Source organism: Rattus rattus, chromosome 12, assembly GCF_011064425.1.
Source record: "Rattus rattus isolate New Zealand chromosome 12, Rrattus_CSIRO_v1, whole genome shotgun sequence".
Lineage (NCBI taxonomy): Eukaryota > Metazoa > Chordata > Mammalia > Rodentia > Muridae > Rattus > Rattus rattus.
The window spans coordinates 62961350-63102745 of NC_046165.1; the positions used below are offsets into that span (position 1 = coordinate 62961350).

The 141396-nt window shown below is 43.4% G+C and overlaps 3 protein-coding genes, 1 non-coding gene and 1 pseudogene across 5 annotated transcripts; 4 read left to right on the plus strand and 1 right to left on the minus strand.

Annotated features, from left to right (window-relative positions):
- Nucleotides 1-18998: 18998 nt before the first annotated feature.
- Nucleotides 18999-87709, plus strand: Kpna3 (karyopherin subunit alpha 3). 2 transcript variants are annotated; one of them, XM_032918325.1, is made up of 17 exons: nucleotides 18999-19137; nucleotides 56148-56192; nucleotides 62742-62831; nucleotides 63011-63040; nucleotides 63130-63182; nucleotides 63298-63393; nucleotides 67119-67204; nucleotides 69177-69263; nucleotides 69612-69781; nucleotides 70730-70774; nucleotides 79238-79369; nucleotides 80176-80304; nucleotides 82381-82485; nucleotides 82581-82652; nucleotides 82812-82974; nucleotides 84748-84842; nucleotides 85181-87709. In XM_032918325.1, exons 1-17 carry the CDS (start codon nucleotides 19069-19071, stop codon nucleotides 85277-85279), a joined length of 1566 nt encoding a protein of 521 aa, XP_032774216.1. In that variant the 5' UTR covers nucleotides 18999-19068; the 3' UTR covers nucleotides 85280-87709. The 2 variants fall into 2 exon arrangements, with proteins under 2 accessions (XP_032774216.1, XP_032774215.1); XM_032918324.1 differs by lacking the exon at nucleotides 18999-19137 and adding an exon at nucleotides 19601-19723.
- LOC116914047 lies at nucleotides 57790-58176 on the plus strand (annotated as a pseudogene).
- A 4819-nt stretch (nucleotides 87710-92528) lies between the features above and the next one.
- Nucleotides 92529-115860, plus strand: Ebpl (EBP like). Its single transcript, XM_032918088.1, has 4 exons — nucleotides 92529-92766; nucleotides 107704-107773; nucleotides 114377-114515; nucleotides 115133-115860. The coding sequence occupies exons 1-4, from the start codon at nucleotides 92596-92598 to the stop codon at nucleotides 115371-115373; spliced, it is 621 nt and encodes a 206-aa protein (XP_032773979.1). The 5' UTR covers nucleotides 92529-92595; the 3' UTR covers nucleotides 115374-115860.
- On the plus strand, nucleotides 111803-111904 carry LOC116914194. The gene has a single exon (XR_004389730.1). It is a non-coding gene; the product is annotated as a U6 spliceosomal RNA (small nuclear RNA).
- Nucleotides 115861-140375: 24515 nt separating the features above from the next.
- Nucleotides 140376-141366, minus strand: Arl11 (ADP ribosylation factor like GTPase 11). The gene has a single exon (XM_032917895.1). It carries the CDS (start codon nucleotides 141273-141275, stop codon nucleotides 140754-140756), a length of 522 nt encoding a protein of 173 aa, XP_032773786.1. The 5' UTR covers nucleotides 141276-141366; the 3' UTR covers nucleotides 140376-140753.
- Nucleotides 141367-141396: the final 30 nt, after the last annotated feature.

Genomic DNA, 141396 nt, shown 5'->3' on the forward strand with positions numbered 1-141396 from the left:
CTCACTTTTTTTTCATTTCAGTAGAGTTGATAACAACGGTTAAACCATCACAATGGGTAACTTCCACAGAGAAAACTCAGTAGGGAAGATGGGCAGAGGAGACAGGAGCAGGGGAAGGGGGAGGGGGAGGGGAGGAGAAAAGGGAGGGGGAGGGGCAAGGAAGAGGAAGGGGAGGGGAGTGGAAGGGCCAGGGGGAGGGGAGAGGGGCGGGGAGGAGGAGGGGCAGGGAAGAGGGAGGGGCAAAGACTAGAATGGCCAGCCCCTCCCAGGAGCAGTAGATCGAATCGCCAGCCTCTGCTCAATGCCATTCACCACTTAAGGGAAACATGGCTTCCTTGGGTCACCAGTGACCCCGGTGCTGCAGCAGGAATGGACACCTTTGTCCTACTGAAAAGCAAAGACGCTTCAACACCTCGGGGCCGTCTCCAGAAGCCTTAAGTTGAGAGCCAATGGAAAGAGACCCCCACTGTTCAAAGATGGAATAATTTGAGCATCTGCAATGGATTGAAATAAATCAAATATGTTAAAATCCTTGCGTTTATAATTATATCAGGGGGAAAAAACCCTCTCATAGGTCACCTTTACGGGTTGCTAGGGAACCAACTCATTTCTCTGAAAACTAGCTTAAAAAGGAAAAGAAACAAGCATTTGTCTTTTCTATACGAGCAGTATTTTGAGGTAGCTAAACTGTTGTTGAGGGAAAGGTCTCCTTTTAGAAACAGTGCAGCTAGCAGATGAAGGAGGAACGGGAGAGGGATGAGAAACCAAGACTCCGCCATCATAGCAGCAATGGATCTGAGGGATGTCAACAGCAGGCAAAGTCACTGGAGACTCATGGTGGTTCTGTGCTGGTGGACCAAACTGGCAAGACCTGAACCCCTAACCACAACATCGCGAAGGCGAGACAAACGAGTATGAACTTCTGATGAGATGCATCCGAAGGGCAGACCACCACCACGTGGGAACTGTTACCAGGGAAATCAAACCTAGTGCATCAAAGTTCTAGACCTAATTGAACATTTCAGGCAATCCAGGGCTTAAGGAAATATGTTGAATGACACCATGGGGGTGCAGTGAGCAAAGTCTAGTGTGTGGAAACTCAACAGGACAGATGACCCAGTTTCTCCAACAAATAAATTAGAAGGAAAAAAAGAAAAGGAGGCAGGGAAGCTTGTAATGAAAAGAGACCCAGGGGACATGATTAGCCACCTGCAGTGTGTTGCTCATGTGTGGATATTAATATAAACAAACTTAAAAAAAAAAAAAAGACAGAGCAAGGGAGTTAGCTCTGTAAAAAGTGTGCCTCACAAACACAGACCTGAATCCCAACCCCAGCTCCCATATACAAAGTAGACTGCAGCAACGGTACAGCCAGGACTGGGAAGGAGGACACAGCCTGGGGCCTGACGGTTAGCTAGTCGAGCCAGTCTTCAAGCTATCAAGCTCCAGGTTCAGTGAAGATTCTGTCTCAGAAATAAGGTTTGGAGCAAGTAAGGAAGACACCTGACATTTCATTGACCTCCAGCCTAGACACACGCACGCACGCACGCACGCACACACATGCACTTACAGACTCAAAGTAACGAGAAATTTTATACATTAGTTGGGTGTTTGTAATATTAAGAAACTTTTAGACATGATAATGATGTTGTGGTTATTTTTCTAACAGAGTCCTTGGTTTTTGAGGTGCTATTCTAAAGTATGTGTGAAAGAAACAATAGGATGTCTTGTATCCTTCTCAAAATGGTCCAGTGAGGCTACAGGAGACTGAGGGCGAGGATGGGGTAAGTGGGGTTTCCACAGTTTGTAACCGTTGAGGTTAGTGACAGCCAATAATATTATTTTCTACTTTGTACGTATTTGAAACCTTGTCTGACGTCACATTAGAGAAAGAAACAGCAGAATGTGGAAGGAGTCAACCACACACAGGGAGCCAGCGAGAACGCTTTCCTATGACAAATCACATAAATTGTCCCTATCATCCAACTTCGGGGCTTAACAGGTAGGTCATCTTTTAGCACGGCTTTTCTCTTGGTAGCTACTAATTGAAGGTAGCTCCTACCATAGGCAGAAAACTGGGATTATTCGTCTTGGAATCTGACGTGTTGAAGAGCTGGTAGACTCTCCCGGCTCTTGGCAATGACCAGGTGTTGTGGGACAACTCTTTTCCCGGGGAGACACTACGCATATGCCTACTCCCTTCAGACAGGGAGTCCATGACATACCAAGGTATGTCTATCACTAAAGTCTAGCTTGATGAAATAATGAGTTTTAGTGGGGCTTATTACAGAAACAAATGACTCAAAGACGGCTACATCACCAAAGCCCACCCTGGCATGGCTAATAGCTCTCTAGAGCTGGAAACCTGGAGCACACTGCATAGCCTTCAGGCAACCCAACAAATTGACAAGTGTCCCTTCCAAGTGGCTTTGTTGGTCTTCTAGGCAGCTCTGGTGTCTTCTCTGCAGCTTGGCTCGTCTGAGAGTGACTCTTAAGAGCTTTATTGCTTACTCTGGGAGGGAGGGGCCTAGTGAATCTGGTCAGTTTCAGGGATTTCCTGAATCTGTTTTGAACTCTTTACCTCCCTACTCAGCAAGCATTCCTGCAGCATGGAATGTTTCAAACAGAGAGGCATCTGTTACTGCACGAAGCCAGGAAACAGGCATGCAGGGCTTCTATGTCATTCTCTTTCCTCCCTGTACTGGCTGGTTTTGTGTCAACTTGACACAAGCTAGAGGGATCCGAGAGAAAGAAGCTTCAGTTGAGGAAATGCCTCTGTGAGATCCAACTGTAAGGAATTTTCTTAATTAGTAGTCAATGGGGAAATGCCCAGTCTATTATGGGTGGTGCCATCCCTGGGCTAGTGGCCCTGGATTCTATAAGAAAGCAGCCTGAGCAAATCATGAGAACAAACCAGTCAGCAGCACCCTCCATAGCCTGTGCATTAGCTCCTGCCTCCAGGTTCCTGCCCTGTTTGAGTTCCTGTCACCACTTCCTTGAGGGATGAGTTGAGTGAAGATTTTCTTCCATAACTCTTTGGTCATGGTATTTCCTTGCAGCAAATAGAAACCCTAACTAAGTCACTCTCCCAGCGTCCTGCCTGGACATCCCTTCCTCCCAGGAGCAGCTACTTGCACAGACAGGTAACTCTAGAGCAAGGCAGTTAACACCTCCTGGATTTGTGGAGCGGGCAGCACCCAGCGGGAGCTCAATCTTTTTGTGGCATCTTTGTGTTTGGACAGCTCTGTCCTCCTCAAGGCAAGACCCGACTTTTGTCCCTGTTAAGGTTAGTGGGAAATCACGGTTTTCAAACATTAGTCTTCAAACGTGTCTAGTATTCCTGCCTTTGAATAGCAGTATTTCTATATCCGAGTCTGCTGACAAATCACTTGGAGAATTCGGTAATTTAACAAAATGAAAAGTTTCTTCCTGATCTAGTACAGGGCCTGGGAAGAACGGGCATTTTGTCCCTGTGCTTCTGGCTTCCTTCTGTCTAACACCTCTGTCATCATCTGAAGTCTACCACTGGGAGCAATGGAAGAAAGGACAGAGAAGTGTCATCCCCCAAGTGACCTCTGATGGGAGGTAACAGACATCACCTGCTGCCACAGTCCATCAGAGAGGGCAAGGAAAGGAGCAGGTGCCATGATGCTGGCCAGCTGCCAGCTGCCCTCAGCTGTCTCCAGTGGACAGTGCTTCTTCCATGGGGAGTAACGAGGCTCTCTGCTTAGGACGTCAGCACCAACAGGAGGAACTCCTAGCAGAGAAGCAAGGCATAGTGGTTTCGATATGAAGCGTTCCCCACAAAGGCTCATATTTTGAGGACAGGTGGTGCTATTTGGGGAGAGTTAGGATGCTTTAGGGGATGTAGACAGAGGAAGCAGATCAATTTGTGAGGATGCTTGGGGATATCCTTTGTCCTGCCCACCCTGCTTTCTGTTCACCATAGAGTGAACAGCCCATCTTATCCACATCCCTGCTATGCTATTCTTCCCAGATGGTATAGTGGCAAGAGGCCAAGCAACCATGGACTACAACCTCTGAATCCACAAGCCCTTCTCCCATTGAGTTGTTCTTTTTGGGTATTTTATTGTGGATTGGAGGCCTTTCTGGGAGCTCTGCAATTCTATGGAGTTATACTGCTTCCTCTCCCTCCATGTGGAGTCATTCTCAGAATGATGTCATCTGGACAGGGAGGAAGTGGGCTTATCCTTTTCACTAATTAGAGGGCTGGGGGATTTCACCTGAGGGAGGAAATCCTCATACATGCTCCAAATTTTGGTGAGTCCATGGGAATCACACGCAAAATAAATTTTTTCTTTGTGTGCGATTTTCTAGGTATTGGCTCTTCAAGTTGGCGCATTTGAAGAATCCAGGAAGCCCTCTTTCTCTAGAAGCCCATAGTGAAGTTTGCAGTAGTCGGGGCTCTCCAGAGAAGCAGAGCTGACAGGGTGTGTACAGAGAAAGGCACATTGGAGGGACTGTCTCTCGTGGGTCGGGAGACTGGCAGGTCCACAGTTTTCAGGATGGGCAAGCAGACTGGAGACCTAGGAAGGGTCAATTGTGCTGTCCAAATGCAGAGGCTGCCAGACTGGAAAACTCTCTCCACACACACACACACACACACACACACACACACACACACACACACACACACACACCCGCTCAGGGAAAGTTGGTCTGAGTTCTCCACAAGCCTTGGGCTGACTGAGCAAGGCCCCCTAATTAGGAAGGAGCAGATATGTGCGCTTGTTCTAGTCCATTGGTTTAAATGTCAGTCCTTCAGAATACTAAGGCTGACCATACAGTTGGATAGTCCAGGTAAGTTGGTATAAAACCCTGTCTTAGGATCACTCAAGCAAACATAGAGAGCTAGGAGCTACCATTTTAAGAAAAATCTCACCTGTGTCCCCAGTATACCTTTGACACTTTCAGGGCTCTAAGGCAGTTAGTTCCTCTCCTAGCTTGCTTCCCCTTGTGACATGTAGATTCCATTACGTCACCTTCTTCCTATAACTTCCATGGACTCCACACTGAAGGAATTGGGGCAGGAATCCTCAACTCGGGTCTAGTAAATGTTAGCGTTAAAGCAGCATATGCCTCTGGGAAATTTTAGAATTTTACAAATAGTTCAAATATATTGCATCTTTAAAACTTTACCTTACCTTGAGCAATGGTGTAATCGACAAAGCGCTAATTGTCACGTGTTCATCCTCTGGCCAGTGTCTGGTGCTCATCGTGGAGCAACTCCCCGACAGATGAACTCTGCTGACCCTCACACTCGCCCCTCAGCGCTCTGCAGCTCTCTGCAGTGAGGAGATTGCTATGGGCGCAGGCCTCATTAGCTAATGGTGTGAGCGTACTGCTCTGCTGTAAGCCACTGACGCTGAAGCACTGGCTGGGCTGGAGTCAGCACAGCACATGCTTCCTGTCCAGATTGCTGCCTCGCTCAATTCCCCTTGCTTTCACACAACATCGCACACGTGCACACATAGAAGTCAGAGGCGGCCTGGCGAAATGGCTTCCTCCTCCTGGTTATTTCGAAGGCTGCCTCTGTTTGTCTTTGAGGTCTGCTCTGCCCTATCTCTTTCCTGGTTTTGTCCTTATTTTCCTTTCCTTCACATACATGAAGGCTGATGCTTGTGTTGAAACTCTTCCCTCTCCTCCTTTAGACAAGTTGATTTTCCTCCGCAGGACAGTGTCCCCTGCCCGTTTGCCACACTGCCCTAGAAAGAGAGACTTTCAGTTGTGAGGTTTTGAAGGATCTCATTGGGCCAGCAATGCTGTGTTAATATAAAGGGAGATCATTCAGTCTGCGTCTCACTGCTTTCAGGAAGGTCCCTGAAGCAGCAGTGAAATGGCCAAACAGCACTGCTCCTGGGGTCCTGGTCCTCACACCTGCCCCCTGAGCCTGGGAGGAGTGGGACACCGCTGCTTACTAGCACTGCTTTCTTGTCTGACCACAGCTTCCCTAAGCTCCATGCAAAAGAAATTAGTAGATTGTATTGGGCTATGAAGAAAAATTAAATATGAACTTCTGCAAGTAAATGGGTAGAAGAAAAGATCGTACTGAGTGAGGAAACCCAAACCCTGGAAGACAACATGACGTGTTCTTCCTCATCTAACGCTCTGAGCTCCCGGTTGTCAGGTGTGAGTAAATACCATGGAGGAACTGCAGAATCTAGGAAAGTAGCAAGGAACCATTGCTGGGCGGTGGGGTTCATGAACAATCGACAGGACAGCAGCAGGGTACGAGTCACCTGATCAGGGACAAGTGGGCTATCTAATTAGGGATGGGGAGGAGGACAGATACAAAAGGAGGGAAGAGAATGGAATAACGCTAAGGATATTTGAAAAAGTCGTAGGAAATCATACTATTAACTATCTTTAAAAGCCTAAAACATAAGTCTATGTATAGATACACATACGTAGTTTAAATGAACTTTTCTCATTTGATAATGATCCCTCCAAGAGCCATAGAGCAAATAACAAAAACCCCACATCAGCTCTGAAAAGCCTTCTTTTGAGTTGTTGGCCAAGGCTATTCAAGCAACTCCCCTTTCGATTTGTTGGTCAAGTCGTTGGTTCAAGCAACTCCCCTAAATTACAAGCTATTGGTATTGCCCTGGTCAGACCCAGAGGTGGGAGGTATGCCCCTGCCGCTGAAGTCACAGTGTACTTTAGACAAAGGACCCCGAGGCCTTGGAACTGACATGAAGTCTCTTCTCTGAGAAGTAGCTTTTATGGTACCATAAGATACCATGAAGACTTCAAAACGAGAGAACCCATACCCTGCTATGATGCCCATGAACCATATCAGCGACCAGCATGGCACAGTAACCCTAGGGCTGAGGTAGTGGCATGCACACCTTGGGGGTAACCAACAGCGCTCTAATCGGACTTAATGCCTGCTTGACAAGAGGTAGGCCATGACTAGTACTGAAACCTAACCAGTTAGTGGGGGCTAGTGAAGTTATGGATCTCGGAGGAGAACCTACATCCACCACTAAACCAACTAATCCCCAACAACAATCTACAAACATTTGTCTTGGTGCCCACACGTAATTGTAGTCTTCATTCCTCACCGAGGAAGCTTCTCTTTGCAGCAGAGACTACTATAGAAAACCACAGCCAACCAAAACGCAGAGTTGGGGATCCCAGTCTCAATGGATATATCTGTAAAACACTCCTGGACCTAAGAATCAGGAAACATTTTGGAAGAGGGGACAGAAAGAGTGAAAGAGTCAGAAGATGGGGAAGATCATTGTGAGTTTGTGTTCCCTAGGAATGTCAGAAGCTACACTCGTCCATTCTTGTTAGCATGACCGCCTAAGCAGGAACTGAACAAGGACAACAGCAGACATGCTAATGTGGATGGGTGAAAGCCCGTGAGGCTTCAGCCCTACACAAAGAACTACAGTCAACTACAGAGTGCTGAGGGTGGGAGAAACAGTCTTCTCAGGGAAGACACCCCAATGGGTTATCCAATACCAAATGGTCGGCCCTGCAAACAGACGTACAAGTAATATTATATAGACTGAGCAGGTTGTATTTCTGCATTTAGGAATATATATATATATACATATATATGTATATTTGTATATATATATATATGTCTGTACATACACACACGTATGTATGTATGCATGTATGAACAATTAATGAAAAAGAGGCCATGAGTTGGAAAGAGCAGGAAGGAGTGGATGGGAAGGTTTGGAGGGATGAAAAGGAAGGGGAAATGATATAATTATATTATAATTTCAAAAATAAAAGAAGTAATTAAAAAATAAATGAAGCTTGTAGATTAAATTAAAGCCTTAAAAAAAAAAAAGACATCGCTTCAATCCAAAATTACTCTTCTACTGTCCACAGCATGTGCTTCTGCTGTGTTTGATTTTTAGGGTTCCCCTGAGACTTTCTCTGTACAGGGTGGGAGGATGCCAGGGAGAGGGTTGCACTGAGCAGTGAGCCTCGAGCTCACTGTGCATCCGTTTCCCAGGGGGCCCTGCACCCAATGTGCATCCATTTCCCAGGGGGCCCTGCGCCCAGCAGGTTCCTACTGTGTAACGTGAGCAGGGCTCTAAGAACTGGTGTTTCTCTCTGACAATGCTGCCTGGACAGCTCAAGTGGCCAGAGTTGATCATTTCTGTGTCCCAATCCAAGTTACAGAGAATACGGTCCAGCACGCAGAGCAGAGTGGTATACACCTCCTTCACTCTGGTATATAGTTTCCTTCACTAATACATTATTACAGCTCAGATCCTGGATGTTCTGAATTTGAAAACGTTTTATTTTATTTTATGTGTGTGGCTGTTTTGTCTTCATGTCTGTATGTATACCGTGTGCATGTCTTTTGCCCATGGAGGTCAGAAGAAGGAACAGAACGTAGTTAATGTAGGCTTTAAATTAGATGCTGTATGGAAGCTACTATATTATCTGAGATAACATAATAAAGCCACATGCAACCACTGCTTCACAAAACAGTCTCAAAAAAAAATTCTGAAACTGACATTTAAAACTGCCATCCCTCACCCACCCCACCCCCCTGCAAACCATCTTGAGGGACAATCTTCCAAGCCCCTCCCCTTACCCTTTACCCTGCCTTATTTGATGGAGCTTCTGAAGCCCTTCTAACTCTTACCTCATGACTCAGGGCTCTTGCTTTGAACCTGCGTGACTGTACTGTCCTCGAACCTAGGATGACCTAATGCGGGGCTTTCCTGACATCTGCCCTCTTGACCCTCTGCCCACTAGCATACCCGCAGCCTCTGGTCACATGCCCATAATAGCACTTGACACACTGAGGCGAAAGAAACTGTTTATCAAGCCCCTTGTCCTGGACCCCCTTGCTGGGGCAGGGCCAGGTCTCCAGGTCACTGCTGCACGGTGAGTGACACTGTCTGGGTCACTGTCTGGGCACTTGATGGCCGTGTACCCAGCTCTTGGCATTTTATGCTTATTCATTCAGACAGACATGGGCATGTGTCCACAGCTGAGTGCTGAAGTGCCGATCTATTTTAGCCTTCCAAGACAGCCAAGGACAGAAATCGCATTCCTCCTTACACTGAGGATGAGTTTTAGTTACTACAGGTCAGGAAAGTATCCCCTTTCTGGTGTAGTTTCAACCCATTCTCTTTCTTTTTGGCCATTGGTAGGGTTGTTCAGTTTGCCTTGATTGCAGGGTCAATGATGCCAAGGCGGCCTGTGTACAAGTACTTAGCTTCATTTAGTAGTGCTCTGTGTTGGGGCACATGCGTGTGTGTGTGTGTGTGTGTGTAGGTGTGTGTGTGTGTGTAGGGGTGTCTGTAGCTGTGTGTAGGTGTGTGTAGATGTGTATGTGTGTGTAGATGTGTATGTGTGCGTAGGTGTGTGTAGAGGTGTATGTGTGTGTGTGTGTGTGTGTGTGTGTGTGTGTGTGTGTTTGAAGATGAATGTGAGTGTACATGTGGAAGTCCTAAATTACTTTTATTTTGGGACAGATTCTCTTACTGAGTTCGGAGCTTGTCCATTCCTCTAGATTAGCTGGCCATTGAGCTCCAGGGCTCCTCTCATCTTTACCTCTCTCCCCAGCTCTAGGATCTCAGATTCATCCCTGTGCCAGGCGTTATTTTTTTCTTAATGTGGGTTTTGAGAATCCAATTCGGGTCTTCATGCTTGTGCCCTGTGGCTCTCCCAGCCCTTGTGGATTGTCTGATATAGGTATAGGTCCTTGTGGGCAAAGAGAGCAGACGACAGGCAGATGGGGGTTTGGAAGCCTGTGAGTGTGTACAGTGAAGAAAACATGCTGGGACCAGCTGCGGAGAGGCAGATCAACTTCGCTTGCAGCCATTCGAGGCTTTTATAATTTTAGCAGATGGGGTAGAAACATTCAAGATGGGCAAAGGTCATTGAGGACTTAGGATACCATTAGCATGGGGAAGCACTTCAAGAGTCTCCGGTGCCAGCTGACTGGATTCTCAGGGGGAGAAAGTTGAATCTGTAATCTAACCAAGGCTATGTGTCATTCTACAGGTAGAGGTGTGTATAAGGGTTCTGAATTCCTCAGACGAAGTCAGAGAGGGTAAGTCTTGCTGATGAAGGGAGTCCTCCATATTGCTCCAACCCCAGAAGGCTATGGTCAATGGTAGACTTTGACCTTAATTAGCAGAGTTTTCCCAGAGTGCCCCAAGCATTTTCCAGCTGCTCAGAGATTTTTGTTTTTTGTTTTTTTGTTTTGTTTTTTGTTTTGTTTTTTGTTTTTCTTTTTTTCGGAGCTGGGGACCGAACCCAGGGCCTTGTGCTTGCTAGGCAAGCGCTCTACCGCTGAGCTAAATCCCCAACCCTTGTTTTTGTTTTTAAGACAGGAGCTATGTAGCCTTTGCCGGCCTGTTACTTTCAATGTAGATCAGGCTGGCCTCAACGAATAGAGATCCACCTGCCTTTGCTTCCTGAGTGTTGAAATTAAAGTCATGCACCATCAGATATAGCCAGTACTTTAACACTGGGAAAGTCACTTCAAGTACCTCTGCCACATGGGTCTTGATTCTGTACTAGGATAATTCTCAGTTTGATGGATTGTTCTACTTCACCTCTGTTGCTATGATAAAAAATCTTGACAAGAAGCAACGTAATGGAGGAAGGCTGAGTGAGTCACTGTTCTATTGCTATGAAAAGACATCAGGACCATAGAAACTCTTATAAAAGAATGCATTTAATGGGAAGCTTGACTACCGTAAAAGAGACTGAGTCCACGAGCATCACAGAATAAAGCACATAATCGTCATGGTGGGGAACATGGTGGCTCAAATGCAGGCTGGTCTACTGGCAGCAAAGAGGAGAGAGGAGAGAGAGGGAGAGGGAGAAGAGAGAGGAGAGGGAGAAGAGAGAGAGGAGAGAGGAGAGAGGAGAGAGGGAAAGGGAGAAGAGAGAGAGAGGAGAGGAGAGAAGGAAGAGAGAGAGAAGAGATAGGGGAGAGGGAAAGGGAAAAGAGAGAGAGAGGAAAAGAGAGAGAGAGAGAGAGAGAGAGAGAGAGAGAGAGAGAGAGAGAGAGAGAGAGAGAGAGAGAGAGAGCACAGGCCAGGCTAAGCCTTTGAACAAGTGCACCCCTAGTGACACATCTCTAACAAAGTCATGCCATGCCTCCTACTCCTTCCCAGACAGCTTACCTACTGGAGACAAAGTAAGCATGTACATAAGACTATGGAGGCCAACCTCACTCAAACCACCCCAAAGGGCTTATATAGATCACAATTCCAGGTCACAGTACCTCACTTTGGAGGCATTAATGCAGAAGCTTAAACCCCCAGTCATACCACATTAAAAGTCCACAGCAATGCTTGAATAAATGCATCTTTGCCTGCTTGTTCTCAGCTGTCTTTTAGATTTTTATGTTGTTCAGGACCTCTGTCTAGGGAATGGGATTGCCCACAATAGGCCTTTCAAAAGTAATTATCAGTCAAGACGATCTTCCCATATACATGCCCACAGGCCAACCTGGTCTAGACTATTCCTCGTTAAGGCTCTCTTACTAGGTGGTTCTAGGTTGTGTCAAGTCACCCGTGCACAGACTGTGTGTGTAGAAATGGCAGTAAAGGTATTTCTAGGACTCCTGTTAGGAGGGAATGCTGGTATCCTCTGCCTTGATCCCACAGGCCTTGCAGGGAGATATGGGCTCTATGAAGTCTTCCTGAATAATACTGTTGGTTGCTATGGACCTACCTCAAAGAGCATGTCTGGGTGACACACGGACATTTTACCCTTGCAGAGCATCAAAGGGTGGTAGAGACTGGCAGTTCATATTTATGTCTTGAATGTGGGCATCAAATTAGAGGCGCTACTTCTAGGAAGTTATGAGAACACTAGAATGTGGGCCCTAGCTGGCAGGGGAAAGGCCTTTGAGAATTATACGTAGCCTCTGGATGTTGTCTTACTCGCTGCTTTCTGAAGTATAGATAATGAAAAGTTTCTGCCACCAGCTCTCTCTGCTATCAACTGGACTGTCCCACCACACCCTTCTCTGCCAAGATCAACTCAACCCCTCTGAAACTGTTCTCCCAAAGAGTCTTCTGGCACACATTTTGGTCACAGAGTGCAAAAGCATCCAATATTATTCCTTTTCCAGCAGCTAGGCTCTCCTCAACTTTCATCCTCGTGGCCAGAACCCAGTTCTCCATCTAGAACTGAAAAATGCCATTATTCATCATCATCATCATCATCATCATCATCATCATCATCATCATCATCATCATCATCATCATCATTGTATGAGTATGTAACCCAACCCCAATTGAATTTATATGTACAACTCTTGCAATGTTTCTGGGAAAGGTTTTTCTTTCTGATGTTGGAAAAGGGAATAAGGAGACACGTTTTTTTCCCTACATTTAGATGCAGGTATATGTAGACATAAGTCTTATACCTGTGAGAATCTTCTCGTGACCATGAGAGACAACTCTAAGGGTAAGAACCAACAGGCTAGAGATGGTGTACTGATTAGTTTTTTTTTGTTTTTTTGTTTTTTGTTTTTGTCAACTTGACACAAGCTAGAATTATCTGAAGGGGGGAACCTCAATTGAGAAAATGTCTCCTTCCATAAGATTCATAAGGCATTTTCTTAATTAGTGATCCTTCGGGGATGGCAGACCATTGAAGAGTAACTTCGGTGGTTCTGTGGGCTTCATAGCATGAGTTCTACGTCACTCAGCACTTTCCCTGTTTGTTTGAGGGTGGAGGCTGTCATAAGGGTTGATTAAAGGATCTGCCCTTCTTGTGACTGCTGGCATTCCTAACTAGAGTGTGCTCTTTTTCCTGGTGTGCTCAATGAGCACTCATCCACAATACTCTGACCCTCCCCCTTCAGCTTTTGATGTTGATCTGAAGGAATGCATAAGTTGAAGTAGAACTTACATGGGTTTTATTTCTGAGCTAAACTCGGGGACAGTAGCATGAGTTTTGCTTCAGTGCTCTGAAAATCAAATCTAGACAGCTGACAGATTTTCTCTTATGTGAGTACAGACATTTGCCAAACATGTCCCAGAATTAAATGTCAGGGATGATTTGGGAATCAAGAATCTTCAGGGTCAATTAATGAGCATAAGCTTGGAATCTTGTTTCTCTGAGACAATTCATTTTTCTCTGATAGAAGGAAGAAATAAAAATATGTAGATATTCAATTATCGTTCAATTTTAATTAACTCATCATCATCATCATCCTCATCATTTTTAAAAAGCAGTTTTGCACTACAGTTTAGCCTGGCTCCAAACTCGTTATCCTCCTGCCTCCACAACCAGAATGCTAGAATTGCAGACATGTACCACCATGCCCAATTTGTATGACATTTTAAATTTAATTTAGTGTGTGTGCGTGTGTCCAGCAGGGTTTGCTGAGTACTGAGCATCTGAAGATAAACGTGCAGGTCTAATTTGAATCTCAAAAATTTTTAAAAAGAATACTGTTTATTTTTATCTTCTTTAACAAGTTCACACATGCAAACAATGTATCTTTATTGTAGGACCTCCGCCTCTCCCCTCTTACTCTTTGCAAGTAACCAACACTTCACCCAGCTCCCCCCTCCCCTCCTCTTCTTCTTCCTCCTCCTCCTCCTTCACCTTCTCCTCATCCTCTCTTTTAAAAAAATCCATTTAATCCAATCAGTGTCTCCCTTTGGAATGTTGGCTGATCTTGTACAGGTAGCCATACCTTACAAAGAGGTAGTCACAGCTACAGTGAGGTAGCCACAGCTGCAGTGAGGTAGCCACAGCTGCAGTGAGGTAGCCACGGCTGCAGTGAGGTAGCCACGGCTGCAGTGAGGTAGCCACAGCTGCAGTGAGGTAGCCACAGCTGCAGTGAGGTAGCCATAGCTTCAGTGAGTTCCTGGGTGTAATGTTTATGTCATGTCCAGAAGAAGCACTTCTCTACTTCTACTTGTTACATATTTCTGCTCCTTTGCCTTCAAGGTCCCATTTAGGTACGAACAGGCAACAGTCACTTATTCTTAGCACTTGGACGAGTGATGAGTCTTTGTATTACTTGCTGATCACTGAAGGGAGAAGCAGCTTCTTGCCCAAGGCTGAAGAAAGCCACTAGGCTACGTGTATAAATATAGGTATTTAGAAATCGGTTTGACAAAACATCCATTTAGCAAGACAACAGTAATGTGTTCTCCTCTAGGGCTTTTGACCAGACTTACAGTACCAGGCATGAATTCTTTCCTGTGGAACAGACCTCAAATCCAATTCAAAGGTGGTTCATCAGCCACCCCCATCGCCATTTTAACAGGCAGGCCACTATTGCTCCGATGGGCACATGTTGCCTAGCAGGTTGGCACTATAGCATGCAGTGTTCACCATTAGGAAAGACCACTGACATTCTCTCTCCCATTTACCCATGTGGCACCTTCTGGCACTATGTGAACTAGCCAGTGGGGAGGAAGCGTTCAGGTCAGTCCCAGAGTGAAGTTTCTATTCCTATAAGCAGTGATCTGTGCCTTCAGCAATAGGATATAAGGATGTGCTTCTGGCAATAGCCTATGCTGTTTTGGGGGACCCTGGAAAGTTTGAGTTTCTGGCCTTTATTATTAGTAATTTATTAAGTGAACACATGTTTGGCATTATGTCAAGCACTTCACGGCTATATGTATTTCTATTTTATAGTTGATCAAAACTTAGGGAGAATGTCCATTGTTGAAAATGTTAGAAAATATGAAGGGGGACTAAAAAGATAAAGTTCTTTCTCTCCCTATACCTGTGTTTATTCCTAGGGCAACCATAGAGCATCTGTAAGAATGTTCAACAGCATTGCTGTCCAATATGGTGGGCATAATATAGAGGCTAGTGAGCAACTGAAATGAAATTAGCATTTTTGAGGAGAAATTTAATTTTAGTTAATTGTCTTAGTCAGGGTTCTCTAGAGTCACAGAACTTATGGGTACTCTCTATATAGTAAGGGACTTTGTTATGATGACTTACAGTCTGTAGTCCAACTCCCCAACAATATCGGCTGTGTGTGGAAGTCCAAGGATCCAGTAGTTACTCAGTTCTACAAGGCAAGCAGATGAAGAAGAGAGTCTTCCCTCTTCCAATGTCCTTATGTAGGTCTCCAGCAGAAGGTGTGGCCCAGATTAAAGGCATGTACCACCATGCCTGGATCTGGGACTTGCTTTGTCCCAGATGATCTTGAACTCAGAGATCTCCTTGCCTTAGTCTCCTGGGATTCATAACCACTTTGACTCATAATCTCCATGCCAAGATCCAGGTCAGAAACTTGTATCTCCCAGCCTCAAGATCAGGATCCCAGGTGAGCCTTCCAATTCTGGATTGTCGTTCATTCCAGATATGGTCACATTGACAACCAGGAATAGCCACTATAATCCACCTCTTGTCACCTTGACACAAATATCTCATGTCCACATGGAACAATAACAAGGTCATAAGTACGCCTAACATGACATAACTATTCCTCGTACCAATCGCAAACACATTTGTAAATTTACGATGAGGCAATGTCCCTTAGGAACATTCTTTTGCTATTTTGTCTTTTTTTTTTTCTCTTTTTTTTTTTTCTCTCTCTCTCTCTCTTTTTTCCGGAGCTGAGGACCAAACCCAGGGCCTCGAGCTTGCTAGGCAAGTGCTCTACCACTGAGCTAAATTCCCAACCCCGCGGAACATTCTTTTAGTATCTCAACTTAAATACCAATTGATGTTAAAGAAATTGGAAAAAAGCACAAGTAGCAATACAAATGTGTTCTTAACAAGATAAAACAGAAGCACAGCACACAGGAAGCAGAGAAAATGGGAAATACTGGTTCTTCTGGGCTGCTCTTCTTTCTACCTCTTTCTCTCCTGGGACTCCCAGACAGTGAGATGCTGTCTTCAGTTCAAGATGTGTCTTCCCTTCTCTGGACAAACCCTCACTGAGGCACTCAGAGGTGTGCCTTCCCCATTTCCTTTTCTTTGTTTAAAGATTTATTTTATTTATGTGAGTACACGGCAGCTGTCTTCAGACACACCAGAAGAGGGCATCAGATCCCATTTCAGATGGTTGTGAGCCACCATGTGGGTGCTGGGAATTGAACTCAAGACCTCTGGAAGAGCAACCGGTGCTCTTAACCGCTGAGCCATCTCTCCAGCCCATCCTTCCCCATTTCTAGGTGTTCTAAGTCCATGCTAGTCGACAGTGAAGATAAAATGCCCACAGGAACCATTGTTCTCGGGCTGCTGACTGAGCCAGCATCCAGGTCTCCCACAGTGGCATTCTGAAACAGAATTTTAAGAAGACAGGAAACTTAAGTTTAAACCCATTCCAAGAAGGCACATTTGTCAGTTTCCGGAGTATCATGTTCATTCAAGTCTGTCAGCTTGTTCCGTAGCTTTTAAGCACTTCAACATGACTTTCATTTGCTGGCTTGCTTGAAGACTCACAAACGTTTGAGCAATTGGCCTGTTAGAAAGGTTGTCGTTCGAAAGCCTCGAGCTTCTTTCTCAGTGCCTGCCACACTTTCGGTCTCACTCCTGTCTCTGTCATTTGTTTCTTCTGGCAACGAAGAGACTGGATGGAGGCAGCATCCGCGCTGCTCTGTTTACCTGGGGATTCCAGCATTAGTGCCATGATGTCTGGCACTTAGGAAGCACTCACTGAACTGTCCTACTTGTGCGATGCTAGGTAAAGAGAAGTGGCCGAGAGGATCAAGCAATCTCAATAAGGCACACCTGCCAAATTATAACTGAAGCAGAGCCACAGTGCACGTTTCTCTTTTAGTCAGTCAAGACAATTAAGAGAGGCAAACAAAAACTTCCATTATCCTTATGCCAAGTGATAGGTGAGGTTTTTGTTTTATTTCTTGTTCTGTCTCCTTCAAATGAGTGGTCAGACCAGGATCACTGAGGGCTTGAAGTCCAGTGAAAAAATGGGAATGAATTTATTTTAAGAATAGAAAGAGGGCTGGAGAGATGGCTTAGTGGTTGAGAGCACTGACTGCTCTACCAGAGGTTCTGAGTTCAATTCCCAGCAACCACATGGTGGCTCACAACCATCTGTAATGGGATCTGATGCCCTCTTCTGGTGTGTCTGAAGACAGCTGCAGTGTACTCACATATAGTAAATAAATAAATCTCAAAAAAAAAAAAAAAGAATAGAAAGAAAGAGAAAGGAAAAGGGGGAAGGGAGTGGAAGTGGGTAAGGAGCACAACTAAAATAGTTAAAACAAAATAACAACGAAAAATAAAATACAGAGAAAAAATGCAGCTTTATGTTTTCCCTGAGAAAACACTTCTGGCATCAGTAGGGCAAAGATGGTCTGATCCTTTACTGTATTTATCAATTGGCCACAATCAGCCGCTCACAAAACAAATTCACGTGATACCTTGGCCATCACAGGCCTTTCAGTTTCTAACTCTTGACTTTCAGGTTCCTCTTCTTCTGAAGATTTTCTTAACTGAATTCTTTTTTTTTTTTTTTTCGGAGCTGGGGACCGAACCCAGGGCCTTGCGCTTGCTAGGCAAGCGCTCTACCACTGAGCTAAATCCCAACCCCTTAACTGAATTCTTTATGGTGCATTTCAACCAAACTCTGACCGATCATTCCGATCATATGTAGCATACCGCTGCACATAAGCTTATATTTGCGAAGATTCTTGTGGTCGTTTGAATAGGGATGGCCCCCATAGACTCATGTGTTTGATTGCTTGGCCCATAGGGAGTGGCACTATTAGGAGGTATAGCTTTGTTGGAGGAAGTGTGTCACTATGAGGTGGACATTGGGTCTCCTATGCTCAAGTTAGGTCCCTTGTGGACACAGTGGCCTTCTGCTGCCTGCAGATTGAGATATGGAGCTCTCAGCTCCTTCTCCTGCACCGTGTCTGCGGGCATACCACCATACTCTTCCTGCCATGATGACAATGGACTCAACCTCTGAACTGTAAGCCAGCCCCAATGAAATATTTTCCTTTAGAAGAGTTGCCATGATTATGGTGTCTCTTTACAGCAACAGAAACCCTAATTAAGACAATTCTGAAATGTAATACTCATATATAATCTAATAAGGTTATCTTGCTGTAAAAACAAAAACAAAACCAACCAACTAACCAACCAAAACCAACAAAAAAACTGTTATTGTTCCAACAGGAAGCTAAAGGGAGTTGACAATCTGGAGTCTGCAGACTTAGGTCCTGAAGGCTACATTGTGTAAGGTAGACTAAAGCATCAGGTCATAGAAAGGTAGGGCTGCCAAAGTGAAGGTTGCACAAGGATGCTTGGAGAAATCAGGGGATGCTAGAACACTTTATTTTTTTTAAATCAGAATTTACTAGGTACTGTTTTGATCTGACAGATTTTTGAGACCAACAATGTCTCTTTTCTCATTGAGTTTAATAGCGGGTGCAGGAAGCAATCATAAACACACACATCACACTCACATGTATTTGTGGAGTGGAAACAAGCGTGCTATTTATAAAACCGAAGCAAAGCAGAGAACAGGGTTTGAGGGTGGCTGCTATTTGAGGAGACCCTAAAGAAGCCAAAAGCGCAAAGCACGCGTGGCCGTTCTTTTTCTAATTTTCCAAGCTGTAGAAAGCAAGGTGCGCCCCCGGAGCTCCGCCTCTCTCTCCCGATAGGCTGCAAGGTGCCATCTCCAGAGTTTCCCCGCCCACCAGCCCGCCCAGAGGTGGGGCTTCGAGCCCGCGCTCAGAGAGCGCCTAGCCGAAAGCGCGCGCACAGCCCTCCCGGCATGCTTCTCGTCCTCTCACACCGTGGCTCAGACCCGCGCCTGGCAATCTGGGAATTGTAGTTTGCGCCCTCCGCCCCGCTTCAGGGGTGGCGGTAAAAGCTGCTAGGTCGGGCTCCATTTCTAGCACATGACTAGCTGCTGTGGGGAGGCCCGGCGAAGGGGTGAGGGTAGGGTCAACGCGACAGCCGGCAGGCCAGCGCCCCGGCCTTCTCCGGCGCGCGCCTTTCCTCAGCGCCGCCCCCGCGCCGCGGCCACCTCGCGCTCCAAGCGTCACGGAGCGCGCGCTCCTCCCCCTCCGTCCCCTCCCGCTCGACTCGCCGCCGCCGCCGCCGCCGCAGGAGCAGCCGCCTCCGGAGCCGCGCGCAGCCATGGCCGAGAACCCCGGCTTGGAGAACCACCGCATTAAGAGCTTCAAGAACAAGGGCCGCGATGTGGAGGCGAGTGTGCTCCGCGGCTGGCTGGGCAGGGCGGGGAGGGGCGGGGGCCCGCGGCCGCTGGCTCTCGCCGGCTGGCGGTCAGTCGGAGTTGGCCGCCGCCTCGGGGCGCCGCGGCCCGGGCAGCAGCCGCCCTCTGAGCGGCTAGCGCAGCACCTGGGACCGCTGAGCGCTCGGCCCCGCTGCGCGGGCGCGGCCTGGCGTCGGAGGGGAAGGGATGTGGAGCCGAGGCGGGGTCCGCGGGCCGCGCGGGAGGACGGACCGGGATGCTGCCGCCCCGCGTGCCGACCGCACCGCCGGGGCCGGGCCGCCGCTCGTGTCCGCAGCCGGTGCAGCCTCCCGCGCTGCCGCACATGGAGCCTGGGTCCCCGCGCTTACCTTGTGCGAGCCGGGCCCAGGCGGGCGGTGGCAGCCCTCAGAGGGGGGTGGGGACCAGCCGGGTAACTGACTTGTTTGAGGGTGGTGGATGGGGGAGGGTAGGATGCGCCAAGACCATTTTCTTATATTCCAGTGCTGTCCTTTGGACCAGTCTTCCCGAGCTGTTGCAGCTCATACCCCTGTGACTGCTGGCATTTGGAGCCAGCTAAAGGTGGACAATAGTTTACCGTCTATTGTGTTGAAGCTTTGGGAAGGAGGTTGTGCAGACCTCTGATCTTGGGATTTTTTTTTTTTTTTAAAGCACGTTTTGGAGTGAAGTGTGAATAATAGGAAAATAATTTCTTTGACCTGTTTTGCAGAAATAAATTGGATACATAGATTCCTACGTCCTTGTGTATACCACATGCCACCAAGCTAGTAGATTTTCCAAGTGGTTGCAAAACTGTAAACATTCATTGTGGTCACTCAGTTTGCTGCTACTCAGCATGTTGCCATTGTCTCATTAAGGTGACATTAGCAGCTACTATTTGCAAACTCTGCTTATTGAGGTAGCGCTAGAGGTCTCTCTGCTCCTACTAAAACCAATGAAGTGTAATAGCACAAACTTCACTGGGACCCAACCTCTGGATTTGATGGGGGAAATAGTTTTGAGCCCATATCCTCTTCTCTATTCTAATAGTAGGTAATATGATTTGTATAGTCTAGTAGTCTTTGGTAAGAGGCTAGTTAGTAAATACAGGGTTTGGTTTGGTTGAGAAGCAGATGAACCTGGGCCATTTTTCAGAGCTACAAAATTAATTATGAACTGGAAAGAACCTGGGGGAATATCTGTGGAATTCCCATTTGAATGAGACTATAGGTTTTCTATCTCTGCCCTGATCACATTTAAGTTTCTTTATGAGAATTCCAAACAAAAGTGAAACCTAGCAAATGGAACATCCATCAGTCTGTTTTTTGGTAAGAGTGTGTGTGTGTGTGTGTGTGTGTGTGTGTGTGTGTGTGTGAGTGTGTGTGTGGCGTGTGTGTGGTCTCTCTTGCTTTTCATTTGTTTTGTTTTTGAGACAAGGCTTTAACTACAGGGCAGGCTGGTTAAGCAGACAGAATAATCCTGCCTCAGTCTCCCACGTGCTGGGATTACAGGTGTGGGTCACCACACTTTGTCCCACAAGTAATTTTTCTTGAGGTTGTCTCTTATTATTGTAAGCAAAACCTGAATAGTTTATGTGGATACTCTATTGCTTGTACATTCTTTCCTTTTCTGGATGTTGGTGTAAGTTTTTGTCATGATTTGTTTGAGTTCTGTGTCCTGTTTGTTTAATGATAACTAGTGAGGACTTCTGCATGTAATAGATCCACAGCAGATACTTGCTGCTTACTAGAAGGTGACAAGTGGCTTGTGGATACATGAAAAGGACAGTTGCCAAGCCATTTTGTCGGGTTTTGTTTACAACATTTCATGTCCAAGCCTATGTCAGTATAACTAGGACATGAAATAGGCATTCAAATGGTAGTTCTTTGTGGCAGACACAAAGAACTATACATTGGTGTGCTATACCAAGAGCATTTAATCCTCACCACTTAGATGTGGTACAGTCCTTTACTAGAGAAAAAGAATTCTTTGATACAGAATTGCCATGTTTCTGTAATGTGCTGGTAACATCTGAGCATTCATTTGCTAAGTGACTTATTGGGTGACTGTAGTGCAAACAAAGATGATGTCTGATTGATCTCTGACAGATAAATGGGAATGAACTGATCCTGAAGAGTCAAAGAAAAGCTTGGTGCGCCCTCAGTAATCTCAGCACATGTTGGGATAGCAGCAAGTTAGGAGTTCAAGGTCATCCTGAAGCACCGGGCACCCTACCTCAAAAAATAAGCAAATGAATGAAATGAAAAGGTGATAACTGGGGAAGGGGAAGGGCAGGGTCGAAGAAGGGGATAGGCTTTTGTGATTTGAAGACTACTAATTTCGAAGTTCCTAGAACTGCAATGGGACTGCTTTGCTAAGGGGTTCTGGGGAGTGGGTGGATGCTAGAAATGTAGTGGAAGGGTAATCTGGGGTCTGGTCTTTATTGTGGTTTTAAACAGAACTAAGAGGAGATGCCAGCCATATTAAATTTATTTTTCCCATTAAAAGCTGTGCTGCATTTGAGTCATACTATGAGTTAGCACTATAATTAAGTAGTTGTGATTATTAGGGTGTTTGCTATTGTTTCTTTCTTTACAAATAGTGTAGACAGAAGATAAAACATTTTTAAATTATGCAGTCATCTATCTGGTACAAGGAAAATAAGGCAGCATTCTTTGAGAGCTGTGGGTAGAAAGGGTTGCAGAGAGAAAGCTTCTTAGAGACATTCTATAAGAATGGCTTCGTAAGAGGACTTTGGAGTACAGAATGAAGCGGTGGGTCTTCAGAGATGGGCGGATGATAAATTACTGACTAAAGTCATAGGTGCAAAAGAGGCATGATTACATGATGGGGTGGGTCTGAGACGTCTAGATGGCCTCTGCTGGTCTGAGACTATAAATGCCTGTGGCGAAGCATCCCTTGGATGGTTTTGCTTAGTAGGGAGATCTAAGAAATTTATTCAGAGCTAAGAGTGAGCTGTGTCCTGAATGATGGAAACAGGTAAAGGCAGCAATCGAGAGCTGGTGGAGCGGTGTTACAAGAAGTGTGGTCTATAAGGAGGGATTTCCCAAGAATTAAGACTGGACGGTATAACGGTATAACTTGAAATCAGGACTTGATGACCCTTTCCATCTTATACTCTTTCTCTTAGTCTTCCTTTCCTTCCTTGTCTTTTTTGTGTAAAGTTCACAGAACATAAAGTAAGCCTGCATGCACAGGTAGAAAGGGAGGAGCTAAATTATCATCGATATCGTTTGAAGCTTGGGTAAGGGAATCAGATTTTTATAGCCAACCTAGAAAGACAAGTGAAGATGAAATGGGACTGAGTTTGTATCTCAGTATTAGCTATTTTTTTCATGTAAGGCATTGGTCCTAAAGCTTTTTAAAAAAGAATTTTTTTTTCTCTTTAGATATAGAAAGGGGTGTAAAACAGAAATATTCTGCTTAGTGAATGATTCTAAAACAGACATTCAAGTAGTTGGAACCCAAGGTAACCTTGTCTTGCTTTATGCACATACATGGGTGTGCACAAGCCTCAAAAATATGACTTTTATTTGTTTGTGTTTTGAGGTGGTTTTTCTGTGTTGCCTTGGCTGTCCTGGAAGTCACTCTATGTGTAGACCAGGCTGGCCTCACTCCCATAGATCTGCTGGGACCAAAGGTGTATGCCGCCGCCACCGAGCTAACTTTTCGTTTATTCATCTGTTTTTGTGCTTGTGGTACAGCACACCTGTGGAAGTCGGAGGACAGCTTGCAGGGGCTGTTTCCTTTCTTACGTAGGGGTCACACTTAGGTTGCCAGACCTGGTGGCAAATGTCTTTACCCACTAAGCTATTTGGATTACCTGGACATGGCATTTTTGTCAATAATTAATAATAACATGGTAAGAAACTGGTGGTTTGAATGAGAATGACCCCCATAGACTTGTGTATTTCAGTAGTTACTTCCCAGTTGGTGGAACTGTTAAAGGATTTGGAGGTGTGGCATTGCTGGAGATGTATCGTTGTGTCACTAGGGGTGGCTTTGAGGTTTAAAAGCCTGCATAAGGCCTAGTTGCATTTTTTTTTTCTGCCTGCAGTTTGTGAATTAGATGTGAGCTCTCACCTATTATCCTGACCTGCCTGCCTGCCTGCCTTTCTACCTCTGCACTCTGGGCCATGATGATCATGGTCTAGCCCTGAAACTGTAAGCAAGTCCCCAGTTAAAAGCTTCCTTCTAAATTAGTTTGGTCATGGTGTTTCCTCACAGCAGTAGAACTAAGATAAGAAACCTTCATACTCAGTGAGTGTTTATGACGGTAAGTACTGTGTATGGGTACTTACTTGGCCACAGCCATCCTGTGAAGGTAGGCACCATTGCATTTCCCATCGGCTGTGGAGGACAGCTGAGGCCTACAACTCTTCAGTACCCCTCAACGTGGTGAGAGACTGAACCTGGGCTTCTGTCAGAAACTGTGGCTCCAAACCAGAGAGACATCTCTCTTGCTCATTCTGCTCTCCTCCACTGAGGGGAATGATGGCTTTGGCATGAGTGAAGCCTGCCCGAAGGAAAGCATGCCAGGAAAGTAGTGAAGAAATGGTGGCTACATCATGCAATTCCTATTTTGCTTTAAAACATCATACACATTTTATACAACTTACCATTGAATTTATTTGCCTTTTTTCATTCTTGAAATGTTTTATTCTTATTAGTAGAGTTTATTTTATAAAAAACAAAACAAAACCACCTGAATTCTTGGTTTAATAAATCGTGGAACCTTTATCCTTTAGATTTAGAACCAAGAATAAAACACATTTTCATTTGCAATCAATTAGCATTTTCAAGATTGTTTCTTCCTCTCTGGACATTCTACTGTATTGGTAAGAGGTTCTCGATGATTTCCTACACACAGTCCTCTTGTATACCACTGGCTGTCCTTTGAGTTGGGCTCATTCTGATAAACTCTTCCCTCAGACTCCTTCATATAGCTCCATAATCAATAAGATTATGATTCTTCCACATTGTCATTCTAATGAAGCAGACCTTCAGAAGACCCCCATAAGGTTTTTGCTGAGTGCCTGTGTTTTGCATTATCACTTGATATTCTCTAGCGCTTTCCTAAGTGAATTCCTTTTCACTTGTTTGGGATAGAGGGTAATGCTGTTTAACAGTGTAGATGTATATGGTTTTAAATATGGGCTCTGTCAAGATACCTAGTAGGTATAGACAGTGTCACTGGTCAGTTAGTAATTGGTTGGTAAAATTTCATATATTTTGAGAAAAGAGACTAGATAATATACTTTTTAAAATTATGCCTTTAGGGATGAAAGATAAAATATTGTAAGATCTTTTTAAAGTACAAGTTTTTAAAAAAGATTTAAAAATTTAAAAAGATTTTGTGTGTGTGTTTACATGCAGATGCCCTCAGAATCCATAAGAGGGCATTGGATACTCTGGAGTTAAGAGTTATAGTAGTTGTGAACTATCTCACATGGGTGCTGGACACTGAAGTCTCATCTTTTGCAAAAACAGTGCTCTTATCAGGGAACTGGCTTTCTAGACTCTTAGAAGATAATAATTTCTTTTGGGCCAAACCCAGTCTGTTTGCTGTAAATGCACTTTTGTAAGGTGAATAAACTCATACTTAAATGTGAACTAGAGGAAAGATTAAAATAGAGAATTAATGTTTATTTTTATTAGCATGTCGATACTTAGTTTCTCTAAATAATAGCGATTGAACACAAAGAGTTTGGGATTCACCATTCTCCTTTTTGGCTCCATTTAACCACATTCAGTGTCTCAAAGGTGCTTATTGCTCCAGCCTTCTTGATACCTTTTTGTTACTAACCCTGCAGAATGTGCCATTTTTCAGGAATCTCTGTCATATGTCAGGTACTAATTTTCCTGAGTTTGCTGACAGGGAGGAGGTCGGGAGTGTGTGTCCCTTTTCCTGGCTTCGTTTTGCCTTTGCCAGCGCCACTCCTATTCATTGAGTGTAGGTATGTGTTAGGATTCTGCCTGTAAGTCCTCCTCTAGGAACAACTCTTCTAGTTCACACCAGCAGTTGATTAGCTTTAACCATCACTCCTCTGAGGTGGGGAGGGGGACCGCAAGAGCAGGAGTGAGATCTATTTTAGTCATCTGCTGGAAGATTACAGACACACCTTAGCAGCTTCTGCTCAGTGAGTGCTAACGCCATGCTCTGCCTTTGTGTTCTCATTGCGCTAGCTGTGCCTAAATCTGAAACCTGAGAGTCTTCTGGATTCCTTCCTCACCTTCACCTTCAGTCAAGATGCCAGTCAGTGTGGCTTCAGTCTCTGTGCTGTCTAGGTTCTAACCTTGCCTACCTATTCTAACTTTGCCCCCTGCACTTAAGACCTTATGACCTGTCACCTGGCAGTATAAAAATTTCCCTCAGTGGTGCCCTGTAGTTCACTGGGATCTTTTTTCTCCTCACTACCCCTCCCTTTCCTACCCCAGTTAAGCTCTCCAACACTGAACATCTTCTATGCTTATACATAATCTGGAGTCCTGCCCTCCTCTCCTCTTTCCCAGGGCTGTTTCTAGTCTCAGGGCTATCTTGCTATATCTTTTCTGTCTCCTGTTGACTGGCTGGCTAATTCCTTTCTCTTAAATACTGTACTTCTCTTTGTTCCTGAGGGAATCTTATTGTAGTAGTAGTGGTAATGTAATGAATTGTGTTTTGTCTGTTCTCCCAAATGTGTTGTAAGGTACTTGAGGGCACCGACTCTAATCTTCAATGTCTATCACGCAATATGGTTGAAACAAAGCAAGCACTAAACAGTCTTTGATACACCCACACCGGTACTGTCGTTTTCCCAAAGTGTGTTGGAGTATGTACACACACACATACACTCCTTAGGACCCCACACACACACACACACACACACACACACACACACACACACACACACACACACTTGTACTTTGCAGGACTATTGAGACTGCTCAGTTGTTAAGAGCAAGGTAAGAGCACTTAATGCACTTGCAGAACAAGTTTCTATTCTAAGCACCCACATGGCAGGATACAACAGTCTATATCTCCAGTTTTAGGAGATCAAGCACCCTCTTCTGGCTGCCTTAGGCACTAGGTATGCACTTGGTACACAGACATATTTGCAAGAAAAACACCCACATGCATAAAATTAGTTAAATGTATATGTGTACACATACACACACATGTTCATGTACAAAGACTAGCATGATCTTCTACTGGTCTTGAATAATCCCTTCAAGAATGATCACTTAGTACAAACTAAGATAGTTTGTCCTTTGTGTGCTGATGGAACCAGCCACTGCTGGCACATACATGTTCAGCCTGTATCTCCCAATCAGGCCCTGGTGGTTTGAGGAGACAGCAAGAGTGAGAACCCTGGTGGAACTCCCACAGGTGACTCTAGAGCTGCTAGTGACCATCTTTCCTTTAGATGGCCAACAAAGAAAAGGGCACAATACGTTTTTGAACTGAGACTATTACTCCTGTACTGTCTTTCCCTTTTACTTTGAAAATAGAATCTACATTATGACAGGTAAAGTGTTAGGAGAGTAATTAAGCACACAGGCCTTGGATACTGGCTTATATTCACTTTGCACAATGTCTTCAAGGTTCATCTTTATTGTAGCATGTGTTAAATTTTCCTTCCTTTAATATTCTACAGTATGTATATACTGCATTTGGTCTATTCCAGTGGTTCTCAGCCTTTGGCGTGAGTGTTGAATGTCACCTTCACAGGGGTGGCCCAAGACCATCAGAAAATACAGATATTTTCATTAGGGTTCATAATAGTAGCAAAATTGCAGTTGTGAAGTAGCAACGAATAGTTTTCTGGTTGGAGGTCACCACGACACGAGGAACTGTATTAAAGGTTGCAGCATTAGGAAGTTGAGAACCACTGGTCTATTCATTCTGTCAGTGAATACTTGGGTTATTTCCTACAGTTTGGCTGTTGCCTGCCCATCATTTTATTTATCTACTTATTTTGGCCTTTTTTTTTTGTTTTGTTTTTGTTTGTTTTACTGGTCCTCATGTATTTACCCAGGTTGGCTTTGAACTTGTTGTATAGCCAGGGATGACCTTGAACTCTTGATATTGTATGCACCACTGTCCAGTGCTGGGGATCAATCTCAGGGCTGGGCAAGTACTCTACCAACTGAGCCACACCCTCAGCCTTACTGTTTTGTTGTTGTTTGTTCGTTTGTTTTTGAGACAAAGCTTTGCTGTATAGCCCAGGCTATCCTAGAACTTTCTCCTGCCTCCTGGTAATGCTAGTATTACAGGTGTTCACATCCTTATATTTCCCACCATTTAAAATACCATTAATTTGTTAGGAGAAAAAAACCAGGTCAGTGATTTTTCATTACATTGCACCATGGGAAATTATCATTTTTGTGGTTTAGAACAACCAAGAATCAGCAGTTTCATATGGCTGAGCCTAATAGAAGGTCCTGGCACAGTCTTGTCTTTTCTCATGGTGAGGTTTAGTTTGTTCCTTATAGTCTGCACCGTCCTCGGACTTTTCTGTAAACTGGGAGTTAAACTTACAGGTCAGATTCAATTTGCTTCTGACAAGACTTAAATAAATCACACTAGCCTTCAAACTCCCTCTGTAGCTAAGCCTTGCCTTGAACTTCTAGCCTCCCGCCCTTATTTCCTAAGTGTAGGATTACAGGTGTTGACCTGCATTCACAGTTTGGCATTTTTTTTATCAAAAAAAATTTTTTTTTCTTTTCTTTTTTTCGGAGCTGGGGACCGAACCCAGGGCCTTGTAGGCAAGCGCTCTACCACTGAGCTAAATCCCCAACTCCTTTATCAAAAATTTTAATTGATGCTATGTATCTTAGAATACATGCTGATAATGATATTATTTGATCGCAGGGTCACAGATATGAAAGTTACTGTATTTGCTGAGATGAATTTTAGTTATTTTAGAGAGTTATGACACACAGGAACTTTTGCTATCAAGTAAAGGAGTTACAAAGTATATTCTAGTAAGCCAGGCTTCAGAGTCAGCGGTATTGTCCGGGGTGCTTGCAGCATTCCTACATTGGCTTTATTTTGCTAGTACAAAGTTTGACTGTAGCATTCCTTCCAGGCCTGCTCTTCCATCACCAAGGGAAGGGAGGACATAGTAGTAGTTAGGCAGCTGTAACCCTCCTTTCTATGGATATGCCATACCCTTGTCATGTCGATTATGATATGGAATTAATTCTTCTGAAAGAATGATTTAGGAAAATGGAAATATTTTCCCCTGATCTAGGGAGTCTTGGTCAGACAGACTGATGCTGGACAGGTTTCAGCTACAGCTTAGCAGGTTGTAACAGGGACTGACCTCTGCAGAACTGTCAGAGTAGAGGAGGGAGAGAAAGGGAGTGACTGAGCTGTCAGGCTTTCTGGTTATACAATTCCTTATCTACCAGTTTTAGAGTGCTGTGTTCTAAAATGTCTTACACTGTTGTCTGCCCTCTTATGATAAGATTTTGTTTTATTGGTTCTTAATATCCATTATACATATCCTTTTTATAGGTAATGCCTTCAGTTTTTTTTTTTTTTTTTAAGTTAAACTTGCTTTTTTTTTTTTTTTTTTTTTTTTTTTTTTTTTTTCGAGCTGGGGACCCCAACCCAGGGCCTTGCGCTTGCTAGGCAAGCACTCTACCACTGAGCTAAATCCCCAACCCCTAAAACTTGCTTTTTTATTCTTATACTTGTGGAGTTTTTGTTCATCCCTTTTGTGGGGCTGAATCTGCTGCTCTTTCTGATTCGTCAGTATGTTTTCTGTAGTAGCCTTCTCTTCCTTTCTTATTTGACTCACAGACCCTAGTGATTAGAAAACAGACTTAATAACACTTAATGTTTTCCTGTGTTCCAAGCAGAGTTTCATCATAAAATTTATAAATATGAGAGACTGGAGAGATGGCCAATGGTAAGGAACACTAGCTCCAGAGGACCTGGGTGCAATTTCTGCACCCATTTTTAACTTCATTTCTGGGGAATCTGTGCCCTCTTCTGTTCTCTGCAGGTGCTGCACACGTGAGGTACTCAGATATACATGCAAGCATAACACTCTTACATATAGGATTAAGTTAGAAAAGAAGAACACACACAGATGAAGGGAGTTTTAGGGGGAGATTCTTCCCTAGGCTTAGTATTCAGTGTTGTGTACTAACTTCTCTAATACTTGTATGCAGTTTGCTGCTAGAGTATAGACAGAGGCAATGCTTGACCATATCTAAGGAAATGGAGTAGGTAATAGGAAGGTTGTACTTGAAACATCTCTAGGAGGACAGACTTGAAGGCCCAGCATTTGTGAAGAGTTGAAGCAGTGGCATCACATTTATTATTTGTTTTTGGTAACAATGCTTTGCTTTGGCCTTTGGAAGCTACTTTCCTGTCATTGGCTGTCTCTTGGTAGGTTTCTTTTTGTTTTGTTTTGTGTTTTGAGAAGGAGGTCTTAGGTAGCTTTGGCTGAGCTTGAATTCTGGTCCTCTTGCAGGTACCTCCCACATGCTGGGATTGCAGGTGTTTACCACCATAACCAGCTTTCTTGGTGCGATTTTTCTCTTTTTCTTTTTTTTTTCGGAGCTGGGGACCGAACCCAGGGCCTTTCGATTGCTAGGCAAGCTCTCTACCACTGAGCTAAATCCCCAACCCCGGTGGGATTTTTCAATCTGAATGCTTTTGTCTCTACTTAAAGTACCTCACCTTTTTTTCTGGCCAACACAAATTATACCAATTAAGTTCTGTTCCTGGTGTTTATATCTTATTTTAGAAAATTGAAAAACTATTTATATGGGGGTAGTGTGGTTTTTGTGCATTCGTTTGCATATCCTATGTTGCAAATACTGCAGTACAAATGCATCGTGTATTCCTGATCTAGAACACACTGCTGATCAGCAAAGAGGCACGGGGAAGATCGTTGCAGGGGTCTGTTCTCTTTTCACCATAGGCTCCTGGGGTTTATCTTAGGTTGCCAGGTTTGGTGGCAAGTACTTTTACCTACTTAGTTAGCTTCCTGGCTGGCCCTAGGCATTTTGAGTGGGACCTCCCTTGAAGGTCTTGTTAAAGAACTGTCTATTACTTCCTGCCATCTACCTCTGGGAGCTGTTTTGATCCCTGTGTTTTAATAGACGAGTATCTTAGTTCTGCAGATTGCTTTATATTTTTTTAGATTTTCTTGCCCCCATTCCTTCCTTTTTTTCCTTCTCAAGTTAACTGTGATGTTTGTAACATAATTCTTAGGTGATTAATTGTCTTGGAATGGAAGGACTTCCTAGGAGATAGGACTGAGTGTTTATTTTAGGCAAACGTTAACAAGTCATTTTGATTGAAGTATAAAGACAATGAGTTCTGGAATCTACTTTGAATTCTGAACTGAGTTTGAGGAATTAAACATCAAAGATAACGATTACCAGTAATTGTGGAACACTTAACAGTGAGCAAAACACTCGGTCTGTAAGAATACTCTTAATGGGGGTTGGGGATTTAGCTCAGTGGTAGAGCGCTTGCCTAGGAAGCGCAAGGCCCTGGGTTCGGTCCCCAGCTCCGAAAAAAAGAACCAAAAAAAAAAAAAGAATACTCTTAATGGTCACAAGTGTTCTGTTGCAGGATAAGGAAATCAGTTAGGTAAATTGCTTAAAAACATGGAACTAGGAAGGGGCAAGACCAGCATTTATTCCAACTTGTCAGCCCTGCCCTCTAGTAACCCTCCCACTCTGCCTCAGGGGTCTTGCTTGAAGAATGAGATTACCGGTGGAACTGCATTCTCAGCACAGAGGGCCCTTAGGGAAAGCAACCATATAAGCTGGCCTGGGCAAGTCAATGAAGGCTTCATAACACATACAGGTGTTTCAGGTGCCGGTAAGTGTTGGGTGGGCCTAGAGGAGGCATCATAGTGCATTTAGGGAACAAAAATATACACTGTTACTTAATGAGGAGAGTTTAGAAAATTGAATAGGATAGGTAGGGGCTAAATTGTGGAAACCCTCTTTTTCTGGGTGGTAAGTAGAGTGATTTGTGCATATAGAACTGTTCTTCAGTTGCAATAGAGACATGTTGCTGAGAGCAAAACAACAGGTTAGAGATTCCATAGATGGTCTAAAATAGCATCAGCATTGGGACTTAAAAGCAGGAAAAGTTATTAGGACTATTTATTTGGTGTATTTTACATTGTAGAACAGGTTGACAGGCTTGTTCCTGTAAAAAGCCATAATCTTTGAAGCCCAAATAATTTACAGTTTGGAGAGCTATATTTCATCTGCTGTGGCTACTCAGCTTGCCTTGAGCACAACAGTAGAAAGTTGGTAAGTAAATGGATGTGTTGCTGTGTTCTGATAAAGCTGTGCTTATGAAATCAGGTGATTACCAGATTTGGTTTACAGGTTCTGTGCTAAGTAGTGAAATTTGAGTTAAAGCAATGAGAGAATGATGAAGATGATAATGTAGGGGCATGCATGGGAAATGCCATGGCACAGAGGCTCTCAACCTGCATATCAGATATTTACATCATGATTTACAACAGAGCAAAATTATGGTTATGAAGTAGCAGTGCAATAATTTTATGGATAAGGGTCACCACAACAAGAAACAGTATTAAAGGGTTGCAACATGAGGAATGTCAAGAACCACTGGCTTAGCAGGAGAAGGGCCTTGTTGCCAAGCCTGACGACCTGAGCTCCACTGCCAGTACCTCTATGGTAAATGAATGGATGTGACTTTTTCAAAGGATGATAGTGTTGATGGTAATGTTGCTGAGCGATAATGAAGAAGGGGCTGGGAAAGGAAAGAACCCTAGGATATACTGTTTTAAAGACACGGGAAATGGAGCTGAAGAATAGGAAATGTAGCTGTAGAAGATTAGCTTCAGTTCAGAGTAACAACATGAAGAGCAGTGTTCCCGGGAGATGTCTGATGGGCATTGCAAGTATAAGTCGTTTGTCTGGCATGGGCCAGTGAAGAGTGGAAAACTGGGAGAGTGGTGGGGGCTGGATGCTGCATGCTGCCAGGGAGCTGATCTAGTTTGGTTTGACTTGGATGTAAATGCTCGGTAGTAATGGAAAGGAATAGCTACAGTAGAGAAGTCTTGTTTTCCTTCTCGTTTGTTTACAGTGGTAGGGTTTACTGCAGGCTAAACTGAAGACAGAATGAAGCAGTCTAGAAAAGGAACAGAAGAGCCAGGAGGAATTGTGTCTGGGCCTTAAGGCCTTAAGTCCATGTGGAACGGACTAGACAAATGAGCGTGTCCCACAGCAGGGGAGCTCACAGGCTACTGAACCTGATGGCTCTACTTTCTGTCTTTGACAAAGTTATTTGTGGAGCAGGTTTGTAAACTTTTTCCGTCCTAGGCATATATAAAGTAGGTATATAAGTAAAATATTTGCTGACAGTCATAAAGACATTTATTTTAAGTTAGTTCTCAGGTATCCATGGAATAAACAGCATATGTTAAAGACAAAGCAATTTTTCATATTAATGAGGTAGATCATCAGTGCTGAGAATGATACTTCACATCAGTAAGTAGCATAAAACGGCAGATATATGTTTAAAGCTATTCAGAAGGGGTTGGGGATTTAGCTCAGTGGTAGAGCGCAAGCGCAAGGCCCTGGGTTCGGTCCTCAGCTGGGGGGGCTATTCAGAAACTGTTGGCAATTCTTTACTACCCCAAGCTTTTTAGGAAACTCAAACCAGCAGTTCTTTCAGCAATTTTTAATAAAAAAATTTACATTTATTCATTTATTTATTTATTTATTTAGTGTGTCTATGTAGGTCAGAGAATAGCTTACAGAAGCCAGTCCTGTCCTGTCTTGTGGGTCAAGCTTTGCAGTACATTCCTTTACTTGAAGAGCTGTTTCATTGGCCTCCTACAGCAGTTTTTGTTTTTGTTTTGTTTTTCAATTTTTTTCAAGACAAGGTTTCTTTTTGTAGTCCTGGCTGTCCTGTAGACCAAGCTGGCCTTGAACTCAGAAATTTGCCTGCCTCTGTCCCCAAGTGCTAGAGCTAATAAAGGTGTGTGCCACCACATCTGGCTGGGATTTAATATTATATTCAAAACGTTTTCATGTGTATGTTTGCCTGCATACGTGTTTGTGTACCGTGTGTGTGCCTGGTGCCTGTGGAGGTGAGAAGAGGGCATTGGATTCTGGGACTGGAGTAACAGATGGTTGTGATGCCATGTGGGTGCTGCGCCATCTATAAGAGCAACAAGTGTAACCACCAAGCATTAGCTTTCTTCAGCTCCCCCAAAGTTTGTTTCTTTAAAGACAGGTATAAAACTCTATAGTTTATAACATCCAAAGCTATATGTCTAGAATCTAAGCCAAATTAATTTTAAAGTTATTTAATATTTCATGGAGTGCAGTGCAAAATGTGTGTGTTTTCAGAACAGCCTGTAGTAAACTCAGGAAGCAAGCCTAGAAACACCTTGGACTTAATAAAATGTTTTTAGTTTATTTTTTTATTGTTGGACCTTTAAAGGTCTTTTATTATTGCTGTATTTCTTGTTACCCAAGAAAAATTGAGCTACAAGAACTGTTGCAACCCACAGTTTTAAGAAGCTGGGCTACATGTAGAGAATCTTCTAAAAGAGATGATGTTTAAAGAAAAGATGCTTTGGAGAGTGTAGCATAGGGCCTTTCCAGGAATGAGAGGTTTAGCCAAAGTAAATATAGAAGATGTTCCTTGACTTAGGATATTTCATTTTTCTAACTTATAGCTTTTCTATTTTCACATGATTTGAAAATATGGATACTTCAGATTTTAAAGTTAATCATAAGCTGATGATATGTGGCTGCCCTGGGCTAGCTGCACTCAGTACTCTTGTACTGAGCAATTATCCTGCATGGTGGGTTTGCCCAGGTTACTATTATAGTTGGAGGAGCATTTGTATTGCTGTGTTATTTTGCCATATTGTTAGTTATGGCAGTTATATTTTATTTCACTTCTGTAGTTAGGATTGGTAAACCAAACCCAAAATGTAGGCTTCATCTTTATTTGAATTGTTTAAAAAAATAAAAGGATTTAATGATTCCAAGTTCCTTTTTCTTTTGTCATAAAGATGAAACTTAGGCCTTAAAAATATGGTTGTCACTGACTCACCCAGTTAGCTGGCAGTGTTATTCATACTTGCAGAAAAGCAAAACTTAATTTTGTTTTTAGAAAATTAAAAAAAAAAAAAGTAACAACTTGAGTTTCTATGTACATTTAAAAACAATTATTGTTTGTTTATCTTATTTACAACCCTACCTATTTCCCTGTATATATAAGTGTGTGTGTAAGCAAATATATGAAATATACTCCCATATATGTATGGGAGATCAAAGGTCAACTTTTGAAAGTCTGTTGTCTGGCTACTTTATGCGGACTAGGGATTGAATTAAGGTCATCAGACTTGTGGGCAAGTGCTTTGATCTCCTGAGGCATCTTTGTGTCTGGACTTCATAAAAACTACAGTGCAACAACACAACATTGAACTGGTCACTTAAAGTGACATATTTGAATAGGACATTCTCCAAAGAAGATATGCAAGTGGCCAATAAGCACAGTAAAAGTTAATGAACATTATTGCCAATTAGTAAATCAAAACAACAGTGAGGAGTACTGTTGTGCACTAGGATGCTGCAGTTGAGTAATAAGCCTTAGGAAGATGCTCAGATTGGAACCTTTATCACTTGTCGGTAGGATTGTTACCCACTTTGGAAAAGTATTTAGTATTTCTTCAAGGTGTTAGTCAGAATGTTGATTCAAGACTTTATTCCTGTGTATGTCTAAAGATGGGAAAGCATACATAGATGCACAGAAATAGCACAGAGTGATTGACTAGAGTGTAGTGAGCTTGTGCAGTGGAACAGCGCATGTGGAGCGCATAGACGAATTCCACAGACAGCAGGCTAGAGCTGGAGATGTGCCTGCACAAGCATGAACACCTGTGTTTGGGCCCCCAGAATTCATGTGAAAAGCCAGGGTTATGAAGTTGTGGAGACAGTCAGGTCCCAAAGCTCACTGGCCAGTCAGCCTAGTTAAGGTGTAAAAAGACAGTTTCAGTGAGAGAGAGACCTTGTCTCATAAAACAGGGTTCAGGGAATTGACTCAGTGGATGCAGACACTTCCCATGCAAGTATGGTGTCAGGACACCCATGTGCAGATGGATGCCTGAGAGAACCTATTGCACAGTGTCCTCTGACCTTCACATACATTTTGTGCCATATCTGTTCCCCCATACATACATGTACACACAATAAGTAACACGTGCTGAAAAATACTGAGTTTATATTTTATTAAACTTTAAAAGGTTGAATTTCATGTTATGAGTTATATATGAATAAAAACATTATTATTAAAAGGAAAAAGAAGGCTGGAGAGATGGCTCAGTGGTTAAGAGCACTGATTGCTCTTCCAGAGGTCCTGAGTTCAAATCCCAGCAACCACATGGTGCTCACAACCATCTGTAATGAGATCTGATGCCCTCTTCTGGTGTGTCTGAGGATAGCTACAGTGTACTTATATATAATAAGTAAATAAATTTAAAAAAAAAAAGGAAAAAGATACTTAGGCCTAGTTGTGCATACTTGGCATCTCTACACTCAGATGCAAGCTTCAAGAGGTTGGGAGTTCAAGACCAGACTGGGCAACACAGATGTACCAGCTAGTTTTATGTCAACTTGACACAAGGTACAGTCATCAGGAGAAACATCAAAAGAGAAAATGCCTCCATAAGATTGAGGCAAGCCTGTATAGCATTTTCTTAATTGGTGATTGATGGGGGAAGGCCTAGCTTATTGTGGGTGGGACCATCCCCGGCCTATGGTCCTGGGTTCTATAGGAAACCAGGCTGAGTAAGCCATGAGGAACAAGCCAGTAATCAGTACCCCTTCATGGCTTCTGCATCAGCTCCTGCCTCTATATTTCCTGACTGAGTTTCTGCTCTGACTTCTTTCAGTGATGGACTACAATGCAGAAATGTTTCCTCCCCAACTTGCTTTTTGGTCATGGTGTTGCAGCAATAGTAACCCTAATTAAGACAACAGATGATAAAGGCATTTCAGTTTAAGAAGTCAACGTAGTGTATACAGTTCGACCTCCAACTCCCTAAAGTTAACCATTCCTCATATAATAAGACCTTAATAAAGTATATTTATTTAAAACATTTTAAAGCACTGGAGGATTAAAATTACCTTTGAGTGGTTTCTATTCATAAAAAAAATGGCTATTTGGCGAAATTACAAGTTGGTGGGGTTTTGTCTACGAGTTCCTTATAATCCTGTTTAGGACAGAGTACACAGTATTACTGGCGTGAACTATAAAACTAGAGTTCTAGAGACAGGATAGTGGACATCCTGGAAAAGAAGGTGCTGAGAAGAGAGTCCACACATGTATAGGATCGGCCAGCGGTGCAACTGTAAGCAGTGGTGCTCTGTAAGCTCGTGTGTACACATAATGCACGCCAGGGCTTTTAGTGCTCGGGTATTCCAAAAAGATTTAAGTTGCAGAAGGCAGTTTCTAATGAGGAGACCTAACATGAAAAGCCAGCATAGGATTTAGTGACTGCTTTAGATATCTGATTACCCTACAGGAAGACAAACACTGATACACTAGAACAGAAAGCACAACGGAATGGCTGTTTGACTGTAATTATTTTTCATATAACTAAGGTCATAGACTTAAAAATCAAGTAAAATCAGCACTTATTAGTCAGTGCTCCAACTTGAACCCAGGGCCTTATGGATGCAAGGCAAACCACTAGCAACTGAGTTCTGTCTACAACCAAAATCAGCATTTTTCTTTGCTTTCTCTTTGACTCTTTTGAGGCGCAGTCTCACTGTGTGGCCCTGACTGACCTGGAAGTCACTATGTAGACTAAACTGGTCTTGAACTTTTAGGGACTATACCTCATAAACATTGGGATTAAAGGCATGTGTCACCACACTAGGTCCCCAAGCATTTTCAATAAAAGATGCAAGAGATCTGAAAGTTGAAACAAATCAATTGTGGTATATACATTGTGGACCTTCAGGCTTTTGTATGTAACATATTTGATGTTGTTATTTGCATTGTAATTGAACAGAAGGATAAGGCACAAATTGAATGGTACAACTGTATAGCAAATAACATTTTTAAAAAAGATATCCATTAAAGAACTATTGGGCTGAGAGATGGCAAAACAGTTAGAGTACTTAATACTCTTGGAGAGGACCAGAGTTTGCTTGATCCACGTGATGGCTCACAACTGCCTACAACTCTAGTTTCAGGGAATCCGACACCCTTTTCTGGGTTCTGTAGGCACCCACATGGTAAACATACATATACAATTAATGCTAAACAAAGAACTGTAGGAACAATACTTTTACTATACTGGCTCAGAGATAGTGATTCTAGTATGATTGTTTCTTTGCTGAGTTCTCTGTGGTCCAAGATCACATAGCTAGAGAATGGTAGACTTACTTATGTCTCCTCATGTAGCATTGGATCACCCTTGATATTAGTACTTAGAGCCATATATAGTGAACAGTGGAAGTTGAACTAGATCTGATTATTTAAAATTCACCCCAGAAATGATCTGCATCATAAATACAGATCTAGTCAATGCCACCAAATTATAGCACTGGAAACAGCAGATACTGAGCCAGCAAAATCGCAGAGCCTGGTATCAGACACCTGTCATCCAAGTTTGAGAGGCTGAGATAGTGAGGCCAGCCCAGGAGTATATATATATAGTGAGACCCTGCCTCAAAAACTACCATACGGCCTCAGATTTTTTACGAAAGGCTCAACCTCAGAACCAGTAGGGGTCTGTAAAAGTCTGGAAGGTTTAAAGAAAGCACCATAGCAGATGATAGCTCTCATGATCTCCTGAGAGCGTCTGTGTTTTAAAGGTAGAATCTTAGTACATTCATTCATTACCTGAGCATGAAGCTGAAGAATGATGAGTCACAGAAGATGGAGTAAGTCAGAAAGTCTCTAGAAAGACTGTGGGTTGTGGAAGGCCTTTCAGTCAGAGTATGCACCGTTTATTCTCCTCATACCAGTCATACCAATGGCACCATCTTCCTCCTTGTCAACTCTGGCTTCTGTCCTTGTCCGGACTTTACTGCCTAACAAGATACATAGGTACATATTCTGTGCCTAAGGTTTCTGTTGCTGTGATGAAACACTGACTACAAGCAAAGTCGGGGAAGAAGGGGTTTATTTGGGTTGTACTTCCACATTGTAGTCCATCATGAAGGAAATCAGGGCAGGAACTCAAGCAGTGCAGCGACCACGAGGCAGGAGCATGCAGAGGCCATGGAGGGGAGCTGCCTACTGGTTTGTTCTTCATGGCTTGCTCAGCCTGCTTTCTTACAGAACCCAGGACCACCAGCCCAGGGGCTGACCCCATCCATAATGGCCCTCCCACATCAATCACTAAGAAAATGCCCTACAGCAGTAACATATGGAGGGAGGCATGTTTTAAAAGAGGTTTCCTTCTTTCAAGTTGACATAATATTAGCCTGCACAGTATATGTGGGTTTTTTCAGTTTGTATCAAGTTTAATTCACTAAGTTTTATTTTCAAACAGCTTTACTGAAGGATAATTAACATAATAATAAACTGCATGTAAGGACATACATTTTGTCATTCATATGTGTATATCATGAACTGTCACCAAATCAAGATGACAGAAATACTTTCAATCCTTTAATTTTTATGTGTGTGGAGGTGAAGGCCAGAAAAGGGAATTATATTCCATCCCCAGGAGAGCTACCCGATGTGGGTGCTGAGACTTAAACTCAGGCCCTCTGTAAGAGCACTGGGTGTTTTTGCCTCTGCACCTCTAATAATTAATCATTCTTTGTATTTGTTCTTTTTAAAATTTGATTAGAATTCATCTTAAATTATTCCACAGTACTGTTCTAAGATTTTAAATTCTTGAGCCATTGAGTCCTGAATGAGCCACAGAGTGCTGGACCCTGAGGAGTTTAGAAGAACTGTCAGATCCCCTGGGACTGGAGTTGCTGATTGTTGTGAAAGCCATGTTCTTAACTGCTAAGCCATCCAAGTCTTACTTATTAGAAGAATTCTGTGCTCTGTCTCTCTTGGTTTTAAGCTATAGTTAGTGTCTAAGTGAGATGCAGTGAGGTATAGCAGATTGCAGGTTGACATAGTTTCAAGTTTCTAATTAGGTTGCTGTTAACTGTGTTCATCACTGCTACTTTTTTTTTTTTTTTTTTTTTTTTTTTATCTGTAACTAACAGATGGAAAGTAGTTGATGGAAAAGGAGGTTTGGATGTTCCTATTTGCTTTTTAATTTCTTATACTGACTACTTTTCAATTTTTTATTTTCGTTATTTTTAATTGTAGAGGGGTGTGTGTCTGTCTGTCTGTCTGTCTGTCTGCCTGCCTGCCTGCCTGCCTGCCTGCCTGTCTGTCTATGGGGTATATTCTGCCCAAGTAGGCCAAAGACATTAGGTCCCCCTGGACAGTTGTGAACTGTCCCATGTGGATGCTAAGAACTGAATCCAGGTCCTCTGGAAAAGCAGCAAGTGCTTTTAACCACTGAACCATCTCTCCAACCCCTTTAGATAATACTTTTTGTGTTAAAGAAAAATGTTTATTTTCCAGAGATAACACTGTAACACCAGTTTTTTAAAAAAGGATATTTTTTGGTGTTCAGGAAGCACTAAATGTAAGTGAAGGACTCTTAAGACATGTAAGGAAATGGACAGCTATTTTTCTCATTTTAGCTCCTCTCTTTTCTCTGTGTGTGTGTGTGTGTGTGTGTGTGTGTGTGTGTGTGCGCGTGCGTGCGTGCGCACGTGCGCACGCGCATGTATGTCTGTGCACTGGAGAGTAAAGGTTTACACTTCTGTGTCTTAGTACTTGGTTGAAGGAAATCAGGGCTGGAAGCTGGAGGCAGGAGCTAATGCAGAGAGACCGTGGTGCTGCTTACTGACTTGCTCAACCTGCTTTCTTAAACATCTCAGGGGTGGCTCTACCCATCATGGGCTGGGCCCTCTCTCCCAAGAAAATGTTCTTCAGGGTTGCCCATAGCCTGATCTTAGGGAGGCATTTTCTCAGTTGAGGTTCCCTCTTCCCCAATGACTCTAACTTGTGTCAGGGAGGGGAAGGGAAGGGAGGGGAAGGGGAAGGAGAAGGGGAAGGGAGGGAAGGGAAGGGTCAGTCCTGCTGCAACAACAGGGCAGCTCAGCTCAGCCCAAGAGGGAAGGTCAGGCAAGGGGAAGGCGGATGATCTTCCTTCTGACAGATACTTTATATCTGCTGTTATGATCAGGGTGGTTGGGATGGGACTTGTCACAGCAGTTGAGGCAATCTAGACAGTTCTTCAGGTGAATAGTATAAGTAAAGAAGTAGGCTAAAAAATAGTAAAATTCATAGTCCAGTAAGGTACTTGTAGTCACCAATGAATATTAGTGCACTTTACGTAATTGGATGTACTATGCTTTATCTAACTGGTGGGGTGTTAGATTTACTTACACTAGCTGGCATCACCACAGCTAAGTGAGTATGTATTACGTTGTGTCTTAGGTTTACTGTTGCAGTGATAAGCATAGCGACTCAAAGCAGTTTGGGGAGGATGGGTTTATTTCATTCACATTTTTCATGTAGCAGTTCATTGAAAGCAGGACAGGAACTCAGTCAGGGCAGGAACCTGATATAGAGGCCATGGAGGGGTGCTGCTTACTGGCTTGCTCCTCATGGCTTGTTCAGTCTGCCTGCTTTCTTATACAACCTGAACCACTAGCCCAGGGGTGGCACCAACCACAATGGTGTAGGCCCTTCACATCAGTCACTAATGACAGCATACCACATAGGCTGCCTATAGCCTGATCTTAAGACATTTTCTCACTTGAGATTTTCTCCTCTCAGATGTGTTTATCACTGCAACAGTAACCCTAACTAAAACACAGTGTAACACGTATTCACTCAGTTGTGGTGATGCTAGCTACTGTAACATGCTAACACCCTGTCATTGGATAAAGCACATTATGTAAGTGTATTAATACTCACTGGTGACACGCACATTACTGGTATGAATTTATTTTGCTAGTTTGTATCAGGTTGACATAAAAACTAGTCAGCACACATTGTGACATCAGCGTCACAGTAGCTATCTTGGCAGTAGACAGTAGGAGTATTTTGTTTTCATTAAGATGCGGAGTGTACCAGATCTGTGGTGCATGTTGCATGGTTATATATTCAGAATATTATGTATTTTGGTGTTTAGGGTCTACATCATTTGCCTTTTGCTCTGGTTACTACTAGAAGATAAATGTTTCAAATTTTGCATGGTCTCATTAGCACAAGCAGAGAACACAGACTATCCCAAGCTCATAATTCAAAATTATGAAACACAAGAAAACAAGCCTAAGTAGCATGCAGACACTGAAACTAAAATGGACCAGGCAGGTTTGTTAAAACTTAAAATAAAACCGTAAGATTAAAAGCTTAATAAGCAGAAGAAATGGAGTTTAAAATTGGAAAACCAAGTTGCAGACTGTGGAGAACAAAACATGGGTAATAAACATTGATAACTAGTGACTTTGTAAAAGTGACGGATGCTCTTACTAGTGTTTAATATTTCTCTGAAACACTTTTTAGGTAGTTGTGTATCCTACCTTATTACTTAAAATAGGACAAAAATAGATGAAGGAAAATGATGAGTTCAGTTTGGAATATGATGGGATTTGTGGCCATTTCTTGGGGGTGATCCTGAGAGGTACTTTAATTAGCTCAGGGGAGAAGTATGGGCCTAAAATTAACGTCGTTAGACTTGTGGAATACTCCCAAATCTGTTCATATAAATATAGCTGTCTATTTAAAGGAAGCTGTGCTTGAAGGGATGATTCAAGTCTGGATTTCAGAAGATCTGAAACCGTCTATCCATATTTACAAATCTGTAGATCCCCAAAGTAGATTGGTATGTTCTATGACAATGGAGACTGACTCTTAACAGACACAGGGTTTCTTTATGTGTGATGGAAATATTCTAAAATAATGATTGAGGTGGTAATTTAACCCAGCACTAAATTTAGGTAATTCAGTGGGTGAATTATATGGTATGTGTATATTTCAAAGGAATTAGTGTTTTCATATTTTGACATTGATTAAACTTTGTAGAGAATATTTCCATTTATTAGAAAATTAGGTAGATGCTTCCTAATATAAATGTTTATAAACTACCTGGAAAGTATATATAAACTGCATAATTCAGAATTCATTAGGAAACCTCCAGATGGCCCATGGTTATTGGGATGTAGATGGTTTTAAAAGTATATATGATAACCTGGAATGGATTATTAGGGCCTGTAATAAGCTTTTGATACAACTTAAGGAAGAGCTACCAGGATGGATGGAGAAGGAAGAACAAAAGGGAGGAAAGTTAGGTGTGTGGCATTATGAAAGTTACGAAATGAAAACTCAGAGTGATTTGAACAGAGCTGTGCAGACGTGGAGCCCAGTAAGGACTGTGATCCTCCCTTGCAAGGCTGCTGATCTTGGCAAGAACAGTGTCTATGGAGTTTCTGTACAGGATGGAATGAAGGTAGCGAAGACATGGTTTTGTAAAGAATTTGACTAAGAAAAACAGTGATCGGAAAACTTAAGAATTGTTTTTATGGGTGCACTTATGATGGAGGAGGTAAGGATGACAAGGGAGAAGGTAATGAGGGGGCAGGAGAGGGTGCTAGACTTGCATACAGGTAAGGGTCACTTGCTCAGCATTTTGGTAGGAGGAGAGGAAACAGGATGTTTAGGGAGGAGATTCGAAGTGCCTGATAGGAAGTTGAGGTGGTTGCTACTATATGGCAATTTCTGTTTGCTACAAAGGAAGCTTTGAGGCTGAAGAGATGACCCAGTGGTTAAGAGCGCTTGCTGCACTTGGGGAAGTTCCTGGTTCAGTACCCAGCACCCATATTGGTTGGCTCCCAACTGGCTGTAACTTTAGGTCTAGGAATATCAGATACCTTTGGCCTCTCTAGGCATCCGCACTCATCATGAACATTCCTTCCAAATACCATATATACCCAGAATTAAATATAAATCTTAAAAGACTCATAGAGGGCTAATCTTCTGTTGTGAAAGAGGAGGAAAATAGAGGACTGGGGACTTGAGAAAAGTGGCTTTTGTGCAAAATCAAATCAAGAAGGTCTGCAAAGATTTCCCAACTGTGAGTTTTAGCCATTTAAATGAAGCTAAAGACCTAGAATTTGCAATACTTGATGGAAATTGAATAATTTCTTTTTTTATTGGGATACATAGCAACCTAACTTTTGGAGTGAGAGTGGAAACAATCCAGGGCTAACTTTCTGCCATAGCAACGAACAAGAAGCAGAGGTACTGACTGATGTGTGGGAACTGAAAAGGCAGCCAGGACGTACCTGACAGGCTGGGAGAGACTCAAGGCATATGGAGTCAAGTAGTCTTTGCCACTGTAGGCCAGTTTGCCAAATGGCTAGTTAGCAGAAAATTGTTTAACACTTTAAATTGTATTTAGAAAAATTCAGTGCTGCTTCTAAGGACTGGGGCTTTCCAAAGTAAGCAGTGTTGGGCAGTTTAGTAGAGAATTACCCATTTCCTGTCAGTTGTTGTACATATCACAAGTTTGTGAATGAAATACAAAATATGCAAAATTCATCATCATTGGAATGACAACCTCTGTAGGGCTCTCTCTCTCTCTCTCTCTCTCTCTCTCTCTCTCTCTCTCTGTGTGTGTGTGTGTGTGTGTGTGTGTCTGTCTGTCTGTGTGTCTGTGTGTTTAAACAGTATCTCATTTGCATTAGTCCTCCTGCCTTGGCTCTGCCTGGGATTACAGGTAATTGTCTCACTCTGTAGTTTAGTGTGACTTTGAACTTGTGATCCTCCTGCCTCAGCTTCCCAAGTGCCAGGTTCTAAGTATAAGCCACTAAGCTTTGCTGTAGCTGGTTCTTTTTTTCCAGGTGGGGCCGGGTTGAGACAAGATTTTTCTACGTAACCCTGGCTGGCCCTGAACTCACAGAAATCTGCCTCTGTTTTCCCAAGTGCTAGGTTAAAGGCATACTACCACGATGCACAGTGGTAGGTGGTTTTTGAGGAAAAAACATTGCCATAGAATCTTGAGTCAAAGTTAAGAGTGGAAGTCTGTGTCTGGCCAGCCTCTTGAACAGGCTGTTAGAATAGTTGTTGAAGACACCAATAATATAATCATTATTTTGACCTGAAAGGAAAACTAAGCTGAGTCATTTGACAGTCTTTAGTGGCTATAAGAGAGACTGTCAGAAATGACAGTGACCACAAGAAGATTGAGACATACGAGACATTGACCATCACAGGTGGAGTGTTGGGAGTGTGAGTTGTGGCCACTACAATGATGATTATAGGTAATATATATTGGGAACTTTCATTATATCACAGGCACTGCTCTTGTTAGAAACCTTCGCTGTAACCTGAACGATAAGGTCTTAGGAACCTTAGGAGGGTACTTTCATGAAGAAAAGAAACAGAGGGGAAGGGGAAGAGAAAAGGAGAGATGGAGAGGGAGACACAGAGAGATAGACACCCCAGTAGCTTTCCCCAGATAGCAAAGTTTGTACATGTGGGGAATCAGTGATACAGACCCAGGCTGACTCAGATGTGTCGTCCTGGGGCAGTCTACTAATGTGTTTGTCTTGTACATGCACACTTAGTTTGCTGAATGATTCATTTGGTTTTCTTTAGCAGAAAACTGTTCAGTAGGACTTTGATGCTCTGCAATTTGGTGATGACTTCTATATTTTGTGTGTTAACCTAGCGCAGTAGGTAAATATGTGGTTCCATAATTAGCAATATCAGTATCTTTACTTGAGATTACTTTTATTTTGTTTTTAAATTTTTTATTTTTAAATTTCATGAACTTACTAATTAAAAAACCCAACACCTTTCTAATAACATTAAACATGGACGTTAGCCAGACAAAAGTCTGTCTCTATAACTCAATGAACAATTAGAGTAGACATTTGCAGTGGAAGCTGTGGAACTTTACATTATATTTATACCTTTAGTATTGAATATATTTTATGTACTTACTTGGTTTGATTTGTTTTTGGTACTGAGATCTTTTTAAAAATAAGTTTTAATACTGCCCTAGACCTGGTGCTTGGGAAACACTCTGGATTGGAGCCAGTAGTCTGTTTTAATAAACCATAGGATTCTGGGATAGCTAAGGTTTGAGAATTACTAACTCAAATCAAGTGTAGCATGATAAGATGACACTGGAAAAGTATTGATACATGTTATCAGTAGGGTTTTGTTATTATTCATTTGTTTAGGACTGCACTCTGAATTGAATTATAATGGTTAACTTTTACTATTTGTATTTTGTTGGCTGTAGCTTGTTGGTGTTTCTGGGCAAAAGCATCAGTGCATCACAATTCTTTATGCATTTTTTTTTTTTTTGAACCTTTGGGTACTTGGTGTTGAATGAACCCAGGGCAATAGGTAAATGCTCTCTCTGCTGCTGAACTTTTCCAATCCAGCCCAAAGCAGTGTTTAACACAAGATGGATGGTGTGTATTAGTAGTGCTATTTTTTCCTTTAGACATTTAAAAAAAAAACATGTGGTATTTCATACTCAAAAATAGCATAGACAATAATTCTTGACGCAATAGTAAAGCAGATTTCCACGAATCCAATACCTAGTTTCAGAACTAGAACCAGTAAGCTGAAAGCTAGCTATATTTTCCTCTCTGGTCCTATAGCTTCTCTCCTAGAAATAAATACCCATCACAAACTTGTTTAAACCATTACTTTTCTTTTCTAGATTTATCAAACATGCTTGTATACAGAAACTGTATGTAGTAGTGACCAATTTTGCTTTTCATAAAACTAATGTGGAAAAAAGCTTCATTAATTTTCAGTGTTGAAAATTATTGTTACAGTTCCTTAAATGTCGTTTTTATGTTTGGTATTACATACCAGGCCGCCCTCAAACTGTTTGTCTTGTGGCATATACATGCAAGAATTCAAGTAAAGTGGAATGTCTTTTAGGGTGATTTTTAATGTCACCAATTTTTACCAGATTGTTTCTGGTAAGTGATTGCACTGGCATTCATCATCGCTCCACGTCTTCCGGGACACTTGGGTATGCTATACTTGTTGAGCCATAAGTCACACTAGGTTTATGGAGCTTTAATTCACACACCATTCAGTTCACTCACTGTGTGCTACTCAGCAGCTTTTGGTGTATTCTAAGAGTTGTGAAACTATCAAAACCAATGCTAGGATGTTCTCGCCATCACAGAAGATGTCTTAGCATCCTTTAGCCTCGCCTGCCATTTCCTGTCCCTCCTCTTCACATCTCCCACTTTCCTATATCTAAAGATATTAATCTTTCTGCCTGTAGATGCCCAGTCTGGATATTTATAGAGATGGGATTATATAACATGTGTCTTAAAGTTCTTGGATGTTACTAGTTTGTATTTTATTCCTTTTGTTGTAACACAGTTAATGAATATATAATAAGAATATATAAAAGAATATATAATAAGAATGTGTTTGTTGATGAATTTCAGTTTCTCCAAGTCCTTCTAATATATACCTGCTTTTGCATGTGCTTTCCCACTGAGCTGCAACACTAGAACTCCTTTTAAAAATTTAGTCATCCTGTGGGCTGCAACTCAGGTGAATGTGCGTTTCTCTGATATGTGTACTGGTCATTGTCTCCCTTTGGAGAAATGACTGTTTAGCATATCTGCTATGCTTTAATGGTATTGCTTGTCTTTTTACTACTTAGTGGTAACTGTAAAATCTACTGTCTTTTCTAGTTACAATACAAGTCCCTTGTTAGGTTTATATGATATGCAAACCTCCCAATATGGGGGGTGGCGTTTGAGGTTTATAATGTCACATTCTGTTTGTGATGTTAGAAATCAGTGATAATCGTTGTCTGGATCCTTCAGGTTACTTAGTTGTGATGACACTGGGATTCTGTCATTCCTTCTTTGATACAATTCTGAGTTTGAAGGTAACATGTTCTTTTAGGAGGTTGATGTCTTATTGCCCTATGTATGGCTTTCATCCATCGCTCTTCAGAAGTAGCTTTGTAATGAATACCATGAAACATGTATGCCTGTTTGGTGGCAGTCCTTAAAGGGCACCAGCACAAAATAACACCATGCAATTAATCCCCACCCATGACTACCGGAGAGGGCAGTTTTATGTTCTTATACAGTCCACAAAACGAAGTTGAATCTGGAAATAATTTTGTCTTTCACCACCCTTTGCTAGTCACAACGCTAGGGAAACAGTTGATAGGTCAGGGAGCAAGTTTAATGTGGCTGTTTATGTTGTTTATTGAGGTACAATTTTTATTCCATACTCTGAAGTATCAGTTTGGTTTTTAGTTAGCTTACAGGTATGTGACTCCATATGGTATGGTACTTTTCTGAAGTGGTTGATTTATTTTATTCTTAGGCTGTGTTCATCAGAGACTTCTGATGCCCCAGAACCACCTGAGTATTTATGTTAACAGTATGATTTAAACAGATTCTCTTCTCTCCCTCACCAGTTTCTGTTAAAGGCCTATAGTTTTTAAAAGGTAAAATTGTTAATAAACAAGACCAATAAATGTATAATAAAATTTATAAAGCCCATGTATAGGCAAAGATAAAAGGACTGTCTTTGGATATAGTTTGTTTCACTTTGCTTCACTCTAACTCCCTTTAGGGTCCTTTCCCCGGTGTCCTGTATGTGTACTTGTGCTTGTTTTTGACTTTACACTTGGGGTTTGTTGACATCTTTCCTCTTATTCTTTTTTTAAATACTGTCTTTTGTTTGCTTGTGTTTGTTTTATACACGGTTTCTCTCTGCATAGCCTTGGCTGCCCTAGAATCTATAGACCTCTGACCTCCAACTCAGAGAGCCTTCTCCATCTGCCTCCTGAGTGCTGGGTTTAAAAGTAGGCCCCATAATCACACCAGGCTGTTTATTGACTTCATGAGTGTGTCTTTGTTTTCTTTTCAGTTATACACAGTTTTAAGCTGTTGTCTCTTTAATATTGCTTCTGTTTATTGCCTTTATCTCTTTGGATCCTGAGTAAACAGGATATTAAGTAATTTATTGAACCTGCGGGGTTTTTTTTTTCTTTTTTTCTTTTTCATTTATTTTTATGTCTTATAGTTACTGGTTGTTGCTCCCTCCTTTTCCCTCCTCTTTTCTCTTTTTGTTTATTCCTTCTCATCTCCCTTCTCTTATTTCCCTCTCCTCTCTCTCCTTTCCTCCTTCCTCCCTTCCCACCTTCCACAGAATCTCAGTAGAAAGCACATACTGTACTTCAATTTAGAATCCTTCTAATACAGCCACCAGAGTGCTGACTCACAGGCATGAACGCAACACTGAACTCCTAAGGGGTAACTCCTCCTAACTTATACATTTTTATTTTTTAAATGTGTGTGTGTGTGTGTGTCTCAGAGGACAACTTGTGTGTGTGTGTGTCTGTCTGTCTCAGAGGACAACTTGTGTGTGTGTGTGTGTGTGTGTGTGTGTGTGTGTGTGTGCGCGCGCGCGCGTGCCTGTCTGTCTGTCTGTCTGTCTGTCTGTCTCAGAGGACAACTTGTGAGAGTTGGTTCTCTGCTCCGGTGTGGGTTTCAGGAGGAGTCTCTACAGATACCATGGCCAGCAGAGTTGATTCATGTGAGTGAGACAAGAAGGAAGTCTGGTTCAGCATGACTCGGTAGCTGGTGTTGTTTCAGACTTCTAGAGTCTGCCACTAGGCAGTTTATTTTAGGCATGTTTAAGTACAACTCAATTTGGAAAAAAGTTTCTTGGTGTAACATAATCTTGTGTGCACAGTAAAGCTTAAACATTAATTACATTGAAACTCTTTTCAAAGTACATGTCACTTCCATAAAAATGGGTTGTATAGATAGACTACATGTGCCGTCTTCAGGGCCCGGGGTGAGGGGAGGACCTGGTGTAGCTTCATTCATACAAATAGTACAGAGTTTACCAGGCTACTGACCACATCTTTTCCCAGCCTTCTGAGTGAAAACAGGTTATACATTTTCTCTTTTGAAGAGGCAGCCATGTGTGTTTTAACATTCCTGGTTTTCCCAGTGCTTCTCTGTGAGCACAAGGGTCCTGTGCCTTCTGCAGGTCCTAGGGATTGAACTTGGGTGGCAAATTGCTTTTACCTGCCAAGCCATCTCATGCCCCTCCTGATTTATTTAAACTTTATAAATCTGTATTGAACTACAACAAAACTACTGTACAATCAACTATCAGTTAAGTTGGTATTTTTACATTTTATAACTTAATTCTAGTATTATAGAGTATTATAATTAATGAGGTCACATTATTCTCTTTTGTTCTTGCCAGTCTTTCTGATCTTTTATTATGATTCTGCTTATTATGGTTTATTTCCTAGTGCATAGGGACATGATTAATCCTCGGAGACTTCTCTTTAGCAAACGTGCAATCTGCCTATAGTAGAAACAGTTTGTTGAGACCATTTTGAAGTTCTAACTAAATAAGTCTTAGTGTTTAACTCTGCAGCTTTAGTCTGTGGTAGGCCTTAGTTTTGTTCTCAACAAGTAAGGATGAGATGATCAAGTTCCTCCTCATGTGAGCTTACAACTTTTCCTCAGGCTTAACCTGATGCTGCTGCTGTCTAGGAGTTCAGCAGCATATTCCAATTTTGTTTGTTTTAAATAAAATGTAGTTAAGGAAAAGCAGCCCTCTCAGAACTTATTCCAGAAGTTACTGTTTTTTATTATTAAGAAGACGGTTTTACTTGAGATGTTTTCTTAAAACTCTCTGTAGTGGCATTGTCACACTTTTGTTCTCCATAATCCAAACCTCAACCCTAAAGTTTTAAGTTTGGAGAGTTTCCAAATAAGGTACATTGTGGTCTTCAGAGAGGCAGAACTGATAGGAGAGAAGGGAATGGAGTGTGGAGGACACGTGCTAGGGTCAGTGGCTTCATTTTGGAAGCTGAGAAGTTCCACAATGCCCGTTGGCTGGGTGGAGAGCCAGGGAAGCCAGTAGTGTGCCTCAGAGTGAGGCTGTAGGCCCAGGAGCTGAGGCTAGGGAAGGGCGGGCAGACTGCTGTGAGTCCAGAGGATAGGATATGTGCTCACAGGCAGAGAAGGAAGTTGTCCCAGACCTAGGCTGAAATCTGCCCATCCCTTGCCTTTCTGTTCTATACATGGATAGCCAGTTTATTGGCTGGTGCATGCCTGTGTTACTGATAAATAGTTCTCACTCAGCTTACCAACAGATGCTACTGTCCATTGAAACATCTTTATAGATATACCCTAGACCGCTCAGTTGATAAAAAGTGAAGCTACCTGGAGAAGAGTGACCTCGGGGCCTACTATAGTACTGAGAACTTTACCAGCTATGTGATCATACCTTAGCTTAATAAATTGACAACCAGATTTAAAATCACAAAAATCGTACTTGAGATTAATTGATAAGAGTTTGAAGTCTGTTTTTAAATTCTTAGTCAGTTTTCCTATACTACGGCAAAGTACCCCAGATAATGAATTTCCAGGAGGAAAAGGTTATTTATATTTAGCTTATGGCTCCAGAGTTGGAGTTCATGTTTTTTTGTTTGTTTCTTTTTTTTTCTTTTCTTTTATTGGATATTTTCTTTATTTATATTTTGAATTTTATTCCTTTTCCTGGTTTCCCCTTCGGTAATCCCCCCATCCCATACCCCCACCCCCTCCCTCCATGAGGGTGCTCCCTCACCCACCCACCCACTCCCTTTCACCTCCCTGCCCTGGCATTCCCCTACACTGGGGCATCGAGCCTTCACAGGACCAAGGGCCTCTTGGAGTTCATTCATCGTTATTTGGGCCTGTGGTGACACAGTACATCATGGTGGGAGTGTATGGTAGAGGAAGGCCTGTTCATTCATGCAGTAGAAAAGCAAAAAATTGTTAGAGGGAGGCCACATCCTTAATGGCCTAACTTTTCCCCATTACATTCTGCTTCTTAAAGACTTCTGACTCCCCAATAATACCACAGGCTGGGGTATTTTGTGATCCACTTACCCAAATCATGCCATTAGCCTGAAGCCCTTTAGTCCCAGAGCAATGTTCCACCATATGGATGTGTCACAGTTTAAACTGGGGAAGACACTTGATTTGTTGCCAGGCTTTGACTACTAGGAATAAAGCTGTTGTAAACATTGGGGTATACGTTTCTTGTGAAAATAAGGTCCATTCTTGTAGGATCAATGCTTAGAAGGTCAATTTCTGGGTCTTATGGTAATTGAATGTTTAGTTTAAGAATGTCAAATTGTTTTTGAATTATTGCTCTGTTTTATATTCCCCAATAATATATGAAACTTCTTCATCTTGCCAGCATCTGGTATCATCACAAGCTTGTCTGTCTGTCTGCCTGTCTGTCTGTCCAAAGGGCAGTCCCAGGGATTTGGATAAGAATTGTTTTGTGAAGCCATATATTATGAGTATGGACAGAACTGACTCCTCTACCTTATGCTTTTCTAGACTTATATAATCACTGGGTTCATTTTAAAATAAAAATTGGGAATTGTGTGCAGGTTTGGAGGTCAGAGGACAGCTTTGAGCATTGAGCCTCACCTTCTTCTTATTTGGTCCCTTTTTTCTATGCTGCATATGCAGAACTTCTGGAGATTCTCCTGTCCCTTCCTTCCATTCTGCATAGAAGTTCTAGGATTACAAATGTGTGTGCAACTTGCCTTATCTGGATTTATGTAAATTTGGGACTTCCAAGCTCAGGTCCCCCTGTTTGCATGGCAAACACTTTATCCACTGAGCCATCTCCCCTTAATTCTCCATTGACTTCTTTTATCATGTATGTAATTTCTCTATACAAGTCTTGCTTATGTCTTGTTAGATTATAGAAATTCAGCTTGATTTGACCACAGCTGTCTTGCTAACTAATGTTTTCCCCACCAGGTGTTTCTGTGTCCCACTAGATGAGAGAAGTTAAATGGTATGAGGAGCTGGTGAGATGCTCATTTGGTGTACATGGAGAGAGAGAGAGACAGACACAGACTGCATTCTAATAGAGGAAGAAAGTGTAGTTCGTGTCTGTAGTTAATGTGTTTTATCCCCTCGAGATGATCTGCCACTAAACCTGGTGTCTATCTAGGCTGCTTACTAGCAGATGCCAGTGATCCTCCTGTCTCCACCACCCCACCAGCCAATGCTGAGGTTACAGATGGAGCTAGCCACTCCTGGCTTTTTATGTGGGTGCTGAGAATCCAAACTCACATCTTCCTGCTTACACAGTAAGCACTTGTACCCACTTGGTTATCTCCTCTTTGGCCTTTCCTAACTCACATGCACATGTTAATATGCCCATTGTCTATGGCCTAATGTTGTCAGGCTTAGCATCTAGACATCTGTCTTTGAGTAGAAGAATCTGTAAAACATGTCTTGTGAGCCTCCAGTAAATTGTAGCTTGATATGTTTACTGGACATGTAAATTTTTCTCAAAAGTTAAAACTATATTTTAAATTTCACTGCCTTATTTTTCATTGTTAATTTAGAAGTATAGTTTTGTATTTATTTATTTATTTTGGTATTTATATTTTTATTTCGCTACTTCACTGAACTTAGATCCAGACATTTTTGATAGGTTCTTTGGTATTTTCTATATGCTGGCTGCAAATAGGAGCTGTTGTATTTGAGTTTTGTTTTGTTGTTGATGCATTCCGCTCTGTGTGTGTTTACTTCCTTTTCCTACCTTATTTTACATTATAATGCCAAGAACTCCTGGCATGATAATGTTGAATAAGAACTGTGAAATCTTTATCTTGCTCTCAGTCTTAGGAGGAAAATATTCAGACTTGTGCTGTCAAATATGTTAATAGTTTCTTTCCCTTTTTATTTGATTTGAAGTTCTCCTTTTGTAATATTTTTGAAAGTTTTTCTTGTGAATGGGTTTAGTGCTTTGTTTTTAAGGCAAGGTTTTGCTCTGTAGCCCTTACTGGTCTGGAACTCCCAGGGAGCAGCCTGCTGGGATTGAAGGTGTGTGCCACCATGTCCAGCTGGCTATAGACTTTTCAAATATCTTTATCTTTTTTGTTTATTAATATGGTTCACAATGATTAGTTTTCAAATATAAAACCAGTCTTGGATTCTGGAATAAAGTCCATTTACTGATGATGTATATTTTTTTGTACGTGATGTCCCTCTGTACCTGTGGTGACTATGTTCTACCTTTACTGGTGCCTGAAACAATGGATATAATATTATACCTTGTATATAATGACGAACTTACATTCCTCCTATAGACATCCTGATGATTCGAGTTTAGTTTAACAAATTAGGAACACTAAGAGTACGAATAGCTTAAAAGCAGTTAAAACAATATATTGTAATAACTATTATGTGACTTCTGTATCTCCTAACATAATCTTATCATATTGTACTTCTGTGATGATTTGAGGTGCCTACGTAATGAGATTAGATGAAATGAGGTGAGGATCTGAAGGCCATTGGGGATTTTAATACAGCGTTGGAATACCACGTAAAGGTTACCTGAACACTGTACAGGGTCACAACAGTTGATGTGATGGCTAACGTGGTGTTAAGTAATAATCAGACGGGTAGGACAAAAGGATGATTTATGTGATAGGCAAGAAGTAGCATTTTATTATGCTGCTCAGAATGGTACAGAATATTTTTGCGATTTTTGTATATTGTATGCATTTGTGTAAACATGTATGTGCTTATTGGCATATGAGTTGAGTAGGGGCCAGAGGAGGACTTTCGTGTTCTGCTCTGTCACCGTCTGCTTTATTCCCTTGAAACAGAGTCTCTCATTGAACCTGAAACTTGTCTTTTCAGCTAGGCTGACTGTTGAGTTGCTGGGGCCATCCTCTCTAATCTCCTAATGCTGGGGCTTCAGACATATATGACCATACCCAGGGTGGTGTGTGTGTGTGTGTGTGTGTGTGTGTGTGTGTGTGTGTGTAGTAAGATCTGGGGTTTTAATTTCATGTGTGCATACTTATGCAAACAACACTCTTACCTACTGACCCATCACCTCAGCCCCTATTTAATATTTTAGTCTGTGGTTGACAGTGGGGGTAACTAAAGACTTGGAAAACAAAACTCCTGGAATGAAAGAGCTACTATATGTTGAATATTATTTAGCAATTTTTTTGTTAAGGGTTTTCAGATCTATTTACACAGGGGATATTGGCTTGCAATACTCTTGTCTTATTTTTTGGAAAGATGTGGATAACTGATGTTGTTAGGGTTCTACCGCGTCTCCAGACTTTAGAAAACTTTTACATTTAAATCTTCTGAGCTTTGATAGGAAACAAATTTAAATTTCAGTATTAGTTGTAGTATTGTTAACTTACTTTCTCTGTTGGGTGAGACATCGTCGTTTGTTTTCAGAAGTTCACTCAGTTAAATTAACAAATGTATATGTGTTTCCAGTTACTCCTTATTCTTGTGATGTTATAGACTGAAGTCTTTCTGTCTTTTTGATTTGCAGTATAAGTAGTCTGTATCCTCCTTTGCTGTAAACCATGTTAAAGGCAGTGACCACCATTCATGCAATAGTCCGAAAGTTAGGTTGTCTTGAAATTTCCTTCTCCAAACAAATTAGTTCTTTACTTTTTAATTCAGCATCTCTAAAGTTTCCAGTGCATAGGTAGAATGTAGTCTTTTCTTTTTACCAGAATTTAACATGAATAGCCATTTGGCCTAGTTCCTATAGAATCTTTGTCCCCCTAAGGAACTTTATGAACACCATGTTTATTGTCTGTATTTCTGCTGGCATTCTAGTTTCCTAGGCTTCTAGCCGAATAGCTGACTGCTCTGTAGCACCTATTTCTAATAATGTTAAATTCCTCCTGCAGACCAGGTCCAACCGTCTGTCTGTATCCATGGGTTGTTAGAGCAACTGTGATCACGTACCTCAAAGAAATAACTTAAGTAGGCAGAATTTATTTTGATTCATGGATTGAGGGGATGGAATCCATCATAGTAGGAAAGGCATGTAGCAGAACATGAGGCAGCTGCTTGTATATGACAAGGATGTAATCAGCAATTTTCACGTTACTTTAGACTATCAGTAAAGAGACAGTTCATTGGTTCTAAAGCCTCATCTGACTGACTTCAGCAAAACTATAATTTACTGGAAGAGTGAGGCAGCTTATGGGTGAGGATATGGACAGTGTTGATTCTGTGTCCAAATCTCTGAAAACTTAGTGTCACCTTGTTGCTTAGGACTTAGGTTATTACAGGTAATTGTTCTGCTCTGTGTGGTATTTGCTAGGAGACAAGATAGGAGGGAGTGAGGTGGCAATTTAGATTTCCTACAAACAATACGCTAAAGAGAGGATATAACTCTACACAGACACACACACATACCCCCCACACCACCACCAAAACAAAAAACGTGGGTGCTATTTGGATAGAACAATGGATTATGGTAGTCAAGCCAGATCACAATTTACATGAATCAACCAGTAGATATTTAATAAAACACTGTCAGCTTTTTAGCTAATTACTGTTCATTGTTTAAAAAGAATTGGTCAGGTAAATACAGTGGCGTGTGCTTGTGATCTTAGAACTTGTGAGGAGGCCGATGTAGGAACAGTTTGATTCAAGACCAGCCTGGGCTATGTGGTAAGAGCTTGTCTCAAGAACAAACAGATTAAATGAATATATGAATCAAGTTTTTATTTTAAGATTAAATTGGGGGGCTGGAGAGATGGCTTAGTAGTAAGAGCACTGGCTGCTCTTCCAGGGGATCCAGAGTCAAGTGCTAGCACCTACATGGTTGCTCATACACACCTGTAACTAGTCCTAGGTGAGCCCTCTTCTGATCCCCACGGGCATTGCCTGCAGTTGTACACAGTCATATATATATTTTATTATTATTATTATTATTATTATTATTATTATTATTATTGCAAACATAACATATAAAATAAAAAAAAAAACTCAACTTGTTCCAAAAAAGATTGTTTTGGTTCTAAACAGAAGACACCAATTGCATATTAACAGTATTAAAGTCTTGGTACTAAAGTAATCTTACTTTTCTTTGTAGACAATGCGAAGACACAGAAATGAGGTGACAGTGGAACTCCGGAAGGTAAGGAGACTATGTATTTAAAAAAAAAACAAAGCAATTAAGACACTGTTCTGGCTGGGGATATGGCACCTAAGTCCTGTGATCTCAGCGTTTGGGAGGTAGATGCAGGAAGATGGAGATCAAGGTCATCTAAAGTCACTAGCTGAAAATGACAAAGCTTTTAACCATTATGCTGTAGTAGGTCTGAATGTAAATGTTCAATGAGTAATAGTTTATGAGAATCAGTTTAATACTTATTACTGGTAATAAGTAATTTTCTCCACTTTGCACATTATATTAAACTTAAAAATCTGTTGGTGGTGTTTGATCAGTCAGGTAAGTTAAAAGTGAGACAAGTTAGAAATCACTGACACGCCTCATTTGGCTTATTAGATTCAGTATTTCGATTAGTTGTTTGGCTTCTTAAAATATTTCTTTTAAAAAATGTTCCATATTATGGACCAGGGAGGTAGCTTAGCAAGTAACGGCACATGCCACAAAGTTTGACAACCTGCGTTTGAGTCTCATATTTATATAGCTTGTCTTTTTACTTCACGTGTGCACTATGGCATTCACACACACCCTCTCCACAAAATACTACAGGCTGAACTGGGTATGATAGCTCAAACCTGTGATCCAGTACTTGGAAGGATGAGACTGAATTGCCGTAAGTTCGAGGCTAGCCTGAGTTAGTGGGACAGCTGTCTCAAAAACCCTTCAAACAGAATAAATCAGCTGCTTAGTCAGTGTTGTGTTGCTGGGAAGAGACGCCATGGCCACGACAACTCTTAGAAAGGAAAGCCTTTAATTGGGGCTGGCTCCCAGTCAGAGGTTTATCATGGTGGGAAGCATGGTTCTGGAAGCATACCTATACAGGTAGACATGGTGCTGGAGAAGCCTAGAGTTCTACCTCCAGATCTGGAGGAAGAGAGAGCCTGTGGGCCTGGCTTGGGTATTTGAAACCTCACAGCCCCCACAGTGACCTTTCCTCCACCAAGGCCGCACCTGCTAATCTTTTCAAACAGGTGCCAGTCCCTAAGTGTTCACATCTTTGAGTCTGTGGAGAACATTCTTACTCAGACCATCACAGCAGCTTTCCCTGAACTCTCCTCATTAGGTATGCAAGAAAAATCATAAGATCATGTCCATTTTACAAAAGTCTAATGCTCATTCCTGATTAAATACTGAACACATTAGGAATGAGAGGCATTACCACATCTTGATGAACAACAACCACACATTTTGTACTCAGTGAAGAAAGACTGAAAGTGTTCCCTAAGATTTGGTGACAAGTCAGGAGGATTCATTCTCGTCGGTGTTGATTATTATATTGTTGGAAGTTATATAGTCAGTGCCAGAAGAATAGGAAGGAAAAGATAGTTTTGTTTATGACAAAATTGTCTCTATGGAAAAATCCTAAAATATTTATTTTAAAGCATTTATGACTGATAATTGTGGATCAGTTGGTAGGTAGAATGCTTATTTTAGCATATAAGAAGAAGCCTCCTCTTTCTGAGACCTGTGGTGCGTGCTGTGGAGCCTTGTCCAGTCTGCTCTGTCCTGACTCACGGCTGTTAGCTCCTGCTGAGGAACAGGTCGGTCAGGAAGCCACTCGGCCATGGCATTTAAAGATACCGGGAAAACTCCCGTGGAGCCCAAAGTATCAATTCACCGGTTCGAATCACGCTCACCAGCCACAATGTGAAGTCGCTGGAGAAGGTTTGTGCGGACTTGATCAGAGGAACAAAGGAGAAGAATCTGAAAGTGAAAGGACCTACCAAGACGCTGAGAATCACTACCAGAAAAACCCCTTGCGGTGAAGGTTCCAAGACGTGGGATCGTTTCCAGATGAGAATCCACAAGCGACTCACTGACTTACACAGTCCTTCAGAGATTGTTAAACAGATTACTTCCATCAGTATTGAGCCAGGAGTGGAGGCTGAAGTCACCATTGCAGATGCTAAGTCAACTGTTTAAATAAATTGACTTAATTGTTAAATTAAAAGAAGAAGAAGAAGAAGAAGAAGAAGAAGAAGAAGAAGAAGAAGAAGAAGAAGAAGAAGAAGAAGAAGCCCCCCCCGCCCCCCGCCCCCGCCGCCTCGTATTCTATCTCAGCACCAATCGTAAACCAGTCATGATGGTTTACCAGGAATCTAACACTTGTAGACAGGATGATCAGGAATTCAAAGCCACCTTAGCTATATAGCAGGTTTAAGGGCCAGCCCAAGAATATATGAGACTCTGGCTTTCTTAAAAAAAGTCAGAAGATAAAATCTCTAGATTCAGCATGAGAGTCAGCAACCTAAACAAACCCATAACTAATGAGATTGATAATAATAAAAGCCTTCCAGTTTAAAAAATATAAGACAACAAAGCCAGTCCAAGGCCAGATGGAGTCACAATAGAATTCTACCACACTTGGAAACAATATCTCTAGCCAATTCTTAAACTGTTCAAAAGAATAGAAACTATGACGATTTGTATATGCTTGACCCAAGTGGCACTATTTATTGGAGGTGTGACTCCATTGGAGTAGGTGTGTCACTGCATATGTGGAGCTTTAAAACCCTCACCCTAGCTGCCTGGAAGTCAGTGTTCTGCTGGCAGCGTTCAGATCAAGATGTAGAACTCTCAGCTCCTCCTGCACCATGCCTGCCTGGATGCCACCATGTTCCAGCCTTGATGATAATGGACTGAACCTCTGAACCTGTAAGCCAGCCCCAGTCAAATGTCCTTATAAGAATTGCCTTAGTCTTGGTGTCTGTTCACAGCAGTAAAATTCTAAGACAAAAACAGAAATAGCTCAAGCTCCTTCTCAGAAGCCAATATTATTCTAATAGTCAAGGAAAGAAAACTCCAGGTCAATACTCCTAATCAACAAAGACTCAAAAAATACTGAACTAAGCTTTCTGCTTATGTTCTCTAAGTACTCCCCATATATTCATACCCACCCTTTTCTTACCCTATCCCTGTGTCAACCCCCAATACCATAGCCATTCTCTATCTGGGAATCAGCTAGCCACACTGACCTAGGAATCAGGTAGGCAATCTTCATTCTCTTTCCTATCCTCCCTTTCCAACTCACCAGTCTCATCCCCAGCCCTTTAGCAGACTACCTACAAAGTAGTAGTTTCTCCTCTGCCTCCATTCCTTGGGGACTCTGTAAAACTTAGCAGCAGATTCAACCTTCCTGCTTCACCATCCCCTGTGTCAGCCACCAAGATCTGGAGGCACTCTTTACTGTGCTCATCTGAAGGTCAGTCAGACAGTTTTCAGTCTCCTTCCTGTCCTCCATTGAAAACTTCCAGTCTCACCCCTAACCCAGGTGTAGATGGCCTTCAAGGGCTGCTCACCTCTTTCTGACTCCACTCCTGGGGCTCTTCAAACCTTGTGGCAGACCCAGCTTTCTTCCTCTCTGTGGACCCTTTCAACCCCTCTTCCCCTTCTGTCTTGTCTTCATTTCTCCAGTTCAAACCCTGATACCTTAACAGCACATTCATTCTACTCAGGACCCTAGTGACCGGACAACCCTTAGCCACCACATGGTCCTGACAGGGAGAGGGAGAGGGAGAGGGGAGAAGACACTAGTAATGGAACACCCACCCAATAAAGACAAGACCAGATAGATCAAAATAGCTAGGGTCACAAGCATCCAGAACTCAGATGCCTAGACACCAGTGCACAAACTGGAACACTGATAGTCAAGACAGTAAGCTGCCTCCATCAGAACCCAGTAACCCTCTCACAGTAGGCCTGGGAAATGCAGTCATAGCTGAAGCATAAGACAAGGGCTTCACAATAGCATTTACAGACGTGTTCAAGGACCTTACAGGTGATATTAGTAAATTCTTCAATGAAGTCTGAAAATAATTGAAAACATGAAAATAGAAAGGGAAACAATAAAGAAAACTGAAACTGCAAATCAAAAGTTTAGGAAGTCAAACAAACCTCAGGTAAGTCCCACCAACAGAGTGTAAGAAGTGGAAGAGAGAGTCTTGGGCTTTGAAGATAGAAGAATTGATACTTCAGTTGAAGAAAATGTTAAATCTTAAAACACGCAGGAAGTCTGAGGCATTATAAACAGGCCGAATCTACAAATGATAGGAATAGAGGAATAAGAAACCCAGGTTAATGGCACATAAAATATTTTCAACAAAATCATCCAGAGAATTTCTCTAATACAAAGGAGATCTCTTTTTCTGTGTTGTATTCAGACTTTTAAAAAATTTTTATATTATTATTCTTAGATGCCCTTTTCTTTTTCTCTTTCCTTTCCTTTTCCTTTTCCCTTCCCCTCCTGCTCTCCTTCCCCCTTCTTCCCCCTTCCCCCTTCTTTCCCTTTCCCTTGTCCTTTCTCTTTCCCCTCCCCCTCCCCTTCCCCCTCCTTTCCCCTTCTTCCCCCTTCTCCCCCCTTTCCCTCTTCTTCCCCTTCCCCCTTCTTCCCCTTCTTTCCCTTTCCCCTCTCCCTCCCCTTCCCCTTGCTTCCCCCTTCCCCTCCCCTTCCCCTCCCTTCCCCCTTCCCTGCCCTTCCCCTTCCCTCCCCCTTCCCCTTTCCCCCCCTCCTCCCTCTTCCTTTCCCCCTCCCCTCCCCTTCCCCTTTCCTCCCCTCCCCCCCTCCCCTCCCTCCCCTCCCCTCCCCTCTCCTCTCCTCTCTTCTCTGTGTTTTGAGACAGTCTCTGTATATCCCTGTACATTCTGGAACTTACAGGTGTGTCTGACTCGGTCTCTGGAGTGCCCAGTTACTACCTCTTGGCTACTAATAACTATAAAAAAAGGTTACATGATTCCTTGGAGAAGAAATGCTCATTCAGGGGTTGGGTAGGTGGAAGTACAGATAAAAGCCTACAAAACTGAGTGTTATATAAAGCCATTTTCTCTAATGTCAATGTAATTAACTTAGAAATTAATGAATAGACTAGATTTGATGGTATATTCCTATAATCCTATTCTTTTTTTTTTTTCCTTTTCTTTTTTTCGGAGCTGGGGACCGAACCCAGGGCCTTGCGCTTGCTAGGCAAGCGCTCTAGCACTGAGCTAAATCCCCAACCCTATAATCCTATTCTTAAGGAGCAGGAAGATCCCTCTTAACGGAAGATTAGAATTTGTCTGATTTTCACTAACAGTGCCAAAGGGGTATTGTTTTTTCCCTATAGCAGACTAGGAAGCACACAGAGTTAATCTGTCCTTTACTATTGGTAGTATATTTTGTCAGTTGGCCAAGAATGCCATCTGAAGGCTACATGTATGGCTTAGTGGTAGAATGTTTGCCTAGCATTTGCAAAGCCCAGGTTCAGTCCCTGGTAACCATCTCATAACAAAACAAAACAAAAATTGGACAGCGCCACCTATCATTTTCTTTACTGTATGTTAGTATATAAGTATGTATTCTGTATGAGGCCACTTGGAGTATATAAATATCAGTGGCTTTGCCATCTATGAAATATTGTAGTTTAAAAAAATAACTAGTGTTGGTTACTTGTGTAGTTACTAAGAAAGAATAATGTTATTAAAAGTGGGAATGTGCTAATGACTATATAGATATCACTGTGTTTAAATGTGCTGGCTTATACACAGGACAAACGTTAAGGTGCAAATGTGTGTGCAGTTTTCATTTTTTGTTTGATTCTAATTTTGTGTGAATATTAATGCCTCTTTAATAACTGCTGTAATCAAATACATTCACAATATTGGCTCTAGAAGTGTATTCACATTTTAAGTTGAAAAGTTGCTTGCTGTCAAATAATACTTGAAATAGCATAGTTACCATTCGGAACGATTTGGGTGCCATAAAATGGACAGTGGGAAGAATTCTTGTTTTCTGAAATTCATGTAGCAAGAGTTTAATCTGGGCTGGCAAGATGGTCAGGCAGTAGGTGTACTTGTAGCTACTGGAGGCTCAAGCCTGACGACCTGCTCTCATAAGTGGAGAAGAGAGAGCCAAATTCATAGATAGATAGAAAGATAGATAGATAGATAGATAGATAGATAGATAGATAGATAGGCCAAATTCATAGATTCATAGATAGATAGATAGATAGATAGATAGATAGATAGATAGATAGATAGATAGATAGATAGGCCAAATTCATAGATAGATAGATAGATAGATAGATAGATAGATAGATAGATAGATAGATAGATAGATAGATAGATATGCACGCACGCACGCACTGTGGCTCATGGGCCTAATAGTAATGATGCTGATGATGATAGTATTAGAAGAAGATAAATAAAAGTTTAGTCTGAAATTTAAGTGCTAACTTAATATAGTCTTATTCCTTATACCCCCAACTTGCAGTGAGGCATTGCTATGTCTCCTTAAGCTGTTCTTGTTGTCTTCTTAATAATTTCAGGCAGCTGTTAGCAATAGGTAGGTAAAAACTGCTTGATGTGTAGTACTGTACCCCAGTACCACAGTATTGGTCTGAACAGGTGGTACTTAGTGAACTGGGGGTGGGATTACACAAGCAGTGGAGTTAAGCCAGGTCATTGTTAATTCTTGCACCAAAACCAGCTTCATTTTAACAACAGCCTTCATGAGTTCTTAAGCTTTTATTGATTGTCTTTCAGAACAAAAGAGACGAACACTTACTGAAAAAGAGAAATGTTCCCCAAGAAGAAAGCTTAGAAGATTCAGATGTTGATGCTGATTTTAAAGCAGTAAGTTACCCGTGTTTTTATAATGTACCTGTAAATATTTTTTGTTATAACCAGGGGAACACTATTTTAAACTTAAGAAAAAGTTAATAATGAAAATGGCATGTTAAATCATTACCAGATAGACTAATAAATAGTTTTGTTAATATTCTCTGCTGAACTATCTTTTCTTTCTTTTTAAGCAAAATGTAACACTAGAAGCTATATTACAGGTATGTTATTAATTTAATAGTGTCATTCTGAAATGCTTGAAACAGTCTCTTTGTTTTTAGATGTCTGAAATATACATTTGTTGTTGCAGAATGCTACAAGTGATAATCCCGTAGTCCAGTTGAGTGCTGTGCAGGCAGCAAGGTAAGCGGTGATCTGTATCTGCCCTGGCTGTCACAGCTTACCGTGTAGAAGTGGGGTATGCACATGTCCATACTTTGGGAGCCATAGCCATTAACTTCTTATTTTCTTTTTATAGGAAACTATTATCCAGTGACAGAAATCCACCAATTGATGACCTAATAAAATCTGGGATTTTACCAATTCTAGTCAAATGTCTAGAAAGGGATGATAAGTAAGTTTGAATTTGCCTACTCACTTTCTTCAGTAACTTAAAATTTAAAATTCATATTTTACCAAAGGGATTTGTTTTATTTTGAGATGCTGTACACCAAACTCCTGCCTTGAACCTTCAAAGCAGGTTCTTTACCACTGAGCTATCTGTCTTAACCCTCTGTGTTTTAAATTGTCATATTTCCATGCAGTTTTCTTCCCTGGTGATAGTATTTAAACATCACAAATAGTATTTGAGTCACCATTTGCCTATGAGTCTATATATAGATTAGCCTCATGACTAGTCAGCATGAATGGTTTCCAGACCATGTGGCTTGTCCTTACCCTGGGAATAGTCCAGCTGATCACTGACCCTTTGGCCAGTCTTTAATAGCACTCCAGCCGTGGTTAGTTATCCCATGTCAGGCGAGGGCACTCTGCTTACCCACAAGAAGGGGAGTGTAGTCCTTGGCATCTTGGAGAACTGCTGTCCTGTTTCTGTTTATGTATAGACATCTCTCAGGGCTGCCCATTAAACTCCCTCAGTTTGAATTAACATGATTTGAAATCCAAAACTCTTTAAAACTAATACTATTCTACATATAGACTGAAGTGAGATATTTTGCCGAATGTCCCCCAAGAATTTTTTAATAGATTAAATAAAAATAGTGGTACACGGGCTGCCCCTGAAGGCTGTCTACTTAAGAACACGTATGCTTCCATGGTACTGCAAAGCTCCCTCTGCCTCTAGGCCTTCCCTGTGTCTGTTAATGCCTTCAGGATAACCTCACAAAATGTACCTTACAGGGTGAAACAGACACTTCCTTTAAAGAATGAGCCCAATTTTGAGCTTTCTATTATTCTCTCTCTGTCTTCCATCCATAAACTGTGGTGCTTGGCTTATCTGTAGTCAGCCTGGTGTATGTGTCTGATTGGTCCTGCTGCCTGTCTGGTCTATATGTATCTGAATGTCTGGATCTGTCCATGTTCTTAACAAAGGGCTTTGCTCTGTATCGATTGAATAGCACAGAACACAGGCATTGGGAAGGGGGTGAGGAATTGTCTACAGAAATCTTTAACAGATCTGCAAAGGAAAGCGTCACTTCACTGCTGCCACCTAACCCAGGCAAACAGCACTTGAAAAAAACACATTACCAAGCCATATTTACCAAGCCAAAGGATTTCCAACATTTATGGGTATTGGTGGTATAAGGTTGTTTTCAACCTGTTACACACAGGGTGGGGGAGAGAGGGAGAGAATATGAGAATGGAAAGGGTATGGAAGCGTATATAACCTAAAATTAAAACTATGCTTTAGTTTAGTTTGTGTGGAAAATCAAAGACATGGTGAGGTTAATTACGTGGTTTTCTTAAAGGTAAGTTTAATTTAAACAGGTTGAGTACATAGTAGGATGGTAGGCTAAGGGCATAGTCTTAAGTGATCTCAGGAGATAGTAACTACAGTGTAAGGTCTATAAATCTTAATCTCTTTGGGATCAAGAGATATTTTCATTAAAATGTACTCGATATCTTAAAACCTGCTGTGTAGTTTCCATATCAGGGTTTATTTGAGTGAAGATAAATTTTATTCTAGTTATTTAAAAGATTAAGTCCCATCTTACATCTACCACTAAGCCTCCTTTTTGTTTTTGGTTTCTGGTCTGTTCCTCCCACTCTTTGTCTGTTCATTCCAGTCTTTGACATAGATTTAACAAAAAAATAGGACAAAATATAAACAACTTAACAATAATTTTAGAACCATCACCCAAGCTGTGGCATGACTAGAAAACTGCCAGTGCTTTAGGTAACGCTTTCATGCTTTCTCTGAAAAGCTGTGGTAATAGTGTAAAGTGGTCACCTTAGACTTACAGCCATGTCGACCCTGGTCTGACTGTAGATGAGGTGTTGATCAGAACACAACTGAGTTTTGAGCCTCAGACATTTCATCTGTAAAAATTAGGTGGTTCTGAAGAAATGTACATAGTTTACACAAAATATTTCGTGTTGTTTATTTGCTTCATTCAGCTGTTTTTATATCTTGGTGTTCTGGGGTTTTGTTTTGTTTTTTTGTTTTGTTTTGTTTTTGTTTTTCACATGACTTTTGGAAACTTTACCTTGGCCCTGCAGATTTATTTTTTTGTTATCTTCCCATTTTCCGGTTCATGGCCCCATTTCCAGTACTTTGTCAACCCTCCTTAACTGCTTATTAACACTTCCACTCCCAGTTTGTGGTAGTACGTATCATCTGTCACTCCTATCTCATGAGCATCCTTTTAATGTCCCTGGCCCCCAGTCAGCCTTTCATACCTTCTATTCCCTGCCTTGTGCCAGAGTTGATGGTGTCAGCTCCTGTCTATTCTGGTTTCTGGTTGCTCTTGCTGACATGGAATGTGCATTTTCATCTACACTGCTGCTGGATCCGATCATTTGTTTTCCTTACTCTCTTATGTGTTTACATAGATGGATTTGTCTTATTCCCTAGTTTGTGTTCATTTTAGTTTTTTTGCTAGCTATCTGCCTTCCTACTCCAGTGTTCTTTCTGTCATTATATTCTTCTGTCTGTCTGTGTTGCTTCTTTTTAATAGATCTCCCCTATACCAGTCTTTAACCCCTTTTATCCGTTTTACATGCCATTGACTCTGACTCCAGTCCCTACCTTCCCACCCCATTACTGGATCCTCATATAGGACAGGCAGGTGTTCCGACCCTGGGCTGTATCTCCTGCCATTGCTTTTGCTTTTGAGATGTGGTCTTACTCATTCACTTGAGTGGGCCACTTTGAATTTGCTCTGTAGCTCAGACCATCCTTTGCTTCTTGGTATCAAAAATTTTGCCCTTTTATTTTTTTTCATTATTTTTCCTTTTGTCTGTCTGCTTGCCTGTCTGTATGTCTCTTTTGACCCACCCCCACCCCCTCTTTTTCTGGAGACAGGGTTCTTACTGTGTATTCTTGGCTGGCCTAGAATTCACTATGTAGACTAGGCTAGCCTCCAACTCATAAAGATCCACCTGCCAAATGCTGGGGTTAAAGGTGTGTATTAATTACCACGCCTGACTTTACTCCACTTTTCAGTAGAATAAATTCTCACTTCTCAATAGAATAAATTCTAAGTTCTGAAGCTTATGTACACAGTCTCATTTTTGTACATCTTTAACTTTCTTAATCTGCTTTTTATCATCTGTACATTGTTCCACCTGTGATATCCTTTTTAATGTAGATTGTCCGTGCCTACCATTTAAAATCCAATTTAGGAAAGCAGATTTCCTTTTTACTTTTTTGTTAGCTCTTCCATGATTTGACTCAAATTATAATGCTTTATTTGAGGAATTATAACAGTTTGAAATCTAGCCCAGATGGTGTAGTGGACTCTGGTGGGTCACCGTTTTAAGACTAGGCTGGAGTCTGCAGCTGGGATTAAAGTGAGATTATAAGGCCTTTGGCTGTACAGTGGTAGTGCGTTGGTTACTCTAAAAGCAAGGAATATTCAGGACATCAAGTCATGATTCGTTCGTTAGATGTCTATGGGCAAAGACCAGTCAAGAGGTGTTTGTCTGGTTGCTGCCCCTCTCTGTGGGCATAAAGAAGGAAGGCAGACTGTAGCGCCTCTCCCTGAGAAGCAGATAGATACCTGCAGCTGCTGTTGGATATAGCAACGTGAAATTCAAGGACCAAGTAAGCGGTCGAGGCTCACAAGGTATGGCGGGGGTTACCTCTCTAAAAAGGTTTTTGTTTTTCCTTTTCAACAGCCCTTCATTACAGTTTGAAGCTGCTTGGGCCCTAACTAATATAGCATCAGGAACTTCTGCACAGACTCAAGCTGTTGTACAGTCTAGTAAGTCAAATCTTTTTCTTAAAAATGATTACAATAGTTTTTATACCAAAAACTGAATTTTATCTTAGAATATTTGGAAATGGGTATAATTTTTTTATGTTACTTTAATGATTTTTTTTTATCTTTGGTATTAAACTGCTACAAAATAATTGTAATTTTGGAACAAAAAAGAGAATAGACTATGTTTCTTGGTAGAGACCATATCCTAGTAACAGGACTTGAAATACCTTGTTTTTAGTACCTTCTAAGTATGCGGAGTAGCTTAGGCCTTTCATGTTACAGCATATAGTTGTTTTGGAGTAGGGCTTGGTGGGGAGGGTCTTGCTGTGTAACCAGATCTGATCTTTGAGCTTTCTATGTAGTTCCAGCCTGACCTTAAACTCAGGATACCCCTGCCTCAGCATCCTGAGTATTGGCATGACAGGTGTGTTTTATACCTGGCTCATACACAGTGAGACAGGTCTTTACTATGTTGCCTTGGCCGATCTGAAACTTGTTATATAAACCAGGCTGGCCTTAGCCTGCCTCTGCCTTCTGAGTGCTGGGATTAAAGGCATGTGCCCCATACTTTGCTTATTCCAAGTAAGTTACTATGATTTGTGGCTGAAGCTACTACAGCTCTTAAAAACGTTTCCAATTTGGTGTTGTAATGAACTTGTTTTTAATAGAAATTAGGAGGTAAAGTTAACAACATAGCCTTTTACTTTCATCCTTTCCATTTTAAACTGAATTTATCATGATAGAAAGTAAAAATGCCTTGGATATTAGTTTTTTAAAAAGTTTTGCTTGAGTTGACCATGTGTCCCCAGTTCTACTCCTAGATGAGGTGGGAAAGCATGTGTGAGATGTTCACAGAGCATCCAGTTATAGTTTCTCAGGAGTTCACTATTAATGGGTCAATAAAATATATTAACTGAATATTAACAATCTAGAATAAAGCAGTGACACCTGTGAAGTGGATGAACTTGGAAGTTAAGAAGTGAAGGATGTGATTTCATTTCTCTGAAATGTCCAGGATAGACAAGTCCATACATAGGAAAGGCAAGCTTGTAAATGATTGCTCATTTGGGGAACTGAGTAATAGAAGAGTAAGTGGATGTTGATCGTAGAGATTGGGGAGCTCCTCTGGGGGTGATGAACATGTGAAGCTGGATTGTAGTGGGGACTGGTTCTTCAGAAGAGCTAAAAGGTACACTTAGAGTGATACATGTGCTCTGTTGAAGGGTGGGTCATTTGTAATAAAAAGGTCAAGGTCAGTATCTAGTGTACAGGTAAAGCTAAATAATCCAGAGCTAGCACAGAGTAGAAGGTTAAGAGAAAGTGAGCTCAGTGCTGAAGGCGGATGTAAGGCGTGAGAGAAAGTGAGGGGCTAGAGAGATGGCTCCACAGTTAAGAGCTTGGTCGCTTTTCCAGGAGGCTCAGGTTCCATTCCCAGTATGCATATGGCAGCTCACAGCCATCTCTAACTCTAGCTTTAGGAAACTAGACACCCTCTTCTGGCCTCCACAGGCACTTGTGGTGCACAGACATATACATGTATGCAAAACACCCAACACATAAAAAAATAGTAAGTATGATTGCTTTAAATTATTTGGTAAGTCTGATTAGTTGGTTCTGGTTAAAAGTGTCTTAGGCATTGGAACTACATTGAAAGTAGTAAGTGTTAGGCTTTCAGAATACATGCTTGGGATAGGAACTTTTAAAAAATGAGTTACAGGGAAGATGTTGTGCTCTTCTTTAATGGCATAGTTAATGGCATAGCAGCATGCTTCAGGTTCTGTTTGATGCTGTGTGGCTCAAGTATTACCAAGGTAAAAGTACTGATATTACTTATTTCTATGTATCCATGCCAACTCTGTGCAGTGAACTGTAATGGGCAATTGTAGTGTGTGTCTGACTCCTGACTATTTTATTAACTTACTTGATTGAAATCTGTGGCTACATTAGATAACCCATTTTTCCTTACACACAGATGCAGTACCACTTTTCCTGCGACTCCTCCATTCCCCACATCAGAATGTTTGTGAACAAGCAGTGTGGGCTTTGGGAAACATTATAGGTAAGTTGAATTTAGGTTGAAAGGCTTTAGTTGAGAACATTAAATTAACTTTTCTCCCACATTGGCATAGCCATTACACACTATGTTTCCTCTGAATTTCATGTGAGTTGACTGTATTCATAAACTTCTAAGGTGGCACTGAAGTGTAAAAGCGTAAAAGGATATGTCATTTGTGTCGGTAATGGTTAAATTTGTGTTTCCCAAATCAAAATCGTGGGAAGCAACACTTGATGTCTGACTGGTGAGGAAACATAGGGCATCAGTGTCCCAACATGAGTCATTGCACACATTTCAGACTTTCTCATCCTGACTGTGATTTTTTTTTAAATACAATTTTCATTTCTGTAGGTGATGGTCCTCAATGTAGAGATTATGTCATATCACTGGGAGTTGTCAAACCTCTTCTGTCCTTCATCAATCCCTCCATTCCCATCACCTTCCTTCGGAACGTCACATGGGTCATTGTCAATCTCTGCAGGAATAAAGACCCCCCACCGCCTATGGAGACAGTTCAGGAGGTAAATGCAGACTTGTAAGGCGAGATGGTTGGATTCCCTGTGTATGCTTTAGGCTTCTTGCACAGGGAATATGATGAGCATATTCTGACGTTGTTAAAAGTATGAAGAAGGTTCCTGTGTTTTTAAGTATAACACACCGTATGTCAGAGTATAGTGTTGTTCAGCAGGAAAAGGAATGTCGTCTGTCCATGCTAATACTTATTTTTTAATGATGTTTCATGAGGAGAACAAATTCAAATAAGGAAAGGGAAGAAGCTGGTTTTGCAATACTGCCTTATGTATTTCTTACGCTAAGAAATATGCAAATAATTTGAGTGACTTTGCATTTAGCCCATTGATTTCTGACAAAATTGATGTTCTTGGAAATGTGGCATATGCTAAATTTTTAAAAATCCTGTAAAACATATTTACTTAACTACAGAGTCTTTATCCAGTCTTTATCCAGTATTTGAACCTTTGGTTACCACACTAATAGTATGAGTCCCTAGGAGCCATTTTCCATTTGCTGTACATTTGTGAAAGGTCTGTTAGGACTGTTCACCTTTTACCTTGTACTGGTTGCAGTTTTCTGGACTAAAGCTCTTTCAAGCAGCTTATTGAATAAAAATTCAGATGAGGGTGACTGGGAACTAACTTCTCTGAGCTATCCACAGTGCGTGCCTGTGTGCGGACATCTCCATTCTGCTCACCTGACATTTTATGTCACAGTTGATGTTTCTGGAAGTAATTTAATTTCTCTTAAGGAGTATTAGTCCCTGTCAGATTTATTTGACTCTTTTAATTAGACACTTTTTGGTTTTTCAGATTGAGTTTATTAATTTTTATTCTTAAAAATATTAAAACGTTTTCACATTGTGTTTTAAGTAATTACTGCTTTCTGTGTCATAGTTTGTTTTTGCAAAGACATGTCCATCAACTCTGGTGTTACTGTTTATCTTGTTTCCTCAGATTTTGCCAGCTTTATGTGTCCTCATCTACCACACGGACATAAATGTGAGTAAAGTGGTGTCATTGTGGGACTTGACTCTTGATGGGACCACAGGGGTTTTTTTAGATGAGTGCTAAGAGTATCTTTTCTCCTAGTTTGAGTCTGAGTGTGTGTGTGCGCGTGCGTGTGCGCGTGCGTGTGTGCGTGCGTGTGTGCGTGCGTGTGTGTACGTGCATGCTCGCATTGGGGTATTGATGAATGAGAGTGAGTTTAAATCAGATTGATGTAATTTCTGTTTTTAATTTTTTTTGTCAGAGAATGCTGTTTTCATGATCCTCAGAGTGATTAAGGATAGCAGTTTCTCTGATTTCACTTTCCAAAATTTCTATTGAAGTAATTTTTTAAGGGATTTCTCTGCCCCACTTTTGCACATTCTGCTCCCAAGAAAATGATACAGATTATAATGTATTAGTAAAGCTGTCAGCACTATGCTGGGCAGGTTCTGAGCTTTACCAATACTTCTATCCTGTTAAAACCCACCTGAATGCTCTGTTACTTACCAAATTAGTGTCTGCTGGGTGCTTCTGCTGTAGTTGTCTGCCCTCAGGGCAAATGTCTCTTCTTCGCCATGTGCTCGTGGTTCATCCCAACTAATGGCCACCTCCCTCTCCTTTTCTTCCTTCTCCTTTGGTCCTTACCTGAGTGCCCCTACTCAGTCTCAAGTCTCGCCTTCCTCTCTTTCCTGTCCAGTCACAGGCTCAAGCATATTACTTACAAATGAGAAATTATTAGGGAACATTCCTTATAGCACTCTGGTCAGTACAATGCCCATGTCCAGACTACAGTCTGATCTTGAGGCACAGAACTCAGTATATGAATACACAGCACACAAGACCAACTCCAAATTTCAGTCACCTATAGTCAACTACAGTCTTAAAATGTTAAATCAAAAATGTCAATAAATTACCAATGTTTTAAATAATTTTATAGTGTATGGCTATAATTGCTCTATTTTTCAATTATTGTTTTAATCTGCCTATTTTATAATTGAACTATCACAGAGATCTGTGTCTAAGAAAACATTATAGCCAGCCTGGGGTGGCATATGCCTTTAATATCAGCACTGGGGAGGCAGAGGCAGGTGAATCTCTTGAGTTTGAGTCCATCCTGGTCTACAGAGGGAGTTCTAGAACAGCCAGGGCTACACAGAGACCCTGTCTTGAATAATCCCCCCTTTAAAAACCCCAAACATACATACATACATACATACATACATACATACATACACACATACATACATACACACACATACATACACACACATACATATACACATACATACATATATTCATTCATTCATTCATTCATACATGCTGTCTTAGGCATCCTTGTGGAGGTCTTAGAACTTGTCCCCACAAGTTTGAGGGAACTGTTGCAGGGTTTTTAAAAGTATTGATATTTACAAAATAATAAATGTTTATAAGCCACTATAGTCATACAGTAAATGATTGCTGTGACAGAATTGAAGCCAAACCCATGGCCTATGTCCTGATCTCACAAACACACAATCTAGTGTGAAAGTATAGTAGAAAAATAAACAAAGTGCTGGCTGTGGAAGCACACATGATTTTTATTTGGCGATTTTTAAAAAAATCACCCTGTGTAGGGCTACACACAGAAATCCTGTCTCAGAAACCATACCAAACCAATGTAAGCAAATGTGCCGAATGTCACCAAGAAAGAAGTAGCATTGGAAGTGAACATTGTATGAGCCATGAGTGATGATGTGCTCCTGTCCTCCTAGCACTTGGGAGTCAGAGGGGAAGGAACAGGAGTTTAAGAATAGCCTGACTTATTTGAGAGCTTGTTTCAAAACAAAGCAAAGCAAACAAAACACCTTATAGCTGTTGCATTGTAAGTAGAAGGAAAGTTGACAGAAACAGTCAGGATGATGCCCATCTTTGGTTTAAATATGTAGAACACTGTTTTATGCACATATGTCAACACTTTTAGTTTTAAAAAGTCTACGAGACAGTATTTCTGTCTGAAGTCTTGGAGTTATTTTGAGTAGCTTTCTTGCCGGTTAAACATCATTTGAGGAGCACTAGGAAGTGTATTGAAATCTTGACTCCATGGAGGTTATAGAGAGCACAGGTAGGTAGTAACTCTAAAGCTCCATGTGGACTTTATCTGCAGTCTTGGCTCCTATATTTAAAAACTTTGGAGATTTGCCTGGTAATGAGTGAGGCCTATGGAAGGATTTTGGATGGATAAGTGACAGATATATTTATATACATTTATATGAGAATCGATATTTGTAACAGACTGCTGAGAAAATGTCTGACTTGTAGTGAGGAAGTTTTATATAAACAGAGCTATTTTCTTTTCATAATAGGCTTGAAGTATGGACAGTACTAATAGGAACAGCTAAGGAAAGAGACGTGACTAGAATTTAGAACTTGTTCTGTGACAGTATTTTCCAGTATAGATTCCAGAATTATAGACTATGAGGGACTGTTGAAAACATGGACATTGGATAAGACATCAGAAGCAAAGCTGTATTTCAGAAAAAGTGCTAACATTCTGCCCTAAGGAATTTCTTGAAGCTTTGGAAGCAAGGAATGCAGAAGCAGCAAGTCAGTTTAAGGAGGTAACACATGTTAGATCACAGACCTGCAGGCTGCCTCCCTCTCTCCCTGAAATCAGGCCACACCCTCTGCTGTGCTCCCTTACAACCAGGGACTAACAGATACCTGCTGTGTCTCAAGCCTCTGCAGGGAGAGCAAGCCCCTACCGACCACCCAGTAGAAGGTTGGTAAGAAAGCACCCTGTTGTCTTACCACCTCTTCTCTAGCAGCTGCAAGATACGTTCACGGTTCTACCTACTACCTGTCTGTGTGCACAGGTCCTACCACACTGGCTCACATGTTAGGATGTCTGCCCACTCCTCTGGCAACCTATAAGAATCAGAACATTACTTTGTTCTGAGGATTTTTCTTTTAAGACTCTTTGGGACCCTCTGTCATAGTTTGTGTCCTTTAACTTTCCTGCTGAGACTCCTTTGGGAGTTGAAGGGGAGGCTCTCTTTGTTGAAGGTCCCACCGTACTGCCTGCTTATGCTCTGTCTCCTCTACTTCAAGACCAACTCCATCTCCCAGCCGCATTTGTGGTTGTGAGGCTTTTTGTTGTCCCTTTCCTAATTAATAAAACTCATTCTGAAGGATATTCTTACGCCAGCCCCTCTTGACATATAAAATTTAAATTGGATAAGATGGACGTATTGTAGGTCATTTAGGGCCTTGGATGAAACACTAAGACTCACATAGCCTCTTGTTGATAGCAAAGTTAGGAATAAGTGGTTAAAATTGTATTCCATATTCATAACTCACACTATAAGGAAAGTACGATTTCAGGGGGATTGCACAGTTGAGAATGCAGGTTGGTGGTACATTTTTGGTAGACACCGGAGAAAATTAGCTAGTGCTGTGTTAAGGATTAGGAAAAGTGGGGGTGGGGTATGCTTAGATTGAGATGTATGGTGAGAGAAAAGAAGTCAGGACCAGCAGCTTTCTAACTTTAAGGATTTAAGGATGTATATGGTCGCACATACATTGGACAGCAGACCTAAAGATGTGTGTGGTGACAACCAGTGAGTGTGAGGGAGGACAGACAGAAGGGCTTACGGGAAATACTAGGTGTGGTCAGTTGTGAGTCACTAAAAACCAAACTGCATCTGCTGGTGGGGATTACAGGACAAACTAGAGGGTCAGTTCGTGTGTTTTCTTCTCTGTGGTGTTGCTGACAATTGGTTTGCAAGTGTAGTTTTAGAGTATCTGACTTTCTCACCAGTTTGTAATGTGTTCACAGACTGTTCAGTATCACATAACAACTGGTACCAACCTAGCCTCTATTACTAGGGAAACAACAGAACTTGATCAGTGTTAGCACATAGGTTATATGCTGAGACCTGATAGTCAGTGACCCGTGACTTTGTTTTGTGATGCTTGGTAGAATGACTCGTGACTCAGAAAGCTGTTTATACTTGTGCTCGTCTTTACTCAATCTAAGGATACGGGTTAGAAACCACAAGGGTTTCCAGTTCAATGGATAAGTCTGTATCTGCTGTTTGTTTTTGTTGGTTTGTTCTCTTTCCTACTGCTGAGCATTGGTAGCAAATGCCCATAATGCCAACACTGGGAAGTAAAGGGAGGAGGAGGATCGGGAATTACAGCCAACCTCAGCTATATACACCATGTCTAAAAGATAGTAATGTAACAAACCTGTACAAATACCGTTAGCTTTTGAGATATTTTTTCTTGTATATTATCTATTTTATAATGGCAATTAAAGGATTGTTTAGTGAACAGTATAGTTTTATTTAATGTTATAAAGTGTTTTTTGCATCAAGTTTTAGCTAAATTCTACTGTTCTCTTGACAGATTTGTAACTTACTATTTTCTTTCTTGGGTATAGGTGTGGCCTTTTATTTTTAGTCTACTATTATTACTTTATTTTAGATATAGATAATGTAAGTTGTAGGGTTCTCTAAATGAGAACTCTGCTAGGGAAACTTGCACAGTGTTAAAGTGCTTGCCTAGCGTATGCAAAGCCCACTGTTCAACCCCTAATACAACAAAGGATTTAGATTTTAACACACAATCATTTTACATATTTATGTGCTTGTTCCAGTGGCCCCTGTATGCTTACACCTTTGAAACACCTTTGCTTTACTGCCTATGTACCTGTGTGCAGATCAGTGAGCTTATTCTTTTTGGCTTCATCTCTCATTTTTACATCTGTAGGCTTAAGAAATTTGCACATTCAGGGGCATTTTCCACTAACTCTACTATGTTTTTTTTTTAATAATCAAATAAAGTATTTTATTTGTTTACAGCTAAGCTTTTAATATATAATGAAAATGTATAAAGAATGTTAGCATTTCTAGTTAGAAATAGGACAAAGCCATTTATTAATAAGGAATCTTCAAATATAAATACCCCAAAAATGTCTGCAAGTCAGCTGATCTCAACAATTGTCTCTGAATGTCACTCTATTTTGGAAGGTATTGGCAAACATTTGAGTTAAAACTCAAGAATTTTCCAAAATAATGTCATAATTAATGTTTCCTATATTCAAACTAAAACAAAATTTTCATAAAACTTTCCAAAATAATAGTAAAGGAAACAAGGCATATTGTTAAATGAAGTCCTGCGCAAGGCACAGTAAAAATGAGTGTATACTTAACCTCCACCTTCTCAGAACAGAGTTTGCTCTCTTCTCACAACCTTAGGACCAAGGCAAAGAACAGCCAATATGCAACTTCAATTACAGGGTTGCCAAAGCAAAGCTTAGGGAATCTGGACTAAGGATGTAGTGTCTCTGTTGGAGCTGATGGGAAGGCAAAGTAGCTCCTGCCAAGCCTGGCTCAGCCCTTCACTCACCTGTCTTCTGCCCCAGGGGAGATAGAAGTTGCTGTCCCTGACTCTACTGGGTTTTTAACGGGTTGTAGTCAAAGTATTTCCTCAGCACAGCTAGTCAGAGTCCACGTGTTGATTGTCTGTTTTCAGTTTTTTCTAATTTCTCACCATACATTTGCAGATTCAGGACTGAGTATCTTCCCTATATTATAATCACGCCTAGTGTTCATCCTAACTTAGGGTTTAAATTCTGTGTCTGGAAACAGCCCCTATAGTTAACACCATAATGCCTACATGTTAAAATCCACTATTACAACTTTATGGTCACCAAACATTAATAACGTTCTATAAACCAAGAAAATGTTTGCATAATAGAAATAATAACTCACACAGACATGCGAATGCACACAGTCACACACTTCTTACAGCGCTGTGTTTGGGGAAACTCCACCTGGTGAGCGCCACTGAAGGGATTCTTTGCTAAACTGTGGTTCCTTCCAGGTTCTTTTTTTTTTTTTTTTTTTTTTTTTTTTTTTTTTTTTTAAAAAACTTAGCACAGTAAAGGCACAGCTGTACTCTGCTTTTTCCTGGGACCCTTGATGACACATGCCAGCTCTGCTCTTTCAGTCTTTTCGTTTTGTTACTTGGTGTCTTGGTGTTCTGTTGCTGTGTAGAGACGCTGTGACCACAGCAGTTCATACAAAGGAAAGCATTTCTTTAGAGCTTGGTTTACAGTTTCAGAGGCTTACTCCATTGTCAGTCACCATGGTGGGGAGCATGGCAGCATGAAAACAGATAATGGTGTTGGAGAAATAGCTGAGAGTTCTACATCCATGTCCTCAGATAGCAAGGAGAGAGAGGGGGTGGGGGAGGGCCTGGTTTGGGTTTTTGAAACTCAAAGCCCACCCTCATCAAAGCCACCACCACATTTCCTTTAACAAGGCCACACCTACTCCAACAAAGCCATCCCTTCTACTCCTTTGAAAGCAGTGCCACTCCCTGGTGGCTAAGCATTGAAATGTATGAGCCTATGGGGGCTACTCTTGCACAAAGCACCTCACTTAGATTATATGCCTAAATTTTCTTCTGATGCAGCTCTTGAGTTTGTTTGAACTGCAGTAGCCCCCAGCTTCTGTTTCAAACATTGTTCATAACTGTTTCCCTCCCTCCTTTCTGGTTCTTTACTCCCCACCTCACCTCACATTGGCATAATCCAGATCCAAACTAATATTTAAGTGTTTTCTTCTTCCAGGTAGCAGAAATTGTTTGCATGTTCTTAGTACTGCTGAGGATAAAGCTTACGTGCGTCATGCATCTCTGACTCACATGCTTTCCTAAAAGATAGGTAAATTCAGTAGCTGCTTTCACTTTGAGGGCCACAAGATCCCATTAATTTGGACCCTTACTAGAAAGGTTTCTGGACTTCAAGTGAGTTGAGTGGTGCTTCTGCCTCAGAAGATATCAAGGAAGACCACATACCGTTCTCTGTGTTCAGGATCAGCTCTTTAGGTCCTATAAGCACTTAACCCTGTTCGGTTTTGTTCTCATAGTTGAAACCTTCAGATGTATGAAGGTGAGGCTTACTTTGGGTTTTAGAGCCTAGGTTGCTCACTCTTGCTATGTGGCTGAGGCTGGCTTTTACTCCTGCTCTCCAGGTTTTTATCTCCTCAGTTTTGGCACTCACAGACATGTGCTATGACAATAGGCACAACATGATTATGCTTCTTTTTTTTTGGTTTTTTTTTTTTTTTTCCTTTGGAGCTGGGGACCGAACCCCAGGGCCTTGCGCTTCCTAGGCAAGCACTCTACCACTGAGCTAAATCCCCAACCCTATACTTCTTGCTTTTCATTTGCAGGTCTATGTTAAAGTCAAGTGCTAAGTCATTCCTTAACATTCACTTTTATTAGTCAGGAAAATCGTACTACTGCTTGAAGGGGTCTAGCAGGCCTTCCCCTTCTTCTTTTTCCCTTATAAACCATGGATTACACCCCTAACGGAAGCCACAAAGGTCTATTCTTTTTATTATTCTTTTAATGTTATTTATTTAATGCATATGGGTACACATTAGCTTCGCACACACCAGAAGAAGTCATCAGATCCCATTACAGATGGTTTTGAGGTACCCTATGGGTGCTGGGAATTGAACTCAGGACCTCTGGAAGAGCAGTGAGTGTTCTTAGCCATCTCTCCAGCCCAAGTCTATTCTTTTTATTTGGACACTTTCTTGGGCCAGACATTCTTACGGCTGATCGCCAATGTCCACCTATCAATCACAGTACTGAAGTCCAGCAATCCAAAGCCACCCTAATTAGCATGCTCAGTCAAAACAAGCCATATCCTATTCCATTCTTACCGAGGCACCCACCACCCCTTTCTCTTAAGTCACACCTGAAAGGTTATTTGCTGCCTTAGAATTCAGTCACTTTACTTTTCTTCCCCACTTATTAAAAGATCTCTCTGTGAAAATAGGTGTTTGAGTGTGGTAATTGGGTGTGGGAGGAACACTGTACTGCGAGCAGGATCTCTGACTGAATATACTTAAAAAGCAGTAAAGTGGGTGCATGATTATTATTGGGGTCTTCTAAACTTGAAGCAGCACAGTGTTTTGGCCTCATATGTACATGAAATAGATCAGTGATTTTAGTACCTAACTTTTGGACCCAGGGAGAATTTACTGCTTGTTTAACAATTTATTATTTATTATTGTGTAACAATATTATTTATAATTATTATTATGTCTATGTCTGAGCTCTGTACCTCTGTGGAGGTCAAGGATGACTTTGTCTAGTTGGTTTCTCTCCTTCCACCTTTATGTGTGGCTTTTAGGGATGAAATTCGGCTCACCAGGCTAGCTTGCAAGCTCTTTGCTTGTGAAGCTGTCTTGCCAGCCTTTTATTTTTACCTACTTGATACATAAAGAACATAAAGTCAGAAACTGGAAAAGAAGCATCCTAGACTTCTGTCTCATGTTTATGAAGGGTGATCTCAGGTAAACACTGAGAGAAAGATAGGGTTTATATCTATCAATATAAGGATGCCTCACCACCAAGTTAAAACAAAGACTGTGTTAAAACTCCTCGAATATCTTTTCCTGTGTTTCCTTCCTGTAGATTCTTGTAGACACTGTTTGGGCGCTGTCATACTTGACAGACGGAGGGAATGAGCAGATACAGATGGTTATTGACTCAGGGGTTGTACCCTTCCTCGTGCCCCTTCTGAGCCACCAGGAAGTCAAAGTTCAAGTAAGTATTGTCATTTTTTTCATATTAAGTTAGTCATATGACCAGCCTTCTACAACCAATATTCAGTTAAGCCCAACAGCATGCACCTCAGGGTGCCCTAACTTATCTCTTGAACCCAAATTTGTTTGTTTCTTAATTCGTCAGTGCTTTAGATGTGTATGTCTCAGTATATAGATGTGTATGTATGTATTCCATTGTCATTTCAACCAGATAGAAGTAAAACTGCTGATGTTGCTTTTCTAGTACCTGTTAGGAGGCAGCATGGTACATATCTATGCCTGTGTTCGCCTCCGTCCCTTCTGTGACTGCTTAGGCTCTTCCTTCCTCCCTTCACTGAGGTCTTCAGTCTGCCTTTCCTTAACTCCCTCTCTCTGGGATAGTGTCCTATCTGTGACTCTGCTGCCTAGGGGCTGTCGTCAGTTCTGCTTACCGTCCTTCTGCCACATGGTTTACTAAGTGACCCAGAATGACATTAAATATATTAAATGCAGGACTAGGCATGGTAGGCACAAACGCATGCTGACTCAGGACAATATTAAAGTTTATGGTACCTGTTTAGTGATGAATAAGTACTGTTTTAAAGATGGGACTTCATGACTTAGTTTTCGCTATTTAAAAAACCTTTCTAGCAAGTTTTCTGTGGAGTTCCATAATTTTCCACAAGAAATTATTGTTTAAAAGTCATTGCTTGGTTTGCTTATGGCTTTGTTGTGAGGATGGAATAAATGTTAATCTCTCGAGTTAATGAAAAAGACAGAAACAACAATTTCATTATAAACATCCTTAAACGTTTTCTTCTCCTTCAGACCGCAGCACTCAGAGCAGTAGGGAACATAGTGACTGGCACTGATGAGCAGACCCAGGTGGTCCTCAACTGCGATGTCCTGTCCCACTTCCCAAACCTCTTGTCACACCCAAAAGAGAAAATAAACAAGGTAAAGACACGCACTATTTCTCCTCCTGTCTGGGACGGTTTCCTTGTTGCTGCTATGATGTTTATTCTGACTCAGAGTCATGGCACTCAGGGTGAATCTTTCCTCATTGTTTAACTTCTGCTTTCTTTAGTCTTACTCTCATTCACGGAATAAAGAATATTGAATTTTAAGACTATTTATGTTTAAGTAGGTTGAGCAGTATTGGTAATTATTAAATTGTTAACCAGTAAACAAAAAAACCATATAAAATCTCCCACAAAAATAACTGGTAATTTAAAAAAAAAAACAAACAGATAATTTAATCTACAACATTAGAATAGACCTTAGAATGTCATACCTTCTTTCAAAGATCATAAAAATATATTCTTTTAAAGTTTTGAAAATATATGCATTTATTTTTAATTGGACAGTAGATAGTTAAGTACTTAAGTAGTTTTATGGCTTGTTTCACATAGCTTTTTTTTTTTTTTTTTTTTTTTTTTTTTCTTTTTTTTGGAGTTGGGGACCAAACCCAGGGGGCCTTGCGCTTCCTAGGCGGCGCTCTAACCACTGAGCTAAATCCCCAACCCCACATAGCATGTTTTTAAAGGTCATTCATTTAACAGAATGTTAGAGCTCTGTGTGTGTGTTTATGAGGGTGAAGGGCCAAGGTCAGCATCCGTTATCTTCCTCAGTTGCTCTCTACATTGTATCTTTAAAAATTACTTTTACTATTTTTAATTCTGTGTATGGGTGGGTGGGCAAGTGCATATAAATGCAGATGCCAGTAGAGGTCAAAACCAGTGCACTCCCTAGGAATGGAGGTTCAGGAGGTGATTGTGAGCTGCCCAGTGATTCCTAGGAGCTGGGCTCTGGTCTTGGAGAACAATCCGTGCTCTTTACCATGGAGCCATCTTTCCGGCTCTCGCCTTGCGTTTGAAGTAATGTCTCTTGCCAGACCTGAGCACTACGGGTCCTTTTGTCACTGCCTCACCAGTGCTTGAGTTACAGATGTGTTGCTGAGCGAGTTTAGATGAATGTTTGCCGTTAGTCAGGCGGACACTCTGCCAACTCAGCCGCCTCCAGAGCCCTGACTTGATTTGCTTTTATGGCTGAATAAGTCATTCTGTTGGCTGTGTATCCCACATTTTCTCATTTACCTGTTGAATGACACTGGGGTTGTTTTCACCTCGTGGCTATTGTGAATAGAGTGTAGAAAACACTGACATCAGTAACTGTTCAAAGTCTTTGATTTAGTTTCCTTCCTGATGTAGCTAGAAGTTGCTGGGTTACAGTAATTGTGTGGTAGTTTTTTTGAAGACTCTTTAAACTATATTCTCTAATGGCTGTACTTTACCGTGTATTAGGGTTTCATTTTCTCTCCAGCTATGTGGCTATAGATGCTGGTCACCATGCGTCTCACCTAGGTGCTGAGTACCTGAATGCAGGTCCTCATGCTCTGGGAGAAGGCACATTACCCACTGACCTAATGCTTTAAAATAAACTATCTATCTTGTAATGGAAGTAGTTTTGACAAGTATTTGGAAAATCCAGTCTTTGGGCATGCCTTTCAAAATGAGTGGATACAACTCTGTGGATTAAGGCTTGGGTCTGTTTTATCTGCTGCTGTATCAGCATTACTTAGAGTAATGTCTAGCTTAAAGTAGGCTTACAGGTTATTAAATACACACAGGGTCTAGTGAACACACAAGTATCATGAATGGAAGCTTCCTTCTTCCTTGCTCCAGTGGGAAGTCTGAATTAGCAGGTACAGTGCTTGCCCTGTAAACGTGACAACCTGAGTTAGAGCTCTGGAACCACAGGGTGGAAGGAGAGAACCAAATCTCAAAGGTTAGATGTTATCTCACCTGCACATGGGCACTGTGCGTGGGTGTGCACACCCCTTTCCTTATGTACAAACAGCAGACTCACATACAGCATTAGTGAAATTAAAAGGCCAGTCTTGCACAACTGATCACTTTTTAGATTTGGTCACTTCAACACTACTTGAGATTTTGTTATCAAATATTAAAGAGAAAAATAAAAACATTAAAGGTAGCTTTTTCAATAAAAGTGGTCCATATTTTGTTCCTACAGGAAGCAGTGTGGTTCCTTTCCAATATAACAGCAGGCAATCAGCAGCAAGTTCAGGCTGTGATCGATGCTGGGTTAATCCCTATGATTATTCATCAGCTCGCTAAGGTCAGTCATGATGAGTTCATTATTTATCTGAATTATTACAACTCAGACTTTTTTTGATAAGGAACTTATTTTGTGAAATTGTTTTTACATTTTAGGGGGATTTTGGAACACAAAAGGAAGCTGCTTGGGCAATCAGCAACTTAACGATAAGTGGCAGAAAAGACCAAGTGAGTTTGAGACTCTAACTTGGTCACCTTACTAATTAATCTTCAGCAGGACGCGTCTTTCTTATCTTTATAAGTTACTGAATGTTTTTGTCTCTACTGCAGTTTTTAGAGGGGAAAAAAATTACATATATGAAAAATATTTCTTCTTGTATCATCTAGGTTGAATACCTTGTACAACAGAATGTAATACCGCCATTCTGTAACTTACTGTCAGTGAAAGATTCTCAAGTGGTGCAGGTGGTTCTGGATGGTCTAAAAAACATCCTGATAATGGCTGGTGATGAAGCAAGCACAATAGCTGAGATCATAGAAGAGTGTGGAGGTAAGGAGCTGCCCCTGCAGTTCTCTGAGTCAGTCCATCTGGAGAATAGCTAACGGCATACTGTTACTAAGGGGTCAGGGTGTTTTGCTGGTCTTATTATCCATATTAGCATTTCTAAAGGATTTTTAAAAAACAGAAGTTCATACTTTGGAAATACACAGGTTGTGGAATCAACTTTCCTGGAAATTGATGGAATTTAGGAAATACTCACTAGTGATTTGTTTTCCATTGTCAAGTCAAGACTGTCTGAGGCTGAGTGCTTATGGGAAAAAATAGGGTTTTTTAGCTCAGAGTTTTGGAAAGTAACAGAGTGTCAAGGACAAAATGGTTGTTTCAATTTGTGTGTATGTGATTAAACCACAGAATGAGTCAGGACAGAGGCAGTGTTTGCAGTAACTTTCTACTGAAGATGAATCTTAGGAGGGTTCTACAAAGGTTTTACCAAGTCTTCTAAAGGGCAGATCTCCAATCATGAACCTTTAGTAGGCCCCACTTTTTAATGATTCTTAAAGCCCTCCCAACTATTCTATACGGAAAACCAAAGCACAGCCAAATCACAGTTCCTCTCACGTCACAGTGTACAGGAGTGTGTGAGTGGCTTGATGTGGACGGCTATAGTAGAAGCTTTGTTGAATCCAGCACTTCTCAAACTCTGGACACAGCGAACACGTTTATTCTTGTTGCACTTATTACCATGGGGCTGGGTGGACTCTCCTTATGGAGGTTGCCTTGTGTGTGCATCTCATTGGAATTCTGTAAGTTGGAGAGGCTTTTAGGATTGCTACCAAAAAGCATGTTGAAGATACTAGGACAGAAGTCTTTAAATACTGTGATTTCTGTTAAGGACATAATGAAACATGTGTTTAAAATTTTTGATTTTAAAGAATACATATTCAGTATGTACTAAAGTGTCCACACATTAAGATGTTTCTTTTACTACAATTTAGTGATTTGTTTATTTGTATTTTTATTAATTATATGGATAGTTTAGCCATCACAAATCAGTAAAAGCAAAAAGGTATGTGGGAGTTTTATCCAAATTTATATAGTGTCAGTAGATGTAAAATTAACATGGAGATCATCTTAGTATTAATTCATGTTCATACTTGTCTTAAGATATCTTATTAAGATATTAAAAATTAGCTTCATAGTCAGGTTTATAACTTAGAAAGTTTGAATGACTTAGAGAATTTTTTTTCTCTTTAGTGTTTAAAACTTTTCTTTCTACTGGAATAATAATCTCAACATATAATATAATCTTATTATGAACAGAGATCAGTGATTATTGTTCTGAAAACTTCCTATTTTTGTTCTTTATACCTGTAGAACGTAACCTATTCATTTTTTCATGTAAAATTATATCATTATTTCCTTCAATTATTAAGTTCTAAAAACTTAAACTTCATAGTCATTTGAAATAACATGCAGAAAACAGTAGCAGACAAACGATACTAAATGAGATAGCATGCTTAAATGTAATATTCTGGGAGGTTTTCAGATCTTGTTCTAGTACTAACTTGCCATGCAACTAAAAACAAATTCCATCAGATCTCTGTGAGACGGAGTGTTTTGGTGACTGTTTTTGTTTTTTAGTTTTGTTGTTGTTATAAAAACATTTTTAAAGAGAAAGAACTTAATGGGCATTTTCGTTTTTGTCTGCTTTTTTAAACTGTTGTCTTTAAGTGGAGATAGAGCCTATGCTAAGGTTCACATAGTTGTCTATAAACAGATTATACCGATTAATATCACCTTAATTTTTATATTCTTTGTCAGGTTTGGAGAAAATAGAAGTTTTGCAGCAACATGAAAATGAAGACATATATAAATTAGCATTTGAAATCATAGATCAATATTTCTCTGGTGATGATGTAAGTAAATATTAAAGTAGAGATGTCTGTAGGTTGAGACTTTTATATATAGTGGCCATTTACCAAGAGTTTTATTAATGGGCATTAAGTTTGTACTGTTTTCTGTTAGATACTCCATCAATGGCTTTTCTTGTTGCATTTTTAATCTATTAACTGGGAAGAAATGATTTTCAGATAGGTTAAGTACTTCTGCAGACACAGGAACTTAGGACAGGCACTTTTTAAAAAGTTCATATTCAATTGTATATCTTTAATTTCCCAATAAAATTGTTACTGATTTTCCTGGGTGTTTTTAGGAGTTAAAATATTCATTCAGAGTTTCTCCTTTATTTTCACAGATTGATGAAGATCCTAGCCTCATTCCTGAAGCAACACAAGGAGGTACTTACAATTTTGACCCAACAGCCAACCTTCAAACAAAAGAATTTAATTTCTAAGGTCAATTAAGTGCAGCATCTTTGATTCAATATGAAACACCACCAGATGGCCACCAAGCGATAAGACAGCAAGCAACAGAAGGCTCCCAGCACTCTTGCCTCTTCATTTTGATGCTTCTAAAGCAAGCCATGTCTCAGTCACTTTGCAGTTGCCAAAAGTCACTCTCACATGGACTGTAAATGCATATGCATGATTTCCTAAACTGTTTTAGAATTCTCCTTAACCATCTCAACTCCCCTATATTTTCCATGCTCCCTGGTGCCACATGCTGACAACTGCAGTCTCCAGTTAGAATATTCCATAGTGGTGGTTTATCAGCTGCCCACTGATACAGCCTTTGGAAAAAGGTGCGCTGTGGATCAAGACACTTTGGTATGATGTATACTCATGTTGGAAGACTACAGAGGTGCAGTGTGATCTGAGCCTCCATCACTGTCCTCCACAAACATATTTTCGTATTCTTATGTGGAAGAATTAAAGTACAAGCCAAATGATTTTCATTGGTGAAACTGACACAAAAGTAACTTAAAAACAAGAAACTTGGTTGTTGATTAAAAAGATAAGTTTTTTAAAACTGTACTTCACCTACCATTAATTGATGTTTATTATCTGCCTCAGAAGCCAGGGTTGGAGGAAGAGCTTTAGATATCAATGGTAACGCTTTCGCCATTCTACCTAATTTTTGAGAACAGCAAATCCTATTTGACCACTCACTTCAGCCTGTGTGTTCCTGCTGTTTGGAATAATCAAATGCTGTGCATGGTCTCTACCTGAGCTGCAACCTGTTACAGACTTGAACTTCTGTTAAGTTGAAAGCAAGAGTCCTTGACTACAAAAAGACATACATAATAAATAAATAAGTCAAAACAAGAATGGAAAGGGTCTAAATACTCATTAGTAATGTTTTAAGACAAAGTCTTGCTTTCAGCTTCCAGGGGTTAATTTTATTTTTTGTTTTAAATTGATAATTGGATATGGTTGATTTATATTGGGTTTAAACTGTGGAGCTTTCATGTTTACTGTAATTAGTCTTAAAATATTTTTTACTTAGTAACCAGTACTTTTGATAATGTGGTGGCAACAAACCAGCAACTATTTAGAAGTGTTACAAGACTTCGTTCTTGAGTATTGGGAGCTCATTCAGACCCCACTCAAAGCATCTGCACATATTAAAAAGATAAACCAAGGATCTGCGCCGGAGAATGGTCTGTAGTTATTTAACTCAGCCTGATTTGCAGTGATCTTTAGCTCTACAAAATCTGGCATTACTATATAAAGTCATTGCTTTTGGCAAATGGTCTGACCCAGTTATTAATGAATGAATATGAATTTGAAATTTTTTAAACTAAATAATTTGTGCTGTCACAGAAATGGTTTTGTTGCTCTTGTTCACTGGGTATAATTTCCCAATGCATTGATGTGAAGGGATAGAAATCTGAACTAAGTTAGTTTTCCGACGGGGGTGTATTTACTGTGATGAAGAGGACAGATGCCATCAGAGCTTTGTGAATCGGCTGGGGTGTTTTCACTGACAACACAGAGCAGGTGTGCTTCATTACAAACGTGTATCTGCCAAGGTGGAGCCACTTTAAAGAGGGAGTTTTGTCTTGTATCTAAAACGGATACAAGCGTATGTTTAAACTGCAAGATTTTTACTTGCTAGAGAATCTGTTTTAATATAGTGGTTTGGCCTCTGATTATTTATAGGTTTTATAAATTTTAGAATCAATTTCTCTTTAAGGTGGCTCAGATTTTTCAACTCTTGTGCACATAAAATTGAGTTGAAGTTCATTGTGCCTTTTTTCTTTACCCAGATTTTGAGTTAAAGCTTCATATGGTAACTGCATCCTGTTCAAACACTTGTCTAAATTTTGAAACTGTGTAGTTGTTCACTAAAAGTAGGAGTAACAAAGTCAGAATGAATTAAGGTCACACACTTTGGTGAAACCCTTAAAGTCAAAAAATCTTCTTGATATTGTGAATTGTCCCCCTTCCAGTTTACTTTCTTCTCGATTCTCCCTACTTAACTGACAGTTACCTTTTCAAATTTGCACACATTGAGATTAAAATTGGGCCTCTACTGTGATGATTCCTATTTCCTCTTGCGTCCTAAGTGCACACTAACCTTTGAGTAACGTTAGCATCGAGTAGTGCAGACCCTGCATCTACTTGATCCGGTTTGCTGTGACCTTACCGGTTTGAATTGGAATCGCACCACTTCGTAGATAAGGAAACTGAGTGTATTGCTGCACTTTTAAGTTTTCAAAACAGTGTTTTAAAATTGCATTGTTTCTATTTTTTTTTAAACTCAGTTTAAAAAAAGACTAAAATGTTCTTTCAAAAGAGGCATCTAAACGTGTTCCTAATTTTGTATATGGGCTTAGGTTTTGTAACCAATAAAAAAGCTGCTATCAAATATGATAAAATATTGAAAGACTTATTTCTGGAAATAATTGTTTAGCTTCGTTTTCTGTGTGGTTAAATTTAAGTTTTGATTTATCTTCAAATGCCAGCCACAGTGGTGGTAAAGCATTGAGTGACTGTCATTGTATTTAATGCTTCCTTTCTACCATAACAGTGACCAACTAGTAGCTACTGTGGAGAGTATGTTTTGGCAAATCAGAAGTACCAACATGTGTGTAATTTCCTAAGCTGCTGTAACACAGACCCAATGAACTAGGGGCTTCAAACCACAGAAACTGTGGTACACTTCTGGCAGCGAGAAGTCAAGTTGAGGTGCTGGCTGCACCAGGCTAGCTTCCTCACTGGCCTGAAAGGATTCCTTCCTGGCTTCTTGTGGAGACTGACAGTCCTCAGCTCATAGTTCCTCACACCATTCTCCACCAGTCTGTGTGTACTGAAACACTGTCATTTAGAAGAAAACTGCAGTTATTTGAAAAGGTGGTGTGATTATGAAATGAACCAACCAGCCATTCAGACCTTAAAGCCTGTAATTTTAACAGAAAGTAGTAATTGAAATAACCAGAGAGCCTTTGCTTTGAAGGTAGAAGTGAAGCTCTGGATGAAACCTTGGATTAATTAGAAGAACAAAAGAAAAGCCAGACTTTTGAGTATAGAAGTATTCTGTATATTGCCACTTGAGACTACTTTTAAAAGAAGTCATTGCAGTGGTGCACACCTTTAATCCCAGCACTTGGGAGGCAGAGGCAGGTAAATCTCTATGGTTTCAAGGCCAGCCAGTCTTGAAAAAACAAAGAACAACAAAGAAGTCAGAGTATAAGTAAACCAAGGTGATCAAAGTCTTACCATCATTTACTTCAGATGTGCAGCCTTTTTAGGACATCATCACTGCAGGTAAACCAAGAACATCTGGCATTTGGATGGTATTGGTCTTTCTTTCCATGATAGTTAATTTTCGTTTAACACTTTTTGACTATGAGTAGGTTTTTAACCCTCTGGAAAACTTAACTATTAGTGGGGGAATATAATTTCTGTTTGTCTAGCTGATTCTAAGTCACCTGACCCAGAAAGTGCTTATGGACCGTACCTTCAAGTTCAGAAGTAAACTTCATGTAATCAAAAGCATGGGTCAGAATGACTCAGAAATAGAGACCAGCCATGAAGATGGCTGTTTGGGAAAACAACGGATGTGGGATGCAATCTTCCTCCATGATTGATTTGCTCAATAGATAACTTATTTTGGTCCATTTCTTGATGTTGGGTAACTGTTCTACAGGTGTTTTCCTGTGGACAGTGAGATGGTTAGTTCCATCTGTGAATTCTAGAAACCAGGTTGTAATAGCAGCTCATCCTCTTCCAGCCCAGACAGCTGGACACTTTCCCATAGACATTGCTAAACGCCTTGTGATGGCCCAAACTTCCATCCTTGTACACCATTGACCCAAATCCACTCCTGTAGTAAAGGCTTAGCTGAGGGGTACACAGCTGTCTGCTATGTGTACAGTAGGCTTTTCTCAGTGCTGTTCAGCAATCGAGTTGAGTTAGTATTGGTTCAAAAGTCAGTGTAGTTTGAAAACTTTTCATATTCATTACTTCCTAAGGCACACAAGAAATTGTTTTCCTCAGAGAGCTAAGTTTTTTAAAGCAAGGCAGAAGTAGAGAGTTTGAGTAGCATGCTCCAGGTCATGAGTGCAAATCTTAGAAGCATTAAATAAATGAAACAGTATGATTACTAATGGTATCACAAAGTCCCTGCAGGGAGTTTGTTCTGCAGTTCCCCACCTTTCCACAAAAGTTATCATCTCCTACTCTCTAGTGATGGCATCTAAAGACACAGGGCCCTGTACATAAAGCTAAAGTAAATTTGGAGTGTCTCTATGAGATAGCAATTTTAGCAGGTTTATGTAAGTGTGAACCTGAGTATGTTACACAGCATACATTTACATCCATGTAGTAGCTTAAAGGTAAAAATGGGTTTTTGGGGGCAGCCATTTTGTGGGACAGGATTGAGAAGTGACGAGTGACCCTAAGGGACCTTACTCTGCTTTGTTGGCTGCTGGTCCCTCCTGTCCCTGAGAAACATCCACATCTCTTAAGTGTTCATCACTACAAGCTTTGTGATTGGAGCTTGTTTTGATTTCCGGAGAGCAGACACTGAACTCACTGTTCTTCTAAGATGTACCCTCCCTGCCCAGCCAGAGCAGCTATGCATGTTGCCTTCCTAGTTCCTGTCCACTTAAACAGGCCGCAGACCCCAGTAATGAGTAGTAGGACTAGTTTCTGGTTACAGTGAAATGGCAGCTTTCCATCTTCTCGACACAATTCTAGTGTGTGAAGAGAGTTATATAGTTTTTTTTTTTTTTAAAGATTATTTAATGTATAGGAGTACACTGCAGCTGTCTTCAGACACACCAGATCTCATTACAGATGGTTGTGAGCCACCATGTGGTTGCTGGGAATTGAACTCAGGACCTCTGGCAGAGCAGTTGGAGCTCTTAACTGCTGAGCCATTTCTCCAGCCCCGATAGTTATATAGTTAATAGCCTTGACTTAGACTTGGAATTATAGCCTAAACTTTGCCCTAGCATATAGGCATCTGCCCTGTCTAAAAATTTAAGTTTTATACTATCTCAGTTCAATTTCCTCATAATATTCTTGTAATATTCTGTGTCTTTGGTTTTTGGGGGTTTTTTTTGTTGTTGTTGTTGGGTTTTTTTGTTTGTTTGTTTGTTTTATGAGTAGTTAAGACTGAGCCTTTGGAAACACTAAAATATTTTTTGAGCATCCTATCCCATGCCAGGGCATAGGATAAGCTCATCTCAGGGATGGTCTGGTGAGGATGGGGATGCTGCTAGCCAGTGTTTCCTAGACCAGCTGCACTTGATACAGTGTGGTCCACTTGACCTGGTGAAGAAGTTTGTATTAGGTTGCATTATTTGCAAAGTACGAAGCTGACTGTGCTGCAAAAACAGGTTAATTGGGCAGGTTGGCTGAAAAACCTGGAGGTGGGAAAAGTCTGTACACAAGGCATTGTTGGAAGCACAGAAGGATGTGGTCAAAGACCAGTGGAGAGAAGGATTAATCGGGTGTATATGGGTTAGATATCTGCCACTCACAGAGGCCAGAAGAGGACACTGGGACCCCTGGCTATTGGAGTTAGGACAGCTGTAAACTGCCATTTGAATGCTGGCAGCCAAACTGGGTCTTCTGCAAAAGCAGTTCAGTGCTCTTCACTGCCAAACCATCCATTTGATGCTTCCGCCCCTAATATCAATCTTCTATTATCCTTCTTGTATGTTGATTTCCCATTTTCTTCACAAAATGCTGAAGTCCTCTGGAGACTAGCAGGCAGTGAGATCTCTAGCTATCAGCCTCTCCCTGACTATTAGTTACAAGAGTTCATTGCTCTTCTTGCCGCTGTGATAAAAAATACACTGACAGAAGCAATCTAAGAGGTGGTTTGCTTTGGCTCCCGGGTTTGTGGTTAGTCCATCATGGCAGGAGAAATCGTGGTGGCAGGGGCTGGAGGCGGCTACTGATGCATGCAGTCAGGAGGCAGAGTGAGGCATGCTGGTGCTTACCTTGCTTCTCCTCCTAGCCAGTCAGCCCTGGACCCACCCTAAAGAACAGGTCCACAGGTAAGGCATGCCTTCCCATCTTAATTAACCTAGAGAACTCTTCATAGGCATCCGCCGGTAGTCTCCTAGTTCATCTTAAATCCTGTCAAATTCACAACTAAACGTCAAGAAAATTGCGAGAAAGTTTGATAAGAGAAAATGTAGTTAAGCACACTGACCACATCAAAGAATAATTGGTTTTCTGTTACAGGACTGGCAGGACTGGCTCTGCTCTCTTAGCAGTTCTTGGATTGGACAACTGCTATTTGCTAGATCCTATAATAGGTGCCAAGGATCCCACACCAGACACAGTCACAGCCTCTGCCCTTGTGAAGTTTATATTCTAGTGTAAGTGAGTAGTATAGAGTAAAGAGAGGATGTCTGCCAATGTTATCTGCCACAAGTATTATAGTAGAGGAAGTGGCTGGGCGGAGGTTTTTGAACATATGCCAACAATCTTTTCAGCCTTGCTAAGGTACACATAACAAAGTTCACCCTCCTAGCCAGACATTTTTAAAGCGCAGAAGTGCTCAGTTTGCTCACACTGCCAGAGCCAACCTGCAGAAATGTCCTCTGTTGCAAAGTTGGAATTAACTCCGTTAAACAACTGCCTTCCCCTTTCCCAGAATCTACCCCATCCCCGAAACCTAGGAATCTAGTGGTTGCTAGGCAAGTGCTATGCCGCTGAAGCATGTTCCCAGAGGAGGCAAACAGCATTTGACTTTTGAGGGTTAAGTATCAGAAATAGAGTCGGTCATCTGCATGGAATTTAAAAGCCTGGAAGAGTGGGGGCAGGATTCTTGCCTGGAGTTGCTACCCTTAGGAGGTCGAGACAGATAGTAACCTTGAACTTGATCAGCCTGGGCTGTATACTAATTAACATTTTAGCTTGCGCTACATAGACTACTCAAACACGAGACAGTGGTTGAGAGGCCGTTAATGACTTTGCTTGGGCCTCCTTGGCAAGACTTGGTAAGCCTCTTTAGAATTTTTTGTTTCAAGATTTACCATCTCCGGACAAAAATCCTCACCGTTTGGACGTCACTTTGTGGCTCAACCTTTTGAACCTCGTTTGACGTCAGACTTACTGTATCTTTTGGAGGCAGCTAAATATGTAAAGCATGAACCTGGTCCAGGAACCATTAGGACCGAAATGTGCTGCTCAGGCAGGGCAATGGGCCGGAAGGCCGGGCCCCTCGGAGGCCCGCCCACGAGAAGCTCCGCCCACGAGCGGATAGCACGCTAGCTCCCAGCTCGATCCGGTGTGCTGTGGAACCATGGGCGAGCGTTGGGCGCTGGGCCCGGCGGCAGGATCCTCGTTGCTGTTGTGCTCAGCGCTGCTGGCGGCGGGGTGCACGCTAGGCCTGCGTCTGGGCCGCGGGCGGAGCGCGGTGGAGCGTTGGGTGCTCGCCTGGCTCTGCTACGACGCACTGGTGCACTTCGTGCTGGTAAGTGTCGCCGCGTCGCCGCCTGCCTCGGGCTCCGCCCGAGTGAAGAGGAGTGGGAGCCCCGCGGCCCTGATGTCTCTGGCGCCCAGTAGGCGCAGCCTTAGGCCTTGATGGAGACCCCAGTTCATATGGAGCGCCCTACTCCCCAGGGGCTGCCTGGTCTATCAAATGAATTGAGAATCAAACTGAGAATTGCTAGGATTTCTCCTCCTCCTCCCTCTAAACTTGATTTAACCGTTTAGTTCAAACATATCTAGAAATCCATTTCTTGTAGGTTTCCTAATTTTATAGAATATAGGTTTTTAAAATATGTCCATACAATTTTCTGAAATTTTTTGATGTCTGTAACTTCCTTTTCATCCCTAGTTTTATTAATTTGGTTCTTCTGTCTTTTCATTAGTTTGGCAAAGGGTTTGTCAATCTTATTAATCTTTTGTAATAATCTGTCCTATTGATTCTCTTTTGTTATTCTTATTTTATTACTTCCTCCCTTGCTTTAGTTATGTCTTGCAGTCTACTGCTTTGAACTTTGGGCTATTCTTGCTTTTCCAAACTCTCGAAGTGCATCATTAAGTTATTTGTTCAGGCTTCCTGACTTTCTTTTTTTAATGTAGGCACTATAATGTGAAGCTATAACCTTCCCTCTTAGGAGTTTTCATTTAATTCTGAGATCTTTTAAAAACTTCCCCTGATTTATTCAACTGCCTGTTCATTATTCAATAATCTGTCGTTCACTCTTCCTTAGTGTATGCATTTCCAGTTTAATGTCCTCAAGATACAGGCAAAATGCAACCAGAGTCTTTACCAGGCTATAGCCTGAATGTGCTCTAGCCCAGTTTGCTGTAGAGGTCTTCCTCCCCTCTGGAATCTCATGACCCAGGTTTCTACTGTCTTCATTTCTCTCAGTAACCTTATCTTCCAAACTTTTACCAGACTGTTCTAATTAAACTTTTCTTAGAACATCGTTGAGCTTCTGTAGAGCTTTGCTAGCCCTAAGTTTCAAACCGTTCACATTCTTATAACTCAGTTCCAAAGGCCCACAAACCTCGTGGTCAGGTTGACTAAGTTTCTGTTTAGTTACTGGTATTATTGCTGCAGTAAGATCCCGAGGAGAGAAAGTTAAGGAAGGGTTCGTTCCGACAGGCTGTTAGGGGCTCGATTCCACTGTGGCGGGGAAGGCATGGCAAGAACAGGAGGCAGCCTTCGCACAGGAGGCTACTACAGTCAGGAGGTAGAAAGCAGTAGATACTTTCTCTGTATTTAGCCCAGGCCCCAGGGAGGGAACCACTCAGATGTAGAGAGGGTCTTTTCACTTCAGTTAACCTAGTATAGACAATCCCTGACAGGGAAGTGTTTCCATGGTGACCATAGATCCCATCAAGTTGACAGCTGATGGTGGAGATTGAACATAACCTGGCCATCAGGTTCACCTGAAAGAAAATGAATAACTCCTTTTCACTCACTCGCTGGCAGGAGTTGGGGCGGCATGCAGCTGCTATAGCATTGCATATGGGGAGCAGTGGACAGAGTCAGAGTTACTTCTGGCCTTCCCACTGCTGGGTTGTGGGGATCAAACTCAGGCAGAAGGGCCTTTATCCCCGAGCCATCTCGATGGTCCCTCAGCCCACTTTATAAACAGCCAGTGCAGGGGCACACAGGCAGTTCTGATGTCTGACTCCTCCCGGTTTCTAAAAATATAATCGTAAATACTTTTTTTTGACAAGATCTGACCTACTCTACATCTGAACAGTCCACAATCTTAATAAACACACAGTTTAGCCATCATTTACTTCTGAGGATTGCCAGTTAAATGAAAGCCAATGCCAAGCGCTTACACAAAGACGAGATTCCTTATTTCCTAATAGTTAATGCGTAAGTTATTTCCCTCAAAGCCTTTGCTTAAAGAATTGATTTTTAAGCGAACACTTGAGTACACATATTCCCCCAAGGAGCAAAGGCAGTAAAACAGGTACAGGGTGTGTGTGTTACCCCAGCACTTGGGAGCCAGAGGCAGAAAGATGAGAATTCCAAAGCTCTCTTTGGCTACATAGTAAATTAAACATTCCAGAAATATGAAAGTATAAAGATTTTCAAAAAATGTATTTGTCCACCACCCAGTTTAAGTTAACTTCTCAAACACAGATACAGTAACATGACACAGGCCTCCATTCGTGGTACCTTGAGTCCTGGTCTGATGTATGGAAATAGTCTCCCCTGACCCCCTTCCAGGTCTAGAGGAAGCCTCCTATAGAGCCTGTGGTTTGCCTGCTCTGCTGTGATGGCCCTGCCTTAGCTTTTCCCACCTAAGGCATACCTTTCTCCACCAATGGAAGTGACCACTCACACGAACCACGTGAGCGATCCCTCAGAATCTCATTGGCCCACATTAATGGAGTTTAATCATTTCTGGAATGTTTTAGCTATATATGTTCTGTTAAGTGGGACCTGGTATTTGTTTATTTTTGACACAGGGTCTCATGTAGGCCATGTTGGCTTTGAATTTACTATGCAGCCAAAGAGAGCTTTGGAATTCTCATCTTTCTGCCTCTGGCTCCCAAGTGCTGGGGTAACACACACACACTGTACCCTGTTTTACTGCCTTTGTCCCTTGGGGGATTATGTGTACTCAAGTGTTTGCTTAAAAATCAATTCTTTAAACAAAGGCTTCAAGGGAAATAACTTAATTATTAGTGGACATTTTTTGCTGTTACTGACAATGCTTTGGGCAGAGTCTTTGGACACCAACTCGGGTATTCAAAAATATAGGATGTGTTGATACTGCATAGAAGCCTTGAGGAGGACCGAGTGCCCTCACACTCTTGAGCTGCCTTCATTACCTCGCTAAGCCTCCCAAGTTTGCTCTCTGCCACCAAACTAAGAGCGTGTCTCTGGGACAGAGGTTTAAACCATGCATTCCCAAGGGCAGTTCACCTCAAGTGTCCAACCAGAGTGTTCCAAGTAATCGTGAACATCAACCTGACTGGATTCAGAATTTCCTGGAGGTGTGTAGAGCTCACTTCTGTGTATCAGTGAAGACATCTCTGAAAGGGTTTCCTCGGATAAGGCGGTGTCATCCTGAAGACTAGGGACTGAGGTATTGGGACACAGGAGGAAGCTGGAGTAGAGGCATTCACAGACACAGTCTCTGCTTCTTGGTCACCTTGCTCTGCTCAGCCACCCCCACGGGAACACCAAAGAAATCTTCACCCAAGTGTCCCAGTTGTGAAACGTCAGTAATAAATGCTTCCAGTGCTTTGGCACATTGCTTTGTCCTGTCACTGAGAGCAGGGTGGGTGCAGGGTGTCCTGCAGTCTGAGCACAGCCTTCTAGACATGGCCAGAAGACGAGGCAGGAGGGTCATGCCTAGGTGTGGGGAAAATCCAACAGAGGTCAGACAGGGAAGCTGCTGATGTCTAGCTGAGGAGGGAGCTGGGATGGCAGGTAGTAAGCGTGACTTACATAGTGGGAAGGATTTGAGTAAGAGCCCAGTGTGGCTGGTGTTACAGCATTCCCCGTTTGGGACTTTGGCCTTTCCTTCTGGCTTGTAACTCCTATAGCTCTACTGTTTCCTAATGACAGAGCAATCAGGTGAAAGCATTTGGGCTTTTTTCTTGTTCCCAAAACAGCTTGGAACAACTTCACAGCAATAAAGGTGAAGATGGGATATTAGGGTTTTACTACTGTGAAGACACATCATGACCAAGAACTCTTATAAAGGTCAACATTTAACTGGGGCTGGCTTACAGGTTCTGAGGTTCAGTACATTCTCACCAAGGTGGGAGGCTTTGCCAGTGTCCAGGCAGGAGCTAGGAGTTCTACATCTTCATCCAAAGGAAGCCAGGAACAGACCGGTTTGGAGGAGGGTCTCAAAGCCCACTTCCTCCAACAAGGCCACACCTACTCCAACAAAAAACCTACTCCAACAAGGACACACCTACTCCAACAAGGCCACACCTCCTAATAGTGCCATTCTCTGGGCCAAACATATTCAAACCACCACAGAGGGTAAAGAGAAATTATAATGATAGGGTCCCAAGACCCCAGAAGCCAGGTGTCTCTCTGAACTTCTGCCCTCCTTCCAGAGACTCCTTTTACTCTTCAAGGCAGGCATTAGAGACTAGAAATTCTCTTCTCCAAGGTGAGTCATAGAAGTGGAGTGAACACGCATATCCCTGCCCTTGCCCAGCCTCTCTTGGAGCTGGCCATTATTACTGGTCTGGCCTCTGTCTCAGGAAGAGAGGCAAGGAAGGATCTGTAGACAAGCCTTTCTGGGTGTCCCCAGTGAACTAGAGACTTGGGAGAGCGAGTGACTATTATTCTTGAAGTCCTTAGTCCATCCCCAGGACCCCATAAAAACCAGATGTGGTAGTATATGCCCGGATCCCAGCACTGGGGAGTCAGATGCAGGATGACTGCCACAAGTTCAAGGCTAGAGTGATCTACATAGTGAGTTCTAGGCCAGCCCAAGATAGGTGGGTAGAGAGTCTGTTAGTAAGAATGTTCACCATCACAAAGCCTAGAATCACGTGGGAGATGAGCCTCTGGCATGAATGTCTGAAATTGTCCTGATTGTATCAGTTGATTTGGGAAGATTGATGTGTACTGGTGGACAGGTCTTAATTGTGGGCATGACCTGGGCTGTGTATGTGCTGAGTGTAGGCTTGAGGGTGAGTGTGGGCTTGAGGGTGAGTATGGGATTGAGGAGTGAGTGTTGGGATAAAGGGTGAGTGTTGGGATAAGGGGTGAGTGTTGGGATAAGGGGTGAGTGTTGGGTTAAGGGGTGAGTGTTGGGTTAAGGGGTGAGTGTTGGGTTAAGGGGTGAGTGTTGGGTTAAGGGGTAAGGGTGTGGTTGAGGGGTGTCTTAGGGTTTTTACTGCTGTGCACAGACACCATGTCCAAGGCAACTCTTATAAAGGACAACATTTAATTGGAGCCAGTTAACAGGTTCAGAGGCTCAGTCCAGTATCATCAAGGCAGGGGCATGACAGCTTCCAGGCAGGCATGATGCAGGCAGAGCTGAGAGTTCTATATCTTCATCTGAAGGCTGCTAGGAGAATGCTGGCTTCCAGGAAGCTAGGACTGGGGTATTAAAGCCCATGCCCACAGTGACACACCTACTCCAACAAGGCCACACCTCCAAATAGTGCCACTCCCTGGGCCAAGCATATTCAAACCATCACAGGGGGTGAGTGTAAGAAACAGCAGAAGGAAAAGCAGGCTGGTGGAGAAAAGAGCAGCTGAGTTGTGGTAGGAGGAGAGGAGTGTGGGAGAGCAAGAAGCAGGTTCAGACAGGAAAGGGCTGAGTCTGGTGCAGTTAGGGAGTGTGATCAGGAAAGGAAGGGAGGGTTGAGGAACAGTGTCCCCTAGCAACAGTAGCTGTCTGCTGGCTGGGTGTCAGAACCGGTCCTTTTATACTCTGGGGACTGACTGGGCTGTGGCGTCTTGTCCTTTGATCAGCCTCTGGGGGTTTTGTTGCTAGCATATGTGTTCCTGCAGCGCTCTGTTTAGGCTTGTTCTTCGGGACAGAGGACAGTTGTCTCAGGGAGCCTGGGTTTCATTTGCAGCATGCATGATCCTTCAGGTTTGTCTGTGTGTTAGGTGTTAATCTTTTCCAGTTACCAACACCAGCTGTCTCTCACCTTATGCTGCTAGAATGTTAATCTCTGACTCTCGGGCCTGAAATATCTTTCTTTACTCACCGTTAAATCATTGGCTTCCTAGGCTGCCTTTTTACTCTGTCTCTCTGGCCTCTGCCTTTCCTGAAGTTTCCTGGCACTGCCACCTTCATCTCGTTTGGTACAAGGACTAGGAAATGACTTGTGGGTACCAGGCTTTGGCTGTGAAGCCCAGCTGCTAGGTTGCCAGGCCTGAGGAGAGCACTCAGTGAGTCTGTCCATTTTGATTGTGTAGATTGGCAGCCCTTTGGCTGCCTGGAGTTCGGTTGTCTCTAACATTGTGAACCGTGTCACCTAGAAAGCAATGGTGGTCCGCAGCTGAGTGTCAGAATGCAGTCCTTTGTGTGTACAAATGTTGGAAAGGCACTTCAGACGTCAAGAGAGTCTTAGTTTCTCCCTCCAGAGTAGCTTACACTTTCTCCTGTAACAGCATGAATGTTTCTGTGTTCTCCCTGGCTGCCGTGAAACTTAGACCCACACAGCAGAGGGCGTCTGCAGGGGTGGCTCTCTCGGACCCCTGAGCTGGATTTTCTTCCCCCTTGGACTAAAAATTTCAGATTCATTTAAATGTTTTTGTTGCCATTGACATAAAATCATTTCTTTTCTAAAAAGTCGAGACAGGTTCTCACTGTGCAGTCCTGGCTGACCTAGAACTTGCTATGTAGAGCAGGCTGGTCTTGAACTCACAGGGACCTGCTGGCCCCTGCCGCCAAGTGCTGGAACTAAATGCTTATACCCTTATCCAGCATTTGCTTTTTTTGTTTTGTTTTGTTTTGTTTTTTGTTTTTTTTTATAAAAAAGGAATGTGAATTCTTCAGAAACACTGCTTATGCTGCTGAGTGTGGTAATGTCTGTGGTCTCAGAGCTTGGGAGGCAGAAGCAGGAGAGTCAGGAGTTCAAGTCCATCCCCAGCTCCATAGCAAAGTTGAGGCTACTCTAGGCTACATAAAACCCTGTCTCTGCAAAAACCAACAGGCTAGAAAGATGGTGCCGTAGTTAACAGCACTTGTTGCTCTTGCAAAAGACCCAGGTTTGATTCCAAGCACCCACCAGGCAGCTCACAACCATTTTTAACTCCAGTTTCAAAGGACTTAATGCCATCTTTAGGCCATTCTGTACACCAGGCACATGGTATACAGACACACATGCAGGCAAAACACCATGTACATAAAAGATAAAATAATAACCATCTCATTTCATTTCTTCTGGGGCTTATGACTACATATTTCCACCTTCTCTTTTCTCCCAGGAAGCCATCCCTTATATTCCTCCTTACTCCCTTTCAAATTCAAGATCTCTTTTTGCATTAGCAGTTGTTACATGCATATATCTGTGTGCGCACACATATACACACACACGCATACACACGCACGCACACGCACACCTAAATACATTTGCTGTTGTGTATGGTTTCAGGGCTGACCATTTGGTATTAGATAATCAGCTGATATGCTCTCCTCTGGGGAAGATGGTTTCTCTCCCTCCCAGCATTCCTTAGTTGCCTGCGTTTTGTGTAGGGTTGAGATCTTGTAGGCTTTCCCTCATCCACTTCTGCATGCCCTTGATGTATTTCTTCAGCTCTTCTGACACACCCAGGAAGCACAGCCTCACATCCCAAATCAATCAACCAGTCAATCAGGCAACCAATAAATAAGCACAGTAACCAAGTAAGCACAATGGAATCCCTGTGGTTTTGCTTTTAAACATGGTGTCTGGCTCTGTGGACCAACTGTGTAGCTCGGGTTAGTTTCAAACTCACATTGCTCGCTGCCATTCTTCTTGCCACCTTCCCCCTCCTACCTGCTGCAGGTTCTCTTTAAACATAGGGTCGACTGATGTGGTGGCACACACCTTTAGTCCCAGCACTTGGAAGGCAGAGGCAGATGGACCTCAGAGAGTTCAAGGCCAGCCTGGTCTACAGAGTGAGTTACAGGACAGCCAGAGCTGTATAGCAAGACCCTGTCTTGAATGAATGGATGGATGGATGCATGAATGAATGGATGGATGCATGAATGGATGGATGCATGCATGAATGAACAAAACCCAGGGCTAGTTACTAACCAGTCTTTCACCATTTGAGTAGGCAGGCTCTGGGGGTGAAAGGAAGAATATGGGGTGTGGGTACAACAGATGTACACTTGAATCTCCATGCTGACCTCTGCCCACTAGGAAGCCACAGGCAGGACGCTCCCACAGCGTTCCTGTGATGAAGAAGGTAAGGGAGGATGGAACCTCCTATTCTCCCTCATCCATTGCCCTAGCTTGCCTTCTCTTGGCTGTTGCACTCTAACCAAACGCAGAAGGGGAGGAAGGGTTTATTTCACCTTCTATCCCCAGGCCACAGTCCTTCCTGGAGGGAAGTCAGGCAGGAGCTCCAGGTAGCAGTCATATGAAAGGCTGCTTGGCTAGCCCACACGCAGGCACATCGGCTAGCTTCCTGATACATCTCTCCACCTCCTGCAGTAAGCTGGGCTCTCCCAGGTCATCAGTCCAGACAGTCCCTTAGAGTCATGGCTGCAGGTCAGCCTGATTGAGGGAACTCCTCAGCTGAAACTCCTTCACTACCAGCTTTGTCATGGAGACAGCTGACGCTAACTAGCACATCCATGAAACCTGGACATAGCTGTTCTCTTCAGAGGGTTGCTGTACACCTAGGAGTGATGGGGCTCACTCTTAAAATCCTAGTGCGTGACTGAGACAGGAGGATTTTGAGATGGAGGCTAGCTCCAGACACAAATTGAAACCCTGCCTCTAACCAACAACAAACGGTTAGAGGATCAAACGCCAGTGATTTCAAGTAGTGTTTCTCAAACCTGACCACGCACATTAGTCGCCCTGGGATTGGCTGAGATGCTTCACTGGTACAAGCTCCCAGATGATTCCCAGCCTAGGGTTCTTGCTGCAAGGACACAGGGTGCCTGGCACTTCCCCAAACCAAAGATTGCAGTCCCCTCTGTCCCTTTGCATTCTGTTCCTGCACCCATAGCCATGAGCCCCTGTCACAGTGAGCTCCGAGGCTTCCCCTCTAGTCCTTAACCAAAGAGCAGCTGTCTCAGCAGAAATGAGGATTGTCCCAACCGGACAGATGTTCTCGCGGCCTAAATCCAACACTGGGATAAGCTGACTGTCCCGGGTGTGACTAGTGTGACTGACTCCCAGGCTCCACAGGAGCCATCACTCTCCACTGGTTAATGTCAGGTGACATCTGTCTGCTGGGGCAGAGTGGTCACGTCAGTAGAGAGTGGCAGCCAGAGTGGACTTACACAAAGTCAGTAAAGCCTGGGGGAGGGGCTGCAGCAGCTGCTGCTCCTGTGAGTAGTGGTGCAGGCTGTAGCCATGACGGGCAAACCCAGTGATTGGGCTGAGACCCGTTGCTCCGAGTGAAGAACTAATATCACGTATGGTCACATGAGGGTCCACTCTCCCCCCACCTCAGTCTCCACTCCATTCTCAGTGCTACATTGTTTTCTGAGTCTTCATTCAAATACCATTAAAGCTAAAACTACAAAATGCATTTACATACAAATTAGCCTCATTGCAAGTATGGGTTTTTTTTTTTTTAATTTCTGTAAAACCATTTTTTTTTCCTGCTAAATGTCTCTTTAAGGGTTGAAATGAGTCCACATATCATTTCCTGTTTGTTTTAGTCCCAGAACACAGTCTCTTTGCCAGGCGTAATTTTCTAGAAATCTATAAAATGCGTTGTTAAAACCTACAAGTCTGGAATACCTGAGGAGAGAAGGGACTTCATTAGCTTTCTCTGCCATGGTGCATGGTTGATTTTAAGGACACTTTGCTTGCTGCTCAGTTAGACACAATTAGTTCACTCCTGCTTTAACCTTGCAATAGGAAATGTCCCACTTTCTAGAACCTTCATTTCTTTTTTAAATAAGCAAACTTGGAATACAGACTTGGAAGCCTTCTGCAGACCTCATTAGATAGCAGGGAAACCTTGCCCAGCTTACGCCATCTGCAGTCAGACAGCAGCATGAACATCTCCATGGCCATTCACCAGGAAGTCATGCGCGGGAGTAGAGGAAGCCATGGGTGAATGTGTATTACTGACGTGGCTGTGTCAAGGACTCTAGGCCTCAGACCCACAGGAATGGCAAAGCCTCCCTGGGTCAGGCTTAGGGAGCTAGCACTGCCTCCCTGTGGTCTGTGTGTGAATGCTGACAGCATGTACAGAAAGCATCATACTCCATATGTGTGTCTGTGTCTGTCCTTTCTTCATTCCCTAATCGCCCACTCAAGCTTACAGGAGTAAGCAGTGTGGGATGCTGAGGGCTTAGGTAATATGTTTTGGCTTGGTTTCTATTTTCCCCCCTTTGGGAATTTCATACACTCTAAGAATCTTCTTTCCCCAACTCCTCCTCCCACATCCTCCAGCCCTCACCCATACCGCCCCAACTTGACGTTCTTTCTCTCTGGTTTCAGAGATGATAATTCATTCATATCACCTTTTCTTTCGGTAGAGTGCATAGCACCGTCTAGCACTATGGACAACAGCCAGTGGGGCGAAGCTTCCAGTCGAGCACCAGCTGGATTTCTCCCTGTTCTATGCCATAACTATGTGGTATCTCCATGTTCTATGCCATGACTATGTGGTAGCCCCGCAACAGGCCTTACTGTAAGGCTGTGGATTGAAGCCTTCAGCTCTGGCAATCGCCTGTAGAGTTTGCTGATTGTCTGTGGGTCCCCTCTGGTCAGTGACTCAAAAAGATGCCCCAGCCTATTACTGGGTTTTTTCTTTACTTGGTAGCATCCGATGTCTAGTTGGGGCGTTGTCCTTGTCCATTAGATGTTGACTCTGGTTACATTTCTTTTCTATAGCTATCTGTTTTAAGGAGCCTCTATAGTAGTAGCTTTTCACTGGACCGTTCATTACTGCTACCATATGTAAGAATACGTGCTGTGGCTCTTGTATGGAAGTCTGAGGAAAACTTTGTGGCCTTGGTTCTCGTGTCATTTCTCTGTGGGTTCTGGGGATCAGACAGGTCACCTGGCTTGTTCAGGAAGTTCCTGGACCTGATTAGTCATTCTGTCAGACTAATTTTTGAGACAGGGTCTCATTATGTAGCTCAGGCTGGCCTGGAGTTGGAGATTCTCCTGCCTCAGCCTCACGGGTACTGAGACTAATGGTGTGTGCGTGTGCCACCACCACACCCACCTACGTTTTGTAGGTTTTTTAAATTTATTTTATGTATATGGGTGCTTTTTTCTGCATGCATACCTGCATACCAAAAGAGGGCATCAGATCCCATTATAGATGGTTGTGAGCCACCATGTGGTTGCTGGGAATTGAACTCAGGACCTCTGGAAGAGCAGACAGTGCTCTTAACTGCTGAGCATCTCCTCAGGCCTTATTTTTAGTATGTTAGCGTCTTAGGGTTTTACTGCTGTGAACGACACCATGACCAAGGCAACTCTTATAAGGAAATCATTTCATTGGGGCTGGCTTACAGGTTCAGAGGTTCAGTCCATTATCATCAAGGCAGGAACATGGCAGTGTCCAGGCAGGTGTGGCACTGGAGATGCTGAGAGTCCTACATCTTGTTCAGAAGCAGGCAGGAGGAAACTGTATTTCAGGCAGCTAGGAGGAGGGTCTCAAGCCCACCCCCAAGTGACACACTTACTCCAACAAGGTCACACCTACTCTAACAGGGCCACACGCCTAATAGTGCCGCTCCCTCAGCCAAACATATGCCACAGCTAGCTGTCCCATCAGAGGTACTCTAGAATCTCAATGTAGTTTGGACTGTGAAGGTTCTGGAGACTTTTCACATGCTTGTGGCCCTTTGTACTTCCTTTGAGAACTGTTCACATCACTTGTCCACTTCCCGATTGATTCATTGACTTGTTCTTTTGGTGTTAAAATTGTGGTTAATCTTCGTTTCTGTTTTTAGTTCTCCATAGACTCAGGATATTAATCCGTGAGGGTGGATATGAGCCATAGGTTATGGTGAAAGACTTCTGAAGCTAATAACTGTCTTTGTTGGCTGTGAAAATGTCCACGTAAAAAACCTTCATGCAGGGTTGGGGATTTGGCTCAGTGGTAGAGCACTTGCCTAGGAAGCGCAAGGCCCTGGGTTCGGTCCCCAGCTCCGGAAAAAAAAAAAAAAAAAAAAACCTTCATGCTTCAGAGCCTAAAATAACTTAAAACTAAAAAACCGAACAGTTCATTAACACAAAGCATTAGAGCACTCTTGGTTCAGCATCCCACAGGAATTAGAAGTGGGGCCACATTCTGTGACCGGATTCTGCCTCCTGTGTCCTGCTGAGCTTGTGGTTGGACAGAGTGTGCATGCATTAGTGTAGTTGCTGCACGGACCTGGGTTTAGTCATTTGTGTTTCTCCCAAGTTCTTTTATGGTCAGAGCAGGCCAGGCTCAAGTCACAGAACCTTCCAGAGATCCCATCTGGAAGAGGAAGCATCTATTGCAAGTTCTTGGATCATCGTGGGATATGGAATCCCTGGTAGGACCCCTTGACAGCTCTCAGGAGAGCATTGCTGTAAAAAGACCAGGCCTGGTTTGAGATGCGCTTCTTTCTCCGCATGCTCTCCACTGTTCTCCATCCACCAGAGGCCGAGCCATCTAGACTCTCGACCGCTGAGTAACTTTTTCTTTCCTCCGAAATTAGCCCTTCTCTGATGTGCTGCTGTGGTGATGAAGGGCTGGCTAATGAGCTGGGAGCCAGGCCTGTGGTAGCAGGGAAGGGTCGCAAGTCCTCAGCCTTGCTATTCAGTTTCAAGACATTCAGTGCATGATCACTGCTTAGGGAGAATTTAATGCTATCGGGTGTAAAGAAAATAGTTGTTTAAAAGAGCACCTTGGCTCCTGGCTCACTCTGGCTTCCTACCCCACCACGTGATCTCCCTACTTCATGCATGCCCCCACCAGAACGCCAACCGCTGGGCTGAGCTGTAGCCAAGAGCTGTGCCAGAGCCAAATGGTGCTCGTGGATCTCCAGAACTGATGGTGATCTAGTAAACCTCCTGTATACAGTACCCAGCTGACTTTGTTATGGGAACAGAAAGCTGACTAAGGACCAAGCAGTGATATGTGTATTTTTAAACTTTTACATTCTTAACAAAAAGTTGAAATGATTCAAAGATGGGCAACAGATAGAATCTCGGTGAAGAAGAATTCCAGATGGTCGGCCAGCATATGCAGAGAGGCCCAGCATTACCAGTCATTAAGGAATTACAAGTCAAACCCCACAGATCCCACCTCACACCCACAAAATTACTATTCCAAAACAACAGATGTCACCTAGCAGGTAGAGGAATTGCTGGTCAAAGCAGCCACCTCCTGTATTTCCCTTGGCCTCAGTGGCAACTTGGAGAGATGACAGTGTGTTATCCCAGCGTGGGTGTAGATGTTGATGTAGTCTGCTAATCTTCAGTTATTCAAGATAAGATCTTCTGTATCCCAGGGTAGCCTAAAGACTCGGCTGACCCCAAAAAGAGTCATGCCCCACAGGTTGAGAACCACAGCCCTAATATATTTATTACCTCATTCAGCTAGTCTGCTAACCATAGGCCTCTCAGGTGTGTGTGTGTGTGTGTGTGTGTGTGTGTGTGTGTGTGTGTGGTGAGGGGTGTCTCACCTGTAATTCACAGTATAGCCCACACTGGCATTGAAGTTGTGTACAAGTATTTGCCACCATGCCTGGCCTAAATCTCCTGTGAAGAAAATGCGTTTTGGATGGACTTGGACAAAGCATACTTACTAATTAGGTGACCCAGAAAGAATGTCAAGAAAAACAAGCATGAACCAGCTTCCTTCCAAGCCTGTGTTAACAGCCATTAGAGTGGAAAAAGAGTTGAAGGACCCTCAAGAGATAGCATGAACGTCAGAGAGAGAGACAGTCACTGTGGGATGAACACAGGCCTCTGTCCTGGCTCACATACAAAGCAAACTAACACAGACTGATCTCGAGCCACTCAGGTAGGGAGGGACCTTCCCCTTGGAACTTCACCACTCAGTGCCACACAGGGAAGACCCTAGATTAGTAAAGAAAAACCATCTGTGGCCCACTGCAGGGGACACTATCACTACAGGCACAGTAGGAATGGCTCTTCCGGTTTTAGAATCCACTGACAGAAAACAGAGAAGGCAAACAAGCTTACAGAGCCAGGATGAGAACGTAATCTGTCTGCATTGTGGTCCATGTTAACAAGCAACTGTCGGAAGCTGGAACGAGAGTATGGGAGCATGGGGAACGGCAGGCTCTTGTGCTCCTAAACGAAGCCTCCACTACACGGATGAATGGGTGGGCAGACGCTTTCAGTCCATGACTGAAGTCACACATTTGGTTAATTAATGGAAGAATGCTATACCTATGTCTAATAAATGATTTTTTTCAACAACTGGCATCATAAAATCAGAGACGTATTCTTAAATAGGAAAAAATTAAGTGAGGTTTCTGCACAAGAAGAGCTTCATTGCTGTGTGAAATAGAGGAAGCCCAGCTTTACTGCTGGGAGAGCTGGGGTGGGGTCTGCATGAGTAGAAATGTCCAGGGCGCACAGTGTGAAGGTGCGTGCACCTCCAGAGTGAGGAGACGCGGTACCACAGAGGGCAGAGGGGATGCAGAGAGCTTAAATGTCTTATGAGGAAAAGCTATTGACCTGCAGTAAAAACTGGTCAAGGGAACCACCATCACATCAGATATACCAGTGCGTTTTAGCTGTTTGATTTCTGGAAAGGGTAGAGAAATGCTTCCAGAATGAGGGCGTACTGACATAACTGCCAACATGTTATCCTTAAACTTCAGAAGAAAGCCCGTACGTGTTTAAAGTCTCCCGAAATTTGCCCTTATGCAGCACAGGAAGGGCCTCAACTCTGCCATAGACATTTGCTGGCTACATTTGTTTTATTTTTAAGGTTAAAAGAATAAACTGCTGTGAGATTCTTGTCCAAGATTTAAGATTTTTACAGTAACCTAGAACTGAGTTTTTTCCTGTACAACAGTCAAACACTCTCCTTACGTGAATTTTCGACTTGGTTTTCCTATGTAAGAACACATCACTGATGTTACAATGCCAGTCATTAAAAAGTACATTTATTATGAGGCTTGGCATGTTCTTTCACAATCTGGGTAACCTCCAGGGGTGATGTGGTCCTCCAGGCCACTGGCCAAAGTGTGGACAGTTTACCGAGGGGAGGAGGGCTGCTGCCATGCACTGCCATGTGTCTGCTGTGCCACCCTGTGGTGGCGAGGCTAAACAGAGCCTGTCTCCCTTTTCTTCTCTCTAGGAAGGCGCTTTTGTCTACTTGTCTATAGTAGGAAATGTTGCAGATTCCCAAGGCTTGATTGCATCTTTATGTAAGTAATTAAAAACATTTGCATTTGAAATGTCTGAGGAGATTAATGGCAAGAGTGGCTGTCAATTAACTGAATGTCTACATCTCATATTGTATGATTCCATGTGCACGGCCTGTCCAGAAGAGGTGACTCTTTAGAGGCGGGTAACAAATTAGAGGTTGCTTGGGGCTGGGGAAGACAGTGGGACAGCGGATGACTGCTCATGGGTGTGGCTTTCTCTTTTGAGATGTCCTCCGTTAGATTGTGTCTATTCAGATCTGTGAATGTTCTAAAATTGGGATTGTACGCCATGTGAATTACATCTCAGCAAAGCTATATATTAATGTGTGTACAGCTGGGTGTGGCTCAGTGGCGAACTACTTGCCTGACATGTGTGAGCCTTTGTGCAACACTGTAAAACACACAAACAAAAAAGCATCGAAAGGCCTACAGTATTTAAACTGGGTGTTTCCCTATATATTTTTTTATATAAATTTACTTTTAAAAATTGTATTCTTTATTTTAAAAATATTATTTTTTTTAATTATTTTATCCACACATTGAGGGTCTGTGCATGTGGGCAGTGTCCGCAGAGGCTCTGCTGGAGTTGGATCACATGCAGTTGTGAGCTGCCCAGCGTGGATGCTGGTAGCTGAACTCGGGTCTGAAGAAAGCTCGTACGATGTTAACTGCTGAGCTCCTTCTCCAGCCCACAGTTTACTTTTGATTATATGTCTATACCTGTTTTCTTCTAGATAACCCTCCAAGTTCTTCCCGCCCTGTAGAGCTATCAAGTAGTTTCCCCATTTTCTTAACACTCAATGTAAATCGACCGACTAACATTGACTTCCTAGAATGCTCTATCCTGATCAATACGGTTAAGTCGTGGGCCAGACGCCAGCATCTCTGCTACTCGCCTTCAGGTCTGGCGTCTGCAGTTCTGCACTGTGTACTGTGTGTCTTTCTTTCTCCTTAATATTTTACTCTGCTTTTATTTTATTTTCATTTATTTATTAAGTGTCTACATGTGTGATGTTTGCAAGTATGTGTGTGTGTGTTTTATGCTTTTGTTTTATTTCTTTTATGACTTTAGTTTGTATTTATTTTCTGTGTGTGCGCATGCATGCGTGTGTGTGTGTGTGTGTGTGTGTGTGTGTGTGTGTGTGTGTGTGTGTGCGTGCGTGTGTGCACGCCCGTGAAGGAAGGACAGAGGACAGGTTTTGGGAGTTGGTTCTCTTCTTCCACCATTTGGTCCCCTGGAATCTGACTCAGGTTGCCAGACTTGGTGACAGGTGCCCTTACCAGCTGAGCCATCTCACCAGACTTAATTTATTATTTTATTATCTTATCTTTTAGTACTGAGGGTGGAGCTAGGACCTTGTGTGTGTTGCTAAGCATGTACGGTGTTCCTGATTGCATGTGTTGCTGAGCATGTCCAGTGTTCCTGATTGCGTGTGTTGCTAAGCATGTACTGTGTTCCTTGCCATGTCACCCAGCCCCGTTGTATTTTCATCCTGCCCTGGAATCACATGCTCACACCAAGGCCTGTGTGGACACTCTTACTCACTGTTAGCCTTAGGAAACGTCCAAAGAATCGAACTGTCTCAGTTCAGTATTACTTCTGAAAACACAATGTGTCGCCTTTGATCCCTCCAAGCCTGTGCTCTATAGCTCCCGGGCTTGTGGGGAATGTCTGTACAAAGCTTCGATTTAGGTTGACTGGAAAGTCTTGAGGCTCGAGGACGCAGACTGAATCACTCCTTCTCATGTGTGTTCTATGGTTTCTCTTTGTCAGAAGCCATGCTGTAGCTCTCACCCTGGTTACCCTGCTTTGGGCATCAACGAAAGGGCACAGCCAGGTGTGGCTCAAGTCCATGAAAAGATGATGATTGGCAGGACCTTTCTATGTCACCGCCTTTAGGTGAACTGCCCTTCATCTTGAAAGCAAATGCTCAAGAGGTCCTGCTTCTCCAGAGGCTGGCTGTCCTGGATGGTGGGCCATGCCTGCAGCAGAGGCAGGGCTGTGAAAGCCTCCTTCTGCCATGGCCTCGCCTCCTTTGCCTCTGAACCTCTGCCTCCTGCAGCTTGAGTCACAGAATAAATGGAACTGAACATCTTACCATGCTTTAACCCTTGGTTGCTCAGGGGTAGCAGGCTGGGCAGTAGGTAGAGTTCAGCAGCAAAGGTCACACCCGAGGGTCACATACCAGGTGTGGACAGCGGGGCCTCAGGCCATCCGTCTGCCCTCTTCCGCCATCCCTACACACTCTTCAGCTTTCCCCCACTCACCTCTCGTTCCAGACGTCTGTTTCCTGGCCTGGGACCTTTGCATCTGTTCTGCTTTGGGGCACCCATTCTTTACCCAGTCACCCCTGGGATATAAGGCTGAACTCAGGATTCAGTATTTCGTTTGTCAGCAAGCCTGGTGGCACACACCTTTAATCACAGCACTTGGGAGAGTAAGGCAGGAGGATTGCTAGTTGGAGGTCAGTTTGGGCTACACAATAACACTATCTCAAAAAACACAAAGGCTGGTATGTAGCTCGCCCAGTGAGGACTTGCCTAGCAAGCAGAAGGCAGGAGGTTTGGTCCCCAGATCAAACCACAACAATGGCAGGCAAAACAGTAAGTAAATTTTAAAATCATATGCCTTGGCATGCAATAAACCTGGAGGGCACCCCAATATTTCCATAGAGAAGGGTTACTAGCCATCAGCCCTCTTGATGATGGAGACCTGATACTGCTTGTTCCTGTGGAGTGGGCCATAGAGTTGTCAGGTGAGTCCGTCACATTCTCTTAGGGGATCAGCCTCACCCCATCCTGTTCCTACCAAGCCCACCAGTAAGGCCCTGGGTTCACTGTCTTCCCGGCTGAGCCCTCAGAGGTCCCTGACCTCTTCCCTGAGCTGGAAGTGGATGTCACAGCGGCGGGTCCCGAGTCAGGCACCTTCCTGGCAGCAGGGTGAAGAGGGTGAAGAATCATTAGGGCATCTTCCTGGGTCCTGGTTTTTTAATCTAAGGACCACTTTTGCTCTTCCTAGTGTGGGCCACTTTCAGACAGACCTTATGGCTTAGCAACTACGTTTTCAAAGGCCCAGCAGAGACAGCCCCCATGTGTTCAAAAAATGCTTGTTAGATAAGGGGCTGGCCCAGTGCTTCAGTGATTAAGGGTACTGGCTGCTCTTGAAGAGGATCTGGGTCCATTCCTAGCATACATGGTGGCTCACAACCATCTATAACTCCAGTCCTATGGGATCTGTAGTATCTTCTGGCCTCTGCCAGGCACCAGGCATGCACAGGACACAAACACATACATGCAAGCAAAACACCCATACACATAAATAATCATTGAAAGGAATGAGTAGAGATAGTGGTTTGGGGGTTCCTTTTTTTTTTTTAAGATTTATTTATTACATATAATGTACACTGTGGCTGTCCTCAGACACACCAGGAGAGGGGATCGGTTACCATTACAGATGGTTGCGAGCCACCATGTGGTTGCTGGGACTTGAACTCAGGACCTCTGGAAGAGCAGTCAGTGCTCTTAACCACTGAGCCATCTCTCCAGCCCCGGGTTTCTGTTTTTAATGTCTAAACATTCACTGACCTCTTCCCTCCTAAAGCATTGACATTTTATGTAAATGATTCTTCTAGATTTTGGATTCCTCAATTGGTTTATTTTACCTCCTGGTTATACATTTATATTTAGGGATGTTTTTCTTTTCAATACTGCCTTGCTTCCCAGTTACTACAGTTATTTCTGAACATGCAGATGGCTTGCCAAAATCTAATGTTGTGTATAGTCTTACACAGAGACTCTTCACCTGTGTGGCCTCTCCTAGTCTCAAGGCATCCTGTCTCTGGCCACCGTGAGATGAGGGCTTCTACTGCTCTGACCAATCAGACATCAGAGCTCATTTCTAACCAGTTACACCTTCTCAGTGTAACATGTGGACACGCTTGAAGGGGGAAGAGTAGACATATCCACTCTTTTACTTTCAGCATTTGAGATCGGCTCGTACGACTTTTACCAGTTAAAAATTAATCAGGTGTTCAATTTGGCTGCACATACACTAAAATTGGAACCATACAGAGATTAGGCTAGCCTCTGTTCAAAGATCACATGCAAATTCATGAAGCATTCCATAAAAGTTAACAAAATAATCATGGGTCAGAGGGATGGCTCGTGGTTAAGGGCACTCGCTCCTCCTAGAGAAGAACCGAGTTCAGTTCCCAGCAATCATACTGGACAGTTCACAATCACCTATGACCCACTTCCAGGACACTGAGCACCCTCTTTTGGGGACACACACACACACACACACACACACACACACACACACACACGTCCTCTCTCTTCCCCCAACTCCCACTCCGATAAATCTTTTAGGAATAGTGGAATAGAAATAGCCTCTAAAGTGGACAGCCCTCTCTCAAGCTGGCGAAGGACTTCCTGACTCACGGCAATGTTCTGATCCGGGTCTGGAAAGATCCTTGGGTGAGCTGTTTTCCGGTTATTACCTGGGGTGCAGGGAGGGGGGCGTCTGCTGCTGCTGAACACTGTGTCCAATTTGGGTTCACTCAGAAGTCCAGGCTGCATCGCCCTAGACCTTCAGTTGTCTTCAATTAGCAAACATGTGGGCGCTTCCAGCAGGCAAAGGCAGGGATATCTCGAGTTCAAGGCCAGCCTCGGTGATATGGTGATACGGCAGGCAAAACCTTCTCTCTGATAAAACAGAGGAAACATTCAAAATCACAAAATGTCGTGGGTTTGTTTTGTTTTTGTTCTTGAGCCAGGGTCTCAAAGAGGTCTGCCTGCCTCGGCCTCCTGAGTGCTGGGATTAAAGGTGTGTGCCACTATGCCCAGCCACAAAAATGTTTTGTTTTAAAGGAATTGTTTTTATGGGCATGAATGTTTTTCCCGAATGTATGTGTGCGTACCACATGCATGCCTGTTACCCACAGAAACCAGAAGAGGGCATCAGATCACCTAGAATTGGAGTTACAGGTGGTTATGTGCTGTGGTTGTCAGTGCTGGGGACTGAACCTGGGTCTTCTGCAATGGTAGCAAGTGCCCTTAGCCACTGAGCCACCTCTCTAGTCCCACAAAATGTGTGTTTAAGGAATGTGTCCTTAGTAATTTCCCATATCTAAACTATACTTAGAGACTTTTTATTGAAGGAAGAATAATGCATCAGCAAGGTCATTAATTTATAAGATTAAAGTTATGTATGTGTGAGTATGTATGTGCGAGTGTATGTGAGTGTGCATGTGTGCACGAGCACGTGTGTGTATGTGAGTGTGCATGTGTGTGTGCACGTGTACACGTGTGTTTGTGTGTGTGTGTGTTTGTGTGTGTGTGTGTGTGTATAAAGGGCAACCTCAGTACCAGAATGACATGCGCCTCCTGTCACTCGAGGTCTCTCACTGGCTCACCAGTTAGGCTATCACAGTCAGGCCAGCAGCTTCCGTGCCTCCTGCTCCCATCTTTCCAGGGCCGAGACTGCAGGTGTGGCCTCTGCCTGACATTTTGGCGTGAGTGATGGAGCTTGAACTCGGGTCCTCATGCTAGCAAGGCCAGCGTGGTGCCACCTGAGTTACCTCCCCAGGGTCTAGAACAATCATTAGTAGATATTGTGCTTGCAAAATTTGACTCTGTTGAACTAAATTTTAATCCTTGAGCTTACAGCGAAGAGTGACAAGGTAGAGTGCACAACATGATGTGCTTGGGAACATATTCTACAAGCAGGACAGCTGTTCTGTCTTCTGTCAGTGGGTGAGGGGCGCAGAAGTCCCAGGCTCCCCTGGCTTTGTGGAGATTGTAGAGTGGTTATCCCCAAGCCCGGCCTACAAAGACGTACTAGTCATATAGACTGAGGGGCTGGAATGGAGGACCCAGAAACATGCCATGCCACTCTGCAGCTCCCAGATGTTGGGTACCATAATGGGAACACACCTAGGGAGAAAGAAGGCCAGTGCGGGGAGCACTGGATAACCACGTGAGGAAGGGTAGACTAACCCTCTCGCCTTGTATAAACGCCAACTCCATGGAGCTGGAGTTACTTAAGTCCTGAAATGCTAAACTGCTAGAAAGAATTGTAGGGAAAACATCTCAAGATAAAGACACAGGCAAGGAGTTTCTGAACAGACATCCAATAACACAAGAAATAATAGCAAGAATTGGCAAATGGGATGGTGTGAGATTTAAATATTTCTACTGTGAGAGAATGAGGAGAGCACAGAGGGAAAGGTAATCTTTACTAACCACACTTCCAGCACAGATTACTAACTAGAATTGATAAAGAACTCAAAAAAGTAAGTATCAGAACCCAAGCAATCAATAAATAGGCAATCAATAAATGGGCAAACACCACATCTCTGTAAATCTAGATGAAAAGCCATATATTACATAAACAGAAAGTTGCTACTTAGAGGAGGAAAGAGAGCAGCAGAGCGGGGTTGGGGGTGGGGCAGAGAGGGTGATGGGGCAGTGAGGGTGAACACAGCACACTCGTGTGCTCGTTTGAAACTGTTGTAATATAGCCCGTTAGTCTGCACACTGCCTAAAAACTTAACAAGAAACACTTGCCAGTCGAGAGACTGAGCACAGGTATTCTGCCCTTAGGGAAAGAATATGGCAAGGCTGACGCAAGATGGCTGTATTTTGATCCAACCATTGTGTCTTTGGAAATCCTGACTGTTGTCTTGGATGGGTTCCTGGCATTGGTCCTCATTTACGCCATAGTCAAGGAGAAGTATTACAGGTGAGTCCACTCCCATCCAGCAAGAAGGAGGGGACATTAGCTGCCCAAGTGACACCTGGACACAGTTGCAAGCACATTTGTCTACAAGACAAAGCTTTCCGTGAGACTCTGAGACAAGATGGAAAGCTTTACCATGAAGTCTCACATAGGAAAGAGTGCTCCCAGCTTTTAAGACCTTTTCCCCACCACTTTTCAGCTGATTAGCAGTAACAATTAACTTTTCTCCATTCTTTTAACATTACTTTGACTCCATGACGACAATTGTAGACACATTACAAATTTACATGTGTGTTGTCTCAAACGCTGGCCGTGAGCCGGGTACAGGAAATGGAGACCCTTTACTGGTGTCTTTCCTTTACTCTCCACGTGCCTTTTGAGGAAGGATTGTGTCACATTTTGCAACAGATGAAACCGACTAGTGACAAGATTCGTACCCTGTCTCTTTGAGGGTCAGAGGTGACCTCACTAGGTCCTCCTGAGAACACTCCTGAGATAGGGCAGTTGCCTCCCCACGGAGAGATAGCGTCTTCCCACCGACGTCTTGTTGTAGAGCCTGTCGGTGCCGCTGACTCAGAGTGCCAGGCTTCGTCTGTTCATGTCATGTCTTCTCCCCACAGGCATTTCGTACAGATCGCCTTGTGCGTGTGTGAGCTCTATGGCTGCTGGATGACCTTCTTCCCTGAGTGGCTTGTCGGAAGCCCCAACCTCAACACCAACAGCTGGCTCTACCTTTGGATCTATTTGGTGTTCTTCAACGGCCTGTGGGTTCTGATCCCAGGCCTGCTGCTGTGGCAGTCCTGGGTAGAACTGAAGAAGAGAGGTCACCAAGAGGCCAGCTTGGCGAGGAAGCATAAGTGAAGTCTCACAACAGGCCATTCTCATGTGCTGCTTCCTGAGTCAGAACTGACCAGACATTCCAATCTGTTTCCTTCTGACAGTGTTGTGCCGCAGCCATTACAGATGGGTGGGGAGGTGGCAAACTTGGCTGTTTGTTTTGGTTCTTTGATTAAATGACAACATAAAGAGAGAAGTTGGGGTGTGGTTCAGTAGTGTTGTACTTGCCTAGCACTCACGAGGTCCTCAGTTAGACCCTTAACACTGCGAGGGGGTGCTGAGTAAGCTTCCACTTGTAACAGGATCAGATTCAATCAGACTCCCAGTCATGGCTAGCAGAATCGTTACGCCATGTTCATAAGTGTCATAGGATACTGTAAGGAGTGGTGTAATTTTTATTACAAAACAAAACAAAACCCCCTTTTTGCTTCAGCTGTTTTTCTTCTCATGGTCTCTTTGGGTTTGTTATGTAAACCTAGAAGTAAAAGGAATTTTTTCTGTTTTATACTCATATTGTTTCAAATTTGTGTACCCAACAGAGAACAATAGTGATATCTGAAAAGTAGTGGCATCCACGTGTACTTGGGAAGCTGAGGCCGGTTGGGCTTGCAATATCCATTCAAAAGTTAGAAACAAAGAGAAAAACAAAGAAATGAGAGAGAATCAAAGTGTCAGGGTGAACTATGGCAGCTCACAGAAGACAAAAATAGGTAAATCTTAACAGTACAACTCTAGACTGAATTCCAGAAGACTTCATGCAGTGCAGTCTGCGCTCTAGCCATCTGAGCGGCTGAGGACGGGAGCACGAGCTCGTGTTGTCTGTCCCTGTACCAAGCTGGGGCGGGACCGTGCTGTGTTTCAGACCCTGGTTCCAGGAAGGGACTTCATGGCTCCCTTAGAGGTGGGAGAGGGCACTCACAATACTTAACCCACCCCTCTTCTCAGGAGAGCCCCCCACACCTGAATCCATGCCTGCTTCGTGGTGGTGGGCACTGAAGCCCTGGCAGCTCGCTCTGTGCCCTGCTCTCTCGCTAGTCTGGCTGCTGGTCCAGTTTGGCTCTCCCCTCCATCTCTTATTCTTCAGTCATTTTGTTAAAAGTAGGAAAGCCAGTGTCTCCTGCATCCCAGGCGAGCGCTCCACCACTTGATCCCTCATGGTTCTTGGTTTTGAGACAGGGTCTCAATGTGAAGCCAAGACTAGCCTCAAACCCACAATTCTCCTGCCTCTTCCTTCCAAGCGTGGAGATTACAGGTGTGCGCCCAAACTGCAGTCCTACGTTTGGGTCGTGACCGTGTTGCTCATCAGTCGGTGTGGCTAAGCGGGTGGAGGTGGCCTTAGTTGGAAGTGGATGCACTGGATGTGCTCTTGAAGGGATGTCAAGCCCTGCCTGCCCCTTTGTTCTCTGACTTTCCAGCCACCATGAAGTAAAACAAAAATTTTTTTGAGACAATCTAACTCAGTGGCCCAGGCTGGCCTGAAACAAACTATAGACCAGGCTGGCCTCAAGTTTGAAAAACCTGCTAGGATTATAAGAGGTCATACCTGGCTGAATGATCAGCTCTGCTCTGTCATTGTGCCTACCGTGGCCTCCTGTGCTGCCACAGTTCAGTCCATAGCAACAGGGCAAAGCTACTGTAACCTGAAACACATAAACCATGAGTCAAAACAAACCTTTCCTCCTAAATTACTACCGTGGTGTTTATCACAGCAACAGAAAGCTTCCACACAAGAGAGATTCCACACAAGAGAGCTTCCACACAAGAGAGAGCTTCCACACAAGCGAGAGATTCCACACAAGAGAGCTTCCACACAAGAGAGATTCCACACAAGAGAGCTTCCACACAAGAGAGAGCTTCCACACAAGCGAGAGATTCCACACAAGAGAGCTTCCACACAAGAGAGAGCTTCCACACAAGAGAGCTTCCACACAAGAGAGAGCTTCCACACAAGAGAGAGCTCCCACACAAGAGAGAGCTCCCACACAAGAGAGCTCCCACACAAGAGAGAGCTCCCACACAAGAGAGAGCTCCCACACAAGAGAGATTCCACACAAGAGAGAGCTTCCACACAAGAGAGAGTCCACACAAGAGAGATTCCACACAAGAGAGAGCTTCCACACGAGAGAGTCCACACACGAGAGAGCTTCCACACAAGAGAGATTCCACAGAAGAGAGAGCTTCACACACGAGAGATTCCACACAAGAGAGAGCTTCCACACAACAGAGATTCCACACAAGAGAGAGCTTCCACACAACAGAGATTCCACACAAGAGAGATTCCACACGAGAGAGCTTCCACACAAGAGAGAGCTTCCACACAAGAGAGAGCTTCCACACAAGAGAGATTCCACACAAGAGAGATTCCACACAAGAGAGAGCTTCCACACAAGAGAGAGATTCCACACAAGAGAGAGATTCCACACAAGAGAGATTCCACACAAGAGAGAGCTTCCACACAAGAGAGATTCCACACAAGAGAGAGCTTCCACACAAGAGAGAGCTTCCACACAAGAGAGAGCTTCCACACAAGAGAGAGCTTCCACACAAGAGAAATTCCACACAAGAGAGAGCTTCCACACAAGAGAGATTCCACACAAGAGAGAGCTTCCACACAACAGAGATTCCACACAAGAGAGATTCCACACAAGAGAGAGCTTCCACACAAGAGAGAGCTTCCACACAAGAGAGATTCCACAGAAGAGAGAGCTTCCACACGAGAGATTCCACACAAGAGAGAGCTTCCACACAAGAGAGATTCCACACAAGAGAGAGCTTCCACACAACAGAGATTCCACACAAGAGAGATTCCACACGAGAGAGCTTCCACACAAGAGAGAGCTTCCACACAAGAGAGAGCTTCCACACAAGAGAGATTCCACACAAGAGAGATTCCACACAAGAGAGAGCTTCCACACAAGAGAGAGATTCCACACAAGAGAGAGATTCCACACAAGAGAGATTCCACACAAGAGAGAGCTTCCACACAAGAGAGATTCCACACAAGAGAGAGCTTCCACACAAGAGAGAGCTTCCACACAAGAGAGAGCTTCCACACAAGAGAGAGCTTCCACACAAGAGAAATTCCACACAAGAGAGAGCTTCCACACAAGAGAGGGCTTCCACACAAGAGAGAGCTTCCACACAAGAGAGATTCCACACAAGAGAGAGCTTCCACACAAGAGAGAGATTCCAAAAATCATCTGATTTGGACTGTGGAAGCAACACCGCCTTTCTCTCTCTCTCTCTCTCTCTCTCTCTCTCTCTCTCTCTCTCTCTCTCTCTCTCTCTCTCTCTCTCTCTCTGATGGTCATTGTGTTCAGTGTGGTGTGGGCACATGCTGTGGTCCTGGTGCAGAGCTCAGCTAACTTGTTGGGTTGAGTTCTCATCACCACGTGAGTCCCAGGTATTGAACCCAGGTCGTCAGGCTTGGTGGCAGGAACCTTGACCCTCCGAACCATTTCGCTGGCTCCTCAAATTTGGCTTTATGCACCATGAGTTTTCCTGGTTTGGGGGACAGTTGTGGGGGGGCAGTCAGAAGAGAGACTAAGGTGAGCGTGGCTCCAGTCGTGGCGTGATGATCAGGCCACGCCTCCCTTGGCAGAGTCCACTCTGTGGTTTGAAAGTCATCGCTTGTAACTGAGAGACGTCACTTCCAGGCACAGACCTCACAGAGTTTCTGACAGGTACACTAGAAGTGAGTTATTTTTCGCTACAAATGTTAGGAAACAGATGTTCCCACTCATGCTGAATTAAGACAAAATGAACCTGTTACTAATCACATCACAGGAGGACCGGCCATGCTTCGAGAATACAGGCTTTATGATTTCATGTGTGTAAATGTATTTACAAACATGTAAGTTGAGTATCGCTGACCGGAAATGCTTAGGAACAGAACTGTTTCTCAGTCGTTGTATGTGTGTGGATTACATGGGCTCCACAGTGCACACCCTAATCTGAAAATCCAGGATGAACCACCTTGGGGCTGTTAGGTTGGTTACTCAGAATGAACTGATGTTGGTGTTTGGAATCCGGGTGGAGCTGCCTTTGGGGAGAGCCAGGAGGAGCAGCTATGATGCTGAAACAGTCACCTCCACTTGAGTGCTAATTACAGTGTGGTAGTCCTTCGGATGCACCCTTAGGAATTCTGCACTGCTCAGTACATGTGTCACAGTAAGATTAGAAAAGTTGATTTGCTTTCTAACCTGTCTTTTAAGACAGGGTCTCATGGTGTAGCCGGGGCTGATCTGCAGCACACAGGACAGGCTGCAGTCGCCAGGGTAGCTGGGCTCTTCTCCCTGCTGGGCGATTGCTGAATGTTGAATGGAAGGGAAATGGAGGTTTAGGCTCCCTCCCGCTGGTATCTGAGGACAGATATATCCCACCGTGGAAGTGTGGGGAGCTCTGGTTTTCACAAAAGTAGCTTGGTATCTTGACCTACCAGATCCCTGACAGAGGACAGCAGACGGGGGACATACATTTCTAGGTTGCTTTTTTTCATTTGATACATGGTACTTTAGGTAGCCTTTCTTTTCCCGTTGGAAGTTCAGTCCATACTCTCCCGGCCTCTTAGCGTCAATGTGGGGCAATCCCTTCAAAATGCTCCTCTACCAAGTCCCATCATCTCAAGAATCTGACTGGGCCAGGGAGATGGCTCAGTTGGTAGTGTCTGTCATTGCAAGCTTGGGGCCCGAAGCCCTGATCCCCAGCAACACTGTAAAACGCCAGACATGGCAGTGTGCCTTGTACCTAGGGGTGGGAAGACAGAAAGGGAGGGTTTGCTGGGTAGCCAGACTAGTGCAATTGGCGAGCATTGGGTTTAGCGAGAAACCCTACCTCAGAAAAACATGGTAGAGAGCAATTGAAGAAGATACCAAACATCAACCTTTGGCTTGCACACATATGTGTGCTTGCTTATGTACTTATGACCATGTTTATGCATGCATATATATGGAGATATATATGTGTATATATATATATAGCTCCATATATATGTGTTATATATACATATACATATATAATATATATAATCTAAGGCTGGAGAGTTGACTCAGTGGTTAAGAAGGGCATCTGCTCCTGCAGAGGACCTGGGTTTGATTCTCACCATCCACACAGTGACTCACAGCTGTCTGTATCCCCAGTTTCAGGGAAACCCAGTGCCCTCTTCTGACACAGTATGTTACAGAGACATGCATGCAGGCTTTAAACATTCATACACATAAAATAAAATGTATTTTAAGTCTAAATGCTGCTCGAAACCTTAGGAATCAATTACCTTAACTTCCCCCTAACCTATCTGTTGAATGGATGCCAAAGAAACTAGGAACCATGGGATCGGCAGAAGCAATCTTGAGAGACAGAGAGAGAGAGAGAGAGAGAGAGAGAGAGAGAGAGAGAGAGAGAGAGAGAGAGAGAGAGAGAGAGTGATAGGCATATATGTGAGACGAAGGGGGGAGGGCGACAGAGGGAGGGGAGAGGGGGAGGAGGGGGACAGATGAGGGAAACCCACTAGGTGTCTTTTTTTTTTTTTTAAACAACAATAACAAAAATCCTGGACTGGAGATGCAGCTAAAGCGGTCAATGCTCGCCTCGTGTGTGGGCGAGCTTATGTTAACCTGACACAAGCCTAAGTCATTTGAGAGTGAGAAACCTCAATTGAGAAAATACCTCCATGAGATGGGGGTGCTGTAGGCAAGCATGTAGGGCATTTTCTTCATTAGTCACTGATGCAGGGGGCCCAGAACATTGTGGGCGGTGCCATCCTGGGGCTGGTGGTCAGGTTTATAAGAAGGCAGGCTGAGCAAGCCAGTGAGCGGCACCCCGCCATGGCTTCTGCAGCAGCTGCTCCAGGTTCCTGGCTTGGTTGAGTTGCTGTCCTGACTTCCTTTGGTGATGGACTGTAATGTCGAAGTGTAAGCCAAAGAAGCCCCTTCCTCCCCACATGTTTTGGCCATGGGGTTTCACCTAGCAAATACAAAGTCCTGGGTTCCATCCTCGTTGGCCCACTTCTGCCGTCTCAGCTCTCAGGAGGTTGAGGTAGGAAGATCAGAAAGTCAGTCTCAGCTGCATAGACAGTGTGGGGCCAGCCTGGGATACACAAGCCAGGAAGGAAGAGGAAGCAGTGGCTTGGCTTGTCCACCGCCATGCTATTATTAACACTCTAAATTTCTCTTGTAAACTCCTTCCTTCCAGAAAGCATTGAGCAGATGTCTTCATGCTTCATCTGAGAAGAGTCCAAGTCCTTGTATTTGTCTTGGCTCTACTGATCCCCAGTGGTGATAATTAATACCTGGGCTGTAAGATCAGTCATTAGAGTCATGTTGAGGTGTGAAAGTTATAAAACCTTGCTGAGTGACCAAAATGCAAACAAAAGGTTTATTATAATTGGTCGGATGTCAGCTTGCCACAGATTAGAGTCACCTGAGTAGGGAACTGTCCTGGTTACTTTATTGATGTAGGGAGGCCCATCTCTGAAGATGGGCATCACTTCCTGGTAGAGGGAAGGTCACTGGCCTTTTGGCTTGGCCTTCCACCTGTGCTGGCTGACTGACCCTTCTGCTGTTGCCAACGCCTCACTGATATCAGAACCAGCAGTTCATGGCTTCTGTCATGGACACTGGGGGCTCTCCAGGAACCCTGTAGGTTTTCAGGTCAGATCTGCCGAGCCCTCAGGAACCTCACTCTTTACTAAATGATTAATCATGTAGATGACAGACGGACAGATTTACTGATTGATTTGCGCTGCTGATTCTTTTCCTCTAGAGAGCTCTGACTAATACAACCTCTGACTAATAGAAAAATAACCCCATGTCTTCCTTCTAACTTATTAACTATAACTGTGGTACAGCGGTACACACCTGTAGTCTCAGCTCCCTGGAAGCAGGCAGGGGTTATCTCCAGAAGTTTGGAGTCAGCCCGCGCTGCAGTTTTAAGAACAATGACAAAATTATTGTTAAAATACACGTGCCTGGGGGTTGAGGATTTAGCTCAGTGGTAGAGCGCTTGCCTAGCAAGCGAAAGGCCCTGGGTTCGGTCCCCAGCTCCGAAAAAAAAAAAAAATACACGTGCCTGCCTTGGGTTTTTTTTTTTTTTTTTTTTTTTATTAATAAAGGCTCAAATTTGTCTCTAATGAAAATAATTTATAATGACAATAATTGGGCAAAGCCTTGAATATGCATGCTAACTGGCGTACTTCCCTAACTTTAAATGCCTCTTCCACTCACTCTGCATCTCATCTGGACATCTGTGCAGACCCTGGACTTAATCCATTTCCCAGAATCCTCTGCTTCCCCCGTCGGAAACAACCATATCTATTGGTTAATCCTTACAAGCTAATAGTCTGATATATTATGCTTCCCTGATGCACTTCCTTCAAAACTGGCTTCATTACAAGGGCTTGGCTGTCGTGGTAGAGTGCTGCCCTAGCGTGCCTGAAACCCTGGGATCCGGCGCTAACCCCAAACGAAAATAGACTGAAGTGTAATGCTGAGAAGGGGACTGGAAGAGCAAGAAGAAAACAATCTGGGTATCGGTGACCCATGTCTGAGGTTTCAGCTACTCAAGAGGCTGAGGCAGCAGGATCTTTTTGAGCCCAGTAGTTTGAGACCAGTTGGATAACATGGTTAAGACCCTGTCTCGTGAAAGAGAGAAGGGGAGTGGGTGGAGAGCGGGTTCGACTGGTCAGAGAGGACCAGTATGACAAACTTACTTTTGGCTTCTTAGAGACTTTTCTGCACGTGTATTAGCTTTTGGGACTTTATGATTCATTCTCCTTTGTCATTCGTTTTCCATTGGGCAAGCCACAGCTCTCCGCATGCCACAAAATATAGCTATGGGTAGTAAAGGCCTTCACTTTTGAGGAACGCGTTCCCATAGCAGAAGCTGGTTGGTTGTGGGGCAAGTGAACCGTGCCACCAGACAGAAGAACTGGTCAGGTTGACTGAGCCCAAACCTGTGAAACTCAGAATTGAGAACAGGAGGTATGGGGCCAGCTCCCTAACTCTTACCTGCTTTGGAACACGGAACCCAGACCATGGCAATCGGTCACATAGCATAAAAACTTGAGCTTCTCCACACTAATGAGGTATCTAGATAGGCCCCGATGTTCAGCCAATGAGCTTCCGTTCCTGGGCATTCCTTCCGGCAAAAGGTATTTAACCCCCGTTTCACCCTGAGTAAGGGGTATGCATTCACATCCTCCATCAAATAAAACAGTTTGGACAAGCAAGGACCATCTCTTCATCAAGGGTCACCATGGGGGAGGCCTTTGGCATAAAGAGCTGCGCCGACATCTCCCAGAGAAGGCCTTCTTCTCTCTTTCGGTCCTTCCTTCCATACTCGGTACACACTCGGAACCAAACTTGGCTCAGCTTCCGTACAGGGTTCTGCCTTCCCCCTTCCTGCTTGGCTCATGGACGTCCTGAAGGGAAGCACGGACCAGAGGCCCCCCATTCCGGACTCTCGGTGGTACAGCAGTGGCACCTCTGTGCACAGGAGACTGGAAACCACAGCGATCATCCCAGACTCTGCTGTCCCCACCCAGGACAACATGGGCCCCTCTTGCAGACTGTCTCGCTGCCCCTAAGTGGCATTCCAGCTGCTCTAGGCATCCCGGCAGTGAGGCAAGACTCCGCCAACAGTTGGTAGCAAGCATCCTTGACTCTGAAGCCAGTTTCCTCGGAGGTTTATGTGACTGGAGGAGGAAGACTGTTATTGAAAGCATTTAGATGGCCTCTTTCCAACTCTGAAGGAGAGGCTTGGGTGCGGCCACTGTGCTGCGGTTAGATCCTGGTTCAATCCCCCCTCTCCCCGAAGCCTTACCCTGTCCACTTCTTGGAGCCTTTGTTTCTGTCACTTAAATGGCCCTGAGTATTGTCAATAGTAACTTTTGTACACACATCTTTCCAACTACACAAGAACTTTCCAAGGGCACACATGGAATTCTAGATTTGTGTTGCTTAAAGGGACTTTTAAAGTCCTGTTTACCCACAAGGTATCCGAGGGACACACGTGTTACAGCATCAGTGAATTAAGTCAAAGTCCACATAAAAGTGTTCCTCTGGAATTGATGGCATGTGCCACCACAACCTGGTGTGGTAGCAGTTACTTGTAATAACACGGCTTTCTAGAAAACTCTCAGGGATCCCCGCATTTTCAAAGATAATCTGCACTTGTCACCACAGATGTCTTGGTTGATGAATCCTTTTACTGAAAAGTCCATTAAAGATTTAATTTGCCTCTCATTTCTTGCCGGTGGTCCTGTGTTAAGAATGAATGAAAGTGAACTGACCTTTGACATTTCTTGCCTGTGTTTAGTTTAGAGGGGTGGGGGTGGGGGCGTTAATTAGAACTGAAAGCAGTTAGCAAATTTCTCCCATGGCCACTGAGTGCCCAGGTCAAGCAAGAGCTGTCTCCATTAATTCTCTTCCTGTCCAGAAAAATCACACCACAGATACATGTGTTCCTTGTTAACAGCGACATCTGGTGGCTCCAGGATAACAGGACAGGGCAGAGTGACTATGGTTGTGCAGACCCGTCTAATACAGTGAAGCAGTTGCTTGTGACCTCATCCGCTGCCTCTCCCTGGAGCCTTCTTCCCAGATCACCCCACACCCACTTGGCACATTGGCTCCAGAGAGGTCAAGCTGGTCCTGCTGGCTCTGGGCATTGCCCTTCTGTCTCTTAGCCTCCTGGACTGTAGGGAGAGTGGCTGGTAGCAGCCTGGGTGCGGAAAAGTGACCGTAACCTCCTAGGTTTGTGCCTGGGGCCACCTTGAACCAGGTCTGGCTGGGATCCTAGTGCTAGAAGGCCCATGATTTACTGTCTCCCTGGACAGCAGGTGGCCAGGGTATTTTTAGCATCTGGAGTTTTCAGGGCAAGGCTGGGGGAGGGTGGAACAGTGAGATCTGAGGACATTGATTCTTTCAAGGTCTGAGTTCAAAAGTCTCCAGACAATAGGCCTTTCCCCCTGACACTCTTGGGTGCCCATTGTAAAAGCCATGCACTCAGTCATTCACTTGCCTTTTCCATTTTTTAGGCAGTTTGTAAATGGAGGAGGGAAAGAGGTGGATTCGGGATGCCAAGTTGGCAGGCACCCAAGGAAGAGAGCCCAGTGCCAGTGCAGACCTGTCCCTCTTCACAGCACTTCTGTCGCTGTATTGTTCCGCCCTCATTAATCCTGTGAACTCCAAGGATGATTATCTTTATTCTACCAAAGAACTTGGCAAGGAAAGCTAAGAGGCCTGCCTGCCTGGTGCTGTGGGCACGGGAGGGAGGATCCCCAGTTTCACTGCCACAGAGCTAGGGCCACGACTGGATTGGAACAGCTCTGCCAAGGAGACCCTGCAAGAGGTCTGCTTCCCTGGTTCTTAGCCTCCTCCAGAATGGCTGGTACAGCGCTTAGCATGTCCTCCTGTGAGAATGAGCACACTAAACCCCTCCCTGCACTGGCTGCCCTGCTTCAGCTCACACACATAGTTACTTACAGTCAGCCCACGGAACAGGCCCCGAGTGTACTCCATCACCACTGTCTTCAAGAGAGGGAGAAATCTCAGAGCAACCATAAAGGGGTGAGGGGTCAGTGGATATCTGTTCCAGGCGGGAGAGGACTAAGGGACAGTCCTAAATCCGAAGGAGAGGGTCCTTAGCCCTTGCCTGGCCCTGGGTGCCCTGCGTTTCCCCCAGCTGGGTCCCCCAACACCACCTGAAGAACAACCACAAGCGATACCATTCATGGAAACAGTGATGGGACCAAGAGGACCCCTCTCCCAGAGACTTTATGGTGCTCTGGCCCAGGGGAGTCACCATTATCACTTCAGGGGGGCACCAAGAGGCAGAAGCTGGGTGCAGGCAGGCAGCTCCCATCCCTGCTGTGGAGCCCTGGAGTACAGACAGACACCAGCAAGAATAAGGAACGTCTGGTATCCTCCCAGCCACACAAAGCTGGCTGCCCCCAACCCAGAGTCCAATACAGATGGGCCAGACATGTTTGTCAAGTTAAGAATTGAAACCCAAGATCCAGTGGTAATCGAGAGGGACTCCAGAAAGCCTTACCTCTATCCCTCCCTCCCTCCATCCGTCTCTCCCTCCCTCCATCCACCCATCCCTCCATCCCTCCATCCCTCCCTCCCTCCCTCCCTCCCTCCATCCTTCCCTCCCTCCCTCTCTCCATCCCTCCCTCTGTCCATCCTCCCTCCCAGAAGAAGCAGATGAGCCCAGGTCTGAAGACAACCGCATCTCTCAAAGAAACTCCAGATGACAACTAGCTTACCCTGGCTAATATCAACCTGTTGCCAAAATGCTACATAGTAAAGGTAGTGCTTATGAAACACCGGACCTTATCCTGGGAGAGTTTACCTCTTCCTGTTCAGACCATAGGGAGAAAGAGCTAGCCCGTGATCCTGTGTTGAAGGCCCTGAAGGGTCTCATTGACTACCTTGCCAATTCTCCACAAAATACCTGGGTGGTCTCTCCATTTCTATCCAACCGATACACTCCAAAATAGCCGATGGACAAGGATCTCAGGTTCTTATGCCAGGGTAGGAAGCTAAGATTGAGGACAAACGTCAGAAATGAGGATAAGGTTTTTATTGTGGGATACTCAGTAGGACAATGCATTTTAGTAACATGGAATGAAAGCGTGCTGGTTCCCAGGTAGGACAGAAGTTGCTAGAACCATTGGTGGAAAGCCATTGGTGGGAGGACCACATTAGAGAACAGAGAATGTGAAGAGGAAAATCCGAGGGTGGAGGCTAGAGAGATGCTCCGCCATTAGGAGCACATGCAGTTTCTGCTAAGCATGCTGCTTTTCTCTGTGTGCTGGAGAGCCACGCGCAGGCTCTCATGCTTTTGGGACAGGCACTCTACCCACTGAGTCGCCTTGCCAGCGTCCTTCGTTAGCTTCTTTGAGGAGTCAGGCAACCGGGACTACCCCAGCTGGATGGAGAAGCGTTAGTCGCAGGAAACCCCACCAGAGGCCCATAGAACCTGGAAACGGAAGGGAAAGTCCTGAAAAGAGGGAGTGGGAGACAGACAGTCACCACGCACTTCACACAGTCTGTTTTCCAGCTGTTCCCCCATCATGTCCAGACTGGTGAAGGGCTCTGTGGGTTAACCTTGGATCCCACCTCCCTGCCGGAAAGCTGCGGATTTCACAGCTAGCTGCCTCTGTAGTCCTTTAGGATTTCCCTCATCTTGTCTCAAATGTCACGTTTGTCTGTTGGCACTGAAGCCTGAATTAGACCTCACCAGCTAGAGGAAGTGTTGGTGATTGGCGGTGAAGGCATCAGAACACAAATGGCTGGCAGAGCTCTTGCTCCGCACCCGAACAAAACAAAACAGAGTTCTGATTCCTTTCCTGCTAATGCCAGTCATCATGCAGCGGCCCTCAACTGTGTTGAGTGTTGTCAGTTCCCTGGTCCAGTGGTCTGTTCTCTATGGAGTCTCGTGCGCATGCTCAACACTGCGTCATTTCCGCCCCAGACTGCCATGTCTCATGGTGCCTATGGCCATCCTCCTATCAAAGGTTCTGATGTGTCCTGCAGTGGGAAAAAACCTTGCTGGAGCCTGGAGCCTGCTTCCAAGTCACCCATATCCGTCAGGACTGCTTTACAAGTTTCTCAGAACCAGGACACTGCCACCTCATGATGGTGTCAGCTGCGTTGACTTGTGGCTGCACTCTACCGGAGATGGCCTGGAGTTGGGCTGACTCCTGCTGACATGGAACTTGAGCCAGCCCAGTCTGGCCCGTCTGCTCAGCCTGTACCCACTCTCCACACTGGCTGCCATTCAGTCCCCACTGGTTTGCTATGGCTTCAGGGAATCAAGAGTCTCTTAAATGTTCACATTGACAGCCATCATCGCTGTCACTCCACAGAGGGACACCCTGAGGCCCTGCTCACCTTCCAGCTGAGGATCCTCCTCTACCCCCCAAACACAAACACACACACACACACACACACACACACACACACAGTGGCTCCTTACTTGTTACTTGGAAGAACAAGAGTTAACTCCCATTCCTCTGGTAACAGACACTTCCTTTCTTCCCTTCTCCCTCCCAAAATAGGCATCTGGTTAAATGAGTACTTGGTGTTTACATTCTTAGGACTTATGCAAATGCTGTTTACAACTGAGCTATTTAGGGTAATGGGGTTACCTTTCTTTTTAGTGCAACCCCCTCCCCCCAGGTTACAATTTTCTCTCTCTTTTTCCTGTTTGGTTTTCTACCTACTTATCAATACTGCAACTCCAAACTCTATTAAAACTGAAACCTTGGGCTGAGGGAGGATCTCAGGGTTGGGAAAAAGTCACCTGAGTGGGTGGATCTCTTTTACAACCCCAGCTCTTGGGATACTGAGGCAGCCTGTGCTACAGAGTGAGTCAGGCTGGGGAGATGGCTCTGTGGTTAAGCCCACTGGCTACTCATCTTTCTCACTATCCAGGCTAAGTTCCCGGCACCCACATGGCAGCTCACCCTCTGGTGGCCTCTGTGGGTACAAGCCATGTGGTAGACATTCAAGCAAATACTCATTTTAAGATACATTTAAAAAAAAAAAAAAACCAAACTGAAAATTTTACTGGTATAATTAAATAAGTAGGTGTTCGATAGGCAAGAAGCCTTTGAGGAAACGTTAGTTCTCCTGTTTACATCCACACTGTGCTCTGTGCTCTGAGGCTTCCGAGTAGGACTGTTCTGGAAAGACACTGACTTCTCTAGTGTTGACTTCTGTGTTACCTTCATCGCTAGATCCACCTTGGCTTATTCTTCTGCGGAAGCATGTGACTGTTAACCCCTAAGATGGGAAGAGAAAGATCATTAACCAAATTAATTGGCCAAATTAATTAATGCAAGCAATTAAGCAATTAAAGCAAGTTTTTTTGTTTCTTGGTTTTGTTTTGTTTGTTTTTTGTTTTTTTTTTGGGCTGCCTCTCAGCAAGGCAGAGGAGGTCAGCTTTGGACCCGAGGATGACAGAGTTTTTATAGCTCAGGGGTAGGGGGTTTCCAAATGGGGGGGTTGGAAATAGGTGGGGTTACAGGAGAGAACATAAACCTAACAAGTCAGTCATGGCAACCTCCTGAAACAAAGACACGATTGCAAGGTGGTCAGAGCACACTTTTGCAACAAAGGTAGGGTTGCAAGATGGCTAGACTTTTCTGAAACACAGATATGGTAGTCATGCTCTGGAACAGGCAGTTCAGAACCGTTTGGATTAAGGTTGGGCATAGCCCGATCCTCGAGAAACAGAGTTTTTATCATAAACTGGAAAAGCCTAGTTTGTCTTTACTATAAGATAACGTTTAAGCCTAAGATGGGGACAGCTGACCTTTCATATCTGAAAGCTATCAGTGTTCTGTCACCAAAGTGCATCTATGGTTAGATTGGATAGAAAACTGTTGTCTGGAAATAATTCTCCTTTAGGCTATGTGTATGTGTCCTTGGGTGTGTTCTTGTTTTGAAATGATTTCAGATTCACAGAGGAGGAGTTGAGCCATGCAGATGGCTTTACCCATCTCCCCTCCATGTTGGCATCTCACATAGCCACAGTACAGTTGTCCAAAGTAGGAAATTCTTTCATGCACTGTGCTTTCCTGTACTGCAAACTTGGTTTCACCAGTGTCTCCAAAAACTGTGTTTTTCCAAGATTCTACATTGCATGTAGCTGTTGGGTGTTCTAATCTGGACCAGGTCCTTGGTCTTTCTTTGTTTCTCATGACGTTGACATTCTGTAGAATGTTGTTGAGTTTGGATTTGTCTGAGGTTTTCCTTATGATTACAGTGGGTCAGATTTAAGGCTTTTGTTTGTGTATCAGACCAGGGAAGCATGAAGCCTATAAGACTTGTTCTGGAATGAATGGAAATTCCTAGCTAGTTGTTATGTCCACAAAGGCCAGTTGACTGAGTAGAACTTCAGGATATGGGGAGGTTGGAATGTTACAGGTCTAGAACCCAAACTACAATTTCTCTTGGGCCATTCCTTACATTTCTTTGTATTATACGTAGCACCCATGACTAACAGATAAAGCTAGACCTAATATCCTGACCAAGAGATAAAAACCTTTTAGAATGTATTAGGAAAACTTGGTTTCCCATCAACTGAGGGTTGAGTGTTGTCACACACTATCCAAGGCCTAGAACAGTTTTCCTAGCTTGCTATAACCCACCTACTTGATGTATCAATCAATGTATTTGGAAACTGTCTTGATTTATGGCTTTTTTTCTATCATAAAAAGTTCATGAAATTGCTATCTCATTGGAGCGTGGTATTTTGGGAGACCAAAATTTGTGGTTTTGGACTATGGGCCCTCATAGTTGGCTCCATAATAAACTATGTCTTTCATTCCTGTGAGGTGAAAGCTATTTCTTTTATTGATGTTACTGATTCTGACCTTAATTGTGGGGGCTTGGGCTGTGCCAGGAAACTTGGTAAGGTCGAGGGGGTTTAGAAACCCTGGCACCCATCTGAGGAAGGTAGATGTTTTTCACCTGCTTCCGACCACATTCCTGGCCTGGAACACATGACCACAACTCCCCACATAAAGAATGTGATCACTGATCATGTAGCGCAGAACAGAGTTCTCTATGTTAATGAGGTATCTAGAAGTCCTGAGGGTTTAGCCAATAAGCTTTTCTTCCTGGACATTCCTTCCTCCAAAAGGTATTTAATCTCTGATCCACCCTGAGGAAGTTGTGTGCACCCATTTTCCATGATGAACAATCAATAAACAGTTTGGACAAGCAAGGACTGTCTCTTTCATCAAGGACCGCAGTGGGGGCCATGGAGAAGCCTTTGTTGTACAAAATTCCCACTAAGCTAAGTGGGAGTTCCCCTTCTCCCAGCCTCCCAGGCTCATCCTCTCAGGCCTGTGGGGGCTTGGGGGTGGGGCTCTGTTCCCAACTCTATACAGTTTCCAGTGGCGCCTGGATGTCTGGGAGTTAGGGAACCCCATCTTTGGCCTCAGCCTGTGTCATTTCTCACCCAGGCTTGGGTCCCCATCTTAGGCTGCATCCTTCTACCCCTTAAGCAGTATATAGGTGCTTCCTGCAAGACCAACACCTGATGGCAGCGAAGGATGGAATGTAGCCCAGCTTTCCTCATGTTTCAAGACACACATGGAACCACACTTAATCACATGGCTAAAGTGGCTTCTATGTTTTCCCACTATAACGTTGTGACAGGGTAAGATAATGAGGAGGTTTCTTCATCTTGTATTCTTGCTGAGGGAACTTTAAGTTTTAGCTAGAATGGTATTTCCTTGATAGAGAAGCCTGTGGAAAAATTACCCAACTATTCTAGGAACCCAAAGTCAAGATGCTCCAGCTAACTTACCTTAGCTTCTGTTAAACTGCCTGCTTGTGCAATCCTCCCCCTCCAGCTAACTGCTTATATTAGCTTCTGTTAAACTGCTTGCTTGAGCAAAATGTCCCCCTGTGGCTGTAGAGATACTGGGATGTGGTTTTTGCCTTTATAAACCCTTTACCCTAAGCACCCAAGACTATACTTAAGTTCTGAATACCTGAATGTAATCCAGCTGGCTAGAATGAAGACTTTCAATTGGCTATAGACTATATCTGCCAATTGAATTTCCCATAACCATGTAATTTTTTTTTTTTTGGTTTTGTTTGTTTGTTTTTGAGACAAGGCCTCATGTAGCCAAACTAGCCTCAACCTTGCTATGTAGCCAAGGATAATCTTGAACTCCTCATCTTCATACCTCCTCTTCCCAAACGGTGAGACTGTAGGTGTGTACTGCTATGCCTTGCTGAAATTACTTCTGCCAACAACAGGTGTTGCTGAACAGATTTTGAGATTGTCCAAATACTCAGTTTATTCAAAACTTTCACCACATAATTTTAAGCATCCATTGATGAATTTTTACCTGCAACAGTTATTACTAGAATATTCTAGGGTGACTTTCTGTTCCCCTCATTCCTTTTACACTTATGAATTGGCATTCTCTTGTAAGGTTTTCTCTTCAAACTTAGCCATTTGATTATAGACATATCAGCATCTTATCTTGGGATCTATCTGCATCTTATCTTGTGGACTATAATACAGGCTTACTGTTTACATTATCCATAGACTTTCGAAGGCCTTCTTATATCATCCTTTGGAATTCTGTGTTATTGTCATTAAGAAGTTTGATATCATTTTGATACTTGCATATTTTTCTAATTTTTCTGTATTGAAAATGAAGGAGGAAATGGAAAAATACTGTGCACATGGGAAAGGCTTGTCATCTGAGAATCTTTAAATGCCAGTGTTGACCTTCAGCTCGTCAGGATCTCAGTCCTGGTGTGGGGCACACATGCTTTCTGTCAGACATGAGAGCTAAGTGGAAAAGGCCTGGACAACCTCTGATCAGTTCATGGTCTTCCCCTCACTTCTCCAGTTTCTCATGTGAAGCTTCCTCTATGCTCCCTGTGGGCATGGCCACCGGAGAAGAAAACAGTAGTGTTCTGCTTAGTGACAGAGGGGCAATTACTGCTGGTATGAAGTGAGAGGATGGCCTGAGGGTCATGCTCTCTCTAGACTTTCTACCAGTTCTGTTTTGACCACACCTTGGTCCTTCCTGTGGCATATCCTAAGGGCTCCAGATTTTGGAGCCTAGCTTCCGTGTCATTGGAGAGAGTGGTCTCTGGAGATGTGCCTCTAAACAAGTGCTGTGCATTAATCACTCAAGTTGCTGAATGTCTCTGTGCTTTGTCTCCAAAACCAGGGCAGACCCTTTTGCATTTGGGCACATCGGATGGGTTAATGCTGCCTCCTCTTAAACCTACCTGTATGTGGCAGAGATGAAGTCCGGTGAGCTGCATAGACAGATACGGTACTCATACCCAGGGCATCTGAACCTTTTTGTCCTGTGAGCTATTTTCACATGCTATGATTTCATTCTTCATCTCAAAACTGTGACTCTCTCTTTTGCTTTTTTTTTGGCTTTTATGAAATTTTGTTTCTTTTCTTTTTTATTTTGTTTCGAATTTCCTTATTGCCTGTCTGATGAGGTTTGGGGATAGAGTACAATCATATGTGTGTATGCATGTTACTACTTAGGCTAATAACTCAATAATTTCCTTTCCTTGATTTCCCTATAGATACCCTACCCCCACCCAGAGGCATGACAGCCTCGGAATCAGGTCTGGCCTTGTTTCTGGTGTTATCTACATGCTGGTTGCAAGGGGCCAGAGGACCTGCAGGAGAATGTCCCTGAGGTCCTCCCAGAGCTGCTGAGTCATCCTGGCTTAAAGGAAACCGGGCTTATGTTGAGGCCACACACTTGTGTAAGAGCCTTGTGACCCAGCTGTGGCTGAACAAACAACCCTCAGACTCTCTCCAGCGATCATCTGACTACCCTGGGGAATTTGACCCCATCTTGCCTAATAGGAAGGGTCTGTGCTGTGCTCATTCTTCTGCCTGGGACGTGGGAGGAAGGCAGAAAGATTAGGGAAATTAAGAGGGTCTGAAAAGGCAGACTTTCTTCCAGGTTGACTGAAAGTCTAGAAACTTCTACTCAACTGATAAAGCAGAAATTGCCTTCAGAGACAATGTGTCATGCCCTAAAGACACCCCAAACAATGACACTAAAATGACAAGTGCTGGCTGCACATCAAGTTTGAGTCCAGCCTAAGCTACATGACACTCTTAAAAACAAACTAAGATACCCTCTGCTTACATGGGGCTAAAATGCCTGTAATCTACTGCTGGCAAAGGTGCTGCCCCTGAGAGGAGCTACTCTACAAGTCTAGGGCTCAGTCAGGGAGATGTGGCTTCCCCATTGAAGGTCACAGCTCCTTCTGGTTGCCTGGGCACCAGCACTCCCCCATTTAACTTCACATTTGTGCTGAATATTTCCTAAGCTTTACCCTACCCCAGCCTGATCTTTCTCAAAGCTGTCGTCCCTGCTTTGAGTCCCAGGAGGCCAGTCACTAACAGAAACACTCCACAGAGCTGTGAATTAGAGAAGGGCAAGCTAGTAGACCCCATGAAATCCCTGCCTGAAGAGGTGCTCAGGGTCAGCCAGTTAGTTCTGTGTGACTTCCTTAGTTTGTTCTATAAGCCGCGGGAGGTGACACCTTCATCCCCCATGGGTGCTGGTTATAGGGATGATTACTCAGATTCATTATCTCCTGACAAGGGTCCCTTCCTCCCTCTGGAACTTTGCATTCACACTTTGTCTCTTCTGAACATAGCTTTGATTATCTAAAGCTCCTCCCCACATCTTGACGATTCATTGGCATTAAAGTATACATGACTTTCCAAACATGGTTTCCTGGGCCTGTAATCCCAGGTGGGATTTCAGGATGAGGCTAAAGCTTGGTCAGCGAGTTTTTAAGAGAAGAGGGATTTTTAAGAGAAGAGAAGAGAAGAGTGTATAGAGAGGAGGTAGGGAGGGGAGGAGTAAGGGGCAGAAGAGGGAGAGAGAAGAGGGGAGGGCAATGAGAGAGTAGAGGTAAGAGATTATAGTATGCACCATCAGGAGATTGAGGCTCACAGAAGGGCAGCCTGGGCTATAACAGGATCCTGTGAAGTGGGTTAAGCAATCTGCCTGGGCACCTGGTTAGTGGAAGTGGAGGTGATATTGGTCCGTTCTAATGGACTTCAAGCCCAGAGCAGCACCCTTACCTGCATTTAGACAGCACTGATGGGAATAGAAGGTGGGTCATAGCTTCCTTTGGGTGGCGATTCTCATAGAAGACTTTTCATAGACCACAAACATTGCTACTTAACAACTTATGTCACTCACACCTGCCCTCAGCTAAGTCAGCAACGCAGCACCTGGCACTAAAGTCTGTGGAATCCCAGGAAAGGACTGCAAGGCGTGGTGGTGTGTGGTGCTCTCCACTTAATAAACGAGAGGCCATTTTAACTTTTTTTTTTTTTTTTTTTTTTTTTTGAGCTGGGGACCCAACCCAGGGGCCTTGTGCTTGCTGGGCAAGCGCTCTACCACTGAGCTAAATCCCCAACCCATGAGAGGCCATTTATAACCACGAAGCCTCCTTTTATTTGGACAATCAAAGTGCTTCTATGAGACCTGGTTTGTTGGGTTTACAATTTCATGCCTGGAATAGGCAGGCCACAGAAATGTCTATGTGCCCAGGCTGGGAGATGAGAGGGCTTGCTAGCTTGAGATATGGGGCAGAATTTAAATATTTCTTTTTTTTAACGATGTGTTTATTTTATGAATATGAGTGTTTGTTTGCACGTAAGTGTGTGGATCGTATGTGTGCGGTGCCCACAGAGGCCAGAGAGAGCATCAGCCCCTTGGAGCTGGAGTTACGGGTGAGTGGGAGCCTGCCAATGTGAGTGCAGAACAGCAAACCTGCGTCTTCTTCAAGGCCATGAGTACTCTGCACTGCCTGGCCAGCCCTCAGGGAGAATTCTAGACCTAATACAGGGTCCTTCAAAACCTTCCTCTGTCCCCTAGGACCCACTGGGGCCTTGTGCTCCTCTTTCCCATGTGAGTGAAAGGAAAAGCTCCCGATCCAGGCATTGGTGCCCGGAGAGGAAGGACAGACTCCGATGAGCATCGAATAAGCTTTCAGTTAGGCCTGGGCGCACGGCAAGCAGTTCCTCTAGAGTTAGCAATGGTGAGCAGGAAGACACAGTGTTCTCAAGCCAAAGAGGCTGATTCTGTCACTCGGGTTCACCCTGGACTCCCCTGGAAAATGAAGCCACCGCCACCGTGAGCTGCTTGTCTTTACTCAAAGGAAAACAAACGTTTATTTCCAGGACAGGGGTGGTTTGCAGCTGGAACCTAAGTCTGACTCCCCTCCCTCCGTGGAGACTGGGAGGCCCCCTTCTCCCGTGATCTCATCTCTACAGGCCAGAGCTACACAGAGGCCTGTAGATTGTGGTCTATGTGCAGGTGAGGGCAGGCACAAGGTAAGGCAAGGCCTGTGATTGGGCAGTGAAAAAGTAAGGCGGGCTGAGTTTTGAAGGGAGGAGAGGGAGGAGAAAGAGGAAGAATAACCAAGATGGAGGAGGAGAAGGATGACCCAGATCTGTGTGGCCTTAAAGGGCCACAAGCAGTTATGAACTATTTCATAAGGGATGGATTTTTTTATAGGCCAATTTGTCTTATCTAGGTGGGTGGTTTAAATTAATATTAATTGGTTCAGAGTTTATTGTGTGGACATTTCGTGGGGGTGAGGACTTACTGATATAAATCTGATTGCTAAATTACAGGCTTATTGAGTTTTGATTTTAACGGGTTACTGGGAGTTGTGACTTTAACCACAGGGGGCGGATGCTGGGGATGTGAGCAGAGTCCACAGCAAGACAGTTGTAGAGGGCGGCTCCTGGGCTCAGAGAGTAGCATGGGATGGAGATTGGGGGATTAGCATTTGAGACACTTTGCTGATTGAGATGAAAATACCCTGCAGATGCCATGTGGCCCACGGGAGCCGGCACTAGCGTGGTAATTCTTTTTTAATATTTACTACAACAGAGGCATATCTGGGTAGCTTTTTAAAGAGATGCATATAAGTACAAGAGACCAAAGAAAGAACTTAAAATGACAAGCCACCTCCAATAAATGTTACATGAAAAATCAGGATCATGAGAACCATCTCTCTCCCGCCACTCTCCCCCACTTATTAAAAAAAGATTTATTTACTTTATTTATATGAGTACACCAGAAGAGGGCACTGGATCCCATTACAGATGGTTGTGAGCCACCATGTGGTTGCTGGGAATTGAACTCAGGACCTCTGGGAGAGCAGTCAGTGCTCTTAACCACTGAGCCATCTCCCCAACCCCTCCCCCACTCTTTAAAAGACAGTTTTAGCGATTGAACCCTGGCCCTTGTACCCTGCTCTAAGTGACTCCACAGTGTGAAACAGTGGCTTCCAGCCATGCCTTGCCCTGGGTGACTCCATTCACAAGCAGCTGCAGGCTGTGTTTTGAGTGCAGACACTGAGACAAATACCAGCTGTAAACTCAGAGTGAACTGAGAGCATGTGGGTTGGTTGTGGTGGCCTTTAATCTCAGCACTCACGAGGCAGAGGCAGGCAGATCGTTGTGAGTTTAAGGCTAGCCTGATCTACAGAGCGATCCCATGCTAGTCAGGGCTATACAGTGAGACTGTCTCAAACTGACAAAATGAAAACAGAATCCTTATGAGAACATGGAGAGATTTAAAAATCAGGCCCAAGAACTTACTGCACACAGCAGACTAAGAAGGGTGAAAGGCACCCACCTGAATGCTACAAAGCAGAGGACTGACAGACAGACAACAGTCAGCTACTCTGGGCCTGCAACTCAGCATGGTTCATTAGCCAACTGTTGTCTGCTCCACAGGTCCACCTTAAAGTCCTGTCTCCCTTCAACCTTCACACCCGGGTGCCTCAGTGTCTTTCCTAACAGCCTACAGTGACTCTTGTCTTCTTAGCTCTCTGCCTCTGCATTCTGAAAGGCCTCTTTGAACTTGAAGGCATCTTTAACCCTTTTGTCACCAGTGCTGTGTGTGTGTGTGTGTGTGTATGTGTGTGTGTGCACAATAGCCAGCTGTTAAGAGTAATTAGTACTACTTGGCAAATTACAGACAACAAAACATGCAGTTATGACCTTACTTGGTGAATTCTGAGTGTAAAGAAACCACAAATGTGTTTTGTTTATGCTTTTTTGTGTTGCTCACTCTGGGGACAGTTTCAGCAGTGCCACCCCAGGAGCTGTAGTCTGTTAGCAGGGTGGGACATGAGGCTGTCACTTCGCTTGAGTGCTGTAGGTAAGCTTTGTCATGAAAAAGCTCCAGATGTCAGACCGTGTTCTGGAGCGGATGGGAAGACTGGAGCTTTTGGGGTTCTTTTGGGAGTCACCCACATCTTTGAAAGTTTGATCAAGCTCGTTGGATCCTCTTCTGTAGAAAAATGACCGGAAACACATTCCGTAAGCCAGAACTGGAGCTTTATGGCTCCCTCACTACAAAGGCCAATGGGTGCTTTATTCAGAGAGACAAGGAAGCTGTTGAACACCCTAAAAACTGCCTTTCATATCCTCTCTACCAACAGACTCAACGGTGGTGGGGGCAGGAGTGGGCGTAGACAAAGGCCACCAGTCAGTCCAGAGGTCTGTCTTGTCTTTCCTGTTTGGTGGTCAGCGTTTCTGAGACGTCCATATCTCTCACCATCCCTTGATCTCTTCCCTCCCTCTGTAGATGTCTGGGTCCACACTTAGTGCTGAGTCTAGTCGTTTTCTGCCAGTGTCTAACTTGTACTCCTCCGGGAGCATCTGGACTGGGAGGGGTTAACTCAGAACAAGACCATTTCCAACACGTAGACGCCAAGCTCCTAATAACATGCACATGCACAGCTCCCTTTCACAATATGGAGCCCAAATGTGTCTTTACAATACACATCACAGCAGCACCCCATCTGTCCCTCCTGTCCGTGTTGTAGTGAAAGGGAACTGTTGCTGTCACCAGGATCACCAGGTCACAACTCATCCATAAGTCCTGGTCCCCAGGCAACAGTGGTTTGCTGGTCGGATTTTGTTTCTTTGTTTCCTTCACCAATCCTTTCTTCTTCCCTTTCTCTCTTCTCTTTCCTTTCTTTTTCTCAAAATTAACTAACTAATTAATTAATTAATTAATTTAATGTGCATTGGTGTTTTACCTGCATGTATGTCTGTGTGAGGGTGTCAGATCACCTGGAACTGGAGTTACAGACAGTTGTGAGCCACCATGTGGTTGCTGGGAATTGAACCCAGGACCTCTGGAAGAGCAGCCAGTGCTCTTAACCACTGAGCCATCTCTCCAGCCTCTCTCCCTTCCTTCCTTCCTTCCCTCTTTCCTTCCTTCCTTCCTCCCTTCCTTCCTTCCTTCCTTCCTTCCTTCCTTCCTTCCTTCCTGTCTGTCTCTTGATTTATCACCCCCTCTCTTTCTTTCTCGGGGTCTTGCTGTCTAGACCAGGCAGGCCTGACCTCAGAGCTTCAAACACCAGGTGTTTGATTTTGGTTTTGCCACAAATAAAGTGCTCTCGCTCTCTACATATTTTCCATTAAAGCCAACTCATCTGATCTATTTTATTATTGTTGTTGTTTTATCTTGCAGCTCCTGCTGGACTTCAGTTCATGGTCCTCCTCACATCTCTGACTCCCAAACACTGGGATTACAAGCAGGTACTGATATTTACACTTCTTGCACCCCCAATCCCATGCTAGAGATTGAACCCAAAACTTTGTGCATGCATTCAAGGCACTGAGCTACATCCCAAGCTTGCTCTAATTGAAAACATTTTTTAAAAATAATTATTCACTTGAGGGTGGAAGACACATACTTGCCATTGCATGTATGCATGCATACACACACACATGCACACATGTACACAGACACACCTGCACACACCTACACACACATGCACACACATGCATACATGTACACAGACACACATGCACACACACATACATATACATCACACATACACATACGCACATGCATACACATACACACACACACACACACACACACACACACACACACACACACACATGCACGCCACAGCACGAGGACAATTTGTAGGAATCAGTTCTCTCTGGGGATTAAACCCAGATCATTAGACTTAGCAGCAAGCGCCATTACCTGCTAAGCCATCTTCCAGCCCCTGTTTTCCTAATCTTTAAGGACAGACTTGTGCTACAAAAGAAGAAAAGGAGAGTATAAGAGGAGTTTTATTTTACTTTTTTTACAACAGAGGATGTAGGGCAGAGAAGAGTTAGTCAGAGTTGGAGATCAGGGGGAATTCTGGGAGGATCTAGGGCCCCATGGACTTCTGCCTTCTGCAGCATCATGGGAGCAGACCTGCCCCTCCTGCTGTGAGCCCACCAGTGACCGTGGCTTCTGCCCCAAGGCCAGCAGGAAGAGTCACGATAGGCCCAGTGACACTCGGGTGACAGTGATAGGCCCAGTGACACTCGGGTGACAGTGATAGGCCCAGTGACACTCGGATGACAGTGACAGGCCCAGTGACACTCGGATGATCGTGATTGATAGGCCTGGTGACACTCGGATGACAGTGATAGGCCCGGTGACACTCGGATGCAGTTTTGAAACCTCTTTTCATTTGTCAACTTGGTCATCAATAGTTATGTCACCAAGTTTGTGACATTGACACTTGGTACTGAGCTGTTACATGGGGTATTCTGAGGGTTTTTATATTCCCTCTGACGAGTGTTACTTGAAGAACAGTTGATTTTCCGCATAACCGCCACTGAGAAGAAGTCCTGAGAAGAAAACACACCGTCCAAGAGAAACGTGGTTTCTCATGTGGCAAACGGAGCTTCACTTTCTCAAGGATCAGCTGGCCCCTCCTGTTCTTAGAAGCAAGGATAATCTATTTGCCTGCTCAGGGGGTCTGGCTGACCCTGCTTCCTGTCCTGCTCCAGCCTGGAGTTAGAGGTTACTGCATTTCATCAGGATCTCAGCAAATGCAGCAGGCTCTGCCGGGCTTCCTGTAGCCCCTGACCTGTGAGAGCGCTGCAGGCCCGCAGCTCCCAGCAATGGTCTTGGAACCTTTCCAGGCCCAGCCTGTTTCTGATTTCGAGCAACGGTAGAGCATCAGGAGCCTCCTGCTTGTTGGCCAGTACCAAGAAAGGAACACCAGCCATGTTGGGGTCTTCTAGGACTTCCTCGAGCTCAGCCACTGCCTCGGGCAAGCGCGCTTCATCTGTGCTGTCCAGCACGTACACAAGGAGGTCAATGCCTTCCAGGTAGTCCTTCCACGTAGCCCTGAGCTGGGTCTGTCCCCCAATGTCCCAGAGAGTCAGCGACACGTGTCCAGGAGCCTCAAGAGGCTCTACATTAAAACCAACAGTGGGTAGGGTATCCACCAGCCGGTTTCCTTTCAGTTTGTACAGGATTGTGGTCTTGCCAGCACGGTCGAGGCCCAGCATTACCACCTGGGCCTTATGGCCTCTAGAATTCACAGAGCCCATGCTGGCCCCTGATAAATCCTTCTGCAGAAAGGCTGAGATTGCACATCAGCTATTCTTTTCTGAAGAAATGCAAAGCCACGCGTACATGGAGCTCCTAGCCTAGAACAAAACAAGTCATTTT

Coding starts and splice junctions, on each gene's coding strand:
- Ebpl (XM_032918088.1), top strand. CDS start 92,596: ATGGGCGAGCGTTGGGCGCTGGGCCCGGCGGCAGGATCCTCGTTGCTG. Junction 92,767..107,703: donor CACTGGTGCACTTCGTGCTG/GTAAGTGTCGCC, acceptor TCTTCTCTCTAG/GAAGGCGCTTTTGTCTACTT. Junction 114,516..115,132: donor GTCAAGGAGAAGTATTACAG/GTGAGTCCACTC, acceptor TTCTCCCCACAG/GCATTTCGTACAGATCGCCT.
- Kpna3 (XM_032918324.1), top strand. CDS start 19,601: ATGGGGGAGGGTAGGATGCGCCAAGACCATTTTCTTATATTCCAGTGC. Junction 67,205..69,176: donor TCAAGCTGTTGTACAGTCTA/GTAAGTCAAATC, acceptor CCTTACACACAG/ATGCAGTACCACTTTTCCTG. Junction 80,305..82,380: donor CAAAAGAGAAAATAAACAAG/GTAAAGACACGC, acceptor TTGTTCCTACAG/GAAGCAGTGTGGTTCCTTTC.
- Arl11 (XM_032917895.1), bottom strand. CDS start 141,275: ATGGGCTCTGTGAATTCTAGAGGCCATAAGGCCCAGGTGGTAATGCTG.